At 40.0% G+C, this 144179-nt stretch overlaps 2 protein-coding genes across 4 annotated transcripts; one reads left to right on the top strand and one right to left on the bottom strand.

The window, feature by feature from the left end:
- The first annotated feature begins 13232 nt into the window (after positions 1 to 13232).
- Positions 13233 to 84179, top strand: GUCY1B1 (guanylate cyclase 1 soluble subunit beta 1). Of its 3 annotated transcripts, XM_038400892.2 has the most exons (15): positions 13530 to 13685; positions 14186 to 14259; positions 36987 to 37051; positions 46779 to 46879; positions 47958 to 48076; positions 54787 to 54984; positions 66275 to 66505; positions 67852 to 67968; positions 69058 to 69191; positions 70112 to 70309; positions 73829 to 74066; positions 74513 to 74653; positions 77221 to 77375; positions 78947 to 79073; positions 83063 to 84179. In XM_038400892.2, exons 5-15 carry the CDS (start codon positions 47984 to 47986, stop codon positions 83084 to 83086), a joined length of 1656 nt encoding a protein of 551 aa, XP_038256820.1. In that variant the 5' UTR covers positions 13530 to 13685; positions 14186 to 14259; positions 36987 to 37051; positions 46779 to 46879; positions 47958 to 47983; the 3' UTR covers positions 83087 to 84179. The 3 variants fall into 3 exon arrangements, with proteins under 3 accessions (XP_038256816.1, XP_038256820.1, XP_043369229.1); XM_038400888.2 differs by lacking the exon at positions 36987 to 37051 and having other exon boundaries at positions 13233 to 13685; XM_043513294.1 differs by lacking the exons at positions 36987 to 37051; positions 74513 to 74653 and having other exon boundaries at positions 13553 to 13685.
- Positions 84180 to 118901: 34722 nt separating this feature from the next.
- ASIC5 (acid sensing ion channel subunit family member 5) lies at positions 118902 to 137930 on the bottom strand. The gene is made up of 10 exons (XM_043513847.1): positions 137924 to 137930; positions 136651 to 136957; positions 133990 to 134221; positions 132300 to 132422; positions 131060 to 131209; positions 129564 to 129711; positions 127428 to 127484; positions 124094 to 124262; positions 120103 to 120194; positions 118902 to 119622 (listed from the first exon to the last, which is right to left on the bottom strand). The coding sequence occupies exons 1-10, from the start codon at positions 137928 to 137930 to the stop codon at positions 119432 to 119434; spliced, it is 1476 nt and encodes a 491-aa protein (XP_043369782.1). The 3' UTR covers positions 118902 to 119431.
- Between the last annotated feature and the right edge of the window lie 6249 nt (positions 137931 to 144179).

A 144179-nucleotide genomic window follows, 5' to 3' on the forward strand; every position in this document is an offset into this window, starting at 1 on the left:
AAATTTGCGGATGATACTAAACTGGGAGGAGTGGTAGATACGCTGGAGGGGAGGGATAGGATACAGAAGGACCTAGACAAATTGGAGGATTGGGCCAAAAGAAATCTAATGAGGTTCAATAAGGATAAATGCAGGGTCCTGCACTTAGGATGGAAGAATCCAATGCACCGCTACAGACTAGGGACCGAATGGCTCGGCAGCAGTTCTGCGGAAAAGGACCTAGGGGTGACAGTGGACGAGAAGCTGGATATGAGTCAGCAGTGTGCCCTTGTTGCCAAGAAGGCCAATGGCATTTTGGGTTGTATAAGTAGGGGCATAGCGAGCAGATCGAGGGACGTGATCGTTCCCCTCTATTCGACACTGGTGAGGCCTCATCTGGAGTACTGTGTCCAGTTTTGGGCCCCACACTACAGGAAGGATGTGGATAAATTGGAAAGAGTACAACGAAGGGCAACGAAAATGATTAGGGGTCTAGAGCACATGACTTATGAGGAGAGGCTGAGGGAGCTGGGATTGTTTAGTCTGGAGAAGAGAAGAATGAGGGGGGATTTGATAGCTGCTTTCAACTACCTGAAAGGGGGTTTCAAAGAGGATGGCTCTAGACTGTTCTCAATGGTAGCAGATGACAGAACGAGGAGTAATGGTCTCAAGTTGCAATGGGGGAGGTTTAGATTGGATATTAGGAAAAACTTTTTCACTAAGAGGGTGGTGAAACACTGGAATGCGTTACCTAGGGAGGTGGTAGAATCTCCTTCCTTAGAGGTTTTTAAGGTCAGGCTTGACAAAGCCCTAGCTGGGATGATTTAACTGGGACTTGGTCCTGCTTTGAGCAGGGGGTTGGACTAGATGACCTTCTGGGGTCCCTTCCAACCCTGATATTCTATGATTCTATGATTCTATGAAGGGGGCCTGCTCCTCACGGATGCTGCCTAGTGGCTAGGCAAGGGTGTGACAGGACCTCTTCTGTCTTTGTGCCTCCTGTTGACAGCTGCTCTGGCCATGCTGCAGTCTCTCCCTTTCTGTGACTTGGCACTCTGGCTGGACCATAAGTTGTGTCCAACCCTTCTGGGATATGTGAAGAGTCCAACAAATGATAGTTCTGCTGCCCAGAAAGCGGTTTCAGGCTTCACCCAGCAAAAGTCCCAGAGTTGGGACTCTTGAGATATGGACTCTTCCTAGTCCCAAGTTTCTAGTATCAGAGATAGTCTTTTTGCCTCCAGCTCCATGATGGGTTCGACATGAATCCAGATGCACCCTCTCCATCAGCTTCAAATCCAGGGCCCAAAGGTAGGCAATTGAGTCCCTCAGCAGGTCAGGTAGGCCATCCATAGTCCATAGGCCATCCGTAGTCAGTGAGTCTGGCAGCTGAGCCTCCCACAGTGCAAGTCTGCTAACCTCTGCTGGCTGCCTGCAAGTAAGCTACTCTGCTCCCATTTAAAGCTCATCCTCCAGCCTGTGCATGCATTGCAGGTGTGGCAGGGCAGATCTGCCTGGGCCCAGAGTGGCTCTTAACCCTTTCTCTCCAGTGTGGAGTTTGTACACCCCATCTCAGGCTCTTATCAATGGCTGTACAGCCAGCAAACCCGAGGGGGAGAAAATGGAAAACTTTGATGAAACATTTGCAGCCATCACTACAGAAAGAACAAATAGGAAAATGTAGAGAGGTGGAGCCAGTATCTGAGGATTGAGAAAGGGAATCAAAGGAGCTTTCCATGGAGATTGTTGCAATGGCAAAGGACAGCATGGCAGTTGCTAGGGAAAATGTTGCCATGGCCAGAGACAGCATGGAAAAAGGGAGGTGCAGAGGCGACTCCTGGAGGCCATATAAAGCCAAAGTGCCCTGTTGTAGCACATGTTGCTATTGGGGAGGCAGGCAATGCAGTACTGCAAACCAGCACGCAGCCATGTTATGCAGCCCTTGGACAATACAGGTTGCTGGAAATAACAGCATTTCCTCCTCCCTGTACCCCTGCAGCACTGTTCCTGAGGCCATTCCCCTCGCAAATCAGGGCAGCGAGAACAGTGGCACCTAGGATCCCAGCTCTTTTGAACGCTCTGTCACCCGTGGTAAATTCAAGTCTCTGCACTCCATGCCAGAAGGCCATGAACCAGAAGAGGTATACTTGCCTGTAATTTTAAACCCTCCTGCATCTTGTGTTGTGCCTTGTACTGTACCACTCTGGAGTACCTCCACTGAAATGATGGAGAACTGAGAAACTCCAGTGGGGGACATGTAACTTGTCTATTTTTGAGGAGCTGGACAGGATTTTTTATAACTACAAGACCACCCAACCTAGGCAGCTTGTGGAGTCTGCTGGCTGCCTTTCCCCCCTCCCCCCACCGCCACTAGGATGACCAGCAAGACTCATTGAGGGATGAATCTGAGGAGGCCAGTGAAGATTACACTTTACTGTTTTGTTTCACTGCTGGTGTAATAAAAAGGTTCGTTGCAGTTAGATAATAAGATTGTTTTGTTTTTTACTTAAAAGCTGTTTTTTCATTTTCATGTCAGTTGATGGTTTATTTTTGTTTGTTACATAATATTTAATAATAAAAACCTTTAAAATTGCATTCTTAAGGAGGTGACAGTTCATTTTATACAGAAAAAATTAAATTTGCATGAATTCATAAGGTTTTACAAACATAGATAGGCAAAGAGACAAGGTACAGTAGGGATCGCTGCAATGTTGCACTTCATTGCCAACAGACACTGAACTACACAAACAACTTCTACCTCCCTCCAGGGTTAACAGCTGGATGTATAGCCCCCAGTTTCAAGCCCGAGACTCAAAATAAGAGCAATAGGAATACCTGACAATACTGCCCTGGCTGTTTGCATTTTATATTAAACACATCGCTGGCAGCTCAAACCGCTGAGTGAGTTTCTGTACCTCAGCCTGCCACCCGTCATTAAGGTTTTCTCTCTTCGTCTCACAAATGTTGTGCAAAATACAACATGCTGCTATAATCTTTGGGATTTTTTTCTGCTTCCAACCTATTCCACAAACAACCGTCATCTCCCTTTCAAAAGGCAAAATACACACTCTACTGTCATTCTGCAACTAGTGAGTAGGTAGTTAAATGGTTCTTTCCTTCTGTCCAAGCGGACGTGAATGGCTTCATTGTCAAGGAAGTAGAAGGTAAGCTGGATCTCCCAGGATAACCAGTCCTTTCTCCATTAATTTAAATAGAGCTGAATTCCAAAAGATCTTAGTATGAACACCACACAGTCTTCAATGTATTTATTCTCAAAACACTCTGTGAGGTACTCAAATATTATTATCCCCATTTTACAGATGGGGAAATGAGGTACAGAGACTAGCCCAAGCTCACAGAGGAAATCTGTGGCCAATGAGGGACTCAAGCCCAGATCACCCAAGGCCTAAGCTAGTACACAAATCACTGGAACATCCTTTCCTTCTGAGTACATACAGGAAGCAGATATGTTTGTGTAAAGTGCCATTTTTACATAGTCACTCTTCTGATCATAACTGTGTGTATGAACTTTTAAAGCATATTGCTTTCCATCCTTCAGTTTTGTGATGAGAACCAGTGGTTGAGGACAGCTGGACAAAGCAAGCACCTACAGAGCCTTGAAAAAAGTACTTGCAAAATGCAGAAATTAAGAACAAAGTTTGAAAAAAGTATATATTAATACAAATTTTCCATAAACACCATCTTGAACAGGATTGCTCATGGTCAAGGTGAGACAGTTCTGTTTCAAGAGATTTAGAAATCGCTCTGTTACAAAACAAAAAAGATAAGAGACGAATAATAGCAGTGCTGCAGGATCCCAAGAACTTTGAACAATGAAGGTCACAACAGTATTGTTTTTATATACAGATTTTATCCTCTTGATCAAAAGTAATATCCAGCAAAGACTTAGGAGTCCTGTGAGGATATCTCTAAGTCTTGAGGAACAATAGTTCTGATTCTTCGGGAGACCCACAATAGGCAATGATCCAATGAATATTGAAGTCAGTAGGAATCTGTCCATTCCTAGGATGGTGTGAATGGTAAAACATATTGTTGCTTGTTTTTAGAGAAACTATTTTTTCCAAATCTGAGTTCTTTTCCACAGTGTGGAAAGGACAGGAGTCAGTAGCAACTACAAATACCTTTACAGGGAGTGAGTTCCTTTTTGGTCATGGAAGAAAGGAAATGCTGTGTTTGGAGGATGGCCATTCTCAAGGCCAGATTTAGTACAAGTCTGTAACTCAATAGGATGTACAGCATGGAGTTTCCTGACTGCTCTCACCCCTTCCCAAGGGTATTATGGCAAGTGGGTATAATTTTGCCTTAAACCAAAGATGGTATATTAAATGAAATGAAAATAATTTCTTCTTCGTCTTTTTTTTTTTACTTCTGACTATTTCATCATTAATTTTAAACATGTTGAACCAGTTCGTCAGCAGGGGTGTAAACCACTGACTTCAATGACCTTTCATCTCAAAATGCCAAAGCTTTCCTATACCCACTAATGCCCCAGTTCAGAGGAGTGTCCCTATTCAGGAAAAATGCTTAAGCTTATGCTTCACTTTAAGCAGTATGTGTGAATCTCACTGAAGTCAACTGGATTGCAACACATGCATAAAGTTATGTGCTTAAATACTTTCCTGATTCAAGGACTTAAGCATGTGCTGAAGTCCCACTCAAATTAATTACTTAAATTCTTCATTGAATTAGCACCTAAGTACAAATGCAAAATTGTATATTTTAAAACTAATCTTTCTAGTTAAATTAGATCTGACAGGAAAAAAACGAGAATGCCAATAAGCACCTTCTTTGCATTTACAAAAGCAAGATACGGCTTAACTACCACAACATTTTTTGCAAGCAAAGAAATGAAAGGCAATTGTTTCCAGGCTGATGACTTCTGTGCCATTGTATATGCTCAGATACAATGGCATGCTCAGATACCATGTGATGGCAGCAGTATAAATACATAATAGATTACAATGTCGTCAAGAACCTTTTGCATTAGATAGAAGAATTAACTTTTTATTAGATCCAGAAGGTTTTATGGGATTGATTCCCATTTAAACTAAGACCCCTTTATACTGATCAGGTGTAATTCACATTTATGCTCACTGAAAGGCCCTTTTGCTCATTTAGTGTAAATGAGAATCAGACCCTAGGAATCTAACAATGTCATTTGAAATATGTCATGGAAAAGGTGAGTCAAAATAGTTTCATTAATAACTATTTTTCCATCAAGACCTGACATAATGTCAATGAGATAGTTGGAGGAATTTTTCTCACCACCGGTGCCAAAGAAAGTACAATTAGTCTTTCTTTCTTTCTTTTCTTTTTTTTCCTTCCAAACTATTGTGTAAAAACAAAATGAACAAAAAACATGCAGAAACTGAGAAAACAATGAAATACAGAGATAGTTCAACCCCTGAGCCAGATCTGCTTCCTCCTTCATAAATCACACAGAAGGGGCATTCATACCTCTGTAGAACTGCAGTCATTTCTCACATCCCTTTCCATTGCATTCTCTTAAATGGCAGCAGCAGCACTGAGGCTCTGATTCAGGACCAAGACACAGCTTGCAAGGGCAACATTTCCCACAGAAAGAAGAGATCCATAAGAAGGAAAGGACACATTACTCTTGAATCTTGACCTGCATGTACTTCTACTACCCTCCCTCCACCCCATTGAATGTCTATTTACCATGTTGTGCTGTCTTTTTTCATGCCCACTCATTGTGTAAAAGCTGTGGAAGGGGAGTTCTGGGAGTAGCAGTAACTCCTGTGGTGATTTGCCAGTCATAGTATGCAAGTATGCTACTCTCAAGCCCTGTTTTGTCAGGACACACCCTATAAGCCATGTAGTCAAGCAGCTTGAAATTATGTAGAGTTGGCCTTAGTATTAATAAGGTGTAATTGTGCAAATGACTGGCTAACCCTAGACCCCCGCTACTTGGGCATTAGGTGTGCACTCTAGTGAGTTTTCACGCATTTAGCACTTTTACAGATATTAACTGTCACAGCTCCCTTCTGAATAAGGTAAGTATTATTTTTATAGCTAGGAATAATGAAGGCAGAAAGTTTAAGTGACTTGATGAGGCCATGAAGAGAGTTGGTGTCATAGCCAAGTTTAGAGTCCTTGTTCTCAGACCTACCTTGTCTGCTCATCCCTGCCTCATATTATTGAGCTGCCTCTGCCTGAGGATAAATGACTTGCTGATAGGGCAGCAAAGAAATTTGCTCAGCTGCTGTAAACACCTACTTGGGATGGAGCTCATGCTATCACTGGCACCTTCGGCAGCACTGCCTATCTCAGTCTGAGGTCCTTCCAAAAGATGGACATATGGTAGTAGAGTTCATTGGTAAGAATAAATGGTCAGTTTTTGCAGTGGAGAGAGGGAAATAGTGAGATACCCCCAAGGATCTGCACTGGGACCAGTACTGTTCAATGTATTCATAAATGATCTGGGAAAAGGGGTGAACAGTGAGGTGACTAAATTTGCAGACAATACAAAAATACTCAAGATAGGTAAATGCAAAGCTAACTGCAGATGAAATTCAATGTTGATAAGTGGAAAGTAATGCACAACCGGGGAGAAAATCCCAACTATACATACACAATGATGGGGTCTCAATGAGTTGTTACTGCTCAAGAAAGAGATCTTGGAGTCATTGTGGACAGTTCTCTGAAAACATCCACTCAATGTGCAGTGGCAGTCAAAAAACAAAACAAAAACAAACAAACAAAAAAATCCTGCAAACTAACGGAATGTTAGAAACCAGAGCAGAGGGGAGAATATAACCCACTATTTTTAGTTACTCAGCAGTGCAGGAATGTTGAAGCTGAATATATGGGCGATAAAAAGCAGTTGTTCTGAAACTCCTGCAATTCGCAGACACAACAGTTTAAAATGTGTATTCTTCTGAGCACAAATTCCTGATCTGAATGTTACATATGCAGTTATCCGGGAACATGAAGCTAGACGTCCAGTCAAAGAAATAATAAACTACGAAGGAATCTAAACCAAAGTAAACAACCTTTTAAAGCTGTGAGTCCCATGTGCCTTAGAAGTTTTTAATGCTGACAGTAAAGCAGCTCTTCTAATTAAGCCAGCAATTACCTATTCTAAGTCGAAATGACTTCATCGTTTCAATACTATCTTCATTGTGCTGCTGTCTTTAGAACTTCTACTAGAATTGTTTGGTTGTTTTCTGATTGTTGTGAGGTTACAAGTTTCCCAGTCAGTGTTACTACACAAGCAAGCAAACAAACATTTGTTCAGTAGCTTTATTCAAACTTAAGTATTCTAACTTTATTCAAACTTAAGTTATTTTACAAACACTTAGGTCAAAATGCTCCCTTTCCACATGGAGCATGGGATAGAAAATGCCCCTTAGCCCTGGGGAATATCCTCAATAAAATTCAGCCTCTGCAGGGGAGGCGGGGGCAGGTTAAATACAGGGGACTAGCCCCTTGCTATCAGATTCTCTCTGCCCAACCAAAGCTGCAAGGGAATGCAGTGCAAGTTCTTGGAGGATAGATCCATCCAAGGTCCATCTATTAGCCAAGATTGCTAAGCCTCCAATTGCCAGACACTGGAACTGGACAACAGGGGATGGATCACTCAATAATTGCCCTATTCTGTCCATTCCTTCTGAAGTATCTGGCAGTGGCCATTGTCAGAAGACAGGATTCTGGGCTAGATAGACCATTGGTCTGACCCAGTATGGCCATTCTTATGTTCCTAAGTTAGTGCCCACTGAGAGCCTGATCCAAAGCCCATAGAAGTCAATAGGAGTCTTTCCACTGACTTCAGTGGGCTGTGGATTGGGCTCTGAGTTATCACTGCTCTTCTTTGGCCTGTCAAAATAACACTAGACAGATCCTCAAAGGTATTTAAGTACACAGATCCCATGGATTTCAATGGAAATTAGGCACCTAAATACATTTGAGGATCTGCGACACTCCCCATTGAGGGAAAATTTAAAAGAAAGCTCACAGTTTCCCATCTTTTGCATAACTGGGTTATTCCAGTACAAGGAAGCATGGGATCTGGAACTTTTCTTTATCATCAAATTCATCTTTCACTGCAGCTTTTCAATAACAGTATAAAAACCAGAATTTAAATGACATGTTGCTGCAGTACAAATGCTGAACCTTTCTGAGCCAATCTTAACAAAATTAATGTATATTTGCAGGTCCTTAGAAATACGTTATGACAATCCAAATGTCAAAGCTCAGCCCATTGTGATTTGGAAAGAGCCAAAGCAGGTTTGCTGTTGGTAAAGTAACACAACCCTCAACAAACTAACTCCAACAGTACCATATAAGGCTGAATTTTTATTGAAGTTTTTAGTAACAAGAGCAAAGTCCAGAATAAACGTGTAGCTTATTAAAATTCGCTGCATTTTATAATGCAACAAAAACACATTGAAATGCATGTAGATGTTATGGCCCAGCTAGTGTCTTCCATTCACATTGCCTCAAACCACTGCACATAAGCCATACATTATTTCTTGCACTCCATAAGTTCAAGGACTACTCCCAAAGGGGTATGCAATGTGTGGGAAAGAGCACATGCTGTACCGTTTCATGAGGTGTAGTGGCAGCCGCTATGCTCCCTCTGCATTCCCATGCTGTATGGCTGGTCCTTGAAAACTCAACCGAGTTTTTAGCCTGGAAATCTGGTAATACCAAAGGTCTGGGGGAATGGGATGACAATAATTTGGAGGCACTTCCCACTTCCAGTAACTCTTAGCCAGGAGTTTGAGCTTCTCCAGCTGTGATGTGAAGGGAATAGTTCTACCCCATGTTTGTTGCTTTTCCAGTATATAAACATTTTGTGCGTCCTTTACATTGCCCACAGGTATATTTTATTTCTTTATTAGCCATGTGCATTATCCATTGCCTGACTGGCATGAAAAAGTTATATAAAGAAGATGATTTATTTGACCATGAATTTTTGTCTATTTCTAGTCATGTGCATTTTACAAGTTATATCCAGTATGTCTGGAATTAGACATTTGTATGGTTAATGTGAACATCTAAAGAAGAATAAACATTTATTTTAGAAAACAGATAAACCCTCATGTTTTTGTCCATAAACCAACTTCAAATTCCCTGGGTTTCAGAAGACGCCTCCCCTTGGGGCAGATCATTCCATAACTATCTACTACAGGGTATCTTTGCACTTTTTCTGAGGCACCTGCTCCTGGGGACTGACAGAGACAAGATACTGGGCTAGACAGACTACTGTTCTGATCCTATATGCCCATTCTCATATTCCAGTGGGCCAAATTTTCAAAGAAGCCTCAACCTAGCCTGCAATAATTTTCTTGGTTTTAGCTTTTTTTATATACACTTTGCCTATATATTACAACAGCTCTCTGTGGGTCTAATCCTGCAAACACCTGCATACATAATAAACATAGGTGACTTCAGAAGGCATCTTCTCATGAATAAAGTTACTAATATATATGTCTGCAGGACTGAGTCCTTTATATACTCACCTAAATCTAGTATTTAAGGACCAACACCCTGATTTGGCTGTAGAAATGTGATTTGCTCTCTCATGTCTGTTTCTGTGTATGCAGCAATTTAGAGGTAAAAAAAATCATGTGCAAAAATGTGTTTGATCCAGAAAATTAAGATTTCACTTTTAAAGATTGCTTTTGAAAAACTGACCCTGCGAGCTAAGTTCACTACTAGGAGTGGCAAAACTTCATTTACATAAGTGGAGCTGTTGCCACTTAAGGAAGCAATGACCCTGTTTAAGACAATATTATTTTCAAATAAAAATAGCATATTATGAAATAAACTTTTTAAAAATCACTAAACATATTTCAGTAGTATGATAACACACAGTGTTCCAGTGACAGCAAAGACATATTATTTACAAAATAATAACCTATAATTTGTCACAACAGTGCTACTTCACCAGTCACAATAATGGAATAGAGTAGTCTAGTATCAGATCTGTTTTTCTAATGTCCAAAGAAAAATGGCAACTAAAAAGTAATGCTTTACAATTTGTGAATTCCCCTCACAAATGTAAACCTGTCTTGAGCAATAACATTTTGTTAGCATCTTATATTGCTTTTGATGCACTGGATCCAGCAAATAGAATGTAACATTGCCTTGATAATTTAAATATTTTGTATTTCAAGCACAAATTTTGAGTACTTCACCAAGTTTGGGGTTCTAACAAGCAAAGATCCCATGCTGTTTTGCTCTTTCTTTAATCTTCAGATCAATAAACCAGTCATTTATATGATTAATTATACTATACATTTGATTCCAAAACTTAAAGCACACATATGTCTCTGGGTGTAAATGTCATTGTGTTTTACCCTTATTTAATTTTATTGACTTCTGAACTTTGACCATATTACTTACATAGAAAAAGACAAGGGGTGAAATCTTGGCTCCACTGAATTTAATGGCAAAACTCCTATAGACTTCAATGGGCCAGGATTTCACCCAAGAAGTTCAATCTGAGGGCTCTTTGTTGGAGTGGGTCAGCATGTATACAGTATAATACTGGTATGGTATAACACCTACGATAAGCCTGCTATATCTTAGATGTATTTATAATGCATTATTTAAAAAAAACAGAAGTAAACTCCCCAGATTCTCTGTTTCGAGCAGAAAGGGCCAGATCTTTAGCTGATGTAGGGCACTTGAAGTTAACAGAACTACAAAGAATTACATTATCTTATGATTTGTCCCCAGAGTTCTTTTATTAGCCTAGTGATGGCTGAAATGAGGAAGGAATAGGTTTGTAAATTTCATCCTTGATTTTTTTTTCTTCTCTTCCATATCAACCATCAGAGATTTTACTCAGTTAGCTTTTCCGTCTGGGTCTCTGTGATAGTTTTTAGAAATCTTGCTCCCATGACTGGTTGTTTGGATCCTCTCCCAACTGGTATCCTTCTGCCAAGAGGAGAGTCTATTTAACCTTAATTTGACTGTAATCATAAAAGCCTCCAGGGCTTGTGGGTAAGTAGTATAACAAAACAGCAATTATTCCTTTTGCTGAAAAAGCATTCCTTGATTAAGGAGCATCCTGTTTTTCACTGTCCCATTTCCATTTTTTTAACTTCCTTGAGACAGATTGTTTAAAAAGTCTTTTCAAAGCATACGTTATTTTATATTTGTATAAATTACATTTATAAGAAGTCTCATTTTGGAATCTGGTCTGGCTATTGTCCCAAAACTTCACAGGTCTTTAAATTATCTTCTTTGTCAGATAGACTCTGGCATTGCATTAATGTCTCTTCTAGTTTGAATAGACCTTTCTGTACTTTTTTGTTTCATGCTGCTGTTTAATTTTGTACATTACAATAAAGGTTAAAGATATAAGAGGTGTTTAAATCTAAGTGAGCCTTTTAATCTAGTTTGAAATATTCTGACTTTTCAAAGTGCTGCATTATCTTAGCTTTTTTGTTCTTTATTTGTATAGTGCCAACCACAATGGGGTTCTAGTCCATGACTGGTCTTCTAGGCTCTACAATCAGTCATCACCATCAACTCTGCCTGCATGTTGTTGTCCGTCATGTATCCAAAACTCCAATATTACTGCTATTCCTTAACTTTTTCTTTCCATGTGCCAATTAAAGGGAAACTGTTAACTTATTAAATCATGTATTGTTGAAACATGTGATTATTAAAAGAGAAAGAATTTTAAAAATGCAACCTGCTTTTCACTGATGCTATTTATCTTTTGCATTTCACTTGGCTTGAAATAGGAAAATCAGTGGAAGCTTATTACTTTGTATTTATAATGAATTTCTCCTTCAGGTTCTTAGTGCTGCAATATTTGGTTTTCAAACATTGAAGAGTTTTTTAAGTGTTTTCACTGGAATTTAAAACAATTGCAGAAACATTTCTATTGGTCTGTTGTTTTTGAAGACATCAGTTTTACAAAATTTATATTTTTGGCTAAATGTAAGTCAACTTGCCAAAATTACCTCTTGATCATTACAAAAGGCATTCAAACTAACGTGCACATTTGTCTCACTTGGTATCTTTTCTTATTATAATGTGTCAGCTGTTAGGACACTAAACACAAATGCAGCACTATTCTTCTGACTCAGCCAGAAGTCAGGCTAGGTCAGTCCAACTGTCTCCTATCTAGCATAATGACAGGTTTCAGAGTAGCAGCCGTGTTAGTCTGTATTCGCAAAAAGAAAAGGAGGACTTGTGGCACCTCAGAGACTAACAATTTATTTGAGCATAAGCTTTCGTGAGCTACAGCTCACTTCATCGGATGCATTTGGTGGAAAATCTCCCCACTGTATTTTCCACCAAATGCATCCGATGAAGTGAGCTGTAGCTCACGAAAGCTTATGCTCAAATAAATTTGTTAGTCTCTGAGGTGCCACAAGTCCTCCTTTTCTTTTTGTCTCCTATCTAGAAATATAAGCGATTAAAAGATCTTTCTGATACAATAGGAACTATGTGACAGATGATACCCTGCAGAGAAGAACATTAGGAAACATTTAGGATGAGGGTTCTGTTTCTTGGTGTTTATGTTAACAGTATACTTTTTTTCTATAACGTGACACACACAGAATACATCACTGTGTGAGCTGGCATAAAAGATGTATGGGCATTAACTCATACATGGCATTATCACTCCTGCCATGGAAATTTTTAGTAAATTTCACAGCAGAAGTGTGGGGAGAAAAAACAGCTCCCTGCTCAGGATGTCTGCCACCTGCTGCAGCTGCGCCCCATGTGCCAGGCTGCACCACCACCTGCTTTGGGGGCCTAATCAAATGTGTTTTTACAGCCCTTTCATAGAATCATAGAATATCAGGGTTGGAAGGGACCTCAGGAGGTCATCTAGTCCAACCCCCTGCTCAAAGCAGGACCAATCCCCAATGTTTGCCCTGGATCCCTAAATGGCCCCCTCAAGGATTGAACTCTCAACCCTGAGTTTAGCAAGCCAATGCTCAAACCACTGAGCTATCCAGACTTCACTGACCTTATTCCAATTCACGATTTCTGTTGCCCCACCTCCATGGCAAAACCGTAGCCCTACTCCTGAGTACTGCAGCCGTCCCACACACGTGTCCTTAACCTCTTTAAATCCAGTCCGGCCCTTATGCATTCTATTTCTCATATCTCTCTATTTCTCTCATGCACGCGTATGATGGCATTTATAATGTATTCTGTGGGGAGGACCGAAGCAAGAGAAACCACACTTGTTAAATATTTACCATTCGTGAGCTCAAGAAGCCAATCAGTAGAAGGGCAACCCCGGCTACGCAGAACAGTAACCGAAAACACCAGCAGGGTTGCTGCCATCGCTGCCCACCTTCAGCGCTCTACATTGCAGCAGCATTTGAAACCCGCGGCAAAAGGTTCCGCTGCGGCTCCTGCCCCCCGCCCCCACTCCGCGCAGCACAGCTCCCTCCCCCCGCTGGCCCCGCCGCGCTGCGCGTCGCTTCCCACTGTCTCCCCCTCGGGGGCTCGAGGCGAGCAGCACCCTCGAGGCACCCGAACTCCCGCCTCTGCCTGCGACTGGAAGCCCGCCCTGGGCCGCGCTGCGGATTGGCTGCCGGGCGGTGGCAGTCAGCGCGCGGCGGGGGTGGCGGTGGCTAGCGCTCCGGCTCTCCTCGCGCTCTGCGGCAGCGGCGGCTACGCTCCCCGAGCGCAGCCGGGCAGGGGGCGTCAGCGCGCGGAGGGGAGCGAGCGGCGGCGCAATGGTGAGCGCGGAGGGTGCGGATGCGGCAGGGGGCCCTTCCCTCATGGTGGCCCGGTCCCGCGGCGCCTGCTCAGATTACGGCCCTTGCTATAGCCGGGGGTGGGGAGGGAGGCTGAACCCCGAGGTGGGCTGGGCGCGGGGCAGCGGCGGGGGAGGGGAGGGCAGGCCAGGGTGATAGCGGGGGGAGATGCCCGTGGGGTGCTGCGCCGGGGGAGGCGGCTCAGGCTGGGGCTGGCGCCGCGCTGTGGGGGCGATGCTCGGCAGGGGATTTTCTCCCCCGCGGGACGATCGGCCCCAGAACGCGCCAGGGGATGCGGGGCGGGGGAGGGGGGTGCTGGTCTCTTTCCCCCGGCCCGCCCGCAGCAAATGACTGCGCCCCCGCGCGGCTCCTATGAGCGACCCCCCCCCCCCCGTCTCTACTGTCCCCTGCTTCCCCCCCGCCTTCGCTGCTGGCATCCCCGTGACTGACCCCCCCCCCCCCCGCCCGCTCCTTGTCCGCAGTACGGATTCGTCAATCACGCCCTGGAGCTGCTGGTGATCCGGAATTACGGCCCGGAGGTTTGGGAGGACATCAAGTAAGTGCCGCCCCCGGCGCGCTGCGAGAGACCCCGGCTCGCTCGCTCGCTCGGTCCGGGAGCCGCCTCTCCTCGGGGCAAGATGCGCCCCCGCCCCCGCCCCCGCTGTTCGCCCCGCTCCGCCCCTCATCGGGTCCGCCCGGGGGCTCGGCGGCAGCCGGAATCTTTCCCCGGTGCGGATCGTGGCTCCCTTCCCCCGTCGGGATCCCCCCGCCCGGGCGCTCTCCGCGGCAGCCGCGGCTGGTTCCCACGCTCCTGAGCAGGGCGGGAGGGAGCGGAGGCAGCCGCAGCCGCCCGGGGGACTCGGGTCAGGGCCGCGGGGCGAGAGGCAGCTCCCGGCTCGCTGGCGCTTGCTGAGCAGCATCGCTCAGGTTCGTGGGAAGGAAGGAGCAAGGTCGGTTCCACAGACTCAGCAGCCTCCTGAATGGGCCGATCCGAGCTCAGTTGCTCGTGGGAATGTTGCAAACGCGCCAGCAGCCTCCAGCGCTGATCCCAGGCTGAGCTCCCGGGTGAGAGTCCAGGGGCTCCAGCGCATCCCCGCTCGCAGCCCGGTCCCTCCTTTCACACAGCGGCTGCTGAGCTAGGCTACGTGCAGTGAGGGACACGATATATGCACAGTGCAAGGAGAAAGTGTTTGTTTTTGTTCTTTTCAAAATTTAGCAATTTGTCTGTAAACAAAGTGTTAAGTGTTTTCAACCACCACGGTACAGTTAACATGGTCCTTAAAAAGAAAAGGAGTACTTGTGGCACCTTAGAGACTAACAACTTTATTAGAGCATAAGCTTTCCTGAGCTACAGCTCACTTCATCCGATGCATTTGGTGGAAAAAAAAAAAGGTCCTTAAGGCAGCATTACATTTTTCAGTGTCAATCCACAAAAGTGTGCAGCAGGAATTGCATAAACCAAGCACCTGATATGTACGTTCAAGTCAGAGTATACATGCAAACTTCTGTGATCATGCCCACCCAATAGTAGACAAGCACTGGGTGTTTTGCACACACCCTTCTTGCCTGCACACTTTTGCATCTGGACTTGTGGATATTGCAGACATAACTTGTTAATTATACAGAGTTGTATACTTCTGCCTGTAGCTATGAGCAGTCTTCAGAAAGTAACCACTTGCTTTGACATGGTTAGCACAGCATTTTCAAATTCATTCAGGGTAAGCTTCATTTTAGCTCAGCTGGGGTTTGACTCATTCTCCTTCCATTGGTTTCAATGGAATTACCCCAGGGATGAAATTGACCTCTGCTGCTCATGGATCCTCAGTGTGGTCCCATTTTGACTCTTGGATAAAGTAATAGACATTGTGTGTGTCGGGGGTTCGAACATCACGTGGGAAGACTCCACTAACATTCTGATGTCTGATTACTATTTGGTAGACACAACAATTAAATCTCTTGCAAATTCCTGAAGGAATCCAAGTGGAATTTGTAGTTTATACCTTCTTAATTAAACACAAAATACTATATAAAACAGAAATTAACAGATTACTTTCACACTGAACTTGAAATAAGAAAAACATTTATACAGTAAGAAATAGTGTATAAAATGGCTAGTAGAAAGAAAAGGAGTACTTGTGGCACCTTAGAGACTAACAAATTTATTAGAGCATAAGCTTTCGTGAGCTACAGCTCACTTCATCGGATGCATTTGGTGGGAAAAAAAAGGCTAGTATTTTCTTGCATATTAATATTATCAAAGATAATATTATAGCTTTCTTGAGCCCAAATCATTTTATTTGATCCTCCAAGGAAGCCTAAATTTAGTTTGAGTGACATTAGTCTATTACCAAGGAAATAATTATTATGTCAAAATATTGAATGATGATTTCACTGCTGGATTGGACGGAAGTATGGTCTGGGTTGTGAGGAACCCAAGTCTGTTTAACTTGAATGTTAACTGTTAAACTCTGTTTAACACAAATACAGTTACTTTGATACTTAACCAAAATCATAGGAAAAACAGGTAAAAGACATGACATTCTGCATTCATAAATGCATGATATAGTTTTAAGTTTGCCCTGTAAGACATTTCTTCTTTAACTCCGGGCTTAGTGATAATGCTGGATCTTAGAAAAGCAGATGAAAAACAGAATTTAATACATGGGCACAATGTGTTATTTGAATGAGGAGTAGGATTGTTTAGGTTTACCTCAGTTACTTGGGGGAATGGTTCTTTCAACTGGCACTCTAATTTCCTTAGTGTTATTTTAATTTTTGTGTGTGAAGAGTCATTAAGTAGTAAATGGAAAGGATTTGTATTCATCTCAGAGCATGCAGAACATTGTTTTCGTTAGAATCATCAAGATCAAATGTGCCATTGAATGAAGCTTTGCCTGTAGAAATGGAAGAGAAAATCATTCATGAGTTTTTGATGCTGTTGTAAGAGTGACATTTTGCTGACACCATTATCGTCAAAACATAGACACAATTACAATTTAAGTTTCCATTCCTGGCCTTCAAACAGCTCTTCAACATTTCTTTGCAACCACCATCAGCCTCATAATTTGGGTTACTGAAAAAGGAGGCGTGCAAATGACACACAGTGGAACTCTCAGGAAGATTAGCTCTGTACTTTTGCATCCACCTATAAAACAGAATACACTCAAAACATAACATACTTTTTTATAAAACAAGGGATTCTACAAAGAGACACTAAACTAAACTTATAAAGCAAGTGAAGTAGGTTTTGGTGAGATCTGACAGATTACAAATTGATGATATTACTGTGGAAATCTGGCTTGATTTTTAATAAAGAACTGGAATTACAAAATAATAATAAAAAACAAATTCAGAGAAACACTGGAACCTTGCTTTACTGAACTAACATGACAGGTCCCAAATAAAAAGATCAGAGGTTGAACGCAGAAAAAAGACGAAAAGTCTGAAATCTGTCTGATAGAATGTAATCCCATATTATAGAGCCTCCATTGGCTTCCCCACCTTAGTATTTATGGGAGCTAATTCTACTTCTATTTTATAAATGTTCTCTTCCTGGTACTCATAAAATTCAGAATCGGGGGGTTTCAGTAGTTTCCTGGAACGGGTCATGCCACCTTCCCTGTACGGACTCAGCTGAGTATGTTGAGACAGGAGAGTAATGTCCACATGGGGGAAAGTCTTCATGAAGTCGATGGACATTGGTGCAGCAGCTTGTCCTTAAAATAAAGTGAGCATGTTCCTAGATAATATTTTCCTTTGCTCACTAAAAGTTACATGGTCTCTGTCATGCTTGCCATTTTAGTCCACTTTTTCAATTAATTTCTTCTGAAGAAGTTGACTCTGGATATGGAACAAATGATTCACTGTATGCAGACCAACGTTAATCTGCATACAGGGGTTTTCATGCTAAATAAACTGATATTTAGGGCTCTAGTTCTTTTTTATATTTAGAGGCTTTTGGTGTTTTTCTCCCCTTCTCAGAAGAAGAATAGATTTCAGACTCCTTATTTTTGTCGTTGTTACATGTAGAAGACCATTTCAGATCTGGTGTGGCCATTTATACCTTTCACTAGTTACCCGCTGCTAGGAACAAATGAGCTCATCGGGACTTACCCCTTTGCTGTTGTGGGGTAATGTTCACATTCAGGTATGTGTGTTCAGCTTGGTATACAGGAATTTGTACTATGATTTCCATCATGTTGATGAGAATTGTTACTTATTGCACTGAATATTTAACCCATGATGTCTATAGACAGTACCATCCTGTTATTTTTGACAGTCTTTCATATGTTTTCTTGTGTGCACTGCAACTCTAACTGCCAAACAGACAACCACCAATGCCTATGAGTTCTTTATTGTCCTTTATTTTACATTAAAGAGAGTTTCACGTCAACACATTAAACATATTAAAAAGATAGGCACATGCACATATTAAAAAGACAATGTTTCCAGTAGGGAATATGTAAAATATTGTCTATCCTGACCTTCCACCACTGTGGTTAGGCTTTGAGCTGGATTATCTTTAAATAAATCAAAGGTGCCTCTGTGGCATCCTGTATCTGGTTTTTGCCCAGGCTTGACCCCCAATCTGTGACATTTTCAGTGAGTGAGATTTCCAAAAAAATATGAGTGAGATTTAAATGTCTTATTAAAACACACAGCAAAACTCTTCATCACAACAACAAGATCCTTTAGAGTCTCCTTTAAAATTAATGCAGAATAAGTGAACCTCTTCACAAATAGCAGGTCTTGAAATACCTGGCTCTGTGAAATTAAGCGAAGTGTATTGCCTGGAGGTGAAGGAAGTTATTCCAATGAAATCTCTGAAGGAAGTTATTCCAATGAAATCTCTGAAGGAAGTTATTCCAATGAAATCTCTGTCTTCTTTCTGTTTCTATGCTAAAGGCTACCATAAAACAAGGTTACATGATCTGGTGAGTATAGAAAAAGTAGACCACAGGTAGAAGCCTGATTGCAAAAGGCTGCTGCTAAACATCTGGTGATACTGTACTAGACCCCCTAGAAAAGAAAATCTAAGAACAAGCGTATCACAATATGTACATAGCAAGTGGTGGCGTGTTACTGTGATCCCAGGAGCCACAGTTCCCTCCCAGCTCCCCACCTTGATCCGGGAAGTAGGGGTAGTAATTTGCTTCCCCAGTGCTCAGCATTTGCAATGGAGCCAAGGCTCCAGCCATTCTCTGCCCCTCTTTGCCCACCTATTGTGTGGTGGGGAAATAAATGGATGCAAGGGCTCTGCTTGCCGAGACTCAAGGTTTGGGTTGCCTGTTAATTAGTGGTTCTTCCTCATCTAATAGTCCTTTGTATGGTAGTCCCAAGTTACAACTATCCCCAAATTAAGACTTAAACCAATCTGCTCCTCTCGAGAAATGTTTAAAAACTTCCCAGTGTGAACTGATGTCATCTTACCTGAGATGTTTTGTGGTGATGTTACCATTTTGCCATTGTCCTATGAGAAAGCCATTGTTTCACATTTTCAGTGCTGTCTCTCAGCCAACTTCTAAAGCCACCATACCACCCAATAGTTAATATTTTTGCCTGAAATTCCATCATAAAAACTGCTATATTATTATTTAACTGGAGTTTGAATTGAAAATTAGATGGACTGTTAATTATTGCAGATTCCACCAAAAGGGGTCTAATCTGATGCCAGTCAGAATGCAGAATTCTTAGTAACATTGATAGGAGTCCTATGCACACAGCAGCAAAGAAGAAAAGAAAAACTTTCAAAGTGAATATTTTATTAATATTAGCAGTAATAGTAGCACCTAGGATCCCTAGTTATGGCCCAGGATTCCATTGTGCTAGGTGCTGTACAAAGCCAGAACAAAAATCAGTCCCACCCCAAATCGCTTAGTGAGCATTTGAACTATAGATTGATCTTGCAAGTTTTCTCTCTGTTCACTGGAGGGGCTTCAGAGGATCTGTGCTATCACTGGAGCCCTCGAGAAATTTCATTCCTCCTAGGGTGTGAATACTGGTGAAAAGTGCACTGTACCTGGCTACCACTGAAGGATTGTGTGGAGATAGGAGTGGGCTGGCGATAGGGCATCCTCATGTCATAACAGTCAATGCTCACAATTGATATGATGATTATTTCAAACAAATAGTTGTGAACACTTCAGAGAAATGACTTCAGGTAAGGAATAAGCTCTAAAACTCAACAATTTTTTTACATATACCAATGCATAAGCAGTAAAGAGTAAGGCAAATTGCAGTATTTATTACACACACAAAGCTATGCTATATGGACATTATTAAGGTTGCAAAGTCAAGAAGTCAAAAGTTAGGAAATGCCAGTGTTACGGTTGTCTCTGTAACCTTTATTCAGCTCCCTTGTGCATTATGATACAGTCTTTAGTTACATGTTCTCATACTATTTTTTCCACAGGACCCCTTCCTCATTCCATGCACATGACAGATGGTGCTCACTTAATGAGTAGCTGTTTAACATTTTGTTTTCTCCTCATTGTTCAGTGTGTGGCCCAAGCCTGATTTAGTGCACCTTATTCAAATCCTGCCCTGAAGATGGAATTATTGATTTCCTCATAGGCTTTTCTGTGGTGCTTACCACTACATTAACTGAAAAAAGAAAAGGAGTACCCGTGGCACCTTAGAGACTAACAAATTTATTTGAGCATAAGCTTTCGTGAGCTACAGCTCACTTCATCAGATGCATGCAGTGGAAAATACAGCAGGGAGATTTATATGTACAGAGAACATGAAACAATGGGTGTTACCATACACACTGTAACGAGAGTGATCACTTAAGGTGAACTATTACCAGCAGGAGAGCGGGGGGGCGGACCTTTTAGTAGTGATAATCAAGGTGGGCCATTTCCAGCAGTTGACAAGAACGTCTGAGGAACAGTGGGGGGGGGGAATAAACATGGGGAAATAGTTTTACTTTGTGTAATGACACATCCACTCCCAGTCTTTATTCAAGCCTAAGTTAATTGTATCCAGTTTGCAAATTAATTCCAATTCAGCAGTCTCTCGTTGGAGTCTGTTTTTGAAGTTTTTTTGTTGAAGAATTGCCACTTTTAGGTCTGTAATTGAGTGACCAAAGAGATTGAAGTGTTCTCCGACTGGTTTTTGAATGTTATAATTTTTGTCCTAAATTGTCCTAAATGGACACAAATCAGGTGTCAAAACTTATGACATTCAAATCCTCACTCTCCTGCTGCTAATAGCTCACCTTAACTGATCACTCTTGTTACAGTGTGTATGGTAACACCCATTGTTTCATGTTCTCTGTGTTTATAAATCTCCCCACTGTATTTTCCACTGCATGCATCCGACGAAGTGAGCTGTAGCTCACAAAAGCTTATGCTCAAATACATTTGTTAGTCTCTAAGGTGCCACAAGTACTCCTTTTCTTTTTTGCGTGTTCAGGCTAACACAGCTGCTACTCTGAAACCTATATTAACTGAGTGCCTCACAAACATTCATTAATTTATTTTCACAAAACCCTTGGGAAGTGAGAGAGTTTTATTACCTCCATTTTACAGATAGGGAGTTGAGACAGAGATTGAAGTCTGAAGTTTCCGCTAATTTTGGGTGCCAAATTTGAGACCCCGTAGGATCAGATTTTTCAATGTATTTAACATTATGGATTTTTATATGCTCAAACTCAGCTTCCCTTGACTTCCGTTACAGCTTTGAGTGTTCAGCATTATGCAAATCATATCCCATTGTCTCAAATTGGGCATCCAGATCCCGCCTGTGGTTGAAGCCTGGAGTCCCGCCAGTCCCCTGCTAGTCCATGGTATTTTTATAGCATGTTGGGGGGCTTCTGAAAGAAAAAGGTTGAGAATCCCTGCTCTAGTGGATTCATACTCCTCTACCGATTCTCCCTCAGGATGGACTCTTTTGCCTCATCCCTTCCAACCTGTTCCTGTTCCAGGCCTGTCTCTACCCCACTCTGGCTCCTTGTCACATCCCATTTTTACCTAGCAAGTCCTAGATTGCACTACTTAGGCTTCTGATCCTATTTCCTGTCTCCTTGCACAGCAAGTCCTAGTCTCACGCCCTCTGGGCCACACCCCTTGCACTCCCATCACCCACCAACTGCTTTTCTCCAATTTCCTTACCAACACAATCCCAGTTTCCCCCCACTCCCAGATCCTCATCCAGTCTACCCCGTCCTTTCCTCTGGCTCCTAGATTCTTATAAAGAGAAGTGTCAGAGTGCCATAACTATTTGGGAACATTTTCAAAGGCACAACTGGCAGTTAGGTACCTAAGTCCCATTAAAAGTTAGACATTGAAACTCAATGGGAGTCAGGTGCCTAACTGCCACTTCTGCTTTTGAAAATGTCCTCCATTGCCTTAGGCACTTTTCAAAACCAGAGAATCTGATCTGTTTTCTGTTTGAAATTGTTGTAGCACAGAGTTGTACAAAATAATTGTTGCAACTTCTAAGAAATTTTCTACTTAACAATATTTTATTGTAATTTTTGTTATTAAATGTGGCACCTATTGGATTTTTGAAAGTCACATCATTTCATGAGAATTTCTAGTGTAGTAAAAAGTGCTTTGTTTTTATGCTCCAATAAACAGAACAAATCATAAAATAATTCTGCAGTGTTTGAGATGTGACCACCTACAAAATGAATATACTGGTCTTGCTTTTTATCGGTGTGGGTGTTCATTTCAGACTATCAATTTATTGACCACAGGTGTATCTGCTAAACTTTGTGGAAAAAAACCCCAAATTTTCTGTGTTGGTAAATCCTGTGAGAATCAAACCCCAGCCCAACGTTGGCTGGGGGGAAGGGAAGCTGTTTAGTTTAAAGACTTAGGGTATAAGCCTGCACTTTGCTTTCAGTTTGTTTTTTTAACAACCTCGGAAATTACACACAAAAAAGGTGTTAAAATAAACAACATTTTTAAGGTTTCAAACTCAAAGATTCAAAAGTCAGGAAATGTCAAAATTAAGGTTGCCTGTCGGTCTGATTGGTGGAAGTGCTGAGCATTCAGAGCTGCAACTGAAGTCAACAGGAGCTGGGCTTTGAACATATAAAGTGCTATATAATGCCAAGTACTCTGAAAAATCAGGTCCTAGACATCTCAAATCGGGCATGCAAAATTAGTGGAAACTTTTGACCTTAATCTCTTTATGCTTGAGTTCACTATTTGTAAAATGAGGATAGTACTACCTACTGTCTTTCTTAAGTGCAGTGTTGTGATGATAAATTCATTAATGTTTGTGAAGTACTCCTATATTACAGTGATTACCTCATAGAAAGGCCCATGAGGAAATTACTAAGTCTTTATCCAGAGCAGAGTTTGAATACTGTGAAAAAAGTAAGGCCTGAACCACACATTGAACAATGTGGAGAAAACAAAATATCGAATAGCTACTCAGTAATTGAGCACCATCAGTCCTGTGCACTGAATGAACCGGGGCCCTTTGGAAAAAATAGTATGTGATCATGTAATTAAAGACAGTGTCATAATGCATATGCTGAATTGCACAGATAACCTTAATTATAGTATTTCTTAGCTTTTTAGTTTTTTTGGCTTTGCAAACTTATTAATAATCTTATAACATAGGTTTTATATACATATTGTTTCAAAAAGGCAGAAGGGGGTGTGCGTGTGTGTCTCTCTCTCTCTATATATATATACACACACACACCCCCTTCTGCCTTGTTGAAACCACATTGGATATAGGGCTGAGTGGAATATTAGCATCAAGATGGCTCAGGGAGACTTGAAGGAATGTGCTTTGGAGAAGACCTTACTGATGCTCCAGAGAACAGAATGTGTTCCCCTTTAGTGCATGCTTGCAGCCAAAGATCATCATGCTTGTCAGTGTTTGAAATTAGCCATTTTGTATGGCAGTATGGCAAACTGATAAATGTTCCTGTGTGCCTCTTGTCCCCTAGAATCTAAGACTTAATTTAAAAAACTTGTCTCCAAGAGTGAAGAAAACCTTTAAAAATGAACCAGATGTAGAACAATGCAATGATGTTTGCCTGAGGCTGCAAGAAGTAATCTGGAAAGAAAGCTGTAACAAAGTCATGAACAGCCCCAGTTCATTTACAGAGGGTCATAGATTCATAGATACTAAGATCAGAAGGGACCATTCTGATCATCTAGTCCGACCTCCTGCACAGCGCAGGCCACAGAATCTCACCCACCCACTCCTATGAAAAACCTCACCCATGTCTGAGCTATTGAAGTCCTTAAATCATGGTTCAAAGACTTCAAGGAGCAGAGAAGCCTCCCTCAAGTCAACCATGCCCCATGCTACAGAGGAAGGCGAAAAACCTCCAGGGCCTCTCCAATCTGCCCTGGAGGAAAATTCCTTCCCGACCCCAAATATGGCAATCAGCTAAACCCTGAGCATATGGGCAAGATTCACCAGCCAGATACCCAGGAAAGAATTTTCTATAGTAACTCAGATCCCATCCATCTAATATCCCATCTCAGGGGATTTGGCCTATTTACCCTGAATATTTAAAGATCAATTACTTACCAAAATCCCATTATCCCATCATACCATCTCCTCCATAAACTTATCGAGTAGAATCTTAAAACCAGATAGATCTTTTGCCCCCACTGCTTCCCTTGGAAGGTTATTCCAAAACTTCACTCCTCTGATGGTTAAAAACCTTCGTCTGATTTCAAGTCTAAACTTCCTGGTGGCCAGTTTATACCCATTTGTTCTTGTGTCCACATTGGTGCTGAGCTGAAATAATTCCTCTCCCTCTCCTGTATTTATCCCTCTGATATATTTATAGAGAGCAATCATATCTCCCCTCAACCTTCTTTTAGTTAGGCTAAACAAGCCAAGCTCCTTAAGTCTCCTTTCATAAGACAAGTTTTCCATTCCTCGGATCATCCTAGTAGCCCTTCTCTGTACCTGCTCCAGTTTGAATTCATCCTTTTTAAACATGGGAGACCAGAACTGCACACAGTATTCTAGGTGAGGTCTCACCAGTGCCTTGTATAACAGTACTAAAACCTCCTTATCCCTACTGGAAATGCCTCTCCTGATGCATCCCAAAACCGCATTAGCTTTTTTCACAGCCATATCACATTGGCAGCTCATAGTCATCCTATGATCAACCAATACTCCAAGGTCCTTCTCCTCTTCTGTTACTTCTAATTGATGCGTCCCCAACTTATAACTAAAATTCTTGTTATTAATCCCTAAATGCATAACCTTACACTTCTCACTATTAAATTTCTCCTATTACTATTACTCCAGTTTACAAGGTAATCCAGATCCTCCTGTATAATATCCCGATCCTTCTCCGAATTGGCAATACCTCCCAGCTTTGTATCATCTGCAAACTTTATTAGCACACTCTCACTTTTTGTGCCAAGGTCAGTAATAAAAAGATTAAATAAGATTGGTCCCAAAACCGATCCCTGAGGAACTCCACTGGTAACCTCCCTCCAACCTGACAGTTCGCCTTTCAGTAGGACCCGTTGTAGTCTCCCCTTTAACCAATTCCTTATCCACCTTTCGATGTTCATATTGATCCCCATCTTCTCCAATTTAACTAATAATTCCCCATGTGGCACAGTATCAAATGCCTTTCTGAAATCTAGGTAAATTAGATCCACTGCATTTCCTTTATCTAAAAAATCTGTTACTTTTTCAAAAAAGGAGATTAGGTTGGTTTGGCACGATCTACCTTTTGTAAAACCATGTTGTATTTTGTCCCATTTACCATTGACTTCAATGTCCTTAACTAATTTCTCCTTCAAAATTTTTTCCAGGACCTTGCATACTACAGATGTCAAACTAACTGGCCTGTAGTTACCCGGATCACTTTTTTTTCCTTTCTTAAAAATAGGAACTATATTAGCAATTCTCCAATCATTCGGTACTACTCCTGAGTTTACAGATTCATTAAAAATTCTTGCTAATGGGCTTGCAATTTCAGGTGCCAATTCCTTTAATATTCTTGGATGAAGATTATCTGGGCCCCCCGATGTAGTCCCATTAAGCTGTTTCAGTTTTGCTTCTACCTCAGATATGGTAATATCTACCTCTATATCCTCCTTCCCATTTGTCATGCTACCATTATCCCCAAGATCCTCTTTAGCCTTATTAAAGACTGAGGCAAAGTATTTGTTTAGATATTGGGCCATGCCTAGATTATCTTTAACCTCCACTCCATCCTCAGTGTTAAGCGGCCCCACTTCTTCTTTCTTAGTTTTCTTCTTATTTATATGGCTATAGAACCTTTTACTATTGGTTTTAATTCCCTTTGCAAGGTCCAACTCTACTCGACTTTTAGCCTGTCTCACTTTATCCCTACATGTTCTGACCTCAATTAGGTAGCTTTCCTTGCTGATCCCTCCCATCTTCCACTCCCTGTATGCTTTCTGCTTCTTCTTAATCACCTCTCTAAGATGCTTGCTCATCCAGCTTGGTCTACAACTCCTTCCTATGAATTTTTTCCCCTTTCTTGGGATACAGGCTTCTGATAGCTTCTGCAGTTTTGATTTAAAGTAATCCCAGGCCTCCTCTACCTTTAGATCCATAAGTTCTTCAGTCCAATCCACTTCCCTAACTAATTTCCTTCATTTTTGAAAGTCAGCCCTTTTGAAATCAAAAACCCTAGTTGCAGATTTATTTTTGTTAATCCTTCCATTTAGTTTGAACTGAATTAGCTCATGATCACTTGAGCCAAGATTGTCCCCTACAACCATTTCTTCTATGAGGTCCTCGCTACTCACCAAAATTAAATCTAAAATGGCATCCCCTCTAGTCGGTTCAGCAACTACTTGATGAAGGAATCCATCAGCTATCGCATCTAGGAAAATCTGAGCCCTATTATTATTACTAGCACTGGTCCTCCAGTCTATATCTGGGAAGTTAAAGTCTCCCATGATCATGCAGTTTCCATTAGTATTTACTTTATTAAAGACATTAAAAAGGGCTCTATCCATATCCAAATTAGATCCCGGAGGTCTATAGCACACCCCAAGCACTATCGTAGGAGAGGCTTTACTAGTTTTCTTCCCCAATGTAATTTTTGCCCAGACGGACTCTGTCTTATCCATTGCATCGCTTCTTATTTCTTTACATTCTACCTCATCATTGATATACAATGCTACTCCACCACCTTTACCTTTGTTTCTGTCCTTCCTAAAGAGCACATACCCTTCGATACCTGTAGTCCAGTCATGACTACTATTCCACCATGTTCCTGTTATCCCTATAATATCTAGTTTCACTTCCTGCACCAGTAGCTCTAGTTCCTCCATTTTGTTACCTAGACTCCTCGCATTGGTGTATAAACATCTTAATTTTTGCTGTTTGGCCTCGCTCACATTTTGTACCCTATTAGGCACAGTCATTCTAAAGCCAGTATAACCTATTAGACTAGTATCCACACCGCCCTCGCTCCTTATATACATTCTCCTACCCACGGCTGTATCCTTTCTTACTTCGTCTTCTTCCCTCTCAATGCTAAAATCTGGCATGGAGATTTTCTGGACATCTCCCATCCATCTCCCCCTAATTCCTAGTTTAAAGCTCTCTCTATCAGTTGTGCCAGCCTCGATCCTAGAAGTCTATTTCCTTCCCTACTCAGATGAAGTCCATCCCGAGAGAACTGTCCTCTGTCCGTGAATGCCTCCCAATGGCCATACATCCCAAAGCCCTCCTTATAGCACCACTGCCTAAGCCATCTGTTGACAGTCATAGTCTTGTCACACCTTTGTTGCCCTTCTCTTTGAACAGGAAGGATCCCGCTAAAGATCACCTGAGCCTCAATTTCCTTAAGCGTCTTCCCCAGCCTAGCATAGTCTTCCTTAATACTTTCCAGCGAGAATCTAGCCGTATCATTTGTTCCCACATGAAGGATAATTAGGGGATTCTTTCCCGCTCCCTTTAGGATGTCATCCACTCTGAAGGCTAATGACAACAGTTTATATCATTACATTGTTAACAGTTTCACTGCTGATTAAAGCCCATAAGAAGAGATGAACAGTCATATTAACGAGACTATAAATCCTTTGGGGCAGGGACCATCCTTTTACTATGTTTTAGCACAATGTAATAATAAATAATAAATAAATATGAAGCTCTGCACAATCTGCTGTGAGTGGCATCTCATTTAGGAGTTATGAGTGGGTGGAGCTTGACAGAGTCCCACCACTAATTTTTTGAGTCCGGGCCAATGTCTTATCTTGTCTTCTACTTGGTGTTCTGTTACACTCTACAGAAGAGGTTCTCTACTTCCAGCCTTGTATGTTCATATACCCATGTAGCTGAAGGAAGAATATTTGCTTCTAGAACATAAGAACAGTCAGACTGGGTCAGACCAATGGTCCATCTAACCCAGTATCCTGCCTCTGGCAGTCCCAGCTTCTGGCAGTTGGAGGCTTTGGGACACCCAGAGCATGGGGTTGCGTTCCTGGCCATCTTGGCTAATAACCATTGATCAACCTATCCTTTATGAACTTATCTAATTCTTTCTGGAACCCATTTATATTTTTGGCCTTCACAACTAGTAATGTGTTCCATAGGTTGACTATGTGTTGTATGAAGAGGTTCTTTCTTTTGTTTGCTTTCAAACCTGCTGTCTATAAATTTGATTGGGTGACCCCTGGTTCTTGTGTTATGTGAAGGGGTAAATAACACTCCCTTATTCACTTTCTCTACACCAGTCCTGACTATATAGGTCTCCACCATCATATTCCCCCTTAGTTTAAGCTGAACAGTCCAGTATTTTTTAATTTCTCTTCTTATGGAAGCTGTTCCACACCCCTCATCATTTTGGCTCTCATTCGCTGTACCTTTTCCAGTTCCAATACATCTTTTTTGAGTTGGGGCCACCAGAAATGCACACAGTAGTCAAGGTTTGTAAATAGCTTTGTAAAGATCAAAGGGACTGCATACGTACAATGTTAATTATTCTTAATTGTCTGCTATCAGTGCACATTGATGAAAGAATAAACTCTTTCTCTATAGACTAGGCTTAAAGTCCATATTTATTTTGGATAATATAGGACCTAATTAAAAAAAATATGTCCAGGCTTAATATAATTAATATAGTTAACTGCAGTGGTCTGCAAAAAGTTGTGGAAAATTGATTTTTCATGGCACCCTTACAATTGTATGGGTTTCCATAGTGCAGAAGGCAGACATAGTAATTATTCAGTCAAGCTCATAATGGTTTTGGAAAAGCCATAAGTGTGTAAAAAAGATGATACTGAATTGACTTCATATGTGTTTGAAAGATAGTTCAGGATGAAATCTTCATTAGTGAAAGGCCAATAGAGGAATCCATTTTTTTCCATTATCCCTTTTAACATTTAATGAGTTTTCTTTCAAATAGTGGTTTAAGTGGCACTAATGGATAGCCAGTTAAATTAATAAATTAAACTCTTTCATTCATATTATTCCAAAGATTAATTAACAACAACCTGAATGTTAAGAGTAAACTGATTCTTTTCATATAACAAACCTGTAACATTAAGGGGTTGACTCTCCATCGAAGGAAACTCCATTAGGGAAACCTTGTGGAGGGCAGATCTGATTTTTAACTGGCACGTCCTATTCATTTCTGCTAAAAAAAAAGAAATTATGGCATAATATGAGCCAGAGATTTTTGCATCATCTCGCTCCATCTCCTGGGTTTCATTGTGTAGGGGGATATTTTAGCCCAAGGTTTCTGCAGTGCTTTGAGATTTATTGGGATAAAAAGTGCTAGAAATACATCAGTTATTACAAATGAAATGCTTACGAAAGCCTTTCCTTTCAGTCAACTTGTGTAAAGGAAGCAAAATAATAAGGGCTTTGTATTCTTTATCATATGTTTAGTGTTTGACGTAGTAGTATTCAGCTTGTAAATTTGTTACAGTTGACTGTATCTTCTAGGATTATCTTATTTTGAAGGTCTACATTAAACATTCTCATCTCCAGTCCATAGACCTGGGAAGCAACTCTGAGTTCTGAAATCTATAAATACACCTATTTACTTTACGCAGAAAGTCAGTTTCCTGGACAGATTCCCATTTTATTTCATCTTGTGGCTCATGGTAATTTATGTTTTTTTCCCAACTGAATGTTTAAAATAGCTTCAGACCATCTAGAATACACACAGGTCTTTTGTTTTTTTCGGTAGATCAATACTTTTGATACGTCTTAACAATGTGCCCCAGTGAACCATCTGAAAGGAAGATGATTAGTGTAAAAAAGATACAGATAATCTCTGAAGTAATACATCAGTCAGTAATTGTACCATGTAAATGTTAAAGAATGCATTTGGTATGAAGCAAAGGTCCTGATGCCACTTACGCCAGTTTTAGTTTTACACCTGTGTAATTCCATTGACTTTAGTGCAGTTACTTGTTACTCACTCTTGATTTACTCCATTGTCAGTGAAATCAGAATCATGCCCAATGTCTAAGGGCATTATTACATCCTTAAGGTTATTTTGTCTAGTGTAGTCAGTCCGATGAGCATTTTTTCTATCCTTGGAAATTACTTCACAGCATCCATGGAAAACCAGGAATAGTGAAGCACAATGGTGGCAAAAATCCCAATAGAAACAATACCTACTGTGCAAAAACTTCTAGGAGTGATTTTGTAAATGTTGTTCTATGTGAGGTGTTTAAAGTGATATACACAGTGTATGCTCTCAGGATCACAGTCTAGATTGGAAGAGATACAGTTGTGTTTTCAGTTTACGAGATGATCTGTAAAGGGGAGATCAAAGGCTTCTAAACAATAAAATTGTTCAAGGTTGTATAGTACATGTCATGTCACAGAGAAGCCTGCACAGCTTCAGAAAATAAAATATTTATTTCTAGCAGATTTGTACCACCATTTTTTCTAAATATATCGATAATATTTTATAATTATTTAGCTGAAAGCAAAATATAAGTAACTATTCTATAAATAATTTTTTTGATCAAAGAAAGGTTTTAATTTTATTTTCAGCTTCATGATAGGACACAATTGGATGGCAAGTACAGAAATCAAATGATAAAAGGGTATCCAACAGAAGCAACTGTTCACTTAATTATAATTTATTCTAATTACCTTTGAATTCAGCAGACCCACAGCAAAAAATACATTAAAAGTCCACCTTGTGTATGAAATACCAAATATGTAAGAGACACATATATAAGAAACAATGTAGGATGAGATCTTGGCAGACTAAGCTACTTCTAAGGTCTCTCATGGATGGCAAACTGTTCTTTTCCCCCAGCCAAAAGAAAGCAAATAATAGCTTTATGTTTTCAGGATCCTAAAGCTTCATGCTAATAGCAAGTCTCTTGCCATGTGTGCTAATTAAGATCTCTGTACTAAGCAAAAATGAATTTGTTCTAGGTCATGTCTCATTTTGCTTTGCAGTGTAAACCTATTATGCTCTACAAGTGAAATAAAAATACATGAAATCAGTAATTTAATTTTTTTTTAATTCAAAATGGAAATTCTCATTTTTTAAAGACAGTTTTTGTCCAAATGTTAAGTCTTCATCCATCTTTGTAAATTATTAACATTGACAATGAATCTAATAATGGGAATATGTTTTCAAATACAAAACGACCCTCACAATGGGACACATTTTCAAAGGACCATGGTACAGGTTCAGGGGCACCTGGAGACATCAGTTTTTCTGTGCTGCTAGAAAGGCATGAAAGACCCTTAATTTCCTTCTCTCTTTCCCTCTAGATCAATTTGAGGCAAAGCTCATTTAGGGCTTGAGACTGCATCATTCTAATCCCTGGAAACTTTTCCATTGACTTGAATGGGATCACAGTCAAGCCTTATATGAGTCCTCTGCCAGCTCTGTTACCTTCTACAGCATAGTAGGCAAATTATTTTTTCTCCCTATTGCATACCAGGCTGACCTTTCCCTGTTCAGAGTGTCCTGGATGATTTATGGGGGAGGGGGCAAGGGGTTGGTGGGAAAGGCACTAATGAACCTCAGAAGACCATAAGTCCGAGTCTCTGTTTCACCACAATTTGTCTAGCGTTTTACACAAGTGAAAAATTAGCGTAAAGTAGGTATAAACTGCTGGTTATCAGATCTGGTAACATTTTGTAATGGTGTAAATTGCTATCCAAGTTCAGAGCAATAATAAATCAGGCCTATCTTGGGGGTCAGTTTGAGCAAGAAGTGAGAGCGTCTGTCTACTGGAGTTTTTGAAGTTTAGTACGTTCCCCTAGTTAGAAATGAAGCATACCCTTCTTTTGTTTTTAGAAATGTAAAGGTGACATAAATCGTAAATCATGTTGCTGTTCTTTTTCTGTTTGTCTTGGAAGCTGTTTTCAAAGAAAAGCACAATATAAAAGTTAAAAGTTTGCTACTATAATGCCGTTAACTTGCTAAGAAATCAACCACAGCTGCACTTGTGAATTCGCCAGATATTGTTGCTATTGGCTAATTTCCAGCCAGTCTCTTAAGAAATCACCACATTTTTACCACTGCTAATACCTCTGTGGTCAGATCCTACAATTTGCATAAAATTTCCAAGTTATCACTGTTATACTAATATTGTTCACAATTAGAACTGGTCAAAAATGGGGATAAATATTTCAGCAAAATTATTGAAGGAAAGTGCTACCCATTTTTAATTAAATGTTGAATCTTCCGAATTTTCTATCCAGCTCTTCCCATCTTTGCATCTTTGATCTTTGCACAGAACTTCAGTAGAGGTCAATTGAAAGCTCACGGGTGGAACTAGGGTACCAAATAAAACCTTAAACTGTTTTGAATTTCCTGACTGACTATACAACATTCTATGAAAGTGGTCTGATGTGAACATGTCCTTTAACAGAATCATTTTAAGATTATGCTATTTATCTGCTTAGTTTGAAATCAAATTATTATTGATTATTCCATAGCACCTAGTGGCTTCAGCTGGGATCAGGGCCCCATTGTACTAGGCACTGGACAAACATAGTGAAAGACAGTTCCTGGCCTGAATAGCATGCAATCTAAATAGACAAGATAGACAAAGGGTAAGGTAGTGGTTCCCAACCTATTTACCATTGTGAGCCGCATATGCAGAGCTCTCTACATGTTATGTGGGCCACATTCACACAATGTATATATACCACCTGTATGGCCCTGAGGATGTCACATGGGATGCAGCTGTGTGTCGATTGGGCCACAAGCGGGCTGCAGATTGAGAACCACTGGGATAAGAGGAGAACCAGAGACACAGAAAGAGGTAAAGTGACTTGCATAAGGTCACACAGCAGGCCAGTGGCAAAGGTGGAAATAGAACCCAGGCCTCCATGCTCCTCATCCAGAGGTTTGTACAGTATATCATATTGCCCTAGATCATATTGCCTGACTTCAAGTATTTTGTACATTGGTTTCCAAACAATATAGTAAATTTCCTCAACGTTACACTTAAATAAGATCTGACTTTTCAATTGGTAATATTAAAAATGTGGATGATTTGGTGGCTCAGGGGACTGGTAATTGGATGAGGAGGGTGTGGACTTCAGTAATGGTTTGTCCTGGTCAATTATGATAGACAGTCTTTACCATCTTGTTGCTGTTCACTGGTCCATGTGCATGTGCTAGTAGTTTCATCCCAATCCTAGCGGACTGAGGTTGATGTGAAAATTGGCATTGCTTGTACTGTACTTGTTATGCTGGTAGAGCCATTAATCTACCCACTTTTACAATAATTAAATTAGTATTGTTTAAAAACAGGTTGATGTACTTAGAGGTGAAGGAAAGCTGTAATACTAAGGTCATGTTGTAAAGTGTATTACATAGTTTTGATTAGTAAAGGGTAAGCTTATAGTATGCAGTATGTAAATATTGAAATAGTAGCCAAATATGTTGCAGCATTATTGAAGCTATGTACCCTCAAGCAAATTTATTATTAGATAGCCTACATTGCTATGAATTTGCCAGGCAAAAAGGCCTCCACAAATATACAAGCGGCACTATTACACTGAGTTTGCCATTTGAAAATAGTTACTAATTCTAGCAGCATTTTCCTGTGACATGTACAGGGAATATCCCTTATACGAATAAAACATTACAAAACAGGAATAACTATTAAGCGTTCACACTGTATAATCACTACAAAGAGTAGCTGTAGAATCACCAAAGGAGTCTGGGTATATTATGAAGGGTTTCCAGGGCTTGATCCAATGCCCACTGAAGCCAGTGGAAAGATTCTCACTGACTTCAATGGACTCTGAGTTAGGCTCGCAGGGATTAAGAGTTCAATCCTCCTCATGTGAATAAGGGCTTTTAAGAATGGTCTTAAGAAAAGTTGCCAATGTTTTACCACAGGTCAGGTGTTATAATGGTTCATCATGTGAGTTGCTCTAGGCAAAGAGCCCAGCCCTGCGAGGTGTTCTGCTTCTTGCAGGGGCAGGTCTTATATTCGGCAGACAAGAATTCTCAGGGAGAAATGGTGGTGTGAAAAATTTCCAGCAAACTAGTTTGCCCAATTTGGAGTTACCAGAGCCATATATTAAATACTGTCACAGGGTGGCTGGTGCCTTTAAAGGGAGGTGGGCCCACCCTGCCTGTGACATAGCCAACTCCTCTCCCCAAGTGGGGATAATGAGGAAGGCCAGGTGACCCAGTCAGGCCTGTGGTAGACAAGGAAGAGGCCTGGAGAGAAAGAAGGTGCTGCAGGTGGGTGTTGACAGATGGTTGCAGACATTGCAGAGTAAGATGGCTCCTGTGGGGCCCTGAGTCAGTAGGGAAGAAAACACCAGTGGGGAAACAGGTCTGTGGAGAAGGCCAAACTCCAAGCAAGAAGTGGCGGGACAGCAGAAAGATAGACCCCTAGAAAGGAGGGGCTTTGCCCAACTTGGGACTGCAGTGAAAGAAAGGGACTTTAAAGAAAGGGATAGTCCCTTAGGGAGGAGGACTGGGTCCAGTTGAAACTAGGGTGAAGACTGTAGGCAGGCCCTCTCAGAGGTCCAGTTTTTGAGGCCCCTAGACAAAATAAAAAATAATAAATGACGACACATGAAAACAAAATAAGGCACCAAAAAAGAGTGAGATATAATTTGAATATTTTTTTATTTAACAAACTTGCCTTTTTCTGTGTAAATACACTAATTATTGTGGAAAAATCTAGCTTTCGTGCAATGTCAGAGTTGATATTAAGCATGGTGAGCCCATTCAAATACTCTTGTCCCATAGTTGAATGGTAGTAGTTCTTTACCTGCTTCAACACGCTGAAGGTGCATTCACCTGAAGCCACTGATGCAGGCAAACCGACAGAAATACACAACGCAATTGTGATATTAGGAAACACCCCAGAGAGTCCAAGTTTGAGTATTTCTTGAAGCAATTTGTTTGGCTTGCAATCCAATTTAAAGTTTGTGGAATATATTCGTTTGAGGAAAATGACGTCGTCACTGAGATCTTTTGAGATTTCTTTGTTGTACTGTTGCTGAAATTGTTCAGCTGCAGAAAGTAGATCTTCATTACTCAGTCTGTTGAACTGCCAAAGAAACCCCAAAAGGGTACAAATTAGTCACAGTGACTCAAATCGATGTGTAAGATCTGATTGAATAGCGTCCATGATGACAAGGAAGACACTGACACTATAATGCTGCTCGGCATCACATTCAGTAGGTAAATTGCAATTGGTGGAGAACTCAGATGAAATGCCAGTATTCTGTGCTACTAATTTGAACTCAGTCAGAATTGCATCCCACTGTTCACAAATCTGTTGAATGTCATTGATAAGACTTTCAGTGTTATCCCTCTCAACATCAAGTGTAGCATTGCGTGCTTTAATTACCAGATTACTTTGGTGGATCATTGTAAGTAGCTTCATCCACAAAGATGACATCAGAATGCATTCAAATTTGGATATGTGTTTCTGAATAGACTGAAGTTCAGTTCGAGCCTGTGCAGTGAGATTGAGAGATTCAAGCTCATTTAAAGCCTTTCTCACTGAATTCAAATGCTACACAACTGGTTAAACACCATCAATCCGTGCAGACCATCTAGTTTTGGACATCCCATGCAGTGAAACAGTAATATATTGCTTCAGAATTTCGAACCTTTGTGGACTGCTACAGAAGAGACTGTACATTTGCTGAATAGTTCCAAAATAAGTAATTGCCTCTTGTATGATTCAGCACAGTCAACACCTACAAGGTTTACTGTGTGGTTTCCACAGCTAGAGAAGATACAGTTTGAATTATGCTCAAGCAGAACTGCTTGTACACCTTTGTATTTCCCAGCCATATTAGATCCATTGTCATAGACTTGACCAATGCAGACTTGAAAATCTAACTTAAAACCTTCTAGAATTGCTAGTACTCAAGCAGCAATTTCTTTTCCAGTTTTTCTCATGAAATTATCAAACAAAATAAACCTTTCTTCAATTGAAAATTTTGAGTTGTCTACAATCTTAACATCTCAAATAACCATAGTAGTTTGTTCCTTGTGAGAATAATCTGGAGTGGCATCAACAATGATGAAAAATACTTGGCATTTCGAATCTCATCAAGAATTGTTGTTTGTATGAATAATCCACATAGCTCAATAAACTCGTTTTGTATGTGTGTGTGGAGAGATAATGGACTTGCATGCACTTTTGTCTCTCTTGAGATTCTCAAACATATTTAACGTGCTCTGATAAAAGCGGGTCATATTTGCTGAGGAGCTCAACTATACCTAGAAAGTTTCCATTTGCACGATCACCAATGTGTTGACTGGAACCAAAGAAAGAACCAATTCCCACTCAGAAAGAAAAAGGAACACATTCAGGATGCGCTCAAGAAGTATTTTCCAGTTATTAGTTTCTGTAGAGAGTTCAGTCAAGAGTAAATTCTCAACTGAACTTTCAGCTGATGCTGCCCTACTGACTGATTTCAATGCAACATAGTTTTCTTTGTGTGACCTTGAACTCTTATGTGATGGTATTCGGTCTTTCAACTTCCTCAAACCTCTATTGATGCTCCATCCTGACTGAGCAGAGAGAACTGATGCATTTGCCTCACTTTTGTTCAAAATGAAGCAGGGTGCACAGTACAGAGATTGTTTTTCCGTACTCCGGAATAACCAGTCTCTTGCGCAGATCTCACCATTTGGAACAGTTTTTGTCAGCAGATGAGTAGGGAAAGCGTGATTATCAGCATCTCATGGAATGTTACTTGGAATTTCAAAACAACTAATTTGAAGAAAAGATTTCATTTGGACAGCATTGGTCATGTCAATAATTCCAATGTCAGTCACAGTCAAACCTGTAGTACTCATGAATTGCTCTTGCTGCATAATATCTACATCTTCCTGTTGCTGTTGATTTCTTGTTTCTTGATTGTACACAGGATCTTCTGCTGCGCATCTGTTACTGTTGGCACATCTCCTTCTTGACTACTGTCCTCGTGTTCAGGTACTGGCATTGAAATATCATCTGTTGCAGTTGCGGAGTTTTCATTATCTGTAGCATTATTTGTTGGGTAAGGCATGTTTTCCAGTGGTTTGAGAAATGGAGTTATTTGTTTTGAGCTCCTAGCTGCTGCTTCACTCAGTTGTTTTCGCTCTCTCTTGCTTTCACCACTTTCAAATCCCCTCTTCATAGTGATCTATCTGGTCAATATGTAGCCTATCCATACTTGAAATATTCTGCTGTAAATAAATAGCTTGTCTACACTTGAAATCTTCTACTCTAAACGTGTACACAAATGCAGTATGGTACACAAATGCTGAAAAGACTTAAAACAAAGGAATGCTAATTAAGAACACAAAATTAAATAATCAGATAGATTATTATCCTTATCACTGAATCTAAAGTCGAGCACGCAAGGTATAATATAACAGGGTGAGCTGAAGACAAAGGGATGACATATATATAGTAAATACAGACACAGACACAGACAGAGGAATAATGTCCAAAAATTTCAAATGTGTGTCTCATGAAACTCTCTGTACAAGATTGTCCTCACAAATTTTCACCTTGAATCTGGGCCTATAGACTACGAAAGTCTATGATGATGGCCAAGCTACCAAGCTAGGGCGCAACCAGCCAACCAGTCATCTCTTTTAGCTACCATATGAAGATAATAATGAGGAATTCTCACACATAAATGATTCATAGATTCATAGATACTAAGGTCAGAAGGGACCACTCTGATCATCTAGTCCGACCTCCTGCACAGCGCAGGCCACAGAATGTCACCCACCACTCCTATGAAAAACCTCACCCATGTCTGAGCTATTGAAGTCCTCAAATCATGGTTCAAAACTTCAAGTAGCAGAGAAGCCTCCCTCCAGTCAACCATGCCCCATGCTACAGAGGAAGGCAAAAAAAAAAACCTCCAGGGCCTCTCCAATCTGCCCTGGAGGAAAACTCCCTCCCGACCCCAAACATGGCAATCAGCCAAACCCTGAGCACATGGGCAAGATTCACCAGCCAGATACCCAGGAAAGAGTTTTCTATAGTAACTCAGATCCCATCCATCTAATATCCCATCTCAGGGGATTTGGCCTATTTACCCTGAATATTTAAAGATCAATTACTTACCAAAATCCCATTATCCCATCATACCATCTCCTCCATAAACTTATCGAGTAGAATCTTAAAACCAGATAGATCTTTTGCCCCCACTGCTTCCCTTGGAAGGTTATTCCAAAACTTCACTCCTCTGATGGTTAAAAATCTTCGTCTGATTTCAAGTCTAAACTTCCTGGTGGCCAGTTTATACCCATTTCTTCTTGTGTCCACATTGATGCTGAGCTTAAATAATTCCTCTCCCTCTCCTATATTTATCCCTCTGATATATTTATAGAGAGCAATCATATCTCCCCTCAACCTTCTTTTAGTTAGGCTAAACAAGCCAAGCTCCTTAAGTCTCCTTTCATAAGACAAGTTTTCCATTCCTCGGATCATCCTAGTAGCCCTTCTCTGTACCTGCTCCAGTTTGAATTCATCCTTTTTAAACATGGGAGACCAGAACTGCACACAGTATTCTAGGTGAGGTCTCACCAGTGCCTTGTATAACGGTACTAAAACCTCCTTATCCCTACTGGAAATGCCTCTTCTGATGCATCCCAAAACCGCATCAGCTTTTTTCACAGCCATATCACATTGGCAGCTCATAGTCATCCTATGATCAACCAATACTCCAAGGTCCTTCTCCTCTTCCGTTACTTCTAATTGATGCATCCCCAACTTATAACTAAAATTCTTGTTATTAATCCCTAAATGCATAACCTTACACTTCTCACTATTAAATTTCATCCTATTACTATTACTCCAGTTTACAAGGTCATCCAGATCCTCCTGTATAATATCCCGATCCTTCTCCGAATTGGCAATACCTCCCAGCTTTGTATCATCTGCAAACTTTATTAGCACACTCCCACTTTTTGTGCCAAGGTCAGTAACAAAAAGATTAAATAAGATTGGTCCCAAAACCGATCCCTGAGGAACTCCACTGGTAACCTCCCTCCAACCTGACAGTTCGCCTTTCAGTAGGACCCGTTGCAGTCTCCCCTTTAACCAATTCCTTATCCACCTTCTGATGTTCATATTGATCCCCATCTTCTCCAATTTAACTAATAATTCCCCATGTGGCACGGTATCAAATGCCTTACTGAAATCTAGGTAAATTAGATCCACTGCATTTCCTTTATCTAAAAAATCTGTTACTTTTTCAAAAAAGGAGATTAGGTTGGTTTGGCACGATCTACCTTTTGTAAAACCATGTTGTATTTTGTCCCATTTACCATTGACTTCAGTGTCCTTAACTAATTTCTCCTTCAAAATTTTTTCCAGGACCTTGCATACTACAGATGTCAAACTAACTGGCCTATAGTTACCCGGATCACTTTTTTTTCCTTTCTTAAAAATAGGAACTATATTAGCAATTCTCCAATCATTCGGTACTATTCCTGAGTTTACAGATTCATTAAAAATTCTTGCTAATGGGCTTGCAATTTCAGGTGCCAATTCCTTTAATATTCTTGGATGAAGATTATCTGGGCCCCCCGATTTAGTCCCATTAAGCTGTTTCAGTTTCGCTTCTACCTCTGATATGGTAATATCTACCTCTATATCCTCCTTCCCATTTGTCATGCTACCATTATCCCCAAGATCCTCTTTAGCCTTATTAAAGACTGAGGCAAAGTATTTGTTTAGATATTGGGCCATGCCTAGATTATCTTTAACCTCCGCTCCATCCTCAGTGTTAAGCGGCCCCACTTCTTCCTTCTTAGTTTTCTTCTTATTTATATGGCTATAGAACCTTTTACTATTGGTTTTAATTCCCTTTGCAAGGTCCAACTCTACTCGACTTTTAGCCTCTCTGACTTTATGCCTACATCTTCTGACCTCAATTAGGTAGCTTTCCTTGCTGATCCCTCCCATCTTCCACTCCCTGTATGCTTTCTGCTTCTTCATAATCACCTCTCTAAGATGCTTGCTCATCCAGCTTGGTCTACAACTCCTTCCTATGAATTTTTTCCCCTTTCTTGGGATACAGGCTTCTGATAGCTTCTGCAGTTTTGATTTAAAGTAATCCCAGGCCTCAACTACCTTTAGATCCATAAGTTCTTCAGTCCAATCCACTTCCCTAACTAATTGCCTTAATTTTTGAAAGTCAGCCCTTTTGAAATCAAAAACCCTAGTTGCAGATTTATTTTTGTTAATCCTTCCATTTAGTTTGAACTGAATTAGCTCATGATCACTTGAGCCAAGATTGTCCCCTACAACCATTTCTTCTATGAGGTCCTCGCTACTCACCAAAATTAAATCTAAAATGGCATCCCCTCTAGTCGGTTCAGCAACTACTTGATGAAGGAATCCATCAGCTATCGCATCTAGGAAAATCTGAGCCCTATTATTATTACTAGCACTGGTCCTCCAGTCTATATCTGGGAAGTTAAAGTCTCCCATGATCACGCAGTTTCCATTAGTATTTACTTTATTAAAGACATTAAAAAGGGCTCTATCCATATCCAAATTAGATCCCGGAGGTCTATAGCACACCCCAAGCACTATCGTAGGAGAGGCTTTACTAGTTTTCTTCCCCAATGTAATTTTTGCCCAGACAGACTCTGTCTTATCCATTGCATCGCTTCTTATTTCTTTACATTCTAACTCATCGTTGATATACAATGCTACTCCACCCCCTTTACCTTTGTTTCTGTCTTTCCTAAACAGCACATACCCTTCAATACCTGTAGTCCAGTCATGACTACTATTCCACCATGTTTCTGTTATCCCTATAATATCTGGTTTCACTTCCTGCACCAGTAGCTCTAGTTCCTCCATTTTGTTACCTAGACTCCTCGCATTGGTGTACAAACATCTTAATTTTTGCTGTTTGGCCTCGCTCACATTTTGTACCCTATTAGGCACAGTCATTCTACAGCCAGTATAACTTATTAGACTAGTATCCACACCGCCCTCGCTCCTTCTATACATTCTCCTACCCATGGCTGTATCCTTTCTTACTTCATCTTCTTCCCTCTCAATGCTAAAATCTGGCGTGGAGATTTTCTGATTCCTTAGTCAATTAGATGTAAAACTATAAAGACACTAAAATGTAACTATTCTCTGCCTTTCAACACGCACTTGATCCAGCGTCAGCCACTAATAGTGGTTTGTTTATATAAACAGCTGATCTGAAAGGACAAGTTCATCACGGTCTAATCTTGTGCCATCAGAACCGATATATTTTTAATAATATTTATGAACATTTTTAACTCTTTGATATGACAAAATCTATATCCGTTAACAAAAAAATTGTCTTTTACCAAATCACATCTCTTATTTGCTTAAATGTGCAGCTCTAAGCTGAGAGAGTGTGTCACATTTTGGTCTGATAGGGATGTGCATAAAAACAAGTTGCAAAACTTATCAAATGCCAAAAAATTAACAAGTGTCTAAATTTGAGGCCCCCTTTGAGCTTGAGGCCCAGGCCAAATGGCCCTCCTGGCTCCCTCCTGATTGGCCCTGGCTGAAGGTTTGAATTCTATTTTGAAAGACCATGCAGGATTGAATAACTTTGAGCCCAGAAAACTCTTCTGGCCAATATTGAATAGTGGTGGTGCCATCACCTTGTCTAATTTCTCTTCACCCCTTTGCAACACCTATCCGCAGGGAGAAGTCCCTGTGCTCAGAAGTACGCAGGAATGTGACAGTGACTGGACCTATATATTCCTCCCTTCATGGTCCAGTAAGGGCACACACTCTAGGCTCCTGTCTCCTCAGCCATCAACTCGCTTGGGTGGAGACCTGTGTCGCTCTTCTTCCTGAATGGGGCTTTTCCAGGCTGCACAGTTCTCTACCGACACTGGTAGTTTCCCGGCAAATCAGACTGCCTAAGCAAGCTAGCGTCTGCATTTTGTATTCTAGGAAACCCACTTCACTTTGTTTGTCCTGGAAGTTCCTTCTTGTCTGGCACATCGTTTGAAATAGTCCTTTGAAGCTCATATTATTTCCCAGGATTTACACTGTCCACATCATCTCCCTAGAGAAGTTACAGATTATCCCATAATAAAACATAAACTTTATATTTATAATACAGTGGACTCCAAAGCTATTTAATTTAATTCAGTGAGATCTCCCAAAGCCTGCAGGGAATTGCCATTTCTGTCACAGGCTCCTTCTACCTCTCCGTTGGCTTGAATACATCAGCAACTGTGTGTCTGTAAATATCTGAGTCCAACTTTCGAAGCCAGGAATTTCAAATACGTAGTAACTACAGGGCAGCCATTTAACATCCCAGAGTGCCTCATTTAACCTAATTACTAGAGACTTTTGTGGGGAAAGCTTTGGGAATATATTTATGAAGCAAGGAAATATACAATATCCTAAAATATGTGGAGTGTGGTGTTATCAATCCTTATCAGACACAGATACTAAAATTGTTTATAGATGGCTTTTACCACTTTTCCACAGTACAATGTTCTCCCAGATTACAGTGACATTTGCAATGCATGGAAGAATTCAGTTTTTAGCAGCTTGTGTGAGAGTGTAATATTTTTAAGGATGTCTGTTTCGTTTCCAGATGCATGTGTGTTCTACTTTATGCTTTGACACACAAAGGACTAGAGGGCCTGAGGGAAAGCTTCAGAGTGTGTTGGAGATTTTCTGCTTCTCAGCTTGGATCAGGAGTCACTGAGACTTGCTATCCTGTGGACTGGCTGATCTGGCCTTACCTAGGGAATGAATGAGGGGACTGGGCAGCTGGCATTATTTTGCAGTGCAAGAGGAAGATGTTAAATGGACACTGCCAATTTAAATGTGATATTCTGTCTGCTTTTTAAAAAAGCCTCCTATTTGTTCAAATAACCCCTTAGGCTAGTACAACCGACAGATGACAGAGAAAATATATTTTTCTTTTTATCACTTTGTTTTGTTTTTTGCATTTGGCAGTCAGTATTCCCTGTTTATGTAAAGCTCTTTTTCAGCCTTTACGGGAAAGTCCTGTAGAGCTCAATAGAAAATGATAGCCTTTCAGAAGTTTAACTGAGCCATCCTATGGTATCCCTTCCATATAGAATACCATATAGGATGGCTTTAACCTCAGGTCTTCCACTGACTTATTGCATTGCTCTGAGCAAACCACTCAACTTGTTGTGTCGTCCACAAAATGGATATCTATAATAATATCTATTTATCGCACATAGCAGTTGTGACAAATCAAACATTAATTAAAGTTTGTACATATCCTTGGAAATGTAAAGCATTGTATACTGTAGCTGTTGCCCTGGGATAGGAAAATAAGGTCGAAGAAGAGTAGAGGAAGGCGAGGATGAAAAAGAGGAAGATGGCTCAAAGACTTCCAGTGAATACTAACTTCAGATTGCCAGAGATTCTTGATGACTAAACAGAGTGTAAATTCAGAGTAACTTCTTTGAAGTCAATAGAAATACACAATTTGAGATCAGAATCAGGCTCCACACATTTAAGCACAATATATGTTGTCTAAGAATTTGGCCCGAAGGTTTCATAGGAGTTGCAGCTGCTTGTTTCTTAATAGATGAATATTTTAAAAATATTATAGTGTGGTTTCTGAACAAGAATACATTCTTCTGAGTTTTTTCCCCTTTAATAGAAATATTTCCATTCTCTTATGGCTGTCTAATGCAACTGTAATTTGTGATTGCTTGTTTAATTCCTATTTCTCATGTAAAGAATTAGCATTTTACATAATTTCATTTTTAAATAGATGAATGCCAATTCAAGGAACTTAGAGTCTAAGATGCAATCAAACATATTTTGTTTTGATCAGAGGACCATCACTTTATGATGTTTGTTAGAGAGATGCATTATTCTATTGCTTGGAAGGGAATTTGAAGATTTTATACAGTAGATCTAAACCATGCTTCATACTTCTTTTCACCTAATGGCTAATGGAAACTAAGAGCACATAAAATAATGAGCTGATAAACAGAAAGTTGTCTCAGCCTTATCTATGGTGGTGCTATTACCCCACTATAACAAAAACCTTTCATTCTTATTAGGAATATTAGTAATTCATTCTTACTAGTGGTTTCTTTTTGTTTGTGATGGCTCCAAACCTGAGATGATAAATGTCTCTCTCCTTACCTTAATCCATGGGACTCACATGACCTGTGCTGAGTCACTATTAGGATCTACCTCAGCATTTACTTCCTTATGCCTTCTTCTAATTCTGTGATTTTTCCTGAACAATTCTTTCCCTGGATTTTTTTTTCATCACTTGAAAAAGTGTAATTCACTAGTTCTTCTCTACACTTACCAGCCCCTTTTGCTTTCCTTTGTTTTTCTGAAGTGTTATATAACACTTAGATGTGTATAGATAAAAGAATATTTTTTCTTTTTAATAAAGTATGTGTGACCCTCCACACTTCAAGATATTATTTTGATGCCTTGAGAGATCATATTAGTTTCCTGAATTGAAATATAATCTGGTGTACAAATTAAAGCACACAAAGACTTATAAATATCCCTTCTTTTATCACCATTCCTACAAGCGACACTGTCTCTCTCTTAATAATCACCACAGGCAAGCCCACACAAGGAGAATTAATCACTGTAAAAATAACTGTATTCCAAATAGAAGGGGGGGACATGCAAAACATGAGAAATACAAACCAAAGCCATCTGATGAAACACACTAGAACTTCAATAGCTGAGGACAGTACATGCCCAATTACATGTCTACCTCATAAGAAAGCGGTGCCCAGTAATGATGAGCTAATATGGGGCCAAATTATGTCAGGCCCTTTTCACAGGTGCATAGGGGGGAATGTGCAAGAAGTCCTTCCCATCTCTCCACACCTCATGTCAGAGCCAGAGACTGTAATTGTTCCTGCACTTAGGGAGCACAAGGACCGCTCCTTCTTTGTTCTCATGAAGGTGCTTGTTGCCCAAAGGTGGTGGGACCATGACCATTTCATCCCTCTGCACCAACGTGAGGATAGTGCAGCCAGGCATACTGGGGAGCTCAGAATACTGAGAAGTGTGGGAGCCCACCATAGCTCTACTGCCCTGCAGACAGGGTTGTGCCTTAAAGGCACAATGGACCCCACAGGGAGAACAACATTTATTGCAGTGAAAAATCCTATTATCTTTCAGCCCAGAGAAAAGAAGCAGTCAAGTTAGACAGCTGACTGCTTATCAGGCAAGCTGCTGACTCAGTGCTCAAACTGAAAGAAATAATTGATGTTATATTTGTGGAATAAAGTGAGGGTCTATTGTTTTCTCTCCTACTTTCCTTTTCATTTTATTTTCACCTTTTTTAACCTGGCAGCAGTGTGAAATGTGCATCTGGCATGTGCATCAACAATAGCCCTGCTTGAAAGGTTGGCAATTGCCTAAGGCGTTGTCTTCACTAGAAAAAAAAAGGTGTGTTTTTACCAAGCTTTAAGTAACACACTTGGTAAAACCCCAGTGAGGACAAGGCAGTTTGTAGTTCTCACACCAGTTAACAGGTTGAAGTAAACATTAAATTCCCTCCAGAGTTTAGCTTGACCTGCACATATGAAAAGAATATGCTGCCTTGTCTTCAATAGATTTTACCATGTGTTAGCTAACATGTGGCAAGAACACATCTTTTTTTCTAGTGTGGATACAGTGTTAGAGAGGCAAGGGCTTCATTGGGGCTGAGATTTTTGTATAATAGAAGGATGTCTTGATTTATTTATTAGTTAAGAGTGCGTTGCTGGAGGTTGTGTGTCTTATTTATTGAAGGTTGTTAGGGATATGCAGACATGCTGGCTTTAATTGCTGGTTTGCTTTGTTTCGGTTGGCTAAAGTTTTCAGATAAATGTTTTTCCCTTACAAATAGCAATAAATAAATACAATAAATGTTACCTCAGTTTTTGTGGTATTGTCCCAGGAGCACTCTCAGAATGAAACAGCAGCACAGATTTGTTGTTGTTATTTCTTTATTATTCGTATTGTGGTAATGCCTAGAAGCCAGTTGTGCTAGGCACTATGCAAACATAGAGCTGGTCCATGCCCTGAAGAGATGTGATGCAAAAGCCTTAGACATCTTTTTTTTTAATCAATACAATCTGGCGAGCGCTCAGCACTTTTGAAAATCAGGTTACCTCATTAAGTATCCAAATATGGATTTTAAATGCTTATCTTTGAAAATTTAGACGGATGTCCATTTAAAAAATAATCTCCTCTACCTCCTGTAAATAAACTGTAATCATAACTGGGAACTATGAAATAATGTGTCTATTAAAAAAAATCTTCAGAACAACCTATATCTATATCTAAGTATATTCTCTTTATCTTATTTCTTGCAGTTTTCCAGTCTATTGGATATGAAGAATAACACATTCTAAAATGTTAGACTCTGCCTTTCTTATCTGAATAACTCCTTCTGTAGGATTGTTTATTGTTAAAGGAGATTTTTTTTCTCGCAATGATTTATGGGTTTTCAGGATAAGAGTGGGAGTAGAAGTTTTGTACTAAGCCTTAATTACAGTGAAATATGGAACAGATCTCTTCTTGGTGTAATTTAAATGTTGAACATTAACTAACTTCTCAAAGGTGGAGCCAACAAACTTATTTCATTTAAAAGACATATTCCAGATTATAAGTAATTGATTTAAGATTTACGCCCTGAATATATAATTCTTGATGACTGTATTTTTGTTCTGTTTTCTTTTAGGAAAGAGGCACAATTGGATGAAGAAGGACAATTCCTAGTCAGAATAATTTATGATGATTCCAAAACATATGATCTGGTTGCAGCAGCAAGCAAAGTCCTTAGTGAGTAATATGGCTATCTTTTAGAAATTATACTTGCTTTTAATGGGTCAGGCCTCATATAGTAAGGTCACTACTTTCTCTGTAACTTTAATGCATTAGTTTGCTAGTAAATTATATATATAAGATTAATAAAGACACAAATATGTGCAACAGGGGGATTTAATACAGATGAAGTGAAAGTGTGGTTATGATTAGAAAAAAAAGACTGGCTCAGAAAAAAGGGTTATTGCTCTTCCATGTTTATTTAAAATCACCTTCTTCCTTTTATTTTTTTAGAATGAATTTAATGCTTGTGATATATGTCAGATTGCTAGTTCATGAAAGTGCAAACCTTTTATGCACAAGACATATATAATATTACATGCAATGGCAGGGCACTACAGTGTGCCACCATGTCCCCCCTCCAATGTACAGTAGTACCTCAACCACCTGACGACCTCTAGATAGTATAGTTCAGTTTCCATGCCCATTTAATTATTGGTTTCTCTGCTGAGATTACTAACAAGGGTGACCAATGTAGCAATGTTTTTGTGAAGGGCACACCTCATTCCACATAGGTCATCAATCTGGATAGCATTAACTTTCAGCTACTGCTGCTCTGAGCTGAAATTAGAAAGGTAGTATTATCCCTATCCCTACTATCTTATTTGCACACTGTCTTTGCAGTGAGAGTGAATCAGCAACCAGCCACTGAACCCATAAGACCATGGATTCTGGGGAAGAATGCACTGTTCTTGCATAGATAGATCTGGCACGCATTGGTCTTTGGGGTTCTGTGGGGTTAGAGGTGAAACCACTGGTTATTACTGAGTAGAGGAATAGTTAGTGGGAAGGAGAAAAAGGGGAGGAGAATCTATCCCCCTGATGGAAAAATGACCTAATTTTTTTTTCTGTGGTGGGGTTGATCTGGCCTACTGCTTTTGGAGCGTGTTTTCTGGACTGACGATAGAAAATACAATATGCAAAACAACTCATTTTACATTATAATTATAGTATCATAAAATGAAGTCTAAAATTGCTAGCAAAGTACAAACAATGCAGTGCCTTAAATGAATCAAGTTTTCTGTATTTTAAATAGATCTTAATGCTGGGGAAATCCTTCAAATGTTTGGGAAGATGTTTTTTGTGTTCTGTCAAGAATCTGGTTATGACACAATCCTACGTGTCTTGGGCTCAAATGTCAGAGAATTTTTACAGGTAAGAATTTTGTGCCAAGCAACTTAAAGTAGGTAGCACTGGACAGGCAGAATAGGGTCTTGTGGGTAGGGCACTGGCTGGGAATCAGGAAGCTTGGGTTCTGTTCGGATCTCTATCACTGGCCTGGTGGGTGACCTTAGTAAATTGCTTCCTTTCTCTTTCCCTGATGTAGAGTTTCATTCCTCAGGACAATTTAGGCAGTACACTCCCAATTGCATATGCCTTTTGATACAGTCTTTAATTACATGGTCACATACTATATTTTGCACTGGACCCCTTAGCTCTGCAGTACACAGAACGGAGATAGCAGGGAGCAGAACTAAGGTTGCACAGGCAACAATAAATCTGGTATTTCCTAATTTTCAACAGCTTGACTTTGCAACCTAAGTAACAGTCTTTTAACATAGTTTTTCTTTATGTGATGTGATTCACTGTTCCTTTCCCCATAGATATGTAATGACTTTTTGGACCAAATTTACTTCTGGTGTCAATGGGTGCGGCTTACCAACTGACACTAGCAGAAAATTTGTTCTGTTTAGCTCTTTCTCCTCCAGAGGCCTGTCTGACTAAATACGGTAGATACTGATTATTTCAATATGTGCAATATTCGGCTCCTTTGAGAAGAACAAGCCATTACTTCCATCTCATAGCTCATCTGCAAATCAAGGGAGTTAGTCCTTGTCCACGTGTTGAGGAATGGGGTAGAGCAAAGGTTATTTTGTACTACTTTTGTGCTGTCCCAACCTTTAAGGACAGTGTGAATTTATGTTACTGTTTCTGGTGAAAAATGAAAATCCATTTTGCATCATTAGTGTGGAGGAAATCTAGTCAGTCCTATAGGAGCTGATCTAAGTATGGGGTAAAATAGTGATTTTTTTGGTTCCAAGGAAATTGTTCACATATGAAAACAGTTTGGATTTAGAATTTCAAATTCAGAATGTGCAGAGCTCTCAGTGAGGAACATATGCTCTAATAAGTTTAAAGCACATGGACTGATTCAGACATCAGGAAGATTTTCAAATGCATAAATGATTATTACAGTTGACTTTCAATGGCAGTTGGGCACCTAACTGCCATCTGTGCCTTTGGAAATCTCATCCATAATAAAGAAAAGAGTGTAATGCATAGTTTGTTTAAGGGCTCTCTGAATACAGTTATTCAGTTGCTTGTGCATACATCTGGATACCTTCACTGAGACCTAGATACAGGCCAGGACCTCCCCATACCCTGGCATACCAACCATTACTTGCAATACCTCTTTAACCTGACCACCTGGGAGCCTGACTGGATCGCTGTACATTCTCAGCATAGGGCTCCACGTACAATTTACACCAAGGAGAGATGCTGTCAAAACCTCTTTTTCAAACAGTTCATTATTCTAACTTGCAGAACAACTTCCATCCATAATTTCATACTCTACTAGAGTACACAAGCTGCACTCAGCACAAGCCTATAGGAATATGCAGCCTTCAGCAGATCATCATATACTGCCAGTCTGCATTCCCTGGGTGAGCAAGATTTGACAGGGTAGAAACAGACCAAATTAAAATCCGTAGCTGACTTGTTCCTTCCTCACCTTGGGAACAGACTAATGGACAAGTTCTCCTTCCCCTTTCCATTCTTCACCAGATGAGAAAACTGAAGGTAAGATTGTAACGCAGAAAAACCTCTGTAGTAACATTACATCTGTATTCTTGTAACTTTAACATTTGAGACTGCCATTTGTTGGAATTTCAGTTTGAATAGATGACATTGGCCATTTGCACTTTTGTAAACATAAACAGGAAGAATATATTAAGTATTTGCGCTGACAATGTGAGGTTGTTTTTTGTAGCTGCAATTATGAAGCTCAGTTCCGTTTAGCCATGATTTATTGTTACTGCTCTTAGAAGTCATGCTGGTAGATGATGCTGATTATTATTTTTGTAACAAAAGTGCTCATAAGCCACAATACAGATGGGGGGTCCATTGTGCTGAGTTCTGAATAAACACATAATAAAAGATAGTCCCAAGACTTAAATCTAAATTACAATCTATATTGAGCCCACAATATAACAAACAATCACATTTTTTGTTTTGTAAACCCTGTGCAAATAATCTTGACTATTATATTTCATGTTCCTTGGAATCAGTCTTAAAGGAGATTGTTTATAGGAAAGCCACAGGTAATCTAGACATATAAGGAGAGGCACATTAAAAGAAACTACTAAAGGGCAATACTTAGACTTAAATTAAAGTACTTTTCCCTCACTGTACAACATGGTACTGAAAAAATTGCTAGTCATATTAAATTAAAAAGAGAATATGGCACAGAGAGGCAGCATAAAGAGAGATGCAACCTAAGAACTCCCAAATGTGCTTTTATGTTAAAAACTACCTAAAGAAAATCAATCAGACTCATAAGTAGAGGTTGATACCAGATCCTTCAGGGAATCATTTAGTTGTCTATTGAATTAATTGTAAAAGCAGTGCAGTACAGTAAATCTATATTTTATATCTCTTCACTAAAAAGTATCCTCATACATAATATAGCACATAAATACTTGAGCAGCATTACTGTGAGTTTGGAAACCAATTGCACTCAAATAGTTTCTATTAGTTTCCAATTTGGTTTATGATTATTGGTCCAGATTCTCTCCTGCACTGAGATCCATTTGTCAGAGAAGAAAGGCATCATCAGAGATCTGATTTCAGTTCTCTGATCTGAAGGCTGTAGCCCCCGCCCCCCCCCCCACAGCCCTGACATAAATTACAGCAGCCTGGTAGCCAGAAATTGCCTTATTACTGTAAGTGTTTTGGTAGCTTTTAGAGACCCCAGTGTGGATCAAGGACCTATTGTGCCAAGCACTGTACACACACACACACACACACACACACACACACACACACACGTCCCATCTCCCAAGAATTTACAATCTTAACATATGCTGAGAGACACCACATACATACAGCAAACAAGACTATGTTGTTGCAGGAGAGGATGACAAGATAATAGTGAAATTATTGTTTAGCATAATAAGCGACAGTCACAGAATACCCACTGCCTAGCCCATAGGAATTGATCTCCATGCAAACAGTATATTGATATGTGCAAGGCTGACCAAATGTAACATAACTTTACAAAATATATGTGAAATATTCACAAGAAGAACTGCAAAATTTAAATTAAAAATGCAAGACTATCTGCTAAAGATCTCTAAGGGCCAGATTCTGATGCTCTTACTCACGTTGTGCAAGAGCATCAGGAAAAGGAATTACATTGATTTCAACAGGACTAGTGGCTGAGTGAATTGTGAATAAGGGTGTTGGAATTTGGTGCTAATATTTTATAGAAAAGCAGTATTTGGTATACATCTTATGCCCTTTTCCATAATATTGGACTCAAACTCGTTTTGAGACTGTTCAAGTGTGGATGACTCTGTGTATAGGAAGATGACTCTTCTTTTCTGAGTTTCTTCTTAAAAGACATCTTCCGAAAGGTCTACATATCTAAGCTGCTCCTGGGAAGCACATACTGGAACAGCAGCTCAGCACCCTTTCAGGCAGTCCACAGTGTACTTCCCCTCTGTGCACCCGGCTAGCTCTCTAGCTCTGCTCTCACCCACACTCTTTCAAGCCACTACAGACCTAGTCTTCACTTCCCAAGAGGAATGTTCCTGGTCTCTGCAAAGAACTGCAAGGGGTTGGCTTCATGTATCTTCTTCTCCCTTGTATTTGTGTAAGCGGGGGACTAGTCCTGCTATTGTGGGGAACTTTCCTGGCTTCTGCACTACCCCGGTGAAGTGGGCGAGCAAAAGGATCCGAGTCCTCGCTCCCACTTCCTTTACCCAGTGGCCTCTCTTCCCTAGAGGGCTCTCCTTCCACTCTCCTGTCTGGCAGAGTACTTGTAACCCCGATAAGGCTGAGCCCAGGATTCCTGGGTGGCTCGACCTCCAACCCTGTTGTGATCACCTAGGACAGGGGCTAGGGTGTCCCCGCTCCTGGGTACTCTCTCTGTACTTCTCTGACCATTACATACAAGTTAAAGCAAATGCAAGTTATTTAATCAACAATTAATTTTAAAAAGAATAAGAACAAATGGGAAAGGTTAAAGGAAACACATCAACCCGCTCTGTGGCAGGGAGCATCACAAGCAGCATCTCTGGAATGTCCGGGCAGTTCACAGTCTGTTCCTTGTAAGTCCCAGGCCTTCTTCTCGGGCCCTGGCTGTGCTGCAGGGATGCTGTGGATTGGACACTTGCTCTGGTGGTGGCCACATGCTCTCAGGCTCTAAGTGATAGGACCCTTCTTCCCAGTGTCACCCCCGCCCTGTCGGGGTTATGATCCAAGCCTGGCATGCAGAGCCCCTTGGCTGAGGCGTCTCCCTGTGCTGGGCCCGCTGCCACGGTCCCCCTTGGTCTTCCCCAGCTGCTCACCGCACCCAGCTCCAGACTGCTCCAGCTCCAGCTCCACCACTCTGTGTCTGTGCTGCTGCTGCTCTGCCTCCAGCTCCCTGGGCTGCTTCTTTGGGCCCCTCTGGCTCTGGGTGCTACAGCTCTGCTCCCAGGACAGGTCTGCTCTGCAGGCTGCTTCTGTGACTCTGCTCCCAGCACTGACCTGCTTACTGGGCTGCTTCTCTGGTCCCTCTGGCTCTGGTTGCTGCAGCTCTGCTCCCAGGGCAAGTCTGCTCTCTCCGGGCTGTGCTTCTGGCTTTGGGGCTGCAGCTCTGCTCCCAGGACAGGGTCTGCTCTCTCTGGGCTGCTTTTCTGGTCCTTCTGGATCTGGCACAGCTCTGCCCCCCAGCTCAGCTCAGCTCACGCCCCTGCTTTCTCCTTAGCTCAGCCCCACTCTGTCTGACCCAGGCAATTCCAGCTCACACGGAGGATGGGACCTCCCTGGCCTCCTGACTCCCTGATTAGCCTGCCCGCCCTGTCATTCAGGCTGACCTGGAGCATTGGCCTCTCCCCATTGTTCCTGGGGTCAGTCTCAGGGTCCTGATTTCCCATTCACTCTTCCCTTTAGGTACTGGGAGCTAGCCAACCAAAACACCCCCACTGAATGTTAGTAGGAGGGCAACAGTCCCCTTACATTTGCACTAAAGGCTGGGCTGGGCTGAGTTGAGCTCACAGATTTTTTGCCTCTTAAGTTTTAATTTGATGTAGTGATATATCAATGGAATAAAAATACAAATGTATAACAAACTAAAAAAGTGAAGGAGGATGTTCCAGGATGCATGCATCCCAAGGAATTCATTTATAAGAGACTCATTTCCTTTGGAGGCCTCCCAAGAAAAGTAGCAGCTGTTCACGCCACCTTCACAACTTTGAAGATCTACAGATGTTAAGAAAAGGGAGATGATCTAACCTGCACGTTTCAAACATCTTCATTGTACCTCTTCCTGACCTGACAAAAATCACAAAACAATCCCCAGTACTAGAAAGGGTTCAAGGGGGGAACAATGCTAAGGACCCGGTAAGTGAAGAGGGTGCATAATCTTGACAAATGTATTGGTAGATGATTACCTGGGTTGTGACGCTATTCAGCCAGTCTGATTGTCCTTTCTATCTAAGCCATTACACCATAAAGAGTAAAATAGAGTCATGCTAATGACTCCATAGTTAAGGTTGTAGCTAGCATAGTATTCTAAGTCTGATTCTGATCCCACTTTCCCCTCAAACCTCCTTATAAAATCTGCTTTCCAATTTATCAAGCATGTTTCCTATCCAGAGAAGAATTTACTTTTGCCAAAGTTTGAGATTAATCAGACAAAATTTCTGGGACATATGGAGAGTTTGAAAAGGTGAAATTGTTTTGTCTTTTTAAAAATCTCACTTTTTAAAAATGCATTGTTTCAGCTATGACCTGATCTAGAAACTCCATTTTGGGTTCATTCACTTGGTCTCAATGAGATCATGTGACTGAGCATTTTTAGGAAATGTGGTATGTTAATTTTAAAGATGTTAGCTATAAAATTGGAAACTTTGAAAACTCTTGTCAGGTCCTGGCAGAGCTTATAAACTTTTGTTAATGCTTGAAACAGCATTACTAGCTTACTGATTCATTTAAAACAGTAAGAAAGACTGTGGTTGTAGTTTTTTTTACATGCAAGTGCCTAAAGTTAGACTCCTAAATCTATATAGAAACACTTGGCTTACCAGCTGTAGGCTATTTGGATACAGCTGCTCTTTAAAAGATAGACTACAAGCAGCAGAGTTCTTGGAGGGAGGGAAGAGATAAAGATGGGTGGGTAAGAGAGGGAAAGGGGTATCCTAGCCATTCCCACATCCAATTGGAAAATTAACCTTGCCATGAAAATAAAAATGTTTCCATCTATTGTGCAAACATAATACAGTCCAGGAATTCTCTCTTTCTCTCTCAAATGACTTTTACTGGTATTATTTTCAGTGCCAGTCATAGGCAAGACTCATTGTCAGGTGTGAGGGCCCACAGTAATGGTCCCTGGAATGGCAAGACAGCAGAGCAACCTGCCTAGAAGCCCTGCAATGGAGGTCTGGAACTGGTTGACACAAACCCACAAGTGGTTGTGGCCATTGTGGACAGGGTGGGGCCAGACTACCCAGGAAATGTACTGAATCAATAGCTTATATATTCAATATGTAGCTTAGGTCTTTAAAACTGCTACTTAAATTACTTGTATTCTCAAATAGACAATTTGCCACATGCATGAACTCTATTCTGATGTGTTTGTGTGTTTTTAATTGTCCCTGTAGAACTTGGATGCTCTGCATGACCATCTTGCTACTATTTATCCGGGTATGCGTGCACCTTCCTTTAGGTGCACTGATGCAGAAAAAGGGAAAGGACTCATTCTGCATTATTATTCAGAGAGAGAAGGACTCCAGGATATTGTCATTGGAATCATCAAAACAGTAGCTCAGCAGATCCATGGTACAGAAATAGACATGAAGGTAATGTTTCCTGGTATGTTCTGATTGAAAGTTGATGTCATTCATAAAATTGAAAGAGCTGTATGATATAATGGAAAACAGTATTTTTTTATCCATTCATACTTTCCACAGAGGTTTTGCGTACTGAAAAATCTCTCCATTACCCCCCCCTGTTAACCCAATACCTTCAAGGTCATATACTGCCCTCACCTGCCTTTGCCCTGGCCACACCCATATACTAGCCACAGAGGAGAATGGCATAGGAGCCCCTGTACCAACTCATGTCTCCTTACACTGGTAGGATCCTCCAATGGCTATATCTGACAATTTTAGGGCTGCTTTGCACCACCAGAACACCACAAACTAATCACAGCACAACCCAGGATCTGGGCCAAGAAATGAAGAAGATTAGCATGTCCAGTTTAAACTACAGAGATAATTTTTCATGGTAGAATGTAAATCCAGCTCGCCATTTGGCCAGGATACAAGAGGAAACACCTATTCTTGCACAAAGTGCCATGGAACCTTTAATGGCAATAAGTGCTCAAGACCTTTCTCTCTCTTTCTTTTTTTTAATCTTCCTTGTGTGAAAGATTACAACTATAACAGCAGGCGCTCCCTTTATTACCACATTGGAACATTGATTCAGTACTGAAACAGGAGTGCCACCTACTGACTCACTAGCAGTATTCACATTTTCCCTGGAAATATTCATCCTGGTGCTTATCAGCCCAGTGCTAATTTGTATATAGTCCAGATGGCTAATGGCTCAGGACAACATCCAGTAATCCAAAGAAAGAGAAAAGGGGTACAAAGATTATGTTGCATATTATTTTTCCATTTTCATGTATTTTCTTTTTGCCTACTGTAGTGAACGTTTCATTACATACCCTTTAGCAACAGAAGGATTTTAGGGACAGAGTCTGCAGTTCATTTCACAACCAGATAGTCACAGCAGAGAACTAAGGAGCATTTTCAGAAGTGTCTTTAATAATAAGTACATATATACCTGAGATTGGTTTAAACTGCCTCACCTAAAATTTTGAGTGAGAGCTGCCACTGTAGAAAGACCTCCATGCAGGAATAATATCCCGCTCCAAAAGCGATGCCCCAAATCCTTCAAACAGCACAAAACAACGCAGCCCACAACTACTATTGTATTCCTTGACTGAGACTACTCCCCAAGGAAGAGCTGCATTGGCCACAATGTTCACAAATCTCTGCAGAATAAGATGGGTCTCTTATGTGATTGGGTGGGTGGGGAGAGGTCTTATAATTTCTTTGCAACCAGAAGAGTTAGAATCTTGAATCTTTTTTTGAATAAATGACAGTTTAGATTCTCAATCACTTATTTGTGGTGAAGGATGGATTCTCCTGCAAATTCCATAGCTGTGGACCCTCAGAAAACACAGAACTCTGGCCAAAGTAAACCACCAGACAGAATTTAATCACTTAATCAAACAAAAACATTTATATTGAAGATCACCTAAACTTTGCTATGGATTTCATAGAAACTGTTAATGTGTGTGTGAACTGGATGAGCGATATCCTTCTGATATAAGCAGAACTCTCCACATGGAAAATCTCATGGAAAAACAAACTGAATACTATGTATTATCTTTTATTCTTTCAACCAACAGATTTGTTTAAGCATTTACTCTAAAATCCGTACAAAGTATGGATGACAAAGTAATTAAATGTGAAAAGTACAGACATCCATTTGACACTAGGATGGAAACCACTACCACTACTGGATTTGAATGTAATACTATTAAAATATAAGGCAAACACTTCATCTACAGGGCTAAACAGACTTTGGGTTTCAGTCTTGTCCTTGCAAATGACAGGTAAATATCCGAGAACGCCAGAAACACCAGGCCCAATAATGAAGCTCCTATTGAATTCATATACAGTCCTTACTCAAGCAAAAATCTAACTGAAGTCTATAGGGGAAAGCTGATATGGCATAAGAGATGACAGAATGGGAAAATGACAGCAACACCCTCACTGATCCATTGAAAAGAGAATTTATACAGTAACTCCTCACTTAAAGTCGTCCTGGTTAACCTTGCTTCCTTGTTCCATTGCTGATCAATTAGAGAACAAGCTCGTTTAAAATTGCTCAATGCTCCCTTATAACGTTGTTTGGCAGCCTCCTGCTTTGTCCACTGCTTGCAGGAAGAGCAGCCCATTGGAGCGCTAGTGGTAGGGGCTTGGAACCAGGGTGGACCAGCAGCCCCCCCCATCAGCTCCCTGTTCCCCTAAGTTCCCTGTGCAGCAGCCGACCAGCAGGCTATCAATTGCTGGCAGTTCAGCTGTCCCTCCCCCCACTGCCCTTTGCTGCTCCTACCCTCTGCCTTGGAGCTGGTCCCATGAACCTCCTGCTTGCTGTGCAGGGGGAAAGAGGGGAGCTAATGTCAGGGTGTACCCTTTCCCCTTGCTCCTGCACCCCGCTTACCCCATTTCCGTAGAGCTGTGGGGGGCCTGACAGGGCTTAGGATGGAGGGAGCTTCCTGGCAGTAGCTTCTGTCTCAAGTTGCTGATCTACTTAGAAAGACTTAGAGTGGGGTCAGTGTACTTAAAGGGGCAATGTGCATCTCTCTCTCAGACACAGTGTGTGTCCCTGTCTGCCATGCTGTCTTCCCTCCCTCCATTCGTGCTGCCTTGTAGAGTGTGAGGCTGCATTAACAACAATGGGTTAACCCTTGAGGGCTCAGCTGATCACTAGTTCATGGTTTAGCAGTAAGGCATTCCCTGGGAAATATCCCACCCTCTGACTTCACCACCTCAACCAAGCTTCACGATCATCATCGTTGTGTAACAGTATTAAATTGTTTGTTTAAAACTAATACTGTGTGTGTGTGTGTGTGTGTGTGTGTGTATGTCTTTTGTCTGTTGGAAAAAAATTTCCGTGGAACCTAACCCCCCCCATTTACATCAATTCTTATGGGGAAATTGGATTTGCTTAACATTACTTCGCTTAAAGTCGCATTTTTCAGGAACATAACTACAACGTTAAGCGAGAAGTTACTGTTGTTATCAAGTAATGCTCAACATTTTGTCTCTGATCGGTGAAAATCTGCCCAGTATAAGTGGAAACATGAATGTGACTTTTCATTTAGCTAAGCAAAGACATATTCTGAAGATACATTTTGTTGCAAAGCTTAGGAGGGAGAGCCAACTAGATATTCTCTTTGAAACCTGAAGAGTGATTTGTCTTGCTTTTAACTGCGGTTACCATAGTGATTGAGCTCTTATACATGTCAGTTTGATATCACGCACCAACTAAGACCACACAGGGAAACGAGAAGAATTAAACTTGACTCCTGGCTTTGTCACTGCTGATGCTGCTCTTTCATTTACCAAGTTTTGACAGCATCTTCTTTGGAAAGATTTGGCCCAGTTTGTTTTGCCTAAATTTACCTGGGTGAAACTGAATGCAGAATTTACATGAATGTTTAAAAATCCAGAAATTTAATTTTAAAAAGGCACACACGTAAGAGGTTATGGTACTCACAGAAAAAGTTAATAGAATTTAACTGGTATGAAATCAATAGGGTTGTGTAGAAATTACTATAAATACTTGTACAATTTAACAGAGAATATGATCCCTTCTATGTGTTTTGAATCATCCTATAGAATTCTGTTGTGATAATAAAATATTTTATTAAATTCTTTAGGATGGTTTAAAATTAACGGAAAGGATATAATTTTCTATTAAATTCTATAGGGGGATTCCATAACAATACCTAACCTTGTTACCAGTTTTAACAGGCAGCTGAATACACTCTCATCTAGGATGTGGTCCAGACTGCATTGAAATTAGTGGAAAGACTCCCAGTGACTTCAGTGGGCTTTGGCTCTGGCATTTAATTATCTTGTTTGTTTCTCACATTCCTTATGTATTCAGTAATGGAGTTGTTCCCTCTTTCTATACATGTTTTTTGTATTGGAATTATTAGAAGAGTTGCAGTTGCCTTTCACAGTGCTGCCTGTTAAGTGGTCACATCAAAGTCCACATTCTGCATTGTGTTTCTGACTGCATCTTCGTGCTGCTGTTGACATATTGGCATTCTGTAAAGGTTAGGAGAGTAGCACAGCTCTCGCATACAATAGCAGGTTGTCTTTATCAAACTGTGAAAGCCTGCTGTGTCTGTGTAGGGTCACATCTCATCCTGGCTAAATGGTTTGTGACATAGGAAATATATAGAAAAAACCAGGAGTACTTGTGGCATCTTAGAGACTAACAAATTTATTTGAGCATAAGCTTTCATGGGCTAAAACCCACTTCATCAGATGCACATAGTGGAAAATACAGTAAGAAGACACACACACACACACACACACACACACACACACACACACATATACATACAGAGAACATGAAAAAATGGGGGTTGCCATACCAGCTCTAACGAGACCAATTGATTAAGGTGGGCTATTATCAGCAGGAGAAAAAAAACTTTTGTAGTGATAATCAGGATGGCCCATTTCAAACAGTTGACAAAAAGGTGTGAATAACAGTAGGGGGAAATTAGCATGGGGAAATAGTTTTTAGTTAGTGTAATGACTCATCCACTTGCAGTCTTTATTCAAGCCTAATTTAATGGTGTCCAGTTTACAGATTAATTCCAGTTCTGCTGCTTCTCGTTGGAGTCTGTTTTTGAAGGTTTTTTGTTGAATAATTGTGACTTTTAGGTCTATAACTGAGTGTCCAGAGAAGTTGAAGTGTTCTCCAACTGGTTTTTGAATGTTATAATTCTTGACGTATGATTTGTGTCCATTTATTCTTTTGCGTAGAGACTGTCCGGTTTGGCCAATGTACATGGCAGAGGGGCATTGCTGGCACATGATGGCATTCCTTTCTTTCTGCTGATATAGACTAACACAGCTACCACTCTGAAACATGGGATATATAGTAGTTCTGGCACCTCCTGCTATATGATAGGACTTTGGAAATTAGCATTTGCTCTCACCCACACTGAGCTGTAGCTCACGAAAGCTTATGCTCAAATAAATTTGTTAGTCTCTAAGGTGCCACAAGTACTCCTTTTCTTTATGCTGATTCAGAGACTGGGGTGGATGGTGAAATTGCCTCATTGAGATGTTTAGTGTGAAAAGCTAAAAACAGATTGCCAATTGCTCGTATTTTATAGGTTTTTTTTTATGCTGAACCCTAACCTTTATTGGTTGATTGGTTTTCTGTGGATTTCTTGTTATCAATAAGAAAAGATGAGAATCTGTAAAGAGGTTCATCATTACAGCAGAGAACTAGGGAGACTATCATACAGTGATATTATTAATGGAGTTGGAAGATGTAATGTTTGACATGGAAATTTCCTTAAAAAGATTTTTTTTTTTTTCAAATGGAAAAGTTTTTAATCCAAGCTATACAATTTTTTGCAGTTGTGGTAAATGAGATTTCTTAGAAGTGGGATCCAAACTCTAGTCTTTAATCCCATAAAAGGTTTCAGAGTAGCAGCCGTGTTAGTCTGTATTCGCAAAAAGAAAAGGAGTACTTGTGGCACCTTAGAGACTAACAAATTTATTAGAGCATAAGCTTTCGTGAGCTACAGCTCACTTCATCGGATGCATCTGTAGCTCACGAAAGCTTATGCTCTAATAAATTTGTTAGTCTCTAAGGTGCCACAAGTACTCCTTTTCTTTTTGCGAATCCCATAAAAGTCACTGATGGAAATGATAATCTGGAAGGCCTAGTTTAATAATGGTGATACATCCATGGATTTTGGAAAAGGTTAATCTGTTAAATTCTAGAGGCCCAGTTGTCCTTACCAACAAAAAACAAAACAAAGCATTTTGTTGGCGAGAGAGAGATCCTCCCTTCACTTCAGAACCACCAGTACTATCTAACTACAGTGTGACTACAGCCTCATTCCTTTTCTCAAATATAGGGTAATGGTCTCTTGGAAGATGAAGGGATGGGGGTCACTTAAGCTTTGTATTCAAAAGAAACACAAGTCTAAGCCACACTGGTGCTTGGACAAACCCACAGATTTTTTTTTCCCTTTAAGTGGCCACAAGTAATTTCTGACCCCACATATATACTCTTGGCTCTCCAGCTGCGACTACTCACTGCAACACCTTCCACTGTGGAATTGGAGTTCCACTTTGATGATACACATAGAGAACAGCATCAGGCTTTAGGAAACTAAGGAGATAGAGAAAGGGAGTTAATAACATATTTTACAAGACTACAAAGAGGAAGGATGGGTCTGTGTTTAATGCACAAGACTGGGAGTCCAAAAGACTCTGCCACACTCTGTCACTGTGACACTCAGCTTTCCTCTGTGTAAAATGGAGACTGTAATTATATCAGTGCTTTCAAAGATATTTTGGGGCTTAATTATTTGATGTCTGTAAAGCATTTTGAGATCCTGACCTCCCGATGCCATAGAATCACAAAGTATTGTTATATTGTTTCCCCTGGCAAAAATGGGAACCAGATTTTGGTAACATCCCTTCCTGTGTGTATATTACTGCTAACACATGAGTTATGACCATTCAGAGGGAAAAAGACCTCTTAATATGCCAAATATTTTAGTGATTGCATTTCTTTGTGCATAATAATTGGTAACAATATATTTTTTGGAAACGTCCAGAAATGTTTTAGAACAACTTGTATATCTCCCCACCTCAGAGATATATGAGTTCTAAAAGGATAATCTCCCCACCTCAGAACTCCTGAAGGCTTGTTTTTCTGTGTTTTGATCTTGTCTGTTGTGGAATTTTTGGTCTGGAATAAAAAAAAAAGGATATTCAAGACATTCTTGAATCCATGTTAACTGTATTTTCTGAACGCTTGAATAGAAATGCCTTCTCTGCCCTGATTTACACCCCATTGAAATCTATAGAATTACTCAGGGTATAAGGGCCTGAAACAAAGTTCACTGAAGTCTATGAAAAGTCTCAGTGATGTCAATAAACCTTGGATTAGGCCTGAAGTGAGGACAGAACTTAGCCTAATATGTTCCAATATGTTGCTGCTAAACAATACTGCCTAAATAGAATTATTCTGTTCTACCCATTAAATCTGATTAGGTTTGGCAAGAGATACATTTGTCGACACTTGATAAATTATGATATTTCATTAGGCATCAACTTTAATTATACCATGATATATGGCTCTCCTGGCAAACAAAATTAGCCCTTTTAATTTCATTATTTCAAGGAACTTTGAGTAGGATTGTTAGAGTGAAGTGAGATGATATGTTCAAGATATTAATATGAGATTAAACCAATAGAACATATGAATTTATGCTGGTTTTTAAATATTACGCATTAACAGCTATGTTTTGGAGAAGATGCTTTTAGTTTTAACTATAGGGCCTGATCCTGTAATCCTGATTGCTTTCATGAGTAATGATTGCAAATTCAGCATCCTTAGTTTGCACACATCATGAAACAGCTAGAAGATTGCGTTATTTTTTCCTTTGTTGTGATCAGTAACACACCAGATATTTGTTGTGATCAGTAACACACCAGATATTTGCCCAGCTCTGAGCAGACATGCAAAAGTTAGACTAGTCCTAATAATCAATGGAGCAACCTGGATGTGTGAAAAATGCCACTCCCCTGCCTCAACAGGTGGGGAACTTGATGTGCTTGGCAGGGAAGAGGCACACTCTGAGCAGCAAAGTAGGGAGACACTCACTAAGAGACAGTATGTAGCTTCACACCCCAGGAGTCTCTGGGCCAGCTGATTGGGCAGAGAGAGGTGTGGGAGAGAGGTGCTGATTGGACAGTGTAGCGGGGTGAGCACCCACTCCAGCCCTGAAGGGGTTGGAAAAGCCCTGAAGAGGGCTGGGGCTGGGGAAGGGAGTAAAACCCCGGCTGACTGGGGGAAGTAGCAGCAGCTGGGGGCCACACCCCAATCAGGGCCCAACTGGTTCTATAAAGGCTGTGAGCCAGAAGAGGGAGAAGGGCCTGGCTGCAAGGTGCCGAGCAGGACACCTAGTTTGGAGCAGGGCTGGGGGAAGCTCAAGGGAGCTTGGGCCTAGGAAAGCCCCAGGCTGCAGGCCTGGGAAGGCCTGTTAGGTACGGGGGTGCAGGGGCAGCCATGGGTAGGTAGAGGTAGCACGTCCAAACCCCCTCTCCTGTGATGAGTGGCTTGTACTGCAGTCTGTTCCAGTGAGCGGGGCCTAGTTAGTGACTGGCAGTAGCCTAAGACTGAGGTGAGGTGGGGATAGTGGGTGCCAGGGGGCAGCACTCCAGACAAGGGCACCGGTGTCCAGGAGGGACACAGGTGAGACACACTGGCCTGAAAGAGACACTCTGGAAGCTGGATGCTAATTCCCTGATGACAACCAGCAGGAGGCGCTGCTGGGTGAGTGTGTGCTTCGTGACAGACAGCATTCCCCATCTCCCAGGGTTTAACCCAGTATGGAAGCCATGTGGAACCTCTTTTGACTCTGTTCCAGCAGTCCCAACCAATTCACCAGAATTAGGAATGGGAATTCAGCCTGACAGATGCTGTGGGTATAGCCAATCACCTGTTTGGGGGTCATGAAGGAATTTTTCTCCCATGGGACAATTGGTAGAGGACCAAGGAGGTCTTTTGTTTGTTTGTTTTTTGCTTTCCTTGCCGCACCTTCAAACCACAGTGGGTAAATAGGAATGCACTTAGTACCTAGCTGAGGTACTGGGGAGGAGTTGTTTATTCATTGCAACTTGTGGCCACATTTCCAGTGCAGTTAGGAGAACATACAGTTCCCAGAAGTAAAAGACTTGGCAATGGGCCTAGGGATCATGGAATAGGGTGAGACCTTGTAGCTTTCCCAAGCTGAAGTCCCCACCCTGCTGCACCTTCTGTTGCCCTCACTGAGGGGAGAGTACTAGGACTCAGAGAGAGCTGAGTCCCAAGGGTAAGCTAGGGAGAGCCACCCCGTTATGGGCTGTATGGTAAGGAGCCCTGTAACCACTGCACTGGAACCAATTAAATGTCTAGTATTAAAGAGTATAGATAATGGGCAGGAAATGCCCCTTCCCTATGTTAAAGTGTAATAAAAGTTGTGGCCAGCCGCTTAATTCCATGCATGTGTCTGTCCTCATTTCACTTCTGTGGCTGCATCAATAAACGCATTCTAACACGTCATAACAATTTGTTAAAAAAGAAAATTGTGTATAGTTTGTTAAAGGCTCACACTTTGTAGACTTTTTTTTGCTAAAGTCTCACTCTGTAATAACAGAAGTTGAGTTACAAGTGGGAATAGCCTAGTGCTTTTCTTTAGTTTATTTCTACAAAGTGAGGAGTAATGGGGAATTATTTCTTTGTTATAAGCCAGCTATTTGCTATTGTATTTATGTTCTGCAGACATCATAGACTTGATCCACCTTCACTGGTGCAAGGAGGAGCTAATTGTCCCTCCTTGAACTAGCAGGCGCTGCTCCAACAAGATGGAATTCTTTCACCCTTGGGGAGGGTAGGTGGCTGGCTGCATTGCAGCTTTTTCTTGGAAGTTCACCAGGGTAGGGCAGTTTCATACTGTATAAGAGTCCCAGCAGTGCAGTCTCCTGAAGCTAAGTGCGGCATGAGCCCATACTTAGACTAGCCATGCCATGGTCTATCGCCAGCCAGCTCTGCCTATTTTGGGGGATCCATTGATCAGGTGCAGGTTCCCCATAGAAATAAAGTTGCAGTTGGACAATGCAAAACCGTCCAGGGGCACTTTCCCTCACAAGAGGTCCTGTGTTCTGGGCTATACCAGCAGAACCAAGCATAATGCAAAGCTGAGTGTAGCTCCTTATTTCCAGGATCAGGAGTTGGTGTAGACATATCCATTTAATTTAGAACAGGAGTAGGGAACCTCTGGCATGTGTGCCAAAAGCGGCACGCCAGATGATTTTCAGTGGCACTAACACTACCCGGGTCCTGGCCCCTGGTCTAGGGGTCTCTGCTGCTGGCCTGGGGCACCAGCCACTGGCCCCCTGCCAGCTGGGTTTCCGTTTGCTGGTCCCGCTCAGCCCGCTGCCAGTCCCGGCCACCAGTCTTGAGGGCTTCGCTGCTGGCCTAGGGTACCGTCCACTGGCCCCGCTCAGCCTCTGAGTCCCAGCCACCGGTCCAGGGCCAGCCAGACTGAGGTCCCAGATGCTGGCCTAGGGCTCTGCAGCCACCCCCACTGGCCTTGTGGCCCACTGGGGCAGGGGCAAGAGGGCGCATAGCTCAGCACCCCCTCCTTAAAAATTGTTTCAGCACCACTATACTGGGATATTTTTAAATCCTGATTTTCTGCTTACATCACTATCATGCCATATGGAACAGCGCACTGCGTTTGATGTTGAGATAAGAATGTACATGGAAGAACTGGAATCAGAATTTTCTGACAGATTTCAAGATTTCCAGCGATTTGGCCCAATGGTTTCTTTTCTAATTAAACCTGAAAAAGTCAACAAAAGCGACTTGGATTTGTCTGTATTTCAGTGGATGGGTGTTGAAGATTTCAAAATGCAGCTCATTCAGTTAAAAAGCTCAGAATTGTGGGCATTGAAGTTTGGAGATCTGTGGAGTGCACTTGAAGCTACCGAAAGAGATCAGGGAGCCTCTATTCTGACCTGCTGGGCGTCCCTGCCAGTGAAATTTAACTATTTGAAGAAAATTTGTGTTTGCAATGCTTACAGCATTTGGATCCACATACCTGTGTGAACAGGTATTTTCACACATGAAATCTGTCCTCTGTCCCTCTCGGAGCTGTTTAACAACTGATCACTCAGAAGCCTGCGTGCAGCTTAAAGTATCCAAATAGGTGCCAGACATTGGAAAACTCAGCAAGGAAAAGCAAGGGGAAGGATCACAGTAAACTGATAAGATCTGCATTTTAGTTTAATTTTAAATGAAGCTTCTTAAACATTTTAAAAACCTTATTTACTTTGCATACAACAATCGTTTAGTTGTATATTATAGACTTAAAGAGACCTTCTAAAAACGTTAAAATGTATTACTGACACGCGAAACCTTAAATCAGAGTGAATAAATGAAGACTCGGCACACCACTTCCGAAAGGTTGCTGACCCCTGATTTAGAATTTACAGTTCATATTTGAATGGGCTTCAATTAGTGCCAAGAACAACTGTGCTTGAATAAAGAAATGCTATTCCTCCCTTGATTTGTAGAGATTTTTTTTAAAACTGAAGATTTCTATGGGAATACTGTATTTTTGGAAGAACTGGAACTCATTATTTTGATATTTATGTATCTATTTTCTCTAAATGTGTTCTGGTCTTTACAATAGAATTCCAATTATTAACACGTGATAGAGGTTATTGCTACCTGCAATCTTTCTCTTCTTTCATCCAGGTTATTCAACAGAGAAATGAGGAGTGTGACCACACTCAATTTTTAATTGAAGAGAAGGAGTCTAAGGAAGAGGACTTTTATGAAGACCTTGACAGATTTGAAGAGAATGGGACCCAAGAGTCCCGCATCAGTCCTTACACTTTCTGCAAGGCTTTTCCTTTCCACATAATATTTGACAGAGATCTGGTGGTAACACAGTGTGGCAATGCTATATACAGAGTCCTTCCACAGGTCAGACTATTGTCTTATGTGAAAAGCTGTAACAAGTGTTTTAGATATTATTTTAATAACACTCAAGTGCTATTATAATTTTTTTATTTAAGGTATATTGTGATACGATATATTCTGCAAGGGTTCATTGTGAAGACATTAAATAGATTTGCGATTGTCTTTCTACATTACAGTGCAGTGTTTAATTCTCACCTTAAAATGCAGTTGCACTTTGAAAATGAACTATGTAAAAATAGCACCTTCTTCTGGAACAGGTCTGCCTTCTATGTATTCAGGGAGTCTTACTTTTGACAACAAAAAATATTTTATTATTTTTCAGGCTTATTAGCATTGTAGAGCAACATAGCTGCAGTATGATGGGGTGCTGAATGCTCTTTTACATCAGCAACATCAGTTTTAACTAAGTTCTAATTACCAATTTCTAAGGTCCAATTTCCGACCTCAGTATATGCCTATGAAACCCTGCTGAACACAATTGATATTGTTTTCTGTTGTTTATATTACAGTAGTGCTCAAAGTTCTCACTTAGGATTGGGGGCCCTGTTACACTATGTACTGTGTAAACTCATAGGATAATGTGGTCCCTGCCCTGAAAAACGAACAATCTAATTTAAGACAAGATAGAGCTAGGAAGTGTAATAAACAATATAAGGGAAGGGGTATATGTGTAGTAAACAATATAAGAGGTATGATGAGGATAATGTCAATTGATCATGCAGTTACATAGGCACTGTGCATATCTTGATGGTTCTGAATCATTTAAATATTTTTACAATATAGTTAATTTTACTAACCCTTCACCTCACCATTATGATTTGGTGATTTCCTAGACATGGCTCTTGAGGGGGAATTGGAAAGAAGAGAGGTCAGTCGTTTTTCAGATGAATTCAGGGGTGGTTCATTGAACACATGTAATTAGTGACCTACCGAATATGGCCTGCAGAATCTTTATTACAGGAGATAATAGGTGAGAGAACACAACTTGACTTTTTGACCCTAAGGTGAGTTTGTAGGGAGGACAGTTAGAAAAAACAGCTTTTTACTTGTAAAGTGAAGGAACGCTGAAAGACCTCAAACATGATATGGTGCAGTGCTACTTTTGCAAAGTCACTTTCCAGAATAGAACTGCACTTTAAAATACACCACAGCCACAACTTGAAAACCATAGTTTAATCTAATATTTTATATAAAGAATGTACACCTGCATTCTCTGTCTCTATTCTCTTCCACATTGCATTGTATATGAAGTGAAAGAAATACAATCACCATGTGAATATTTTCTGGTTGTAGAAAAATCCTTTATTTCCTTAGAAAATGAGCTTCTGTTTGTCTTGTTTATGTTTTAGCTTCAGCCAGGAAACTGCAATCTGTTGTCAGTTTTTTCCTTGGTTCGGCCTCATATTGATATTAGTTTCCATGGGATCCTTTCACATATCAACACTGTCTTTGTATTGAGGAGCAAGGTAACCAAATAACGTTCATCTGGCTTTTGAATAAGTAAGTATATTTTAGAGAGATAAGAGGAAACTCAGAGGCCCTCAATAAAAATATTTTGCACAGTAGTAAGCTCTGAGCCCATTCTGTGTTTTGGGCCAAGAAAAAGCCAGATGCATGAATTCATATGTGGTTGTTAGGGTGGGCTATAGGCGCAGATACAGGGGGGTGCATATTTTTTGCACCTATGATGCCTTCTTTATAAATGACGATCCTGTACAATAAATGACATTACAGAACTGCAGCCTTCTGCTAGGAGTAACTGTATAACAACAGTTGCTCCTGCTTTTGGGGGAGAAGCAACTGTGTAATAGTTTGAAAGGCCAGCATGTAGCATATCACTGCTTGGGCCCTTACACACACACACACACACACACACACACACACACTCTCCCTCCTTCCTCCCCCAACATGTTCCTGCGTCCTTTTCTGTAGATGGGGCAAAAGAGCCAGGCAAACTCATGTAAATGAGTGCAGCACGTGAAGTAGCAACTATTACACCAGGTAACCTGCTTACTTACTGGAAGTAATATCCCAGAAGGCTGAAGGAGAAGTGTTGCATATGCACTGACAGGATCAGACCCTCAGTTTGAGAAATGACATCTAACAGAGGAAAAGGAGGACAAAACCAGCAAAGTGCACATCCCTCAGCCCGCGCCACTTCCCACAGCCCCCATTGGCCTGGAGCGGCGAACTGCGGCCAGTGAGAGCTGTGATTGGCCAAACCTGTGGATGCGGCAGGTAAACTGGCCTGGCCTGGCCTGGCCTGCCAGGGACTTTCCCTGAAAAAGCGGCAGCCCTAGTTTGAGAACCACTGCACTAAAATAATTGAGAGAGGAAACCTTAGAAAACTTAAATACTATAGTTGGCATGTTCAAGAAACAAGTTCATTTGGTCTTCAGTGTAGTCTATGCTTCATGGATCGATTCCAGACATCCTGAGCTTTCCTCTAGTGAAGGTTATGTGTGTCTGTTTGCATGCGCACATGCACATGTGCCTGGTGAAGTAACAGAGGAATCATTATTGTTGTTTAATTATTATTACTTTTTCATTACAAGGAAGGACTGTTGGATGTAGAAAAGTTGGAGTGTGAAGACGAACTAACTGGCACGGAAATCAGCTGCTTACGCCTCAAAGGTCAAATGATCTACTTACCTGAAGCAGACAGTATTCTCTTTCTTTGTTCTCCAAGGTAGTTTAAGCAATAAAAGTACTCTATTGACCATGCTGAATAGCCACCAAATTGCAAGAGTGTCTCTAAATGTATACGACTACAGAAACACACTGGACCAGATTCTGTTCTAAGTTATAGTGGTGCAAGCCCACTGATATGAGGGAGTTGCACATAGAGAACAGAATATGGTGCATTCATAAAATCATTCATTACAAACATTGGTACATATTATCCCATCTGTTTTTAAGCAGAACACCTCATTAACTGAGAGGTTTTTAATAAGTCATGACATTTGGTTTATGAATTTCATAACCCTAAGAAGAAGTAGGAATCAGTTTCTCAACTGGTGATGTGCTTGCATAGCAGTTTCAATGCAATTTTCACAGTGAGATGCAATGATATTTAAGAATCAGCTGGAAAATTAGTTCGGAAAATAAATTATGTAATAGACTCATGTCATAGCGTGATAACTGTCATCTTGGTTGTGACGAGGGATTGAACTGAGGACCTTTAGAGCTAAAAGCATAAAACTTTATAGTTTTGCTAAAGGATCAGTTTTGTAGCAGTGAGATAACACATTCATATCCTTTGTGGAGCGGGCACAGGTGGGAGACTGGTAACATGCACTGAACAGTAGGTTACAATAGCACTGCTATTATTGGGGGGGTGTTATTTTAGACATTTATAAAATGCATCAGTCAGGGCTCTGTATGCACATGTACAGTAAAAAAACATGCATTAGTGCGTACAGTTACAAGATAGTTGATGGAAGCTACTTGTTTTACTGTACTCCCAATCTTTTAATTAAATGTATTACCTCACTATTTACCCATTTATCCCCAACCCCTGCTATTAATCAATATTTTAAAGGATTCCTTAGGCAAGTTTAGTTTAATGTTCATTTCATTTCTAATGAAATACATTTCTCTATATAACAGTGTGATGAACTTGGATGATTTAACCAGAAGAGGGTTATATCTGAGTGACATTCCGTTGCATGATGCTACCCGTGACTTAGTCCTTTTGGGAGAGCAGTTCAGAGAGGAATACAAGCTGACTCAAGAACTGGAGATCCTCACAGACAGACTTCAGCACACACTAAGAGCACTGGAAGATGAGAAGAAAAAGACAGACACGTAAGAATTAATTCCCAGTTTTAAACTGGAACAAAAACAACTGGTAATTGTGGAGCCAAGAGAGCACAAACTTTTTTTGTCTTTATACTGTTGTATATTCTGAAGGTTCTCAAACATTAGCAGCAATATAGAATACCACATGCATGGAAAACTGAAGGACTCCTTCCCTTCTTTGCTGTAGAGAGCTAAAAACTAAAGCGAACCAACAGTCCCCATAGCTTTAAAAATGACATAAGAGAGCAGTGTTCCAGAAAAGCATCTTACTGAGGCTGCATTAGCCAGAGTTAGTGACAAAGTGCCAATGATGCAGAAATCACTCTATAATTTACTATGTGCCCTGTAAATAAAGGAGATAATTCATAGGGATCAGGCTAATTGAAATAACATTGAGAGTTATAATAAAGTAGTAAATCATTCTTGATCTACCATATGTAACATTTAATTATGAAAATTTAAATTTGAAAATGACAGAAAACACAGCCAGGCTAAAAGGAATTTGATTTTCTTATTTGAAAACTGTATTACAGTCTAGAGGCAGACAAAAATAAAAGACTATTTAAAGTCCTGCTATGGTATGATGCTATGAATTTGGCTTTTCTATGCCTCGTGAGAGGTGAACTAGTGCACAATACATTGAACATGCAAATTATTACTATTACATAATATTCTCTAAACAGGACTCAGAGAGAAGACTAGTTACTGGTAAATTAAGTAACTGGCTCTGAGACAAGCAGGATTTGACGAGCAGTCAAATGTCCTATTTGAAAAATACTCACCAGTGATGTAGTAGCAAAGTTTCTCCAGGTCTGTCAGTACCTAATAGGGATGTTGACAATATCCTGCCATCAAGTCTGTTGTCCTATTGCTTATCCTGTAGAGTAGTGTCTGTCGCTGTAAATGAGTGGCAAGGAAATGATGAGTTGAGGAACTCGAAAACAAAGGAAGCTTTAAAAAAAACCCATTTTTTATTTTTATTTTTTTGTTTGACTCGTAGAAACACTTTTTTACCATCAGTGAACAGTAATCTGTTTGGCACCCAACAGGAAAGGCAGCATGAATTATTACTATAACACGCCAGAAAATAGTCCAGAACTATATTTAATGCAACAGAAAGGTTGCACAAAAAATCAGAAAGTCTAAAAGTTAGGATTCCGGTGACAGTGTTAATTGAGCCATGTTGCAAATCCTATATGTTTTTTGGCATCTGTATACAATATTAGATTAAAGACATACCTTGCGGTAATAGTTTCAAGATGCACATTAAAATAGGAATCTAGGGAGTGAAAATGCTGTATCTGTGTAATACACAACTTCCACTGTTAGAAGTGTAACTTTTGCATTTCTAATTTTTAACTTTATCCAAACCATTTTTGCATGCAATTTGAGTCTCTTTAAAAATAAATAAATAAATCTATTTTAAAATGTTAGCTTTTAAATTGTCCCAGTTAGGCTTTAAATTTCACACCTCACTGAGGTGAATAGAGTGTGAGAGTGGAATGTTCCTACCTTTGCTGCTTCTCTTATTTAGCTGGAGACATTTTTCTATAAGACTTGGTTAGCAGGGGCTGCAGCACATCAGTATAAGATCACCTTTTTTAAAATGAAAGTTTAAAATTTCAAGTATATTGTGGAATCTGTTAAAAACTTCAAAATGTTCTTCATGCCAGGGATGTCTCCTCTATAGTATCGATATAGTTCTTTGTTTGATGTGGTTTGTTTTTTGGAGGCATATGCTATTTGAGTTTGAGTGAGGCATTTAAAATCCTCCCTGACCCATACTTGGGTAGGATCTTGTGATCAGATCTATATGGGCAATCCCCCGTCCTCACACAGTGTCCCATTGTGGTTAATGGAACTTTATGCAGGAAGAGGAGGCCACCTGCACAGGGCTGATTGCAGGAGTGGTATCCCTCTGAGCAGCAGTCTGAGAGCATCAGCACCAATACGCAAAAATGTAATGAGAAAAAATATGGAGTGATGTCATAAAAGACTTTAAAAATATTTAAATGGATGCATTTTGGACATGCTCAGAGATGATTTTTCTTTTGCTGTTAACTTGTATTTATAAATTATTCCCTTCCTCACCAAAACCTAGAAAAGCATATACTCTTCAGTTGGGACTTTGGATCCAATCCTGCCACGTTTGCTTACTTGTAAACTCACTTAAATCTGATAGATGTTAGTACCATCAGATTGCAAAACCGTTCTGCCTAGAGTTTTCTGAACAGACTTACAGCAAAAAATGACAGAAGTTTGAAACTTAGCATAGAAATAGGACTCAGCCATCCAACCTTTATTTATGAAAGTAGCCCTTGCTCATGTAAGTAGTTCCAGTGAAATCTCTCTTTTGGATTTGCTATCCCCAACACCAGAACTGTACCTCATTCCTTGTACTTGCTGATGGCAGGGACCAAGACACGTGATTTCTTGTGTGTCATTGCATAAAGGGAGGAAAAACTCCTTGCACCCTCTTTCCCTCCCTTTTTCCACACATGCAGAAGGCACCACAATCATACCCATAAGTTGCAAGAGAGTTTAGAATTGCATAGGGAGATCAGGGATGTATTAAACCAGTTTAAATAATTCCAGTAATTGAGACTGTACACTTTGATGTGTTTAAAATAAAATAATTTTAGAAAATTCTATCTATTATTCTTTAGGGAAATGCATCTATCCATTATTCTTATCTCTCTTCCTTATCTTTCTCATCCTGTTTATTCCTTTCTTCTCTTAGCTTTCATGTCTCTCTTAGCCTGTAGTTTATTGCAGGCTGAATAACCGATGAGATCTGCCAGAACTTTAAAATGCATAATTTTAGATTGCAAAGTAGTATCATTTTATCTGAGTTACCATCAGATTTTTTTTGCTAAGCCCTGAATTGTTCCTGCTTTGCCAAATTGCTGAGTTTGAGTTCTGTACAGTGGCAGATGGAAAGCTGAAAAGGGGTGAACATGAGGGTAGAATATGGGCCTATGTGTATGATTTAGTTTTTAATTTGCATTGTGATTTACAATATACACTGTTTTTTCTTTTTGTCATATGGACTGTTCGATTTGTTGAAAAAATGTAATAAACCCTAAGGATGAGATACAACACTTGTGTAAATTGGTGTAGATCCATTGAAATCAGTGGAGCAAAACCAAGTTACACCAGCTGAGGATCTGGCCCACATTCTTTAGGAATAAGTAGTAGTAGTACCAGGTATTTTAACAGATTATGTCAAAGGAATTGCAATATATTTTTTCATAGTTAAGTGGTGGCTTTGACCTATTAGCACGTGTGTTTGGAATGTAATTGCTTTAACCATATGAACCACACAGATGTATATCAGAGCCTGGTGTTCAAGGAATAGACTCCATTATAAGCCTCGTACATCACTTAACTGTTAGAAATCGTTAATGTATAATAACCATTTACGGAAATATCAGGGTCATACTTAAATAATACATTTATTCATTTTCTTTCTTTCTCTCTCTCTCTCTCTCTCTCTCATATCCCTTACTTGTTTTACCTGTCTAGATTGCTGTATTCTGTCCTTCCACCGTCTGTTGCAAATGAACTGAGACACAAGCGTCCTGTGCCAGCTAAGCGGTATGATAATGTGACCATTCTCTTCAGTGGCATAGTTGGATTCAATGCATTCTGCAGTAAACATGCTTCTGGAGAGGGAGCCATGAAAATTGTTAATCTTTTAAATGACCTTTACACAAGATTTGATATTCTGACTGATTCACGAAGGAATCCGTTCGTTTATAAGGTAAACATGAGATTTTAGGGCATTGCTATTGTGTTGCTATAAGATAGTGTCATAAAATAAATATAATCTCAGTTCATTTCATTGACTTTAGATGTTTTTACAACTTTGGTGTGGATTTAGTCCACAGTGAAGAAAAGAACACGTCCACTGCTAGTTATAACAACATACAGAGTGAAGAACTCTTATTTGGAATGCTGCACGTTGAAATAAATGCATGCAATCATTAAAATAAGTACTTTTAGGTAAATAAAGGTAGAATAAGCTGCTAATCAATGGATAGTGAGCTCTCCAACTAATTTTAAGAAGTTGTATACATGAATCTCCAAGGATGTTAGGAGTATAGAAAAAGGTGAAGGGGAAAGTATTTGAAGTGTCTAGCAATCTTAAAAGAAACACCACAGTAGCTCTAGCTTTCTGAAGCATAATTCCCAAACATGTTTTGATAGGTGGAGACAGTTGGAGACAAGTATATGACAGTTAGTGGTCTACCAGAGCCATGCATTCATCATGCACGATCTATCTGCCACCTGGCATTGGATATGATGGAAATAGCAGGACAGGTTCAAGTAGATGGAGAGCCTGTACAGGTTAGTATTTATCCAGGATTCAGTAAAGACTTGTTGAATTTTTAAAAAAACCACCACTGAAATACAATAAAACTCAAAGTCCAGCCTTCACAAATTTTATTATTGCTAGAAGATGAGTGATCTTTTCAGTGATATGAAGAAACAGATATATGTGTGATATAACTCATCTCCCACAAAACCCCAAAACATAGTTACTGTGTTTACCAATCTTAAGGACCAAATTCTGCCCATGGCCATGTATGTTTGGCTGCCATTGATTTCAGTGCGAGCTGCAACTGCCCATCTGAGTGCAGTATGTATTTGCTTGAAGCACAGAGTATAGAACAATAGTGTTCTCTCAACAACCCATTTTGATTCTGGTTCAGAGCCATGGGAAAATCTTTCATTCTAGAGCAATATTTGTTTCCATAGGGATTCGTTGAGGTGGAGAATGGCAGTTCTGTGACTACTAGAAGTTACATTTTGAATTAACACCGAATTAGAGGTCTTGCAATAATCTCTCATTTTCAGAAAAATAATCACAGGATAAAAAGGCACATTCCTATGTACATGAATGGAATTGCCCATGCATCTGACAGTAGTGTATTAGCTCCTGGGTGTTTCACTCTATTTGTGAGCATAGAAGTGGAGAAGGCCTGATCTGAAGCTCTGCAATAATTGAGAAGTCTGTTAAAGGACTTAGCCCATTCTTCACAGTGAGAAGCATCTTTGCCAATAAGCATCTTGTCTGTATGAAACTGAGCCACAAAAACCCCACTGAACAAATACTATCTTTGTAGGGTTCTTTGAGTGTATGTAACACATAATTCACTTGTGACCTTTTTATCACTGAATAAAATCATTATATATTAAATGGTTGGGATCCTCCATAAGTAAGAAATCCGGCTGGCTCCTGTTCTTGTATAATTATAAATTTGGAGCCAATTGTTACAGGAGATGAATTGGGCTTTGTTAAAAATGTAGTGAAATAATTGCAAGATTTTTCCCAATTTGTTTGTATATGTACAGGGTTTAACGGAAAGGGACAAGTTCTTAATTCTGAGTCACATTTTTTCCATACAGATTATGAGGTACACTGTAGGATGGTGCCTTGTACTTAATTCAGTAACTGCTTAATTTAATCAAAACAGGAACCAAACTATTTGTTTTTAAAATAATATTACTCCCACCCATTCTTCTGATTACTTTAGGCATGGATTATGAATAATTCAATCATCATTTATAGAAAGAGGCCATTTGTCAAGGCTTCATTGGAGGTACGCATGATTTACACCAGTTTTCCTCAGAGTGGAATTATGCCCCTCGTTAGCAAAAATAGAGACTATTCTGAATGCAGGAGAAATAAAACAATCTCACAGAAGAACTATTTTAACAAGAGGTGAGCTCTCACTCTGGAGAAGCTCCATTGGATATATGCTTCTGTAACAGAGACTTTGGCCCCATGATTTTACCAAAAAGCTCTGTAATTCAGACATTATTCCTAACATAAGTACTGCCCTGTGCTATCCAAGATGTGCTGTGTACCTTGGTGATCAGATGGGGTTAGTCATTAATTTCAGGCAATGGACTTGGTGAAAGGAAAAGGAAGACGCACTATCACCCTTGTAGATGTGTTCACACTGTGAGATTTTTGAGTTATGTATCTGTGTGCTCAGTTCAGATTAGAAATTAGCATTTATAAAGACAGTATGCAATATGTTAGATTTAAAAGTTGCTCATTACTCTTAAATTTTAACTTCAAAATCCTTATGTTACTTTTTTAAAACAAGAACATAAGTAGGTAGGTAGATAGACAGATAGATATAAAAGTCACCTTGTGTCCTGTGCACCTAATATGTAAACCTCTGTGTTTGAAGTCTCCAGGTGGCTTAGGTAGCATGCACAGTAGCCAAATTCTGCTCTGAGTTGCACTCAAAACTCATTAAAATCAATGAGTGTATTCTTATGCTCTTCCTTTGTGGGGTGCAACACAACTCACAGCCTGGGCAAGGGACTATGGTGATGTGAAGCCACCTTTGTGTCCTTTCAGTTGTGGACTGCTACAGAGGTTGAAATGGCACCTGATGTAACTTAGATAGCCCTGGAGGCCACATAGAATCTTGGATAGTACCACACAGAATCATCCTAACAGTGTCTACTGTGGCCCTTAGTCTCCATTCCCCACCACCAGCACACTTCTGCACCCGGATTTGTGGAGTGGGCCTCATAAGAGAGCCTGCAGTGATCAGTATCCTGTGCCAAGATAATTCTCCAGCCAAATCTGTCCTTATGCTTTGAAAAAGTGGGCCTGATTTTTCCACTGCCTTGCACCTTGTATAGTCTTGTACAGCTGTGCAAAATGTGTGTAGAATTCTACCATTCTGAATGAATAGCATTTTACACTCAGTCTGCACAGCAGTAAATAACTACACATGGTGTAAGGCGAAAAAGAATCAAGACTGGTGTCTTATAAAACATAAACTCCAGCATTTAGAAAATGCATATTATATGTATTTAGTTGGAAACATTAAGTTAGTAAAATTGATCATGAACTATAAAATATTCAAACTTGCTTTTTCTTGTTAAAGATAACAATAGGTATCCACACTGGGGAGGTGGTTACAGGTGTCATAGGCCAAAGGATGCCCCGCTACTGTCTCTTTGGAAACACTGTTAATCTAACAAGCAGAACAGAAACCACTGGAGAAAAAGGAAAAATCAATGTTTCTGAGTACACCTACAGGTGAGAAATGCAGAACCCCTTCTTGATAAGAATTTCAAAAGAAACAACTTTATCAATGTACCTTTAAAGTAACTTTAGAGGTGATAGTGACAATCCCACTCAGTACATTACTGCACGTGTATTTTCATGAAATGTTGTGTCAAGTTACATTACCACGAATCACTCTTTCCTTAGGAAACAATTATATTCAGCCGCCAGAATTTGTAGTGAGACATGATAATCGCCTTCAGATATTTGTTAGGGTTCCCCTGAGATCTTCCACTCAGGTTACCCAAGAATTCAATCAGACTCCAGGCTTGTCACTCAGGTTCCTTTATTTGGCATAAAGCAAAGCTATACTGAGTTGACCAGACTCAGGTGTAGGGGGTTGGTACAGGGGGTATCACACATCCAAAGTTATGCAGCAAACTTCTTCCTTAATATACATTTTCTGATGGGGCAAGGCCAGATGGCTATAGAAAAGTAGTGGGAGATAGATATATTCGCTCCAGGCTAAACAAATCCCAGGTTAAGTTAAATGGAAGCTGCTCCAGGTCAATTAAGACACCTGGGGCCAATTAAGAACTTTCCAGAGACAGGGAGAATGCTATGTTGATTGGGACACCTGAAGCCAATCAGGGGCTGGCTGAAACTAGTTAAAAGCCTCCCAGTCAGTCAGGTGGGTGGGCATGTCAGGAGCTGTGGGAAGAAGTTGCGCTGTTGGAGAGGCTGAGTAGTACACACCATATCAGACACAAGGAAGGAGGCCCTGAGGTAAGGGTGAAGTGGAGCTTGAGGAAGTGAGGGCTGCTGTGGGGGAAGTAGCCCAGGGAATTGTACATGTCATATTTCTAAAAGGTCAGCTACCATAGCTGATACTATTAGGGTCCCTGGGCTGGAGCCCGGAGTAAAGAGTGGGCCCGGGCTCCCCCGCCACCTTTGCCCCCGATTAATCACTGAGACTGGGAGAAAACAGAGACTGTGCAAGGAAGGATAACTTCTCCTCACTTCCCTCGCTGACTTATGATGAAAATGGCTCAGTAGACTGTGACCCTTGTCTCTAGAGAAAGAAGGGTTACGTGGAGGGTCATAGTGAGCCTCTAAGGCTAGCAAAATCCACCAGGAAACGCGGGATCCATGGAGGCAAGGACAGAGCTTTGTCACAATTTACACATTTCATTGCATTCACTATATGTGTTTTGGGACTGGCTTGGTTACTTTGTAGGAACCAACCCCTGTAGAGGATGCTCTGTATATTCACTGTCCATGAATGACTTACTCTTTCCCTCATCTTATGTTCCAGGCTTATTTTATCCATTGTTACCTTGTCCATTGTAAATGGTTCCCTGGGTGTTCCCCCCTTATCTTAGCTAATACAAATATTCTTTTTCCAAACTACTGATGGATTTATCTCCCTAATTCGGTGTCCCAGGATATGAGTCCTCACCCATGTCCAATTATTCATGTTAAGCCCAGCCTACAATATTGCCTGACAATGTAATTAATGTGCCCCTCAGATGTAGCATGTTTAATGTTTTGTGTGTGTGTGTGTGTGTGTGGAGGGGTAATCTAATGTTTGTTTTTAATTTCAGGTGTCTTATGTCACCAGAAAATTCAGATCCTCAATTTCACCTCGAACACAGAGGCCCTGTTTCCATGAAGGGTAAAAAAGAACCAATGCAAGTTTGGTTTTTGTCCAGAAAGAGTACAGAGACAGAGGTACGACTAGCCAAAAAGTAATTCGTTTTTTAAAACAAGGCATAAATACAAGAAGTTTAATCCAAACCATTGAGAACCATTTTCACTTGCAAAACTAAATGTTCCCTACAAGAAATGAACCATTTTGTAAAATGTTGTTCCATTAATGTGTTTACTGTCTTGACAGCAGATGAAAGGTCTTGATTATTTATCTTTGCTGTTTATGCATTCTCTAAAAAAATACTTTTGTATTTTAAAAAGTCCTTGAGGGAATGCCAAGTGTTTAAATATTTATCTGTCCTTACAGATTTTTCTATTATATTAGACTTTTTAATATACAGTACATCTCTGTTTAGCTGACATGTATAGTTAGTGCCATTTGAAAACTCTCCATTTGCCTGCCTGTAGTGAGTGCAATACTGCAGTCTCTTCTATTTTTAGATGCCAGTCCAGCAACTACCTCTGTATGGGCTCCCTATTGCAGTCAATGGAGCTCTGTGAGGGTACAGGATTCTGCCTGGACAGATGCTGTTGCATGTTTAATTTAGGAAGATACAGAGTAGAACTTTGTAAAAGCACTGAAGTGACTTCAGAGCCTGAATCCCATTTTCAGAAGTGACTTAAGGAGCAACATCTCAATACCTTTACAAATCTGGGCCTTAGCAGCCTAAGTCTCATTCAGAGTCCCAAGTGCCTAAATCTCTTTTGAAAATGGGATTTAGGCTGCTAAGCCACTTAGTCATTTTTGCAAATTCTACCCACAGTTCTTACTGCAAGTATTTGAGCAAGCAAATGCTGACTTTTTAATGGTATCTACTAAATGCTGATATTTCTTATTCCAGGGCAGTATACTTCAGAGAACAGTCTGTATTTTCTCTAGAAAACTTATCTGTAGTCTTTAGCACAGACTCGAAACTTTCATGAATATTCTCTGTCACCTTTTGATGATACTTTGCTAGTTGTGTTTTATACCCATTGCAGAATATACCGTAGTTTCATATGACTGACGTTTCCCTTTGAGATCCATAGTCAGAGGTAAAAGAGGTTTTATCAAAACACTTTTCACTTTTCCCTACATTATTACCAATAGAGATCCTATTTAACAAAGCTTGTGTTATTTTTAAATGTAACGTTAGAGAGGAATGCACAGCCAGGTGGGTACTACCTGCTTTAGCCTAGACATATATTTAAAATAGATTTTGAAAGGGTACATATATCAAGGCTGCTTCTGGTATTAATAATATTTAGTACTTCCATTATGTAGCAATTATCTAAACAGCTTTTTATTAACACTAACTATTCATTCTCTCAACCCCCTTAGGAGGTAGGTAGGTAAGGATAATATTGTTAATCTTTTTTACAGAGGAGGAAACTGAGGCAAACGAACCCAGCTAGAGACGCCTTGGGCTTGATTTCCAGAAGCACTAAGTACCTGCAGCTCCCATTGATTTCATATGGAGTTACAGGTGCTCAGAACTTCTGAAAACCAAGTCTAAGGTGTTTCAAATTGAACTCCTAAAAATTGAGGAACCCATGATTAATGGCAACTTTTGACAATTTGTCTATAAGTAACGTGCTTATAGCCACAGTCAGAGATGTCATTAGAACTCAGGAGTTGATGGTTCTCAGGTTTTTGCTCAGAAGGCTAGATGCTACTGTAAGATAAATGATTAACAATAGACAACTGACTAAAATGTCCATATAAATGAGCTGCTCTGCTGACTCATTTTCATTTACCCTTTCACAAATCATTAGCTAGTTCTAAAACACTAATAGAAAGTAGAGCACAGTACCTTTTAGAATACCGTTAGGTATATTTTAACTAAAAGATTTGTGTAATTTTGTGATGGGGAAAAGAAAAGGAGTACTTGTGACACCTTGGAGACTAACAAATTTATTTGAGCATAAGCTTTCGTGAGCTACAGCTTGCGAATACAGACTAACACGGCTGCTACTCTGAAATTTATTTGAGCATCCGATGAAGTGAGCTGTAGCTCACGAAAGCTTATGCTCAAACAAATGTTAGTCTCTAAGGTGCCACAAGTACTTCTTTTCTTTTTGTGGATACAGACTAACACGGCTGCTACTCTGAAATTTGTGATGGGGCTGTCCATTGTATGAGGTACACACAGGATTATTTCACTCTAGTGTTAAGAGTTATAACGAAATTATTTGTTTTACAAAGCATTATAGCCATCCTTATCACAGGACAACAACTCAAGCTTTTTGGTTCTGCTCAATCTCTTTCTGGATAGCTGACCTAACAGTTTCTGTAGATGTGGCCTAAGCAGAGATCTTCCCCAAAGGAATAAGTCCCTGATGTGCGCTGGAGAATAGACCTTTACACCTTTCTCCCAGAAGTAGGGAAGCTCGGTTTTGTTCTGGATAAAGCAATGCCTCTAGCTCTGCCTCAGACCAGGTGCTACATAAAGGCCTTCTGCACTTAGGGTAGATTTTCCTAGAATTCCCAGACATGCCTCACTCCAATCATTGGGCAGTTTCCTTCAGACTGTGATGGACTAATAGAATTATTTCCTTGACTGATAAAAGCCATGGATCTCTTTTGTTTTAGCTTCTTACTAAATTCAGATGTACACACAAATACGATGTTCCTGTACAGTAGGACTCCTCCAATCACAGAAGAAGAGCTCAGTGTAAGCTCAAAAGCATGCCTCTCTCACCAATAGAAATTGGTCCAGTAAAGGATATTACTTCACCCACTTTGTCTCACTGATATCCAGTAGGGGCATTCCTGCATATTGCAAGGAGTGAATCATAGAATCAGTTAGAGATTAAAAAGATTTCTTAAATTAACCAGATCATCTTCCTGCTAATTGTTCTCTCCAATACACCAGTGAACTTCTTTTTTTAATCTCCATTACCAACATGAATCAATTAATCAGAATCAGAGATAATGTGCCACTTCCGTCCCCTTCATCCCAGAAGGCACTCATGAAATCACCTTCGCTAATTAGATCACAATAATTAACATAGGAGGCAAATGTTTCCAGCAAGTGGATAGAGATTTTATGACAAACCTGAAAAGGCCCTGAGCCTCTGCAGTGTCAATAGATAGCAATGGAAGTTGTAGTGGCTCAGCACCTCTTAGCTGTGTCATCCAATCACATAGTGCAACATAATTACCTCCTAGGAGGCTCTGCTTTCCAAGCACCCGTATTTGCTTGCATTTTGTGTTCTTTTTCTGTTCTCCACATAAGCACTCAACAATTTTAGGACTGCGTCTGAACTGAGCATTGGCAACAGTAGCTGTGGCTCTATCTCTTGTTTTGCAGTTCCTGATGCCCTTGTTTACATGTTTTTAGAACAAAGTGCAGCTGCAGCTTCACTCCTGACAGGCAGGTTTGTTTTAAAAACACAGAACTAGGATGGCCCAGTTAGTAGAAAAGCTAAGGTGTTTTTGTTTTATCTTTTTATGGTTTACAACATTCCAAAAGGTGAAAATTGCAGCCAAAATAAAGAGAATAGGGAATAAAAATATTGGTTACTTAATATAACATCCACCATATTGGAGGCAGCTGATGTAAGTATTGCTAAGATCCCTACAGATGCCTCATACCCCATGTTTCCCATTTTCAGAGACTCTTCACTTACTCCTCACACTGCTCGTTCCCCAATCTTATCCCAAACGTATTCCCTCCTGCAATAGCAATCTCTCTGAGTTCACATGCTGCAGCATAAATGGCTGGAAGTGCTCTGTGACTGGGGTAGTCCCATGTCTTCACTATTACAAGGCTCACAGGAGTCTTGGACAGTCGGGGATATATTAGGGTAACTTGTCACGTAACTGGTGGAATTGTCATAATCCTACTAATAAGGCACCCAAAGCCTGTGATCCTGGCACAACAATATTCCTGCTTCACTATGCACTGTCTTCTTTATTTGTAATAAAGCCGCAATGAAAAGTATCAAACTTATTTTGTCACTGCATGTCACATTGCTGTTTCAAAGAAAATCTCTTATTTCTCAAACTTCCCTTACATGCACTCAAGGAAATAAAGCAAGATGTTTACTGAGCTGGGGGAAGAGGAAGAGGACGCTGGATAGGGTGCAATGCTGTGTCCCAAACAACTTACTGGTCTGGCAGTAATGATGATTTGTGGGTATTACTTCATTTTGCATTTCTCATTTGCCTATCTGCCCCACTCTGAAAGTATCATATTCACTGCTGGATCTCTTGCTGTTATTTGGCTCAGCTTTTGATATTATTTTATTTTTGCTGTGGGTGTGTATTCCAAGCCCTTTTTGTGGCTCATGTAACCTTTGTTATGTCCTGATAGTACTTACTGAATAACATTATGCAATGTGTGTGCCATAACTAACCCTTTTAATCTGATGCTTCTCGTATGTGCTTTTTATCTTCATTATCATTATTAAAACTATTCTATTAATGCTGTCCATTTTCCTTCAAGATGTCATCATGTGGTATTCCAGTTCCTTCAGGGAATAATACTTGACATACTGTGCTAATTAGTGATGAGAAAACAGCTCTTTTGATGTTATTGTACAATTTCCACCTGTATATATTGCATGTACATTTTTATATTGAAAAGAGGGGGTTGGTTGTCTAATACTGCAATTTGAATCATGTGTAAATGTAATTCTATCCAAATGCTGGTCTCTTGCCATGTAGTTTTCATTGGTTTATATTAACTGAATGCAACTGACTTGTGCATAATAGATTGCTGGACAATTTTGTGTCACTCACAGTGCTTTTGTTCATTTCCAATGGATCATAAACACTGAAAGGCACATTGGTGGGACAAGGTTGTCAGGCAAAGCCTTTTGTTTTAGTCTCTTTTTAATTTTCAGAAGTGATTTTGTTTCAGCCCTTGGAAGAATATGATAATATTCTGGACAACAAGTCACAAATAATTAAATTAGTTTCAATGTATAGGGCATTCCTCTTGGAATAATACATTCATTCTTAGCTCAATGATATTTTCTGAGTATCTGCTTTATATAATTATATGTTAGTACAATGCAATTACTTCTGTGCACAAAATAAAAGTTTGTCTATAGTAATCTATCTTATCAGCACAAAAATATATGTATAAATGTTTCATGCTAATGTGTAAAAGGAACTGCAATAAATTATTTTTTCCATTGGTCTTTGGAAAGTTTTTTCTTCAATAAAAATATCTGAATATTACACTTGCTATAACATATGTATCTTCTTCTTAATTCTATTATATGAAGTCTGAATCTGAATCTTTCCCATCCTGTCAAATGTCACTTAGGGCATTAACAAGGCTCTGTCATCCTTGTCTATCATGCTGTTTGCTGGAATGGCTCCCCATTGTATTTCTAAAGCTTAACTTTTTTTATGAGAATAGGTTATTGGTCTATCATTCAACCCCCAATTTTGAGGATCAGAGGACTGCTTTTCATCTGGTTCCTTTTTGTCTCTTGACATATCCAGCTGAAGTACCCTTAGCAGGAGTTAAAACTCCTGCCAGCATAGCTCACAGGGTCACTGGAGCACACAAGCCTCCCCACCAAGTCAAGGGAAGGATTATGCAGAGTGCATTCTTCAGCTATTTGCCAAACTATGACTCCAATCCTGCAGTCAGTGCTCATATGGGCACAGGAGCCAGCCCCTGTGGAACCGGTTACAGGATCAGGGTTTTAGATTAAAGTAGTGCTCAAAATGTGCAGGTTCTCTCCTCACAAAAGTAAATGAGGACATAAAATTGCATGTACAATTATTACTTTAGATACATTTAAACAATAATTAGCAACATAACATTACATCTAATGAGAGTGAAGGTTGTGGGAGGACTCAGCTCATTCACCCAAAAGTTTAAAAGCAAGAAAATTAGAAGTTAAGTGGCAATACTTGTACATTCTTTTCCACCAGATTGTCTGCAACTGTTGATAACTTACTCCATAAGGCTGTCACTTCCATCCCCCTCAGATACTCAAAAGCAACGTGCACCCTGACTTCATCAAACCTGCACTCTAACACAAAGCCTTAACATTGACCTCAGCAGTGTTCAGGTAGAATAATTTCCCAAATGCATGTTGTAAGATGTGCTGAGCTGTTGATAAACAGATATAAAAGCATAAAAGGTCACTGTTAAATTTAAAAAAAAAAGAAAAGGAGTACCGGTGGCACCTTAGAGACTAACAAATTTATTAGAGCATAAGCTTTCGTGTGCTGTAGCTCACGAAAGCTTATGCTCTAATAAATTTGTTAGTCTCTAAGGTGCCACCGGTACTCCTTTTCTTTTTGCGAATACAGACTAACACGGCTGCTACTCTGAAACCTGTTAAATTTTTGCATTACACTGCAAGTTCAGTGAACTTGGGGCACTTTGAAAAATTCAAATAGTGCTCAGAGTTTATGTTCTCTATGTTTTTTTGGCCATTTGAATGAGCGAAATATATATATACACACACACACCCCAATTACTGCAGCGACATAATAATAGCTCATATGTAGAGAATGCTTTTTATCCCAAAGGAACGTGTGCAATTTAGATACTGAACCACTTTGGTTACTAAAATTGGTCTTGAGTTAAATGTTCCTCTCAGATTACACTAAAAACTTTTACAGTTATTTGATTTCTTTACCTATATTTCATTGCCTCTTTTATTTAATTGGTTTAATGTTGTTTTTCCAATTTAAAATGATACAGTGGCATCCAATCTAAATGATATGAGGCCAAATTACCAATGTTTGTGTCACGGTGCCTGGAGTGGCTCACAGCCAAGAGTGCCAAACTCAGGTCAGACTGTCAGAAACAGACACCTCAGACTAGTAGTATATTCTATCATTAGATTTCACCAAGCCAGTAACAAAAGTTACTGGATCACTGTATTATACTGCTGGATCACTATATTAGTTTTGCCATGGAGTCACAGACAATCCCTTTACTCTCTCTTTAGCTTCTCTTTACCACCCAGGCAAACAGGACTTTGTGATAAAAGGTTATTAAAATTAAAAATCACATATATTCGGTTCTTCCAACCCCAAAGGATCAGTCACTCACCCCAGGTCACTGGATGCATCTCGAGTCGATCTCACACTAAAGACACATGGTAGTCAATTTCTTTAGTAAACTAAACTAAAGATTTATTAGCTAAAAAAAGAAATGAGAGTTATTAATAGGTTAAAGCCGGTAAAATACATTACAGTTGGGTCAGAGTTTGTAGTCCAAATGATCGCAGAGGTGTAGTAGTCTTCCAGTCTCTTAGAGTCCTTTCATAAGTTCCTCAGGTCTTCCCAAAAAAATGTTTTTGGAGCCCTTTGTTGTCTGGAATGCCCCCAATAGCATTCAGATAAATCAGAGAGGCAGAATTGCTCCCAGTGTGCCTTTTTATAGATAAAAACAATCTAGCAAGCATTTACATCAACCCATGGGTCTTGCTTTGTTGACCAGAAGCAAAGTCTGTGGATTTTCCATTGTCTTTCACATAATGATCCATGCTTAGAAGTCAACAGCCTTCTCATTCAAAGTTCTAAGGTTTCAATTCCAGTTGATGGGTCATTTAGCAATAATGTAAACAAAATGTGATGGGCAGGAACAATTCTTCATTAGATTTTATACATTGAGTAACTTCACTCCCAAATCTTTAAATACAGGCCTTTTGACATAGTGTTAATTAAACAGAATTGCATACAATGTAAAGATAATTACAGAGTTACAGGACATGAAAAAGAATATACTTTGCAACAACAGGTTAATTGAGTTACACTAATATACATTAAACAGGATGTAGGTAGATGAAGACAACTAACAGTTAACATCTAATCTAACAAATGAATTGTCTAGATATACAATAAGAAAAGGAATACTTGTGGCACCTTAGAGACTAACAAATTTATTAGAGCATAAGCTTTCGTGAGCTACAGCTCACTTCACCGGATGCATTTGGTGGAAAAAACCTTTTTTCCACCAAATGCATCCGGTGAAGTGAGCTGTAGCTCACGAAAGCTTATGCTCTAATAAATTTGTTAGTCTCTAACGTGCCACAAGTTCTCCTTTTCTTAACTAATTAGCCTCTCACAGTTTGTGAGATCCGATGAAGTGAGCTGTAGCTCAGGAAAGCTTATGCTCTAATAAATTTGTTAGTCTCTAAGGTGCCACAAGTATTCCTTTTCTTTTTGCGAATACAGACTAACACGGCTGCTACTCTGAAACCTGTCATTATGCTAGATATACAATAGTATCTTTTAACACATCTTTGAAGTTCACCCATCCATGAATTTGGTACACTTCACACTTCTTTAAGGTCTTGACCAGAACTAGCTAGTTGCCAGCACTCGAGTTTGTTTCATAGACATTTTTCATAGATAATTTTATCTCAGGATGCTAAAAAAGTCAAAGTAGAGGAAAGTTCAAGGGGAAAGCTGTGCCTGAAACAAGGAACCTAATTGATCTAATGTTGGATGTAATTGTGTTGTAATCTGCATGGGATAAATGCTGCAGTTCTTACTCAGGAAAAACATGGAAATCAACTCAGCTTGGTGTGATTTTTCTCAGATAAGGCTGACTCTGCAAAGGATGTGGTCTACTGTCTTACAGTTGGCACCACAGCTGGCTTCCACTGTGGGAATCTGATTCCTTTGATGTCTTTTCTGTCTCTGTCATATTATAAAGCAGGCAGCATATTTCAGAAAGGGAGAGGGGAAGAGTTAAAATTAAATCAATGTTTTTCAATATTTTGTTTCCAAAATGGATGCTTTTTTGATATTGCTCCACCTGGTTACATAGCAAATAAGAGAGATCAGGTTATGCAGAAAAATACAATATATTCAGTGGAGCAGCTGATCCTCAGAACCTCTGAAATTTAAGCTCCAGTAATCTCAGTTAGGGCTCCCACAAAACCAGTAGGTTTTTGGAAAATTTTGAACTGGCTTTTACTTTCATTGAGCTCCCCATTTCCATTGACCCAAGATTTCTTGAATAATATACAGACATCATTTACAGTACAGGGTCTGATACAAGGTAATGGAAGACATCAATAAAGATTCCCATTGGCCTCAATGGGTTTTAGATCAGGCCTACCTAGCCCAAACTGGCAGACCTTAAGGGTTATTTTATGAAGACTTCCAAGTCTTCTGTGACAAGTCTGATTATTTGGCACATGTGTGTTAAAAGTTTCAGTCTTTTCATCGACCTTTATCCCATACAACTCAGTCAAAGTCTAAATTTGGACCTTTAGGTGTAGATGAGTGTATATCAATAATATCTTTTAGCTAAAACATAATTAATTCTTCTGTTCCTTCAGTGATATGTTACCACTATGTTCCCTTTATTTAATGCATGAATATATTCCTCAAACTTGATTGGATTGTTGCAGTTCTGAAGACTTGAGCAGCAGGTATTTGTGTGTGTTTACACTCAGTGTGATATGCATAGTACACTAATGTTTCCACAGAAATAAGCTCTGGGAACATAACTTCAAGTTTAATAAACTGGGCCCTTTAATGGGTGAAAAAAACAAAGATAGAATAACACAAATGAGTGTCTCAATCACAGTTTATGTTCATAATATTATTGTAGTGGGGGTTTGTCTTAAGTTATTCTGTTTCGTGAAGTACAAAGACTTTGTAGATAGGCATAAAAAAGAAAAATTGTTTGAAACTTTAAAAAAATAGAGGCTGAGATTTTTTTTTTAAATAACCCCTCACAAATTATTTTCTGTTAGACAAAGTAATAAATATCATCTTGTAAAATTATACATAAGAATAGGTAAACTAATAACAAAATACATTGGCAGTAGATTTCTAGCTTCTTTTAGGGAAACATGGATTCTCAAATTTGTCTACGTGGTAATTATTAACTAATTATTAACTAATATCTAATTATTTAGATAAGTTAGATGTATTCAAGGCAGTAGGACCTGATGAAATTCACCCTGGGGGTACTTAAGGAACTAGCTGAAGAAGTCTTGGAACCATTAGCAATTACTGTCAAGAACTCATGGTGAACGGATGAGGTCCCAGAGGTCTGGAGAAGGGCAAATGTAGTATCCATCTTTAAAGGAAGAACAAAGAGGACCTGGGAGTTCTAGACCAGTCAGATTAAGTTCAATACTCGGAAAGATATTGGAACAAATTATTAAATAATCAGTTTGTAAGCATAAAGGATAAGAGAGTTATAAATGATAGCCAGCATGGGTTAGTCAGTGACAAATCATGCTAAACCAACCTAATTTCTTTCCTTGACAGGATTAGTGGACTATTGGATGGGGGGAAGATGTAGATATGATCTATCTTGATTTTAGTAAGGCTTTTGACACAGTCCCACCAGACATTCTCATAAGTAAACTAGGGATGTGTCATCTAGATGAAATTACTATAAGGTGGTGCACCACTGATTGAATGACCATACTCAAAGAGGAATTGTTAATGGTTCAAACTGGGTGGACATATCTAGTGGGATCCTGCAAGGGTCTGTCCTGGTCCCAGTACGGTTAAACATTTTCATTAATGACTTGGTGTAGCAGAGGGATCTGTCCCCTTAAGTGCCTGTGGAAGCAGCAAGCCCCAGTCTCATGCTAAGTCTAGTGGGCAGGTTTTGCTAGCCAGCTGATCCAGCTAACCAGTGGCTAATGATTGGCTCTGATTCCCAGCTGAAAGATGTAAATGAAGAGCCAACTCCATAAAGGGAGGGACTAGACCAGCCACACTACACTGAGAGCAATGGAAGATTAAAACAGGGTGGGTAAGCCCTGTGAGGTGAAGGGAGGGCTGTGACCCTTGAGCTACTGGAGGGCAAATGACTGTGCAGTATCAATGCAGGCAGGACTATAATTTTTATTACTTTCAGTTTGTGTGCCAGAATAATAAGAGCTCCTGTAGAAGGCTAAAAGAGTTGGGCATGGCTGACTGTTTTTTCCCCAAGCTGGTGGCTAGACCCACCAGACCACTTATGTTAGAAAGCATGGGCAGACTTGCCATTCCCCAGGAAAAGCATGGATCCCGAAGCCCTGTTGAAATGGATGGGAGAATAACAGCAACTACAAAATCAGCAGCAGATTCTGGGAATGGACCACTCTCTGGCAGGAGAGGCCTAAGCAGCATATCATGCATTGTGCGTATAGTCAGCAAAGGACCATGGAACACTAAAGCCACCATACCAGACCTCCTAGAACTTACGTAAGAGGGCTATCATCAGTTATTCTGACATGAACCATTTGCACTAGATTCCTGATTGAGGGCTATATCCAATGATTCTAATTTTTGTTTGTGCTTGCTGAAACCAGAGACTCATTCTCTCTGGAACTTGTGGAATTGATGATGATAGTCCCCTTCACTCAGTCTTAGATGGGCTAGTATGGTGGTTTTGAGTGTCCCTTAATGCTTTGCTGCTTCTACCTTCTACCTTCAAGATATGCTGCCTGGGCTTTTCCTGTCAGGCAAGGTGCAGTCTTAGTGGCCCATTACTCCTAGCCACTCACCTAAAAGTCAGTAGGAATGCCTCAGAGTCAGTGTCTAGCCCCATTTTAATGAGGGTTCTTCCCTCCCACATAGGTAATTGCAGCCCTGCACACAGATGTGGGGGTCCAATTTTCTGGGGTTAATAGGCCAATCATTAGCTGCTACTTAGCTGGATCAGCTGGTTCCCAGTGCTTGCCTGCTGGGCTTCTCCTTAAGCCAGGGCCCTTAAAGTGGAAGACCACCTTGGATAATGGAGTGGAGAGTATACTTATAATATTTGTGGATGACATCAAGCTGGGGCTGGGAGCAGCTAGCACTCCCAGGAGGACAGGATTAGAATTAAAATGACCTTGACAAATTGGTGAATGGTCTGAAATCAACCAGTAGAAATTCAGAAAAGACAAATGCAAAATACTGCTCTTAGGTAGGAAAAATTAAATGTACAGCTACAAAATGGGGACTAACTGGCTTGGCAGTAGTACTGCTGAAAAAGATCTGGGGGATATACTGAAATCACAGATTGAATATGAGTCAACAAAGTGATGCAGTTGTGAAAAAGGTTAATATTTTGGAGTGCATTAACAGGAATATTGTACATAAAACACAGGAGGTAATTGCCTCGTTCTACTTGGCACTGGTGAGACCTCAGCTGGAGTATTGTATTCAGTTCCAGGAGCCACACTTTAGGAAAGACATGGACAAATCAGAGGGAGTCCAGAGGAGAGCAATAAAAAATGATAAAACATTTAGAAAACCTGCCCTATGAGGAAAGTTTAAAAAAATGGGTATGTTTAGTTTTGAGAAAAGAAGACTGAAGGGGACCTGAACACAGTCTTCAAATGTAAGGGCTGATTTAAGGAGGATATGGATCAATAGTTCTGCATGTCTACTGAAGTTAGGACAAGAAGTAATGGGCTTAATCTGCAGTAAGGAAGATTTAGGTTAGATATTAGAAAAAATCTTTCTAACTGTAAGGATATTTAAGCACTGGAATAGGCTTCCAAGGGAGGTTGTGGAATCTCCATCACTAGAGATTTTTAAGAACAAGTTGGACAAACACTTGTCGAGGATGATCTAGGTTAAGTTGGTCCTGCCTCAGTGCAGGGGCATGGACTAGATGATCTCTCAAAGTCCCTTCCAGCCCTACATTACTATTATTAACAGCTCTGAAGTAGAGATTTCATGATTGGGGTATATCCAGAAAGCGATAGAGAGGCATCATTTAAAGCAGGGAACAAGAAGTCAGGCAGCCAGGTTAACTCTCCCTCTGTACCAAAAACTAATGACCAGTTCATTGTTAATCCTAAGTGATTTGGAGGGGGAGGAAGAAGAGAGTAAAACCAAAGGAGAGGTATAGATTAGAGCTCATTAAAAATATACACATTTGACATTTTCTGATGAAAATAGGGACATATTTTTATGCACTTTTTTGCCATTTGGGCCCTGATCCCATGCATGTTTAGCTTTACTACTATGATTTCAGTGGAACCAATCACAGCAGTAATGTTCAGTGTTTGGAGGATCAGGGCCTTCTTGTGTAGCTCTCATACAGACATGTTAGTGGGGCTGCCTTAGAACTGTGTGTAATAATGTAAGTAAATATAGGGTCCACGAGAAACTTTTTTGAATCCACCTGTTATCTGGTGCATTCTAAATGGTGGGAAATCCTCAGCTCATGAAGGCATCCTTGGCAGGGGGGACTTAGTAGTGTCCAGAGGACACTGAGTTCTATAAAAACAGGAAATCTTTTAATTTGAAGGATGGGCCAGCTAGAAGAACAAGAGTGTAAAACTAATTAGGCCATATGATGTTGTTTCAGACAGTTCGATTGTGTTTTGTAACCCAGCATGTAATACGCAGAAATTTTCCCTACAATTTGATTTGTTAGAAACTCACACTCAAAGGGCGATAATATATATACATAAGGGAAAAGTCCATATTAGATATGATGGCATCTTGTAGGGAGAACTTCTGGGCAAGAGAAACTAGTTCTAGTGCCCTGGAACTCTGAGCCTCATAGTTAGGACCCTACTAAATTCACAGCAATTAAAAACGCGTCATGAACTGTGAAATCTGGTCTCCTCCCATGAAATCTGGTCTTTTCTGTTCTTTTACCCTATACTATACTGATTTCATGGGGGGAGACCAGCATTTCTCAGTTGGGAGTCCTGATCCCAAAGGGAGTTGCTCGGGGGTCACAAGGTGATTTTAGGGGACTTGTAGTATTGCCACCCTTACTTCTGCGCTGCCTTCAGAGCTGGGTGGCTGGAGAGCAGTGGCTGTTGGCTGAGTGCCCAGTTCTGAAGGCTGCACCCCACAGGCCCCAAGAGGAGATTTGACCAATCAGGGGGAAGTTACGAGGTGGGGTGATCCGTCCAGAAGTGGTTCATGTGACCCCTCTAAGAACTTCTACCACTGCCCTCTAATAATCAGAATAGATTTCAGCCTCAGAGCATCTTCCTGAGAGCGTATTTGACTAACGAGGGGGAGTTCTGGGGCAGGGTGATCCACCCAGAAGAGGGTTGTGTGACCCCTCTAAGAACTTCCCCTACCAACCTCTACCAATCAGAATGTAGCACCACCCCTGGATGTCCCAGCCCCACATGGAGGAGGCCATTTCATTCCAAGAACATGTGTTTTAGAAATTGTTGAAATGCTGAGAGGAAACATAGACTCCTTCACCATCCCCGTGAGAACTTCGGACTTTGTTTTAGCTCCGAGGGCCTTCAACCACCCACGGAGGAGGTGCTGCATCAGCAACAGTGCCGAGGAGGAGGAGGAGGGAGTGGCCACGGGGAGCCCTTTGGCTCCCTTCATTCAAAAAATACTCCAACGGATTGCCTTAAATGCCACTGCACGCTGAAGAAGGGATGCCACATTGAGATCAGGCATAGTGAATCAATAAACTTGACTGACAAGCTTCTCTCTTGCACAGTTGCCATTCCTCAGATCCTAATGTTCCTACTGCAGTGGATGTAGACTCCCAATTCAATGGGTGGACTATATGATGATGGAGCACCGACCACCTGCAGCAGCACCCGCTTCCCAAGCACTACAGTCCTCATCCTGGCCTGCTGCAGATAGGAGGCCCCATGGTATGTGTGGGATGGGGAGTGTTAGAGAGTGAACCCACCCACATTCACTCCACACAAGTGGCTCCTGTCCCACGGGCTGGGTCGGCCTCTCTGCTCTGGGCATTGCAACCTGGTGCATGGGGTCACAGTGCCACTCAGGATTGACCTGCATAGCTCTTCATGGTACAGCACGTCAGTCTAGAAGAAAAATAAACACAATTTCATATTAGACTGTTGTGCTCAATTCTGTTACCTCTAATGTCTGCTCATAACCAAGAGCTAGAGGTAGTGCTCCACTTACAATTTTGTCTGTGCCTTTCAGTTCATGGTCAGATTCTGATCTCACATAGCCCTGTGAAAATCAAGAGTAACACCATTGAAATTAGTAAAACTGCATTGATTTATAATCAGTGTGAGCTCAAACTTGGATAAGATATATGTTCATTGATGTCCTTTACTGTAAAACAGAGGAATTCTTTCTTAAAATCCTTTGGTTGATGGAAATGTGTTTTGTCCATACCATTTGAAATAGAAAGAAAAGACATCTCCCAGAGCCCTTATGTAATACTGCATGTTTAAAACATCCTCCATTTGGAAAGAACCTCAATTTTCAAAGTTATGTATAAACTACATAGAGGGGTAAGTTCATTCACCAGGGAAATGCAGCCGCCTTTGACGTGAAACATAGCTTAATACTGTACACTTAGTTTGGGGCAAGAAATGAGGCATAACTTTTCCAGTAGAAATCTCAGGGAGGAAATTAGGTTGCACAGGAATTTGGACAGCTCACTGAGTTTGCTGGGGTGAAGAATGCCATGGTTTTATTGTCTCCTTCAATAAAGCCTGCTCCCCAACAACATGATATTCCTAATGCTATGGTGGCTGTTGGCTCAATGTTGAGGCAGAGCAAAGAGTGCCATCTCCTAGATCCCCACAGTATTGTTATATAGCTATTAATAAGAAAGGAATTTGAATAATTCAGCCTTGTGTGTAAAACTGTAAAATTGGGCTGGTAATAGTGATTTAAGAACAGTTAAAAGGGCAGGCCTATAGGTCTGTAGTGTGTGAGAGAGCCCTCTTGAGTGAGGGAACCTATCCTAGTGGACCGAATCCTAGACTGGTATTTGGGCAACATGGCTTCTAGAGCTGGGTGACGTTACACAAGTTACATCACAGCTCTGTGCCTCAGTTTTGCTATCTATAAAATGGGGTTATTAATACTGACCTCTCTTGTAAAGTGCTTTGAGATCTGTTTGTGAAAAGCACTATATAAGAGCTAGGTATTATTATTTATCACAAAAGAGAATATTTTTGCTCTAATGTAAAAGGAGTTCAGAGGGTCCATTAGTGCTACTCAGCAGGTTTTTGCCTCAACTGCTGTGTTGCTTTTATTGGTGTCATGGCATGAGTGGGACTGAATGATTATTGTAGGGGTGAAAGGTTCAGTAGGTGGAGGGAGATGAAGAAGACAGGTGCTGGGAGTGGATATTATTGGTGAAAAAGGATGAGCAGGAGGATATAATATTGGCACCTTAAAATGTCCCAAAATTGTAAATCAGGTTCCAAAAAATATGATTGCCTTAAAATATGAGATTTTTAAAAATAATAAATGTTGGGTTCTTTTATTTGCCTTCTTGTTTTGAGACTTAAGGATGCATTCACTTCACCTGTTCAAGCTTTTCTCCACAACCAGAAGGGCTAGAGACTTATCTTTTTTTAACTTCAAAGCTCAGCTTCTCATATAATCACCTGACTCCAAAGCTTTAAGAAAACACTAGATATCATGAAATTCCTGATAAAATTGCAAGACTTGGCAATACTGTGCCTGGCAAGTTTGTCATAGGTGTAGGATGGCCAAAAGATTTTACCAAGCCACTTCATATATGCCAGTCTGTCGTAGTGCATGAGTCCCCACAGCAGTATGAGCAAGGAATGGGTAGAACAACATTTTGGTTAGAATTAGTAAATGTTTGGGGTAGTGGTCCCCAAACTTTTTACCTCATGCTCCCCTTACCCCTTTCCATGCCCTCCCCCTGAGCCAGGGCCAGGAGAGGGGCTGTGGCTCCAGGAAGGGGGGACATGGACAGGGTAAGGGGGCTGAGGCTGAGGCCACAGCTGGGGGCTGGGGCTGGGAGTGGAGATGAGGCCAGCAGCTGAGACCAGGGCCAGCAGTGGAGCTGGGTGCTGCTCCCTACCCCGTGTGGGTTGGCTTGGGCTCTAGATGTGCCCCCCTGAATGTTTCTCTGTGTCCCTCAAGGGGACCCACACCACAGTTTGGGGACCTCTGGTTTGGGGGAATACAGCAGAGTCATGGGCTAAAGAAATTTGTGAGGTATTGGAATAAGCCCCTATTGTGATGTTTGCTAAATTTGATCAGTTTTGTTTACACTTAATATACATGGGGTACCTGCCCAGCCCCCTAGGAAACAGAGTTAAATAGCAATTAAGGCTCATGCAGGTGCTCTAGGGAGGGGTTCTAGGGTCAGCTGCTTCAGAAAAGGAAGGGGAGATGTAGGACAAAGCTGTTCTCTGAGCTTTCATCTGTGGGTAAGAAATGCTGATCTAAAGGCAATTTTCATGTTTCAATGTTTTCAACCTGCCTGTGTATATTAGGAGATACAGCTCTCCCTGGAAAGGGGGTTAACTGATAGGGCCTGTGCTTTTTTTGTGCTGAACTACTTCACCATTTTTACAGTATTACACCCAAATGTTACTCTATGCTCCTCTTATGAGCAAGGAAGAAAAGAGGCAGAATTTGGTGTATTCATGTGTGGCTTGCTCACTCTTTATACAAAGTGTATAAAATATGTGTGGCTTTACATGTAAGCAATGTGATATAAGTCAACTTCTACATTCAATATACTCCTTTCCAAAAATAAAGGAGAAATGAGCAAACAGATTCAAATCACACCAGTTTCTCATAACATGTGAGAATATAGGTATTATTGGTGCTGACATGAAGTCACTGCTGCCGTCTGGACTTGCAGGATGGGCCACTGACAAACTAAAAATAAGTCACTGGTGTCCTGCATCCTATACTGATGTACTAACAGTGTGCCTTTATTGGAACCTGTGTGTTAGCTTATGTTACTCGCCCTTGTCCCTTGCAGTCCCTTAATTACTGAAGGAGTGAAACATCTGTTATTCTCTTTTCCAATCAATGTGTTTCTGACAGCATTGATAAGATACATCCATTCACTGCATTTCCAACAATATGTATATCAATGAGAGCACTAATTTTGAGTTGACAGACATGTGTGAGTCCAACAGAGTTGACATAGGAAGAACTATTGGCTATAGTAAATTGTGGCAATTTCTTATATCCAGGTTAGGTATGTCTATCTCTCTGTACCCTTCTGAGTGACCTTGCTTGTGTTAGATTATTGTCTCTACTGTGTTGCCATTAGCCATTCACATGTATTCTTTCTGTATGCGTGACCTCACTGATAATATTTCCTGTCTTCAATAAGAGTTTTGCCTCAGAAAACCCTGGAACTAAATGTTCAGTTGAACCCCCCATAGAAAAACACATGGAATGTGCATGTGTAGGGGGGCAAAATGAAAGAAATCTTTCTGAGAGGTCCAGCTCATAAACCTACAGCTTTCCTCCCCCCCAGGAAGCAAGGTTCCGAGATTCTGGGCTTCTGCCCCAGCTCTGGGTACTGGCACCTCACTACATAGCAATACAGCTGTAATGGGGTCCTGGTGTGAAGGACTACTGTTTGATTCCCCCTGTCTAAAGGGAGATCCCCACAAAGAAGGGGTTTTTGTAGGAAAAACAACATACTGTTGTTACTTCTACATACATATGTTACTTCTAGTTGCTGATCTCTGTGAGGTTGATGATGGAAAGATATTCATGGGTTGGGAGAAGGATGGCATACAGTAGTGGGCACCTTGCCTCCATTTCTGCGTGAGGATAGGGACTCTTTGCTTGTGCGGGGGCTCAGCTGGGCCCTGAGTAAGGCCCTGGAGAGAGAAACTGATATCCCTGAAAAGAGAAAGCTAACTGAGACCATTTCTGTTCTTCTAAAGATAAATATTTATTCAGGGTCTCCAGAGATGTGAAACTCTAGTTTGCAACCCAGGGGCAAAATCCTGAAGTCCTCAGTCAGGAAAAATTCTTGGTAAATTCAGTGTGAGTTTGACTAAGAAAGGGCTTAGGGATTTTATCCAAAGAGATAAACCCATTGATCATACATGTGAGACTGTTAAGCACTAGGACCCAATCTAGGGCCTAATAAAATCAATGGATAGACTTTAATTGACTTGGCTGGGAGATGGTTAGACGTTTAATGAGGATTTACTTTGTTTGTTTTCGGTATCCAGCAGAGCACATAACTAATATATAAGTCTATTACTAGTATCAAATTCTGCATTTGGATGCACTAGTATAAATGAGAGCACAGCTTTGCACTTCGAGTTTAAATGGAGTGTTGTTCATCTTAATTGTAGGTTTCAGAGTAGCAGCCGTGTTAGTCTGTATTCGCAAAAAGAAAAGGAGTACTTGTGGCACCTTAGAGACTAACAAATTTATTTGAGCATAAGCTTTCGTGAGCTACAGCTCACTTCATCGGATGCATTTTAATTGTAGTAGTCTCTGTGGGGTTGCCTTCTGCAAGAACAATGTTAAGAAACAGGCTAAAAACATCTGCAGCCAAACACCTGAGGCTATGTCTATGCGTACACACCTTACAATGGTGTAGCTGCTGTAAGGTGCGCTGTGTAGCTGCTGTTTATTGCCGGGAGAGAGAGCTCTCCTGGGGACAGAATAAAACCACCTCCAATGAGGTGCAATAGCTTCATCACCAGGAGAGCAGCTCCTGCCGATGAAGTGCTGTCCACACTGGCGCTTTTTGTTTAAAACTGTTGTTGTTCAGGGGTGTGTTTTTTCACACCCCGAGCAACAAAAGTGTTAACAACAAAAGTGCCAGTGTAGACATAGCCTAATACCAAGATACCATCCCAGCTAGGCTTTAAAGGTAATGGGGCTGCACAACTGATGGGATGATTGTGTCTGATATGTTCTGTTTTCACCATACCTCAGCTTCCCTTCAGTAGCAATACTTTGTGTTTTAACAAATTTCTTTTTAATGTGTAGATTTTCCTTACTCTTTCCTCTCCTTTTTTGCAAAGGAAAACTACTTAAAAAACCCAAAAATAATACCCTCTCCCAATCCAACTATACCGTGATGTAACATTGCACCATGTTAGTCTGATTGCCTCTTCTTAGAATCATATCCCGGTCGTTTTAAACAGTCCTCTCCTGAATTCCCTCCTCGGGCAAAATTACTACTTAAATCCATGGGATATGCCGTTCCTCAACACTTCTCAGAATTTGGCCCCCGAGAGTGAAATTAACAGATAGTGTGGAAGGTTCCTAGGAGCTGACTGGCTGAGTCCAAGTTAAAACTCTTCAATAAAATAAACTATGTGAACAAATTAACTTACATCAGAAATCACTGCCACCCCTGAGGGGCAGTGTTCATCACAATGGGCTGCAAGTCCCAGGCTCCCACCGGTGTAGAGCGGGAGGTAAAGGAGCAGCCTGTTACTTCTGTCATTAATCCCACTTACTATAGCATGAAAATGTAGCTCCTTGGGACACATGCCATCTGAGTCACATCAAACCCCATTATTGGAACACACTACTAGGAATCAAGCACGCTAAAAACGTTAAGTCTTCTTCCCCAACTCATATCATCTTCTATCTGCCATGGATATGGTGTTTTTATTTATAATAAAAGAAATTACTTATTTTAGTAAGACTATACTGCCAAATATGCACCTGCTGCTACACCATATATTATAAAATATGTTCTGTAGAACTGTTTTGGGAGTCTCTCTGTGCATTGCTGCTCCAGTGGGTGGAGAGAATACTGTTTGTAGGTGGACCACAAGTGTCTTTCAAATGCCTGGTGGTAGCCTAGACGGGCACTGGAACAATTTTTATAATGAGGTTGCTGAGAGCCATTGAACCAAACTGTAAACCCTGGATATGATGGAAACCACTTCAAACCAGGGAGTGCTGCAGCACCCCTAGTTCCAGCACCTGTGAGCAAAGATGTGTTACACTAGTGCAGGAGGCTTAGTTGCAGTGTTTGTCCCAGCAATAGTGCCCATGCTTAATGTAAATGAAATTTTAGATGTGCCATTATTTGAACAGAAATCTAAACTGAACTCCAGTAAGAACTCTAGGACCTCTCCACCCAAGGATTATGTGAGCTGGATTGCTCTTGGTATAAAAGAGAGGGAGCATTCTCGGTGAGGACACCTTTCCTCTGGAATCCCCTCTCCAGTGTAGTCTGAAATTAGCCAAAATCTGCTGACCTTGTATATGAAAATCTATAATCAAAATTATGATGGGCAGGGTTTGAAGGTGGTAGCAACAGCTACACAAGAGCCAGCAGATGAAGTGGGAGTATTTTGTCATTATTTTTGTCATTGTGAATGAACAGGTAAATGGTTGAGATGCCACTCATATGTGGGAAAATCTAAATTGAGTAGCTGTTTGGATGGTATGCTTTCAAGAAACTTGGAACACTCCTCCTAACCCCGCTTTGGTACATGCAAACCCCACTGTCTAGCCATGTGACTGTTACAGCTGATATTTGGAAAAGTTCATCTTACTGCATGGCGCTAATGTTCATACTCTTTGAGAAATGTATCATATGGTTCATTTAGGAGTACCTGAAACAGCCACCATCTTTTTGGTAGAAGTATTGGTGGTTTGTATCATAATAACTGTCTCATGGCAAAGGATGTAATTTAACCTGATGTTTTTAAAATGAACATAAAGTATTTTAGGATCTGAATCAAAACAGTTAAAATATCTTCATTTATTAAAGGACTTTTTGTATGGGTTACATAACACGCTTATGATTTCCAATTCAATTTAAATCATGAAGCTTTTTTCCAGAACTAGACAGAGTATTCCCATAAATACCATTAAAGGAAATATACAGTTCTTAAAATATAAGGTTTCTTATGTACATATATCACTTGTTAGAAGTCAGCTCCTATTTTAATTTTAAAATTAGTGGGGGGGGGGGAAGAGGAGGCTTGTAAGCCAAAGATTATATGCTACTTCAGAGATTTCTAAACATTTAATAGCATAGATCACATCTTAATAGACTGTTGTAAAGAGCTGCACAAAGGAAGTGATTTGCACTTGTACAACAAGTTTTATTCCTCCTACAAAACCCAAGACTATTCTTGAGTGCAATCTACTATCACTTTATCTTCAGGACTACTACACTGCAAAGAAAATCCCGTGGTGCCAAGTCTCAGTGGCTGGATCAGTTGGGCTTGGCCTGTGGCACTCAAAATATCAGTATAGACATTCCTGCTTGGGCTGTAGTCCTGGCTCCAAGACCCTTCCCCTTCCAGGGGTTTCAGAGCCTGGGCTCCAGCCTGAGCAGGGATATCTACACTGCTATTTTCTAGAGCCACACGCCGAGCCCTGCAAACTCGAGTCAATTGACCTGAGCTCTGAGACTTGGTGCTATGGGTCTTTCTTTGCAGTGTAGACATACCATACTACAGTGATTTTCAAACTTTTTTTCTGGGGACCCAGTTGAAGAAAATTGTTGATGCCCATGACGCAATGGAGCTTGGGATAAGAGGCTTGGGGTGTGGGAGGGGCTCAGGGCTGGGATGCAGAGGTGAGGGCTGCGGCCAGGAATGAGGGATTCAGGGTGTGGGAGGGGGCAGGCTGGGGCAGGAGGTTGGGGTATGGGAGGAGGTCAGGGTTCTGGGCTGGGGGTACAGGCTCTGGGGTGGGGCCGGGGATGAGGGATTTAGGGTGCAGGAGGGGGTTCCAGGTTTGGAGGGGCTCAGGGCTGGGGCAGGTGGTTGGAATGCAGGAGGGGGTTGGGCTCTGGGCTGGGGGTGCAGGCTCTGGGGTGGGGCCAGGGACGAGGGGTTTAGGTGCAAGAAGGAGCCCCAGGTTTGGGGGGGGCTCAGGTAGGGGATTGGGGCATGAGATTGGGGCGTGGGCTTACCTCGTGCAGCTCCCAGTCAGTGGCAGTGCTAAGGCAAGCTTCCTGCCTGTCCTGGCACTGCAGACCACGCTGCGACCCGGACGTGGCCAGCAGCAAGTCCACTCCTAAGTGCAGGTGCATAAGCGGTTCTGTGTAGCTCTTGCCCACAGGCACCGCCCTCCCCCTCCCCCCAGCTCCCATTGCCTGGCCAATGGGAGTGCAGAGCTGGTGCTCGGGCGGGGGGCAGCACGCGGAGCCCCATAACCTCCCGCCTAGGAGCTGGACTTGCTGCTGGCTGTTTCCAGGGTGCAGCCCAGTGTCCGAACAGGTAGGGACTTTTAATGGCCAGGTCAACGGTGCTAACCAGAGCTGCCACGACCCATTGACCTACATTCTGTGAGCCAGTACTGGGTTGTGACCCGCAGTTTGAAAACCGCTACCATGGTATATATAGGTGTGTGTGTATGTGTGTGGCATGGTTTATCTCCAGGCCCAGTCACAATCATGCAGACTACTTCTCCTCCCATTGGTGATCAAATAATGTCACTCAGGTAGCCACAGCAATTGTTGCAAGCCAAAGTAATACTAGGAAAGTAATGTATTTTTAGCCAACTGTTAAAGCAATAAGAAGGCTGAACCAGGAAGAGCCAGCACCATAGCCAATGCTTTCAGAAGTAGCCTCTGATTTTTGAGATCTTCAGTTTCTGTGTTCCTGTACAGAAACATCGAAGACCTGATGAGCAATTCTATTCCCCATTGACTTTAAATGGAGTTGTGGGTTTGGGAGATCATGCCCAATGTGTTTCAAGTTGAGCACCCAAAAACTGAGGCACATAAAATTAGAGGCTGCTCTTGAAAATTGGCCCCATGCATCCAGGAAATTCTCCTTGGATCACCAGCAAGCGCTCTGACCACTGGCAGTCCATGACTGCATTTTGGGAGCCTCTGTATTTTTTCATTTAGAAACCTGATCAGTTTTTCTCTGTAACAGCTTATCTTGCCACAATCCATTTTTCTAGGGCTAGATTCTGACTTTTCAAGCTGGGGAGGGACCCAAGCAGAATTCCTCCTAGGGATTCCTGTGGAGCACATAGGTGAGAGTAAGTTCTGCCATCCTTTGAGAGGGCGCAGTGTGCACTCCACATTAAACCCAGTTAGCGCTGCTCTGTCTATCCCTCCTCTTTCAGGCAGATAGCACCTTCAGGGGCACAGGCAGAGTCTGTGCTGCCTAGTCATGCGGATGTTCTGGCTACCGGCATGTTACGTTATGCATTACCAATTACAGCTTGCTATTTAGAAATTGAAACAGTCATTCCAAGCAATGAATGTTGAACGGTGAAGACAGGTTGAAGTTGTCTCTGAAATAAGGGTGGAGGCAGAAATTCTTACAAATAATAAGAAACACATCAACTTTATTACTGTTAGTTCCAGGTTATTGTAATCCTGGGGAATATGCCAAAGGCCTGTGAGTCTGATTCTAATGTGCTGTAATTTTCAAAGAACTGTACAAACTTAATTACTAAACTTTAGATGAAACAGATGGGCTTGGATTCATGTTAGAGAGAGTGTTTACTGCAATTCCTCATTATTTCTATTGCAATTTCCTGCCCCCTCCCTTCATTTATTCAGGATATATAAGCTGCAGTGTTTTGGCAGCATGCATAAGAATTGTTTTGCTTGCTCGTAGCATTTGGAAACATCAGTAAGTCATCTGTGTTACTAACCACAGTAGCAGGGCCAGAGTTTGGAACATCTTTTGTTCCTAAATTAAGAGCCTGTTTTTATGCAAAGTTTGCTTCAGAAAAACAAAAAGCTTGACTTTGGCCAAACAGCTTATAGTTTGTTAAAATGCTGCAGCTCTATCAGTTTGCAACTTGGTATAATGTAACAGCAGTCAGGGTGACAAAAAATTGAGCAAGGGAATAGTTGATGAAAGGAATAACCCCTCCGGCACACAGATGAATAAAAAAGATTTAAAGGATATTTTGGGAAACTCAACACCCACAGTCCAGTGCAAAGAAGAAAAGCAAACAAATAATAGTATTTGGTTGTGGTAGCAAAAGAGTAAAATACAAAGCAAACAATTAGACATGTTACTATAAGAGCATTAAATCTCATCAGCAATAGTCAGTGTAATACTGGTACCTGGTCATCAAGAATGATGTTGCCATAGGCCCAGATTATCCCCTGTGCTTCTGCAAGCAGCAAGGGCCATGCAAGGAGGAAGTACTGACTCTGTAGAATTATTCCCTCCTCCCTGGAACCTGGCTACTCCTCAGAGATTTCATTCTGCAGGGATGGGGATGGGATAGGTGAATTTGTGAGGCAGCATGCAGGAGGAGCTGCTCCCTGCTGTACTCTTCCCATAATGGTTATGCAAAGCTCAATATCTAAGTGAATGCAGCCTGAAGCACATTGACTCGGGGTTTGTGCCTGCAACATGAGTCCACAGCAGGCATTTTGTGCAGAAACAGGATGCCTAACCACTGCTATAAAAGGAGCCAGAGGGACCAACCTATAGTGAGTTTGGAAGAGCCCAGAAAGCCATACAGTTAAAATTTTGCAACCACAACCTCTTATGCCCCTTACAATTTAAGGTTATGTTCTAGTGGTCAGAATGGATAAGGAGTGAGCTTTGGAGTGGCAAGCCTGGAAAAGACAGATCTGATGACCTGAACCCAGCTAGCTGAGAAGGGGAAGTTGTTCAAATGGTCAACCATTCCTTCTGTTGCTGAAAGTAAAATGGTATTTTGGAAAAAACTGCATACAGAAACAAGTCAATGTCTCATTGCTACTTATGTAAATTAATAATTAGTGGAATAATAATGCAAATCCTAACTGAACCCATGCATCTGTGTTGTAGAATGGGTGTTTCAAAGTTCTTCAACCTTACATTTCTGATCACAATATAGTTTTCATTCAGACTTTCAGTCATATGGTTCATTGGTGAAAAGTTAGATAATGTAACCCTTGATTTTTTTCTCAGCTGGCTCTTTGAAGGTTAAAACTCTTTAAATAAATGATTTATCCTGTTTGTCCCTCTGGCAGGATTTTAGATCAGTGGAATAAATTTATCTCTGGTGTAATTCCATTTCATTTGGCCCATTGTGTCTCTGAAAAAACTGAGGAATGAATAATTCAGATGAAACTAGTAGAAGTAACAGACACGGAGGTTTGAGGGTTTGCTTTTTTTGCCTTCCTCTGCAGGAGGTGGGTGGAGGTCACTTGCCAGGGTTGTCTGGGTATTGCGGGGATCTGTTGTATTAATTTAGGTGGATATGTGGGCCAAAGGTGTTAATGTAACTCAGGCATTGCTGAATATTAAACAGTGTTTTAGATGAGGTTTGGGATTGATATATAGGGACTTTACCCTATTTAATACCATGACACTCACACTAATAATTTATTAAAGATAAAGAAAAGAAGGAAAGCAGTTAAAGCATTTGAAATGTAAACTATTAAATAAGGCTTTCATTTTAACAACATCCCTTTTCCCCCCTCTCCTTTTAGCTTGACAGAGTTTTTGGAAAGAAAATCGCCTTCACATGAGAGTCTTTTAGATGATATCAAAGATGCTAATTTTTTTTTTTTTTGCGGGGTGGGAAAGAAGTAGGTAGTTGAGATGGGCTGGAGCTGTCATGATTGAAGTCTGATCTTGTTTTATGCATATGGTGTCTAGGATTCAGTTGGACTTGGTAGAGTTGGCAGTGTCATCTGGGACCCTCCCTCTGGCCTGGTTTAGTCAGGATAGCTGTAAGGATCAGGAGGACTAGGGCCTGGGGTCCCAGGAGATCGTGGTGATGGCAGCCATAATGGAGAAATTCTCCAGCAGCCAATTTTTCTCCCAAAGTTTCTTTCTTTAAGGACCCCCAAAGGGGAATGATGGCATGGAATTGTCTATGCCCTCATCATTTTGTCCACCAGTTATGCCTAGTTTCTGACATACGAATTTTGGATCACTGATTTCTGGTGCCACACTTTTCTTGTTTACCAAGCACGGTCTTAACACAGTCCTTGTGTTATATCAGTAGGTCTTTTTGTTTGGACTAATTCCATCTTTCAGTCTCCCTTTCATATCTTTTTTTCCATTTGTTATTATAAGTTATTGTGACAGCTTATGTACTTTCACATAGTACTTACCCTAAATGTGAGCTCAGCTGTAAATTTGTAGGCCCAGTTATTACAACAGTTCTGGGGTAATGGTGCACCTTAGTCCCCTCCCATTCTCTGCCCATGGCATATAATACTTTAGTCTTCTTTGGGCTGTAATACTTTGGTCTAATTTGGGTGGTTGGGTTTGGTGATGTTGATGATCTGTGGTGTGCAGGAGGTTAGACTTGGATGATCTGGTAGTTCCTTCTGGCCCTAAATTCTATGATTCCCTCCTACATCCTATACCCCTTTTGGGGTCCAATCCTGAAAATGACTGATTTCACACTTTTGTGCACGATTTAACTGTAACCACTCTATGTGAAAAATAATGGCAGAAAACTCCCCAAGTTAAAACAATGTTAACAGATCTCTTGTAACCCACAACTGAACTCTCAACTATATTGACTGTTAAAATTGTGGAGACCGGTGAAGAAAACTCTCCTGAGGCATGAATCAGTATGTATTTATTGCTGGGTACAAATTCACTAAGAGCTTCAGCCCTCAGAAGGTGCATTTCAAATTCTTTATCCTGGAGGAAAGAGAGGTGAAATAAGAGGGCAAAGATTTGAGGCAGTCCCCCAGATGAGGTCTCCTATCTGTTAAACATCAAGGGTCTGATCCAGTCAGGTGTAGTGTGCACTCTGGTTCCATTGACTTCCACCTCATTTTTGGAAAGAAGCCCCAGTCTCTAGATATTAATGTGACTAGAAACTAAACATAAATGTTAAACAGCTGATGAAAACATTGGTCTGTGTTTGCTGTAAACATGTGGTAAAAGACACGTATAAGAATCTACGAAAATGCCTTTGTATCTGAGTTGCTCTGTCTTGTGAAATCCCTCTGAGCTAAGCAGATCTGGCATTGAGAAAGGTCTTCACATTCTCAGGGAATCTATAAATCTGTCCAAGAAACTGAACTTTGGCTTGGCAAGGTAGATTAAATGTTATGTTAGTGATTTCTTAACTTCCCAGGAATGTTTACATCTTTTCACAAAAGTGGGTGTATAGTTAGGGGTGGAGAGGAATACAGGAAATTGAGTTGCTCCCTTTTTTGAGCTCTTCTGACTTCTTTGTGAATAGTATTTCCCATCAAAGAGTTTCAAAAGTTACAAGGATCATTCTGGTAGCTGAGTTGTTTTGGTGCTGGAAGCCTTTTTTTGTTCCAACAAATTGATTCTTCCCTTGCTCACCTTGGAGTGCATTAATTAGGCAGTTTGTAAAGTTTGATTGCCTATTTTTGGAACCTCAACTGAATGAATGTTCCAGATCTCAGCCTTCAAACTGCCCTTCTTTCCCAGCTCATCTTCTCTGAGGAAAAGCTCTGAAAATCTCAGGCTGGGCATCCAGAAACTGGGGCACCCTCAATCAGTGAACATGTCAGAAAATATGGTCATATGTCGAAACAAAGACATCCAAATCTTGAATCTTAATAGAATAGAATATTCTCATAGATTAATGACCCAATCCTTCAAGTTGCCCCATTGAAGTCAATGAGACCGCTCTCATGAGTTAAGGATTGCATGATTGGGCTTTGACTATACTCTAAGAAATGGTCGAAATTATTGAGCCAGCATATTGAGGTGTACGCTCATTACCTTGGTAGAACATGTGCTATCATTAGCTGTTAACTATGGCCACTTCATTTTGCGTTAAAGGCAAGTTGACTGTGAAGTAGTGGTAGTAACTGGGTCTACTGTAGGGAATGGACAAGGGAAATGAAGTAACTGGAAATGGTTTAAATTATCATAATAAAATTGAATCAACTAAGGGTGCTGAATACCTCTCAAGATCAGTGTGCAAGTAATTAATGAAAACAGATGTATTTTACATTTTTCTCAGGTCTTTGGAGCAGGGACCGTATCTTTGTATGTGCTTATACAGAATGTAGCACAATGGATCCCCTGTCCTGATTGGGGTTTTTGGTGCTACTACAAAATAAATAAATAACAATTTGTATTCTAGTCTTCATTTAAAATAAGGGTAAATCTCTGAAATACAATGATGTAGTGCAAGGTGACCTGCTCTCTAATACTCCTTAGTTATATTGACTCAGAGGTAGAACTGGGTGAACAACTGACTTTTCAGTTTGCTGACAGTTCCAAAATATTGAAAGGGGGGAGGGGGGAGGAAACAGTTTAGGCCAAACTGAATCTGAAAATTTTTTCCAAATTGAGAAAATCAGATTTTGGAGAAACAAAACATGTTGTTCAGCTCAAAATGTTTTGTTTCTGGGTATTTTTAAAGGGCTAGGTTTATGGAAGAGGAGATGTAGTGGTCTCATTATAGCTTTTAATTCAATGATTAGGGTACTCACCTGGGATATAGGAGACCCAGGTTTAATTCTCCCATTTGCCTGATGTGGAGAAGAGATTTGAACTTGGGTCTCCCACATTACAGGAAACTGTCCTAGCCGCTGTACCTATGGGATATTGTGGTGTGGGTCTTTCTCAATCTCTTCTGTTGAAGCTGTTCTACTTTGCATAAATAATTAGTCTTTGGAACAAGGACTTGAACTTGGATCTTCTCCAACCTAGATTAATGCCCTGACCATCAGACTATAAAGTCATTTCATGCTTTCCCTGTCCCAGTGATTATTCATCGTCATCGTAAATAACCTATGAATGACTATTTCAACCACAAATCTCTTTAGCTATTTGTTATTGTTAGTTGAATTTTCTTATTTCAACAGTAAACAAAATCTCTTAAGAGTTAGTCTTCAGACATTTTATAAAGTTACACTAGTTAAATGAAGTCTCCTTGTATGTCTGATTTGTATCATGCTGGGCATTATTTGCCATTTGTATTCATCGTATAGTTCCTTCTAACAGGCTGCTTGGGTTGTTACAGTTTAAATCCCATTTATTAAAACTACAATAAGGGTCAAGATATGGTGTAATATTTACAGACTAATGGTGTAATATTTACAGACTAATTATAAGAACTTTCAAACTACATAAGAGGGATAATCTTGGTTTATGAAGAGCTTGATCCAAAGCTTGTTAAAGGAAATGGAACGACTCCCATTTAGTTTGAGATTTGAATCAGCCCCTAAATAAATATATTTGACCCTGTAAATTGGGACTAGAGATGTCAAGGATATTTCCAATTCAGGGGTGGGGGTGCTATACCCCATGTAACAATCTGTCTGGTCAGGTCATCTAGACTCTCTGGATCTAAAATGAACCAGTACTGCCTGAGAAAGGACAAGCTTTATTAAGTTAGAGGTAGTACAGGCTTATAAACTTCTTTCCATGTTGTAGCTGCTAATGGGGGACAGAGACACACTGAGTTAGAGTGGGTTACCCCAGGAATGAGGCAAGTACCAGCAAAGACACATCTATGCACTTAACAAAAATTACCAGGTACCAACTATGAAAACTGCTGCTGGAATGAAGTCATTTTACAATGGCTATATGGCTTAAGACATAGGGATGCTCAAAAATGATGAAAACTTTTTAATAAAAAAACAACAATTTTTACTTTGCATATACTATGAGACCTCATTACTTTGAGTTCTACATAATTTTGAGGGCCCCAAAACTCTTTCACCACTTGACATGTAAAATTCATATTCAGTTTGAAATTTTATGGCTTTTCACATGCAATAAATGGTGCAGAGTTATCACAAGAGCCATATCTGTCATTTTTTGGGTTGGGGAGAGAACATAGGGTGGATATAGCAACACGGAGGATGTCATATATTCATTTGTAATACACCCACACCTGGAAATGGACAAGGATGTATGTACTCTGGCTACACTGTCATAGGGTTCTATACTGGGTACATCATGTTAGTTAAGGAGACAGTGACTTTAAACCAGAATATTGATTAGTTAAAATGAGAAATGCTGAAGTTATAATTGTTGGTATTCCTGTTTGTGTTGTGACAGCACATATTATAAGCCCCCTTTTCCATTAGAATCCTGTGATGTCCTGAAAGCATTACTGAATCTTATGGCAAGGCTAATTAGTTAAAAAGGAGAAAGCAAGCCCTAGTACTAAAACAGCTAAACTACCCAACCTCAGCATAGCCAAATGACATATTTCTCTAGTGATAGGAAAGCCTCAAAGGACTCAGCATTTGGATGCTTATCTGAGCTCTCACTTTCGAACAGTTGTGCCAGTATCACAGTTCTACCATGCACTGTTGTGCAACCGCTCCTGATCTCTGGTAACACTAAGATTAGAAAATCCTATCCCAGTCCCTTCCTTACTGCCTTCCTTCGTGTTCCTAAGATTGAGCAGTTATCAAGAGTGTCTGACCCCAAATTCTTTTAAAACAAAACAATCCCCCCCTCCAAACATTAATTTAACTCTTAAAACTGAATTAAAAAAATATTCTTCCCACAATCTTGCCAGCCTTGCAGGTTTTTTGGAAGGAATGGCTTGTGAGGGTGGGGGCTGTGCCTGTACTCTTACCAGTTTGGGTGTGGGAATTTCTCCCCCATGGATGGAGTAATTTTTTTGGGGGGGGGGGAAATAATGGGAAATGCGAATCAGTTTTGAGGGGATGAAAAAAGTTTTTTCCACCAAATGCATCCAATGAAGTGAGCTGTAGCTCACAAAAGCTTATGCTCTAATAAATTTGTTAGTCTCTAAGGTGCCACAAGTACTCCTTTTCTTTTTGCGAATACAGACTAACACGGCTGCTACTCTGAAACTAGTGTTTTAGAGACTCATGGTAACTCTCCTGTTAGAGCAGTGTGGAGAGCTTATCATGGACATACTCTCTAATTGCCAGGTTAACAATGTTCAGGGCCAGGATAGTCATGTAAGGTGCATATAAAGCAGGACTCAAAGATTTTACAGTCAGAAGTGACCATCATGATCATAGATTCATAGATACTAAGGTCAGAAGGGACCATTCTGATCATCTAGTCCAACCTCCTGCACAGCGCAGGCCACAGAATCTCACCCACCCACTCCTATGAAAAACCTCACCCATGTCTGAGCTATTGAAGTCCTTAAATCATGGTTCAAAGACTTCAAGGAGCAGAGAAGCCTCCCTCAAGTCAACCATGCCCCATGCTACAGAGGAAGGCGAAAAACCTCCAGGGCCTCTCCAATCTGCCCTGGAGGAAAATTCCTTCCCGACCCCAAATATGGCTATCAGCTAAACCCTGAGCATATGGGCAAGATTCACCAGCCAGATACCCAGGAAAGAATTTTCTATAGTAACTCAGATCCCATCCATCTAATATCCCATCTCAGGGGATTTGGCCTATTTACCCTGAATATTTAAAGATCAATTACTTACCAAAATCCCATTATCCCATCATACCATCTCCTCCATAAACTTATCGAGTAGAATCTTAAAGCCAGATAGATCTTTTGCCCCCACTGCTTCCCTTGGAAGGCTATTCCAAAACTTCACTCCTCTGATGGTTAAAAATCTTCGTCTGATTTCAAGTCTAAACTTCCTGGTGGCCAGTTTATACCCATTTGTTCTTGTGTCCACATTGGTGCTGAGCTGAAATAATTCTTCTCCCTCTCCTGTATTTATCCCTCTGATATATTTATAGAGAGCAATCATATCTCCCCTCAACCTTCTTTTAGTTAGGCTAAACAAGCCAAGCTCCTTAAGTCTCCTTTCATAAGACAAGTTTTCCATTCCTTGGATCATCCTAGTAGCCCTTCTCTGTACCTGCTCCAGTTTGAATTCATCCTTTTTAAACATGGGACACCAGAACTGCACACAGTATTCTAGGTGAGGTCTCACCAGTGCCTTGTATAACGGTACTAAAACCTCCTTATCCCTACTGGAAATGCCTCTCCTGATGCATCCCAAAACTGCATCAGCTTTTTTCACAGCCATATCACATTGGCAGCTCATAGTCATCCTATGATCAACCAATACTCCAAGGTCCTTCTCCTCTTCCGTTACTTCTAATTGATGCGTCCCCAACTTATAGCTAAAATTCTTGTTATTAATCCCTAAATGCATAACCTTACACTTCTCACTATTAAATTTCATCCTATTACTATTACTCCAGTTTACAAGGTAATCCAGATCCTCCTGTATAATATCCAGATCCTTCTCCAATTGGCAATACCTCCCAGCTTTGTATCATCTGCAAACTTTATTAGCACACTCCCACTTTTTGTGCCAAGGTCAGTAATAAAAAGATTAAATAAGATTGGTCCCAAAACCGATCCCTGAGGAACTCCACTGGTAACCTCCCTCCAACCTGACAGTTCGCCTTTCAGTAGGACCCGTTGCAGTCTCCCCTTTAACCAATTCCTTATCCACCTTTTGATGTTCATATTGATCCCCATCTTCCTCCAATTTAACTAATAATTCCCCATGTGGCATGGTATCAAATGCCTTACTGAAATCTAGGTAAATTAGATCCACTGCATTTCCTTTATCTAAAAAATCTGTTACTTTTTCAAAAAAGGAGATTAGGTTGGTTTGGCACGATCTACCTTTTGTAAAACCATGTTGTATTTTGTCCCATTTACCATTGACTTCAATGTCCTTAACTAATTTCTCCTTCAAAATTTTTTCCAGGACCTTGCATACTACAGATGTCAAACTAACTGGCCTGTAGTTACCTGGATCACTTTTTTTCCTTTCTTAAAAATAGGAACTATATTAGCAATTCTCCAATCATTCGGTACTATTCCTGAGTTTACAGATTCATTAAAAATTCTTGCTAATGGCTTGCAATTTCAGGTGCCAATTCCTTTAATATTCTTGGATGAAGATTATCTGGGCCCCCCGATTTAGTCCCATTAAGCTGTTTCAGTTTCGCTTCTACCTCAGATATGGTAATATCTACCTCTATATCCTCCTTCCCATTTGACATGCTACCATTATCCCCAAGATCCTCTTTAGCCTTATTAAAGACTGAGGCAAAGTATTTGTTTAGATATTGGGCCATGCCTAGATTATCTTTAACCTCCACTCCATCCTCAGTGTTAAGCGGCCCCACTTCTTCCTTTTTATTTTTCTTCTTATTTATATGGCTATAGAACCTTTTACTATTGGTTTTAATTCCCTTTGCAAGGTCCAACTCTACTCGACTTTTAGCCTGTCTCACTTGATCCCTACATGTTCTGACCTCAATTAGGTAGCTTTCCTTGCTGATCCCTCCCATCTTCCACTCCCTGTATGCTTTCTGCTTCTTCTTAATCACCTCTCTAAGATGCTTGCTCATCCAGCTTGGTCTACAACTCCTTCCTATGAATTTTTCCCCTTTCTTGGGATACAGGCTTCCGATAGCTTCTGCAGTTTTGATTTAAAGTAATCCCAGGCCTCCTCTACCTTTAGATCCATAAGTTCTTCAGTCCAATCCACTTCCCTAACTAATTTCCTTAATTTTTGAAAGTCAGCCCTTTTGAAATCAAAAACCCTAGTTGCAGATTTATTTTTGTTAATCCTTCCATTTAGTTTGAACTGAATTAGCTCATGATCACTTGAGCCAAGATTGTCCCCTACAACCATTTCTTCTATGAGGTCCTCGCTACTCACCAAAATTAAATCTAAAATGGCATCCCCTCTAGTCGGTTCAGCAACTACTTGATGAAGGACTCCATCAGCTATCGCATCTAGGAAAATCTGAGCCCTATTATTATTACTAGCACTGGTCCTCCAGTCTATATCTGGGAAGTTAAAGTCTCCCATGATCATGTAGTTTCCATTAGTATTTACTTTATTAAAGACATTAAAAAGGGCTTTATCCATATCCAAATTAGATCCCGGAGGTCTATAGCACACCCCAAGCACTATCGTTAGAGAGGCTTTACTAGTTTTCTTCCCCAATGAAGGAAGATCATCATCTAGGAGAGGGCGCTGAGTTACTACAGAGAATTCTTTCCCAACTGTCTGGCTGGTGGGTCTAATTGATTGCCATATTTGGGGTCAGGAAGGAATTTCTCCCTGTCAGATTGGCAGAGACCCTGGGTTTTTTTCGCCTTCCTCTGCAGCATGGAGCAAGGATCACTTGCAGGTTTAAATTAGTGTAAATGGTGAATTCTCTGTAACTTGAAGTCTTTATAAACCATGATTTGAGGACTTCAGTAACTTAGCCAGAGGTTAGGGGTCTATTACAGGGTGAGGTTCTGTGGCATGCGATAGGACTATGGTTCTGATACTGAAATCTACAGCAACATCATGCTCCTATTACATACACAAGCCATTTATAATTACATTTGATAGAATTTGGGGGGTTTTATAGTTCTGATAATATCAATATTTTAAAGCAGTTTTTCTTTTAAATTTTCACTGTTGTGGGAAATTATGGAGGAAGGCAAACAATAATTAAATGACAATAGATATTGAGATTCAAAAAGTTAAAGGTTTATAATGGTTCAAATACATTGTCAACATCACATGTTAAAATATACAAAGTAAATATCCTTAAATCAAACTCTAATAAGTTTTCAAGTAGACAAAGGTAAGAAAAAATGCTATCTGTAAATTTTAATTATCAGTGGAAATATTTTTTCATTTTGTGTCTGTACTGCGAAATTGATGTTGACAGACATTTACTGATAAAAATCTAATCCTTCCAAGCCTATTTATAACCCTGTCATGTCTCAACAATGAAAAAATCTAATCATGATAATACTAACTTTCAGATACTTCCTGTATCCTGAGTTTAATAGCTGTATCTGCTGGTCAGCCTGAGCATGTATTTAACTCAGGATACAGTTATATTAACTCGATACATTATAAACATTAGTGCATCATCTACATAATTTTAAAACTGTATACTTTTGCTCTAACAGCTGTAATGAATGCACTGCTATAACCTAACATGCTCTGGGATTTCAAATGCACACACGCTTTCTGGGCAGGCCCCTGAGAATTACTGAACTGCAAAAGAACCATAGCAGAGACCAAAGGAGTCTGCTGGGTCCTGCCACTGAAGTGGAACAAGTCACCTTGCTGTCCCTAAAGTTTACCTGCACGAAAGCTAAGTGTGGTAGCATATGTTGCAGGAGAGCAAGAGGGCAAGTGTATGAAACTTTCCCCAAAACTTGAGAGCCTATATATGCAAACTGCTCTGATCATTGACAAAATTCAATGGGCTGGTTCTTATTTTATCTTAATCAATTTACTGATCCCAGTGATTAAGTTCGGAGTAGTTTTGCATTCCCCCCACCTCCCTACCATCGGAGTTTAGCTAGGACTAGTATAATTTTGGAAGTAGTATACGGTGGTGTAAACACACTTCTTGTTCCATAATAGTAAGAGAAGTGAGCTGTAGCTCACGAAAGCTTATGCTCAAATAAATTTGTTAGTCTCTAAGGTGCCACAAGTACTCCTTTTCTTTTTGCGAATACAGACTAATAGGGCTGCTACTCTGAAACCTGTCATAATAGTAAGTGAAAATGTAAAAGAAAGGAATAAAGAAATCTGACTGGGCTTGAACTATGAAATATGAACAGTGCAAGCCATACTGGATTTACAAACAATTCTTTAGAGGCATTTCCAAAGCTCATGAAGGATCGAAGTATTTTTAAATATCACAAGAGTTTGATAGTACAATGCTGAGAATGTTGGCTCTGAATATGAAATCTTCCCTTACAGACTGGGCAATAGAACAAGTCAAGAGTAAGTAGGACATCTGCTGGCGATTAACAGCAATTAGTGATGAGTGAAACTTAAGTAGAAATCTGCTGGTTCATCTGTGTAAATTTGGAGGAACTTCAGTGGAATTTAATTGGACTTAAGTGAGAGCCAAATTTTACTCATAATCTGGTAGAACATTATCCCAAGCCCTTCATTTTTAGAATATATTTCATTTCTCCTTGTCCCCAGCTGGGTAAGCTACTTCCTGACCCACATGCAGATTCCTCTTTGGCCAACATTATCTCCTTTTAACCTATCCATGTGTGAAAAGCCCTCGGCCACTGATTCTCAATCTTCACAGATGCCCAGCTATTCACCTTATAGAATTTGTCTGGCTTTATAGTGGACCTCGTTAGAAAAAGAGAGATGCGGGGGGGGGGACCTAGCAAAACTTTTCAAAGGCTGCAACCTGTGTTTTTGTCAATCTCGTTTTCATCTAAACTTTCTGATTCTGAAATGGAGTTGGAGACTCCACTGATTGGATCATAATGTTTTTGTCTTTGTTTTTAGGAGCTATTCTACTCTGATCTTTGCTTGATCTATTTGTTACTCAGTTTTCTTACAGCTCCCTTCACACTACTATCTCCCCATCAGCTGAATATTCTTTGTAATGGAACATAATATTCTAGAACAACAGAACCTGTGTAGAAAAAGACGCACAAACCCTCATTGTTGATCAATGTAATATTAAAACAAAACACATTCTTAATGGCTTTTAAATCTTAGAGTTTGCATCTTCTTTCAATTTGTTTTTCATCAGGTAGCTAACTGTGGAACAATCACAACTTCTAGGCAGCTGGAAATGCCACCTCCTGGCTGACAAATCTCCATCTACTGCCACTCGCCTTAAAATTCAGATGAGTCATGCTGCCCAATACATGGCAGATTTTTAAGAATTGTGGGCAGCCCAAAGAAACCCTACTTTTCTCATTACAATATTTTTATTGTTAGGATTAAAATAAGTTGGGTTTTTTATAGTAAAACCCATAGATTGGAGAAAGCTTGTTGAAAGGAAAACCTTTGAATCTGGAGCTTTGGATAGGCACTGGAAAATGATCAGACACTTAAGTAGCAAAGTTCTGTTTGCTGGAGACTGATTAGATTATCCTTCAGTAAAATATCTTTGTTTCTCATTATGTGGACTTCCTGTTCCTACCCATCCAACAAAGCCATTTTATTTTTCATTTCAATATCTTCTCCTTTAAACTTCACCAGTCATTCCTGTGCATTTATCAAACATATGTCACAAAGCAGAAAAAAGCATTTTAAGCTTCGACTGTGTTTCACAGCACATCTGCTATATCTAGCTGTACTGAAGAATCGATTGCATTACATAACCTCATCATGAGCCATTGCTCATTTCTTTAAAGCTCTTTCTGGCTTCCATTTTAAAATAATTGATATCCAGTTAATTGAGAGGTTTTGGTCAAAATTCAATGCAATTGCATTAAGGTAAATTTGGTCCAGTGCTTCCGGTTGTTTTTATTTTAACCTCCATGTCAGACTTGTTTCCTTTTTAATCTTTACATATCATTTGTCCTGTCTTTCACTCACTCAAAAAGGAGCTACCTGATAACTTTCCACACAGCAAAACTATACTAATTGTTTAGTCCGGTGTTATTAGGAGCATCAAAGCAAAATTATTGTACCACTTACAAAACACCTTGTTCTATTTAGTATTATATTGTACTGGATCATTATGTTCAATCACTCTTTCCTTTCTGTTTGGATTTGAGGTGTTAAGTTCCATTATAAGTATCAGAAGCAAGACTGAGTGCTATAGTATGAGATTTTTTTTTAAGAGAAGATAGGCACATAACTGGAGTTGGGGTTAAGTTCTCTAATATCATGATTTCACAAAGTAAAGGTCTAGTCTTACAGCAATTATACGTCTTCCCTTAGAAAATAATGTGGGATCTTGCTGGCTTTTTGCTCCACTGTATGACAGGACAGGCTCTTTTTTCCCCTCCTCCTCCTCAGGACAGCAATTTCTTCTTCTTACTGTTTCTCTGGTATTACCAGATCTGATATTACCAGGAAAAAAAGGTTTCCCAGCAAGCAATGCCCTTAGCTGTTTTTATGCACCAATCTATATGCTGACCTTAAGTTCACTCAAACTCCTACTTACTGAGAAGTAAAATTGAGGCCTTTTCTCTTTTTTTGAGAGCAGAAACAGATTATCTCAGGGCTTAAAGTAGAGTCACAGAAAGAAATGCTAGGTCTGTCATTGACCACTGATGGAATTTTATTAAGTCAAAACTTAATTTTATCTGACAGCTTGCATAAATACATTTATTACTTCCTTGGGGAAAGATCGTATCCACTTTGCTTCTGCAATGTAGAAATTATCTGAATTTGCCAGTCATACAGTACTGTGTGGCTGCTCAGAGAGGCACAGTATAAATGGGACTATATACACCATATTGACATGCCACATGAATAGAGGAGTACACTTTGTGGACTATTCATATGGGTTTATAATTTTTGTAGTGATCTGAAATCATGCAGATCAGTGCCTTAAAGGTTACAATTTCTCCATGTTACTACCAGGTTTAATTATAAACCCAATTTAACTATTGGAACTATGGAACTATTGGCTAGCAAAGCTGGTTAGGCCTGAAAAGTGCCAGAATTCACTTTGAAAGCTAAGGAGAATTGTCTGTGAGGTTTCAAGAGAATAGGTCAAACTAATTTTGAATAACAAGATGCTTAAAAAGAAATGACTCTGATTTTGAAATGTTGACTACAAATTTCAGTTTGTCTCTATTTTAAAAATGGCTCATTACTATCCTGTCCAAATTCCACATTTTCATTTGCATTAGGAGACCAAATTCACTGACTTCAGTGGGGTAACTGAGAGTTTAAATCGGGGCAAAATATGGTCCTCTGCCTTCAAAAATGTCTGAAGCTCTGGTTATTATAAATACAGACCTTCCCTATTAATTTCCATAATTTTTAAATAGTTATGTTTTTTAAAAACTGTAATACACTTTAGTAAACACAACTTTAAGATTTCTGCTATCAAAGTTTTTGTTTTGTCCATTTACATTTTGCTTCCATCATAAATTTCTCCGGTAGCTTATTCCATCTTGACTACTTTATACATGAAGTTCTCTGGCTGAGAACTCTTATTTGCACTTAATTCTTTAACTGTAGTAACAAGATTTTGAACATTTCATAAGTATGTACAGTTAGGTCTGATCCAAGTCCAAAACAATTGGGCTCTTTCTGTTAATTTCCACAGGACTTGGACCTTAATCCTCATCAATCTGTTTAATAATTTTGGAAACTTTGTTAAGTCACCCTGAAGTCTCTTCATTTACTGTATTTATTGAGTCTGTTATTAGTGGAAATAAGTATGTGAGATAAGGTAATTAACTGTGAGTAACCTTTTACAGTAGTTTAATTATAACCTTTTAATACTTTTTTCAATACAAAAAGTCACATGCTTACCACAAGCTGTGTTTAAGGAGACCAAGAATGTCAAGTTTTGGTTATCCTTTCCCAGCTCTCACTCTCATTAAGGGCAAATGCCAAGGGTATTCTTGCCTTTCTAAGCACTATGGTAGGTTGACCCACAGGTTTTTATTTATTTATCTAATTTGGGACTGACACACACTAATTTAAATCTTGTTATGCATTAGGGGCCAACTCCTAATTCCATTGAGCTAGTTTCATGGCAAAACTTCCATAGACTTTGTAATGGGACATTTAACCCTAATTGCTGGTGGACTGCAGCAAAAAGTCCTGTGGTCAGTGGGGATACCCTCTTCTTTAGCAGTGCATCATCACTTCTGTAATAATAATTATTAGGAAGATTTGTTTGAGAGTGGTGGAGAGTGACCCTGGAGAGCTGAAATTATCTCTGTAAGACCATTAATTTAGCTTACCCAAACTGCAAGAGTCTTCAACTCTGTCATACATGCAATAGTGTTATGTGCCAGCATAAACCATTTGCTCAGCCACTAAAAATTATATTGGGTTAGATAAAGATTACATTTGTCATCGTAAGAGAAAGAAACAGAGTCTTTCCAATGACTATTGTTTAGAATTCCATTGTTGTGTTATTTATAGCTGTTAAGTGGGGAAAACCAGTTGAGGTTAAATATCAATTTTCTCTTAATATATTAAAAATGAAGGCAAGTTCCAGGAGACAGTGAGGCTTTGTGCCTTGACAAGCCATTAGCATTCTTGTATTCTCTTCTTGTCTGTCTGCTCGTTCTGGGCTGGAATATTCCACCGGGGCATTTCTGGAGCTTTCAGTAGAAGAAAGACACACAGCCAACAGAAGTTGGTGAAAACATACTCAACAATTTCTATGACTGTAATCATACTAGCTCCACAAAACAAACCAAGTTGGCCACCAATGTCAGCTGTAATAGAAGAAAATAAATGCATGTCAGCCTAAGCTTTTGGTTTAGTCTAGCAAGCAAAGAAAACCCTGCCAGATTCAAGTACTAAATACACTAATTATACATAAGTCATCATTTAACTGTTTTTTGAATGTTAATGGGAGAAATATTCAAAATAAAACCTACAACCCAACATAACTCATTGTACAGTATTTACAATTTTTTAAAGAAAACTTTAGTAAAAGCGATCACTGTCCCCAGAACTGACCTAGGTACAATGAAGCAGATTATGGCTCTTAATCTCCATTAGAGGTACTGTCTATGCTACTGAGCCTTTTAATGGGACAGCAGCACATTCTTCTTAGAACCTAAGTGCTGGAACGGAGATTGACAGTTGCTGATAGAATAAAGTGGACATTACTCTTGCTCAGAAACTTGACCGGAGTGTCTGGAAAAAGAATAGATTTGAAAGAAAAATAAATATTAACCAATGATATTTACCAAGCAACTCGGACACACCCCGGGCTTTCTGCTGCCGAGTCATTTTGTAGTTCAGATTATGATATTTAATGTCAATATATACAAGATTCTCCCTGAAGACAAACACAAATATAGTATAATTTGACAGTCAGTACTGCTACTTATTTCTATCATTAAATGTATAGTTAGAAATTAAATTCCTACTGGAAAAATGTTACAGGAATGATTGTCAATGTCAAAGTGCAATGAAATGAAATTGACAAAAGTGAATTTAAGATGATAGGGAAATTTTCCTACCAGTTGTCTACTAGAGTGTGGAACAAACTCTCTTGTGAAGTGCTGGAAGCCTGTCTGTTCATAACTGTGGAGGTACAGCCAGAATTTCCCTCTTAAAACCCCTTTCATATAGTGAACTCTGCGCAAGTATAGGGATCCAACCATGCAGGGATCAGGGCTGAAGACCGTATTATAGGGAGTAAGCCTGGGTGGACGAAGATATGAAGCAGAGCCCCAATCCACAAGGGTACTTAGGCACCTAAACCCCAAATATAGGCACATAAATCAGAGTTTTAGGCTACAATGTGATCCAGAAGACCAATGTTCATCTGCTGCCAAATGATGTAGGCGCTAAATTTTTCCACTGTAAAAGTAGCCTAAGTTTTTGCCTATGGGAATGTGCGCTGGTGTATTGCTCTAGGCATCTGGATGCCTGGTTCCCACCAATACATGAACCAGGGGAAGATAGATGGAGGCGCACCTATCTCACCTGGGAGGCCCAATCTGGTAGGCACACTCAGAGGCTGCCTACCACATAGGGTCCCCTTCAAAAGCTGGCTGGAGAAGCAGGAGGAGTCACTACCTATCTCATAACTTTTAGCCCAATGGTAAGAGCACTCACCTGGGATGTAGGAGAGTTGGTTTTAATTCTCTTTGCCCCCCCGCCCCATTCTACCCCCCACTACCTGAGAGAGAGGGGATTTGAAAAGGGCCTTGCACCTTCCAGGTGGGTGCCCTAACCATCAGGCTATAGAGTTTCTGGCCTAATGACTCTTAACTATTTATCCAAAATAGAACACCTTCAAAAAGCGAGGTTGAAGTAGCCCCACATCAAAATAGCCCATAGCTCAGTCATGAGAGTACCGCAGCCAAATGTTTGTTTCCTGTCACTGTAGGAACTCCATCTCCCCAAGGAGCTATGTTGATGGTATTCTTCTGTTGACTTAGCTGCATATACATTGGGGGCTAGATTGGAATAGCATGGCACTCGGCCCTGAGCGCCATAGCTATGCCAGCCTAGGAAGTGTAGACCAGGCTACTTAGAGCCCCAATCCTGCAATGACTTATGTACATGTGTGACTTTTGTCCTCTGCCATTAGCCCCATTACTTCATTGGGGCTACTCAGTGTGTAAAATTAAGCACATGACTAAGTCTTTTCTGGATCGGGCCTATGGCATTACTCAGTGAGAATAAGGATATCAGACTCTGGCCCTATGATGCCATAGTTAACAGGAAAGAGATTCCATATAGCTGCTAAATAGACACCTTTAATCACAGAGATCCTAAGAGTTCTTTCCATAATCACTGTAGATTAGAACACAAAAATAAGTGTTTCACTTTAATTTGTCAAATGGAAATATTGTTAAACACAGATGTGGTCATGGTTTTTAATAATGTGAATTCTCTATGGAAACTCATAACTACAATTTTTAGGTGTAACGATATAAGGTATCTCATTTACCCACTTTCACTGAAAATGAAGTATTTGCTGCCCAAGATTTTCTTCTGCAATCTCATCAGATGACCATTCTAGACTGTACATGACATCTGATAATCACAATACATCCATCTGTTAATGGATCCTATTAATTTATGCTTCCAAGCATTACTGAGGAGTTGCTATTGTGTATATTTGTAATAAGGCTGTAAATAGTTAGCTCTACCCTTTTACATCCTCAAAAATCAATAGATCCCTACATTTGGTAATTTATGGTATGTACTAATTAATATATTGTCTTGATTCATATTGGCTACAGACTTGGTAACAGAATAATTTTTGGTATTTTGACTTGGTTAATTGAGTAATTGCTGGTTTGTCTAATGTTTAAAAACAATAAAATAATTGACAAAGTGAAATACATGTTGTTGTTGTGGAATTTTCAATGGCTTAATATAGATTTATTTTAATAATGTGCTTAATTCGCATGCCTTTTGTATGCCCTGTGTTCACGTGCAAAATACACGTTTAACCATGGTTTCAAGAACAAGAAATTCAACACTCTCGCAAACAATTAAGCAACTTGGATATTCTAAACTTCCAAATAATTCTTTAAAACATCTACAATCTTTTGTGTATATAGTATCTGTCCATGCACCTGTTCACATCTATTGCATTTTAAAGTAGAATATCAATTACAACACCAGTGTTATGAACTGACCAGTCAAGCACAGACCTCATTTGGAACTGGAAGTATGCAATCAGGAAGCAGAGACAAAAAGAAAAAGCAAATACTGTACAGTACCATGTTAAATATAAAAAATAAAGGGAAAGTTTTAAAAAAAATTTTGACAAGATAAGGAAACTTTCTGTCCTTGTTTAGTTTAAATTAAAGATGGTTAAAAGAAGCATTTTTCTTCTGCATAGTAAAGTTTCGAAGCTGTATTAAGTCAATGTTCAGTTCTAAACTTTTGAAAGAATGACCATAACATTTTGTTCAGCGTCATGAACAATCTCCATTCCCAAAGTATTCATAACGCTGAGGTTCTACTGTACTTGTGCTTCTAATTGTGCTTACAGATATACAAAGAGTTTTTATGTACTGAGTTAAAGACCCTTTGACAATTGGGTTCTGCATTTCCTAATGTCATGTTCTACAAATTCTTCTCTTCTTCCAGACTTGAAGACTACTTTTAGTAAGTAAATCCAGTAAGAATTTATCAAAACAGACTATATCAAGTGCTTGCTCATGTTTTTCCTGTTGCAAATTTAAGGAGAAATTAGTTAGATTACATTAGTTCATACATTTGCTAAACAGAGATCTTTATTATCACAGGAGTGGGTGGGTGAGATTCTGTGGCCTGCATTGTGCAGGAGGTCAGACTAGATGATCATTATGGTCCATTCTGACCTTAATATCTATGAATCTATGAATTATTGAGCTAATGTCATCTATAAGATTATGTAGGTATGTGATGTATATATTATTGAACCAACTGATAAAGTAGATTACACAAGCATCTGAAAGATCTCTTTCCCAAGTGAAGGTCTCCCTTTTGAAAAACTTGTATGTTATACAATATTTGGTAATCTAGTAAATAGTACTGTATTATCTGCCTTATCTACTTTTTCTTGGGAATTGATACAGCATCAAATATTATCTGAGTACTCTGTGTGAGGGGTGAATTATAGTTAGCCTAATATTGATAAAACTCAACATTCGACCTGTAACCTTCAACCCATAGCAGTGAACAGCTCATTTTCCTCAGGTTTTTACTTCTACTTTATCATTAGGGAAGGAAAAATCCTGCTTCCACTGATGTAGGGTGGCATTGTACCATTGACTTCAGTTGTATCAGGATCAAGATCTCAGTATTGCCTATTGTACAAACTCTCTTCCTTGGGGTTATTAACAGGTTTCAGGAGGATCACAACCACAACCTCTTTCTTTATGGCTAGGTGTGGGAGGGGTTCTAAAACTTGACGGCTATAATAATTCTAATATGGGGGTCACTGCAGGGGAAAATAACCTATGAGACTAGTGGTCTCAGGTATCTAATTTGATACCCACATAGCAACAGGTATACAACAATAAAATACTGTGTCTTGGTCAATTTCCCATGAGCATACTTCACATCTATTGTAGGCATTGTTCTTAATATTGTATACAAAGCAAGAGCTCATGTAACTGAACAGAGTTCACATTTTAGTCAGGCCCTGGAAATAAATCAATAAAGATGGCATCTGTAAGTGATCCAGAATATTCCTCGTAAAGACAAAGTTTTAAATAAGATTACCTGACATACTCTGGTCTTCTCTTCAGCTTTGTGGAAAGGAATTTTAAGGCTTTTTCATTCACAAAACTTGAATAGGTGACAGTGGTGGGATAATCTGTTTCTTCACAAGGCACAGGACAAGTGGAATTGTGGGTTCCCACCGTACATAGTCCCATTAGTTCTATGTTATCTGAAATTTCAGGAAAATGAATCAATACAAATGTGTGTTCAAAGGAATGTGAAGTTTGTAATATTTCATTTTATACAAAGGAAGTTTGGGAAACTAATGCATAGAATTGATTCCAATAAGTAACATAGTCTTTATAGATGGCTCTTTATATGTGAATCCCAAAACATTTTACAAAAGTGAATAAGTATTATTATTCCCATTTTATAGAGGTAGAAACTGAGGCACAGGACTCTTAACGGCCTGATTTTCTTTTTTCCCAAAGGTGCTCAGAACCTGCTATTCTCACTCACTTCAGTGAGAGGCTGGATGCTCAGGTCCTTATAAACAATTTGTGCACACAGAAAGTTCATGGTAGAGCTGGAAATGGGAATGTAGGTCTTCTGCCACTAAGGCTCAAGGCTAATCCATTGGACCATGTCTTGCTGACCTTTTATCATGGAGTTTCTCTGTGTGCAGAAGTGATTGCAGGATTGGTGTCGATGTTCTGTGGGCTAAAGTTTGTTAGTTCTTGATGATTATCTTGCAAATCTCAGTAAGAACATTTTGTCCATTTAATAGATTTCCATTTTGATAATCCCGTTGTTTTACACTATCTGAGAAGAATCCCTGTTAAAGCACGGTATGTGCAACATTTTTGGTGTAGACAGAATCCATTCTGTCTGTCTTACGCTTCTTTTGTGTGTTTCTACATTCTGGCATTGTTACTTGAAGTCACAGATATTCAGATCTGTATGGTCATTGTGACAATGAGTAATTCCACATGTAGGGTTGTCATTTTGTCATGGCAATTCTTAGGAAAAGTCACTGTACTAGAAAACTGTTAAAATTGTCAAAATTCTATAGACAGGATTTTTAAGTCTTTTATACAAATTCAGCCTGGCACTGTGTTCCCTTTATGCTGCTGAAATAGCATAAAGAAGTACAAGTTTATAGGATCTCCCTTGGCTCTCATAACAAATGCTCCCCTACTCCAAGTGTAAGGTGAATTTTTCTGTAGGATGTGGGAAATGCCAGGGAGCATGGCCACAGCAAATTCTATTTTAGATAGTCTCATCAGTGGAGTGGCCAGCCTTTGCCCCTCTTCCCCCTTTCCTATGCTAAGCACACTAAAAAGATTTAGAATAGTATGTGGCCCTCAGACAGTGGTTTTCCTAAATAAACTTTAACTTTTCAATTTGGTGTAACTAACATAAACTGTGTTAGTAATTTTGGCACTTCCTTGCCTTTTCTGCCAAGGTTGGGTGTATATAGGCTATATTGTCTACATGGAGACAACTTCATGCATTCAGGGGAAATGGACTTGAAGATCTGGTCAGAATTTATTACCTTCACTGTAATCATAATATAAAAGTTGCTTCCCTGGAGAAAACCTTGGTAAACTCAACATGGATCTCAAATGTGGTTTTTGTAGGGGTTTTTTAAAATAATAAATATTTGGCACTTATTAAATAGCTATATTTATTTATTTTCTTTTAGCACCTGAGAATCTTGTATCCCAATGTGGAATTAAAGCTCTCGGAGAAAGCCTACTGTTCTAGTTCTTTGTGTCACTGCTATATTGTTTCTGAGCTCTTCTCCTATTCACCTTCCATGAAACTCAGAGTTTACCTTTATTCTATCTTTCAAGTTTCAGAGTAGCAGCCGCGTTAGTCTGTATTCGCAAAAAGAAAAGGAGTACTTGTGGCACCTTAGAGACTAACAAATTTATTAGAGCATAAGCTTTCGTGAGCTACAGCTCACTTCAACGAGCTCATGAAAGCTTATGCTCTAATAAATTTGTTAGTCTCTAAGGTGCCACAAGTACTCCTTTTCTTTCTATCTTTCAAGGTTCTCTTTGAAGCTTTCAGCTCCTTCTCAGAATATCTACTGACTGAAATACCTCCTCCCTAAAATTCCTAAATGTCTAAGATCATTGATATTTAAGAACATGAACATTATGGAATCAATGCCTCCCTTAAGAATGGTGACAAAAATCCAGCCTCAGTCATAACAGATTTAATTTGAGAACCATGTGTGTCTGACACTTAGAAGCCTTCCAAAAGAAGCAAAAAGTTGACCTTATTGGCTTTTTCTTACACTTTCATGCCATTGAGAATGAAGATTCAGTTCAGGTAATGATATACAAAACAGTATTGAGAAGGTGTTTTCCAACACTGATGAGAGAGAATACATCATCACTTGCAATAGAAGAATGCACTTTGTAAAAGTGACTAACAATTTTCAAATATAGTGTGCACTAATCATTTGCACCTAGAAGTGAATTACTGTGATATTTAACAAATGTAGAACTAATTTTTATTTCAGAAACAAAAAATATGATTCCAATTTAAAGTTTTTAAGTGATTTGTTAAATGCAATAAGAGTGTCTAACTCCCTGAAAATGTATTTGTTTCCTCCTGCAAAGATATCTATTCATTCTAGTACTAGAAAGAAATGATAGCTGTATAATAGTAATAACATGTAACTGCTAATTTTTGGGCCCAATATTTAAAGTACTAAGCACTTCTAATAACCAGAGAAGCAGAATTTAAGTGCAGGACCCAGAGTAGCCAGACTGGGCTCTGAGTAAAAGTGCAGGGTATGGGCTAGTGATAAATCCTTCCTTAAAGGCCAAAAAACCCCTCTGAGGAAGTTTCTACAGCACAATTGCTGGAATAGAGTTTTCAGTGAAAGGTTTACATTTACAAAACCTAACACGAATAAAAGTGAAAACATGAAAACAGATTAAAAATTTCACTAACCCTCTGTGTCACTGGAAATGCAAGAGCCTTGCACTAGGGCAGAAGACCCAAAAAGTAAAGCTGTCTCTAAGTAGAAAATTGAAGCAGACTCATCAGCAGTTTCCAAACTCAGGAGATGCAGAAATGCAAACAAATGGTGCAAATGAATAGATAAGCAGTCTTTGTTTTTAAAATGGAAGGGGTCATTCATAACATGGGTAATGAGGTTTTTTAAAAAAAGACATTTATTCAATGTCCTATTGCCAGTCTTCGTTTTGAGACTGTCTAATGACCTAACCATATATGTTCTAGTTCACTTCCAATGTTGTATTCATTTTCTTACCAATTTCTAGCTATTTTCCAGTGCACACTTGGAGCCATCTAATGTACTTTTAATGAAGCTCAAGAATAGAAAAATATTGATATGTTAATTAAACTTACTTACAGAGAGCAGGAGAAACACAATTGTAGAATTTTTGTAGGTCACATTCTGTTCCATTTCCTTAAAAACAGTAGTAATAATAATTAAAACTTGGAGTATACAAATTCAAATTAACTACTTCACTAAATCTAGTGGGTCAGTTTCTGTTCTCAGTTGCAGTAGTGTAAATACAAAGTAACACCTTTGAAATCTACAGCTTTATTCCACATTTTCAGTGACTGAAAGATCAGTTTGGTGCAACACTGTTCATTGTTATCAACATAATATGGCACATAACAGAAAAACTTGGTAAAATTTAAAAATAAGAGTAAATTTTATTATAGCTGTGAGTCTATCAATCCTGCCTATTGACTTCAGGGCATCCACCCAATATATTATGTAAAACAAATATTTTAGGGAGGTAAGGTCAGAAACTTCAGTTCTTAATTACATAAGTAAAATGGAGGAAGGAAGTGAGGTGTGTATTATTTCTTACTATTTTGATTGATAGTTTTTAAACTATGTGCAAGGCTAGCCTAAAGACTGGGCCCCATTGAAGTAAATTTCAAAGCTCCTATTAACTTCAGGAGAGCTAGGATTCCACCCCAATCTTAACCTTACTGGCACATCCTGCTTGGCCAACTTGTCCTTTTCACAGCTGTTCAGAGGCAGCTGGGCTTCTTTGTGTCTTATCACTTCAGTTTTTTTTTCCTCATAGATATGCTTGATCTGTAACCTTGATTTCTATATTATGTGATATGGGTTGAGCTGGGGTTCTAAGGACATCCAGGCTGTCTGATGCAGAGCCAGGAGCCAAACCTTCATTAGAGGGCTTCAGCTTTCCAGTTCCTGGAAAGCTCCGGAGTGGTGCATCTGACCTAGAGCCATAGACCCTACAATGCTGGAGTCCCTGGCACCTTGCCAGGCAGACTTCCGACAGAATCTTGGCTGATTCAATGAAAGTTTGTTGAACTCAAGCCATTCTCATGAAACGGTTCAGGTTTGACGAACCAGCATTTTCCAACAAAACTTTCATTAGACAATTCTGTCCAACTCTACTAATGAGCAATTAAGTTTACTCTCTACAGAAAAGTGATGAATCAATAGACAAACACTTTCTAAAGTGGGTGCCTAAAGTTCGGCACTTTAATAAGTTGCCTGACTCAATGGGAATGAAAAGACCTTTAATCCAATGTAAGTGATGTAATTCCCTCTGCACTTAGCACTAAGGGGGATATTCTTCTGATTTATTTGAGTGCTAGAGTGCTAGAAAACAGGGTGGCATGGAGTCGGGAGAGTGTGTGTAGGGATAGATGATCTGAGTTATAAAGAAGGGATGCAATAGTCGGGTTTCCTTTTCTTCAGCATTAGGAAATCCTTCCTCTTTACACACCAATATCTAGATAAGTTATTAGAGAGAATATACTAAATACAATGCACAGGCTAACTTCACCTTTTATATTATAAATTTCCTGCTGCTGCTGCTGCTAACCATCTGCTATTTAATACTGAAATAATCTGGTTTACGTAAAATCTGTTTTAATGTATGTTCTTTATGATGGGTGGTCTCTGTGTAAATAGTATAAAATAAGAGCTTGAACTAGATTAGATGAAAAATCTACACCCTTGCAATGTGTACCTCCCTGCCCTGGGGTGAATCTAGTCATCTACCCAGAATACCCTTGTTGATGGCCATGTGATTCAAGAGAGCTCACTCTGAGCGTTTTGAAGTTTTGAGCAAAACACATATATTACAGTCCTGCTAATCCCCATCAGCTGAGTCAAGTGCTTTAACCCCAGTGCTTTAGGGGTCAATTTAAAGACAAGACAGAAGCTATTACAGGTTTGTGGTGTAATCTTGGATGTTCATTAACATTTTCAGGGTGCATCAGAAGGCTGATGTCTGAGCAGATGTTGGGTTTAGAACTGGTCAAACCTTTTCAATGCCTTTCACTAAAACCATCAAAATTTGACACAAAAAATGAAATTTAAAATATTCATTAAAACTTTATTACATTTTTCAACCTGTACTAGCTGGGTTCAGGATTCTGAGATGACTGAGCTCTCTAAATGAAAGTAAAACTTGACAAGGCAGAATATTTAAAAAGAGCCACAGAGCACCTTTTGAAGCACAAATGTAGCATGTCTCAAAAAAAGTACCTGGAAGCAGAAATGGCAAACATCCACACTTGTCCTGTATGTGCCTGGCCTTACATTCCTGCAAACATCCATAGGTGCTATAGATCTTGTGGTGCTGAAGTTTGATGTTAGGATTGCACTCTCCCCAAGGGTATTCTTGGCTAACTGTCTTTAGATTAAAAAATAGCATTCTTTAAAACATCCTTGTCATTATTTTAAATACAGAGCTTTATCTGATATCTTGTTAACTGACACTTGAGTAAAAGTTAAGCAGAATTGCTGTCAAAAATAATCTCAAATTAGTAACAAAGTATAGTTTAAAAAATCAAACTAATTTTAAAAAATAATGTAGCGGTTCCTCTCAGAGATCCTGATTCTGCTGTGCAATCTGATGGCACAAACCCCTGGAGCTGAAGCTCACGAAAGCTTATGCTCAAATAAATTTGTTAGTCTCTAAGGTGCCACAAGTACTCCTTTTCTTTTGTGAATACAGACTAACACGGCTGCTACTCTGAACCCTGGAAGATTGGGCTTCAGTAGGGCTCTACAAGGAAGAAGGGTCCACTCTGACTGGTTTCATTGCAAGATCAGGGACTTACTTCCTCTCTAAGAACTGAGTTCAAGAGTTGGTGATAACACTAGCACCTTGAAACAGTTCAGAAAGCAGAATTTCCAGGGTCAAATCCTAAATTCAGTGAGAAGAGAATTTGACTGTTGCTCTTTTTGATTTTCTAGCTATCTTGTCCACTGATGAAGGAGAAACAGAAAACTGTATTCTTGAAGAGTATTTTTGTTTTTAAAATGCACATATATACACATTTTGTGGTTTAATAGGATAGTGGTCAAAATACTTCCTCTTTAAGCAGGTCTAAAATATCTGTCTGAAATGGATGCTCTATGGGAATGTGCCTTCAAACAGCATCCCAAGAGTGCAGTTAGCAGAAACACAGGGGAGTAATTTTAATCCCTGCGGAAAATCCACTATCTCCTTGATCTCTGTGCGTATAGTATAGAAAATCTGCACTGTTTTCAGGCTGGTGTTTTTCAGTAAAAATTGTAATTAAATATAATACGGCCGGGCACTATTTTTATTGTCCCTATGACTTCTAGAGCAAATTTGCTCAGTTCACAAGTAGAATTATGCTTGTTTTCTAATTGCCAGTCCAGCCTAGGTTCTGAAAATCAAGCTGCTTTTTTTTCTTCATGCATCATCCCCATTAATAAAGATACTACTGTCTCAAATTATAGTAGTACCACTGTAGCACTAGCATTCAATGGGCTTTCAAGGTAGAACTAAAAACAGACATACTTTGGTCTGTATCATCTGCATTACTAGTGATATGGGACCAGGAAAGAATTCAGCTTTTTACTTGTAAACAAAGAAAATTTCCTCTGGAAGTCACTGAGACATAATAAATACTGAACCTTCAAAATATCAAGTTTACTATCACTTTTCAGATTAGAAATGCACTTATACATTTGCAAGATAGGGAATGATGCTGATACAAATTGCTTACCTTCAGCTGGCTGATTGCAGCATGTGCATGCATACCTACTGGTGTTGATAAGCCTAAACCATCAAAACGTGGAGGTTCTTTAGGTGAATGGATAACATAAATTATACCAGCATCAAGAAAGCCAAAGGCAGGGTCATCAGTGAATTGTGCCTGGTAGAAAAAGAATTCCTTAGAAAAGCAAAGGCTTGATATATATTTACCCTGTGGGTAAAGCTGCACCAACCATTTTGCTTGGATTTGAACCTCTAGTGACTGGTAACAAATCACCTCTGACAATTTAAAAAAAAAAAACCCAAATATAAAGGTAAATCAAATTCAATGTCCTTTGGTATCTAAGGTTCCTCCCAGTTTACAAAATGATTAATTTTTCTTCTTTCCTCTCCCCTCCCTAACTTCCAATGAGGGATAATAAAGCTTTTTTCACAACCCTGAGAATCATCTCTTTACATGACAACTTGTCTTCATGTTCCAGCACAATTCCCATTATTCCCTCCAGAAGCTGCCACTGTTGTTCCTTACATCACTTAAAAAGAAATACTTGGTGCTCAGCTGCTTCCCCTCCCCTTTTTTAAATTACCATAGATGATTTTTTTTTAGTTTTCTTCCTTTATGTCATTTAGAAAATTTCCCTCCCCATACAGTTTTCTGTATCTTGGTGGTGGTATTTTATGAAATCTGCCAAGAGTGATCTGAGGTAACCAATTTAGGGCCAAATCCTAATTGGTATTGAGTACCTGCAGCTCCCACTGAAGTCAACATTCAGCACCACTCAGGATTTGGCCCCAAATGACTATCTCCTGGAGTTCTGAACAGACTTTAATGGAAAATCAAATAAGTCAGTGAATAAAGCTGAAGGCACTATCTTGAAGATGTTTTAAATTAGTTTTCATTCTCACATTATTACTTCTAGTTTTTGAAGTTGTAGTAAATCCTGCATTTGCCCTTGGATTACTAATTTCATACAAGTCAAATGTAATGATAACCATTTGTGCAATTTACCAAGGGATGTGGTAGATTTTCTGTCACTTGAATTCTTAAATCAAGATTGGATGTCTTTTTTAAAACATATGATCTAGCTCACTCCAGAAGTAGTGATGCAAGAATTAATGGGTGGAATTATATGGCCTTTGTTATGCAGGAGATCAGACTCAATTAACATAATGGTCCCTTCAAGCTTTCAAATCTTTGAAGCTACAAGTTAATGGATGTTTAGGTATATATCTTATTTTGATGTCTATACCTGTTTGATATCAAAAAGTAAACTTAAGCCTCTTCCAGAAACACTCACTCTTCTCCTTGCTGGAAGATCCATGTGATTAAAAGTAAAGCAGTTTCCATATTCAGTAAAGACATGTTCAAAATCCTTTAAAACAATGAAAACAAACAAAAAAGTAAAAATTTGAAACAAGAGAATCTAAACCTAAATTAGTGGGGTAGGAGATGTTTATGGCCTAAATTTTCTAAATGATCTGCTTGTGATCCTGTGAAAATGGCAGTTGAGTGTGTAAATCACTGATAGAAACAGTCCTACAGTATGAGATCTGTTTGAGAGAAACCAGCCTATGGAGTTCTGTAGAAGGACTATCATTCTCTGTTAAATCTGTGGGTTACCTACAGTAACCTTTATAGGATCCTATTGGTTTTAACCCGGTTAAGTTTTGCAGGATTTCTCTATAAGGAAATGGGTGATCACTTCCAAGTATCAGAATAGCAGCCGTGTTAGTCTGTATTCGCAAAAAGAAAAGGAGTACTTGTGGCACCTTTTGTTAGTCTCTAAGGTGCCACAAGTACTCCTTTTCTTTTTGCGAATACAGACTAACACGGCTGCTACTCTGAAACCTTAGAGATGAACAAATTTATTTGAGCATAAGCTTTCGTGAGCTACAGCTCACTTCATCGGATGCATTCGGTGGAAAATACAGTGGGGAGATTTATATACACACACAGAGAACATGAAACAATGTTTTATCATACACACTGTAAGGAAAGTGATCACTTAAGATGAGCTATTCCAGCAGGAAGGAGGGGGGGAAGGAGGAAAACCTTTTGTGGTGATAATCAAGGTGGGCCATTTCCAGCAGTTAACAAGAACGTCTGAAGAACAGTGTGGGGTGGGGAATTTTCAATAGATGATGATTAGTTCAGTAGCTGCTCCTTGTTTCAAGTGAATGTATGAAGCTATAGTAAACTAGATGAGTATGGACTAGTACTTGCATATTACCCTAATGGTATTAGGGCTGAATAGTGTGACTAAATACATTTGCTGTTTTGATTGTCTTTCATTGCTTTGGAGTCTTAACTACAAGGGCTTGTTGTTACTGCTAATATATTTTAAATTAGAGTCAACACAACCCTATCAGTAATTCTAAGCATGCTGTAGGTTCTCAATAAAGGTTCGGTGAAACTGAAAGATTGTCGATCTAATTTTGTTCTCACTTTAGTGTAAATTGGGAGTGACTCCATTGAAGTACACTGATATAAAATAGGTGTAAAGTGAGGTTAGAAATCAGGCCCTCTGTTTTGTTTTTGCTCAAAAATTCTAAAAATTTGACTTTGGCTTTGTTTAAGCATCCCTCTTGTTTCTGCACGTAATTGATACGTTTTCATGGGAGGAGTAAAGCCCTGACTAGCACTTCGGCATGTGCTTAAAATTAAGCACATGAGTAATCCCATTGATTAGCCGTGTGCAGAAACTCCTACTGAAATCAGTGGGAGATTTATTTTGCATATATAAGGTCTGCAGGATCAGGTCTTGTGAGGCACTTGAAAGGTGGCCTTTGAAAAATTAGACTTACCCACCACAGTGTCATTTGGTGATTCAGATTAGTTTCATTTCGTGACTGTTGATAAGACCTATAAACAGCCTATTTTTGAGACAATATTACATTTTAGTTACAGTGTTACTCTTAGGATAAAAGCAAAAATATTACCTCTGGGTAACATGGCTGCCCAAAAAAATCACATTCTAGCAAAGTGCTGTTGTTGAGATAAAAGCCATTATTCCTTGTAAACTCTTTAATGCTGAAGTTTTGGTTTCCCTGAAGGAAATCCGTTAGCTCCTGAGAGAACTTTTTGTCAATACTAAATGCACGAAGAACTCCAGACACAATGCTCCAAAGGAAAAAAATGATACTGAGGTTGGCTACTGCATGGGTTTGGAATCTGTAGGAAAGAAAACAGTTATAACAGCAGCAGCAGTATTTTTTCTGAAACTCTCCCCCAAACACTAATTGTCTAGGCCACCAGAATCACACCTTACTCTGCATTACAATGAATGGATAACACAATCTTGTTTTTTATAAATCAAGTTACCCTGTGTGCCTGAAAACTAAGAATATCCCGATGCATCACTTAGACAGTCTGGTCTGTTTACAGCAGTGTCTCAGCAGAAGAGGTTGTACCTACCGTATACATCCACAACTTCTTAGAGTAGAGGAGGTTCTAACTATCTTGCACAGCCGACATCCACTACTAGGAAGCCTGGTGGCAGGCAGTGGTATAAATCATGGGTGGTGGTGGGGATCTAACACCTAGCATCGGTTTAAAAATCCTAAAATATTATGGGGCCTAAAAACACCTTTCCCATATAAAATGTTAAATGCTTTTATGGCGACATGAATTAGGGATTTGCTGAACAGTCATTGTAGATTTGAACTTAAGGTGTTGAACAGAGAATAATAAGCCATTACTATGTGACTTGTTCTGGGACTGCTATTTTATGCTAATACTAATATGAAAATATCCTTATACTGCAGGATAATAAATGGACCAAATGGACCTTAATATCTAAAAAATAGTGGGCTGGATGGGTAGAAAGCATTTTGTTGAGTTTCAACAAGATCTATTACTTCCTGGGTTAACTTTGGTTGTAATTTTACTTTTGAAAGCACACCACATCCATGACTGTCATTTTCTCCAAAAGTAGGACTGCTAACTAAATTCAGAAAGAAATAATAAAGATTGAAATGAACAGATGGGGGTTGAAGCAAACTGACGTGTTAGTAGCCAGCTGTCATGGTCTGAATTGCTGATAAGTAACTATAACATTCTGCAGCTATAGTTACAATAACTGCATTGTATTTTTATAGTATGTCCCACCACCCACTCTCTTCATGGTGCATATGTGATTACCTTGCCTACTTAGTTTAATCATTTTGTAGTATATTTTGCTTTCTAAATGGGATTCTAGTGGTGGCATTGCATTTTCTGCAACACTAACTGCTATGGCTTAAAAAGAAAAGGAGTACTTGTGGCACCTTAGAGACTAACAAATTTATTAGAGCATAAGCTTTCGTGAGCTACAGCTCACTTCATCGGATGCATCCGATGAAGTGAGCTGTAGCTCACGAAAGCTTATGCTCTAATAAATTTGTTAGTCTCTAAGGTGCCACAAGTACTCCTTTTCTTTTTGAGAATACAGACTAACACGGCTGCTACTCTGAATGCTATGGCTTAATAACTGGAGGGACTGAGGGTCAGGGGAGCCTCAGACATCTGAAAGTTAAACCTGTGACTCATTCTGCTGGGAGATTGGAGACGGCAAAGCTCATTTCCCCGATGAAACATTGTGGGGAAACACTGAATGGTTCTGAGATTGGACCTAATGGTTGCTATAGTAATGAGGTTCAATATACTATTTTAAAAAGTATCCAGCTGAATCTGTGTGAAGTATATAAATATTATTGCACTTTAAACTGATTTGGGAATTATGGCCGATATTTTCAAGCGTAGATTCCTGAAATGATTTCCTAAATAAAAGTTACCCAGTTTTCAGAAGTGCTGAACACCCATCAACCCACTGACATCAACGGGAGCTGCTGGGGCTCTGCACCTCTGAAAATCAGGTTTCTTCTATGTAGGAACTTAAAAAAGGATTTAGAAGCCTAGTTTTAGCCTCCTAGGCTTGCAAATTTTGGCCTATATGTTTGGTCTCTGTGATGGGATTGGCAACAATCCCTGAGAAAAGATTACAGGATGAGCATCTGTCACCTAAATATGCTCATGACCCTGTGGTTATATAATGTATGTACATTCTACCTGTCAGTAAAGTATGATTTCTGATGACCCACACTGAGTCTGACACCTGACCTGAGAGGTATTAAAACAATGTAAAATCTCTCTCTTCTGTAGTGAAATTCAGTGTCAAAAATTCCCTGATACTCAAATGTCTTCCTCTTCAGTTAAATATTTTACCCAGAACTATGGGAAATAGCCTGTAGAGCCAAACTCTGCTTGTCTTACTTACCTAATTTGTTCAAATAAGTCAAGAGCTGCTCACTTGAATAAACCGAATAGGATATGGCCCTTAATGCTGAACAACATACTTTGCCGATTGTATCCTTGAACTGTGCTCTGTGAGCAGTCAGATGTATTGAGTGGAGTAAGATATTTAAAATTTTTCTCAGGAATTTCTTCTATTCAGTCAACTCCCGCTAGCAGCATGAAACTAAGTCCCTGTCCACCAGGTTGAAAATTGACTGTAGGCTGTCCAAGTGTTTCGTTTTTATTTGAATAGATGTTTTGCAGAATAATTATGCCTTTTAGGACATTAAAGAGATCTTTTATTGCAGCATGTATTAGATGTATCTTACCTGTTCAAGTTACAAAAAGTCACAGCAGGGAACTCAATGTTTTCCACATACTGAACTACTATTGAAGTTGTGGTTGGCCAGCTGAAATAATTGGTGAATCGATTCCAGATTTGCCAAGCGACAATGGTGATAGAGCCCAGGACCACTAACATCCACAGGACCTTTCGTATCCTGCTCCGGGTTTGGATGATATGTTGCACCCCATGGAATGAAGTGGACATGGCAAACTCATGGTCAAACTTCCTTCTTTCTTCCAAAGAAGAAAATGGTTTCCTTGTTAAGTATAGCCTTATCTTTTCCAGCAACCCTTGACATTGGACAAGATAAAAAGTGAGCAGTAGGTTTTTTTGTTAAAATTTTTAAAGGGTAGTGATTTAAATGTTACGTTAGACAGAAGTTCCTCACGAAACAGACTTCTAATGCCCCTCCAGAGAGGAGTTTATAACCAGCTAGTATATTGTTTCGTATAGAATAGAAATAGAAAATTTATTAGAAATAGAAAGCTCCCTCCTGAAGGTGTTTTAGAATTCCAAGAGAGTTGTGCACAAGAAGATTAGCTCAGTCCATCCTGAACATCCACTGCAATGAGACACTGAGAAAGCAAGAGCCCTGGCGACAGAGAACACGAAATAACATATCCTTATAGTTTAACTATAGTCCTTCAATTTAAACTAACAGTCCCTTCAGCCTGGCATGTTATGACAAAGGCTTAAATGATGAGGTACTTTAATAAGGGCTCTAATCTGCGGAATGTTGCACACCTACTATGAGATGCTGAGCAGCTGGAGCTCCTAGTAACTTCCTATTAACCATGCAGGGTCAGGCCTTGAGTCTTACAAATGAGCTAAAAGGGGAAACAATATGTTTAAATAAATTTCACTCTCTCATTATTGAATGTTTCAGGACAAAAGCTAGAAGGCTACAACCTCAAAGGTTAGAGCTAACGCTACGTGAATTTTTCTTGGGTATAGTATGGCTCCAAACCTTTAAAGCAGAGAAGCTTTATCTTATTACCCCCATCTTTTTTCATTGGTTTTAAAATAATTGAAGAGCTAGAGAAGTGGATATAATAAAGGACTTGAAAATATAGTAGTTACACAAAATGCTAAGTGTTAAACCCTCCTTTGAGGTTTTGGAATAGAGCCTTCTACCTCGCAACATCAAAAGGAGGGAATTTTAACAATGACCATGTACAACAAAGCCCTAGTAGGATCAACAGTTTGGCAAAGTGCTTTAGTTAACGGTAGTTATGTGGAAGATATTGTATGCTAACTCGTCATGTAAAATACAGATCAATAGTAACCTAAAGAAACTTCACCTAGAAATAATATTGAGGATCTGAGAATAGGTGATTCCCTCAGCCCAATCCTTAACAGCTACTAACTACCCTCCCCACCTCCCTCCCCCCAAAAAACAACAAATCACCCATCCACCCACATAAACCTTATTTTAGCAGGAAGTAGGTTCAGTAGTTCTGCAGCCTATTTAGGGATGGAACGTTATCCCAAATAGAGCCACACAAAGCAACCAATGGGCTGTAAGCCCCGCCCCCTAATGCCTCCCTGTGGTCACATTAAGGCTACCTGGGATTTGGGTGGTACCTGTGCAGAGCTCAAGGGCTACATCCTAGATGCACCAACTCCAGAGGGCAAGTGGAGGATGGAGAGGGGTGAGAAATGGGTAGATTCTTGATTCTGCCATTAACCTTCTGCCATTAACCTATGATGGCCAACAAGCTGGCTGGGCCAGCAGGAGGAAGTGAGCTGCACCCTTTCAGGAGTTGCATTTAATTACTGTTTCTATCTCAGAGGAAGAGTGGGGCATGGAAGAAATTGTGACTATCACAATGCCTCCTAGATCTCTTTCTGAAAAGTGCAGCTGCGCATTTCCCCCTCTCTCTCCCCCCACCCCCATATTCAGGGCTGAGTACAAAAAGAAAAGTCTAGGCCTTTATCTCATCTAACGGCTAATATTTTAGTCTGATCCTAAAAAAAAAAAAGTCACTACTCCACATCTTTACATCTTCTGGTAGTACCCCTGGACTCCACCATACATATGCTGGCAACTGTTTGTAGGATTTGGCACTGTGGGCAGAGTTTTCATAAGCAAGCAACACTGGTCTGATTCTGATCCCATTGAAATCATTGTTAAAGATTCCATTGATTCCAATAGAAGTAGAGTTGGACCAATGCTGAGTTCTTCTGAAAATCCCAAATAAATGTTTATTTACGTAGCACCTTTTTATTCCTAAAGCTCAAATACTTTTACTGGTCTGAGCTAAATCTTGTCACAGAGCAAGGAACCCATTCTACCCTAGATCACCCCTACGCATGCAGCCAGGCAGAATCTCTCAATTGAGCTCAAGTAAGTTTCTTGGAGAGATGTCCAGCTAACATATGGGACTTCAGACCTCACCACCACAGGTAAGTGGTGGTTTAACTTCTCCCCAAGTCACCATACGTGTATGTTGCAATTGGTATCAATGGTAGCTGGATCTGCTCCTCTGAGCATAAGCAAAGTGAATTAATAGCATGTATCTGCATCTGTTTCCCTCAGCTCCCAATAAGCAATCCAGCCCTGGCTGAGTTCACAAAGCAGTCCTTATAACAGAGACCATGTTTGCCTGTATCTCTGCTCCAACTTGCTGCACTGGCTAGGGTTGTGCTTAGTATGTATGGTATCATTCACCTGTATATCATATGACCGATATACTCTTACAAAATTCGAGCTACTTTATTCAGCAAAATAGTGTTTTATATGTCATGTGCAAATATGTAACATGCAATTCCAGTACTGTACTTAGCAACTACAATAAGCACACATAATACTGTATGTATTCATGTAGATACTTTTGTAATAATACATGATGTTACCAAGTATTTTAGAGTCTGCTCCTTCAGCTCTATCTCATCATGTGAGTAAGGGGTTCAGAACTGTCTTTATGTCATTTACAGATTTCTCATGAAAATACTATTTTATAACAAGATAACTGAGCATTCTACAGCAATGTCTAAATATATTAGAGCAACCTGCCTGATCATATATTTGCAATGTGAATATTTTCATTTACAATGTATTGAAAGGAAGTTGCAAGTATTTAATTCAGCACAGGTAAAGTGTTTTAAGATTTGTGTCTGAGTGTATGAAACAACATAAGTGCTAATGGTATTTAACTAACAAAATAATGGAATCGCTGATATGGGGCTCAATTAATAAAGAATTAAGAGAACAATAAGAGAACAGGAGGGTGCTACGGTATGGGACCAATGGGTTCGGAGGGTGGGAGGAGGATCAGGGATGGGGCAGGCTTTTGGGGCAATGAGGGGTGAGGGCTCGGGGTGGGGCTGGGAATGAGGGGCTTGGGGTACAAGAAGGGGCTCTGGGCTGGGATTGAGGGATTCGGAGGGCAGGAGCGGGATCAGGGCTGTGGCAGGGGATTGGGGCAAGGGAGGAGGGGGAGAGCTCAGGGGTGCGGGCTCCTGGCAGCGCTTACCACAAACAGCTACCAGAAAGATGTCATCCTCTGGCTCCAAGGCACAGCCAGGCGGCTCTGCGCACTGCCCCATCTGCAGGCGTTGCCCCTGCAGCTCCCATTGGCCAAGATCCGCAGCCAATGGGAGCTGCAGAGGCAGCACCTGCAGATGGAGTAGCAAGCAGAGCCGCCTGGCCACTCCTCCACATACTGGCTGCTTCCTGCGAGCTGCACAGAGTGGGGCAAGCCCCAGACCCAGCTCACCTGCTGGAGCGCCGGAGTGAGGCAAACCCCGGACCCCACTCCCCGGCAGAAGCTGAGGGCCGGATTAAACAGCCTGATGAGCCAGATATGGCCCGCAGGCCGTAGTTTGCCCGCCCCGTCCTAGTGCAAAGCTGTGCCCAAAAGGGCTAATATGATCCTTAGATGTATAAAACAGGTAACATTGATTTACAATAGGGAAGTTATATTATCTCTGTATCTGGCAATGGTGCAAGTGTTACTGGAATACCTTGTCCAGTTCTGATGTCCACACCAAGCAGGTTGTTGAAAAATTGGAGAGGGTTCAGAGAAGAGCCATGAGAATGATTAAATGATTGGAAAACATGCCTTACAGTGATAGAGCTCCTTGAGTCTATTTAGCTTATCAAAGAGAAGAAATTATTTGCTCTCACTTATGAAATACGTACATAGGGAACAAAAATCTGATAATAGAGAGCTCATGAATTTAGCAGACAAAGGTATAAGAAGATCCAGTGGCTGGAAGTTTAAAAATACACAAATTCAGACAAGAAATAAGGCACAATTTTTTAATTGTAAGGGTAATTAACCATTGGAATAACTTTTCAAAGGTTGTGGTGGATTGTCCATCACTGGAAAATTTTAAAATCAAGATTGGATGTTTTTTCTAAAGGATACGTTCTAGTTCAACTTCAGATATTGGACCTAAAGCAGGAATTAATTCAGGAAAATTATGTAGCCCATGTTATGCAAAAGGTCAGACTAGATGATCACAATAGTTCCTCCCTCCTGGCCTTAAAATCTATCAGTTATTAAATAATTCCACCACTTATAGGGGCCATTGTCTAGTTAAAACTGTAGTATTAAAAGATGAGTTATTACTACTTCTAAATACATATTTCTGTCTGTCACACTCATTATGTTAAATTTTCATTACTTCGCTTGTTTCTCTCCTCTTCTTTGTGTATTCTCACCATACATGAATAAAACTTTGGAGCAAGCTTCCAAATAAAAGGAGATTATTCCCCACTTCCATTTTGGTTGTAGATGCTAAAAACCTATTTTAAGGCAAGTAAAGGTAAAGTATAAGCTAATGCATTATAATATTTCTTGTTACATACCTCTGGCATCAAATCCTATACATTTCCCAAACAGCTTCATTAGGCTCTTCATAGTTTCAGAAGGGAGGAACAAGTACATAAAGCTTCCTTTTCATTGTTGATCGTTGCTAGTTAATGACTTTTATAGAAAACTAAAGGGGTGGATATATTAGCTGGCACACCGCACTGGGCAATTTACCTGCCTGTGTTGCTATGCTTTGCTTTCTAAATAACATGAGCTGCAAAGTAAAAGAAAAGATTAATTTTTATGGCAGGATCGGGTATATAATGTTAAATGCATATAATATTGGGCATGTAACAGTGGAGAGTCTGTCTTTGTGCTGAAGTACATTGCCTCAAGTGCAAATAGTTTTCTTTTTCAATAAATAATTTCAGTTAATAACAATTTGTATGAAAGTAGTCTCTGCGACGCTGGAAAGGCAGCAATGAACAGGATTCTTATAAATAAAGAATAATACCTCAAAAATTATGAGAGTTCCTGAAGAAAAGAGTTTGGTTGAAGAACTTTATGTTTTGGAAGTCTGATGAACTACACACTTCTGGCCTTCATATTACCCCCAACCTTTCCAGGCTCATCATCAGAAGCAAGCTCTTCACAGACCAAGACACATCAACTCAAAGTGATGCTACATCCTACCAGAACAACAGATGTAAAACCTACAGCCATATCTCCACAGATACAATGATCAACACTCTCCACAACATACCTTTCAAGATTCATGGATCCTACACAGGACTGTCACAAAATGTGGTATACTTCATCCTGTGCATTAAATGCCCCAACAACAATTAAGTGGGTGAAACCAGACAATCACTGTGCTCTCGAATGAACTTACACAGGTAAATGATAAAAGACAAAAATACCCTGTTCCCTTGTGGATGAACACTTTTTTTTCACAGAGCAATCACTCTATATCTGACCTATCCATCCTTGTCCTCCAAGGAAACCTGCACAGCACTTTCAAAAAGATGAGTCTGGGAACTTAAATTCATTACTCTGCTAGACACTAAAAATCATGGACTGAACAGAGATACTGAGAATTAGTGATGCAATATCAGTTCGCAAACCAATTTAGAGCCAACCATTTTGGCAGCTGCTGATGGAAACAGGCTGAAGGTTGTTGTGTGAGCAAGGCCAAAGGACGTAACATGAAAAAGGAAGAACTGATCCTCTAATACCAGCTTATAGACAATACCAGATATTCTAGGATTGTGATGGATTTAAGGGATTTTTTTTTTTTAGGAAGACCACCACCATTTCCCATCATAGCTATGTTCTGCACAGAAACAGAACCTTAGATTTAAATTTTTCTGGTGGGGGAATGGGGAATGGAAGGGGAAACTAAAAGCCTGATCCAATGCCTATTGAAGTTAATGGGAGTCTGGATTTCGGATTTCAGAGTAGCAGCCGTGTTAGTCTGTATTTGCAAAAAGAAAAGGAGTACTTGTGGCACCTTAGAGACTAACAAATTTATTAGAGCATAAGCTTTCGTGAGCTACAGCTCACTTCATCGGATGCATCCGATGAAGTGAGCTGTAGCTCACGAAAGCGTATGCTCTAATAAATTTGTTAGTCTCTAAGGTGCCACAAGTACTCCTTTGGATTTCGGATGAGACCCTCACTTAACAGCCAATTTCTCACTTATTGTGAGTTGGCTCCATTTTGTTGTGTGGCCACCAAAAACTATTTACCAGAATTAAGCCCTGTTTTGAAGCACCTCTGGTCCTTATTGTTGTTAGAGATAAAATCTATTGTTTTACAAGGCTCTTTAGTAATTGCTGTAGCTCTTGTAAAGAGTACTGATTATTGGTCACAAATGAGGCCATCTGCTGGGGCAAATCTAGAACTGCATTTGTGTTCTCATCAAATTAAATAGCGAACAATAAGGCTCCTGTCAGTTATGTCCAATACATTACTGGGGAGGTATTTGTTGATCTATTCATTAGCAGTGAAATGTATTCTAATGCATAAGGCCCACACAAGGTCCACTGCATTATTTAACTCACATTCGCCCTTACTGGAGAATTTCATGGCTCCTCTGCACTGGGTTGAAACATCACTTTTTAATGCACATCTGATGAGAGAAAGCAATATGAACTGTGAGCCTCTCTAAAATTAGATATTTGCCTTCTGGTCTTAAATGAGTCTTTCTAAAAAATCTCCTACAAAGGGATCAATGTTCTTCATATCTAAGCCCTAAAAGAAGGAGGAGTCAGTTTATTTGGTTTATTAAACTGATTATCTCTTATTTTCTCCCTACGTGTTTTACAGTTTTCTTTTTATTTACCTTCTGGAAATTCATCACATTCTTTAAAGTAAAGTCTTAGCTTGCTCCTCCTGGTGTTTTCCTAACATCATGGCCAAACTATATCATTTGTACTACAACAGAGAAATAGAAATAATTAGTGGAAATGTTTTATGAACTGAGCTCTTTTTTTAAAATTTTTTAAAATTTTTTTAAATTATTTTTTAAGCAAATACTTACCAAAAATTCATTTTGCAATGTATGTTGTTCGTATTTAAGTTTGCACAAATCATTTTCAGGCTATGGGAAGCTAACAAATTATTTGTTTTGTCCACCCACTACTTGCATGGTGTGGCTGGTCACCTCAGGTTAGGTCTATCCTATGTCCTCAGGGGGTGATTCCCAGCTCTTGTCACGCTAACTCTAATGGAGCAGGCATGCTGAAAATAG

This window comes from Dermochelys coriacea, chromosome 4, assembly GCF_009764565.3.
Source record: "Dermochelys coriacea isolate rDerCor1 chromosome 4, rDerCor1.pri.v4, whole genome shotgun sequence".
NCBI classification, from domain to species: Eukaryota; Metazoa; Chordata; order Testudines; family Dermochelyidae; genus Dermochelys; species Dermochelys coriacea.

What these genes read in the sequence shown, in the direction of transcription:
- ASIC5 (XM_043513847.1), bottom strand. An exon ending in TACTTTTTGATATCAAACAG is followed by an intron (nt 131,210 to 132,299) that starts GTATAGACATCA and finishes TTTTTCTACCAG; the next exon opens with GCACAATTCACTGATGACCC. An exon ending in TTTGCCATTTCTGCTTCCAG is followed by an intron (nt 127,485 to 129,563) that starts GTACTTTTTTTG and finishes ACTGTTTTTAAG; the next exon opens with GAAATGGAACAGAATGTGAC.
- GUCY1B1 (XM_038400888.2), top strand. An exon ending in TCTTTGTATTGAGGAGCAAG is followed by an intron (nt 67,969 to 69,057) that starts GTAACCAAATAA and finishes TTTCATTACAAG; the next exon opens with GAAGGACTGTTGGATGTAGA. An exon ending in GAAAGAGTACAGAGACAGAG is followed by an intron (nt 79,074 to 83,062) that starts GTACGACTAGCC and finishes CATGCACTCAAG; the next exon opens with GAAATAAAGCAAGATGTTTA.